At 49.9% G+C, this 119,721-nt stretch overlaps 4 protein-coding genes across 11 annotated transcripts; 2 read left to right on the top strand and 2 right to left on the bottom strand.

Moving 5' to 3' along the window:
• Nucleotides 1-344: 344 nt before the first annotated feature.
• On the top strand, nucleotides 345-31,906 carry Prpsap2 (phosphoribosyl pyrophosphate synthetase associated protein 2). Of its 4 annotated transcripts, XM_013111728.3 has the most exons (13): nucleotides 345-492; nucleotides 4,248-4,346; nucleotides 4,932-5,027; nucleotides 5,247-5,396; nucleotides 6,289-6,341; nucleotides 8,803-8,869; nucleotides 11,991-12,163; nucleotides 15,532-15,647; nucleotides 19,147-19,202; nucleotides 24,935-25,083; nucleotides 29,018-29,088; nucleotides 29,947-30,093; nucleotides 31,268-31,906. In XM_013111728.3, the coding sequence occupies exons 4-13, from the start codon at nucleotides 5,278-5,280 to the stop codon at nucleotides 31,424-31,426; spliced, it is 1,110 nt and encodes a 369-aa protein (XP_012967182.1). In that variant the 5' UTR covers nucleotides 345-492; nucleotides 4,248-4,346; nucleotides 4,932-5,027; nucleotides 5,247-5,277; the 3' UTR covers nucleotides 31,427-31,906. The 4 variants fall into 4 exon arrangements, with proteins under 4 accessions (XP_012967182.1, XP_005067696.1, XP_005067697.1 ...); XM_005067639.4 differs by lacking the exon at nucleotides 4,248-4,346 and having other exon boundaries at nucleotides 354-492; XM_005067640.4 differs by lacking the exons at nucleotides 4,248-4,346; nucleotides 4,932-5,027 and having other exon boundaries at nucleotides 354-492.
• A 15,407-nt stretch (nucleotides 31,907-47,313) lies between these two features.
• Slc5a10 (solute carrier family 5 member 10) lies at nucleotides 47,314-94,167 on the top strand. Of its 3 annotated transcripts, XM_021225805.2 has the most exons (15): nucleotides 47,314-47,427; nucleotides 51,122-51,193; nucleotides 51,562-51,666; nucleotides 52,010-52,069; nucleotides 52,488-52,592; nucleotides 58,160-58,265; nucleotides 58,526-58,606; nucleotides 59,889-60,094; nucleotides 63,912-64,047; nucleotides 88,548-88,655; nucleotides 90,670-90,820; nucleotides 92,921-93,089; nucleotides 93,180-93,395; nucleotides 93,626-93,683; nucleotides 93,796-94,167. In XM_021225805.2, exons 1-15 carry the CDS (start codon nucleotides 47,314-47,316, stop codon nucleotides 93,900-93,902), a joined length of 1,794 nt encoding a protein of 597 aa, XP_021081464.2. In that variant the 3' UTR covers nucleotides 93,903-94,167. The 3 variants fall into 3 exon arrangements, with proteins under 3 accessions (XP_021081464.2, XP_040604751.1, XP_040604752.1); XM_040748817.1 differs by lacking the exon at nucleotides 58,526-58,606; XM_040748818.1 differs by lacking the exon at nucleotides 88,548-88,655.
• Nucleotides 57,889-83,652, bottom strand: Fam83g (family with sequence similarity 83 member G). Of its 2 annotated transcripts, XM_013111743.3 has the most exons (6): nucleotides 83,546-83,652; nucleotides 82,631-83,236; nucleotides 72,660-72,827; nucleotides 66,540-66,664; nucleotides 64,589-65,858; nucleotides 57,889-60,523 (listed from the first exon to the last, which is right to left on the bottom strand). In XM_013111743.3, exons 2-6 carry the CDS (start codon nucleotides 83,153-83,155, stop codon nucleotides 60,161-60,163), a joined length of 2,451 nt encoding a protein of 816 aa, XP_012967197.2. In that variant the 5' UTR covers nucleotides 83,156-83,236; nucleotides 83,546-83,652; the 3' UTR covers nucleotides 57,889-60,160. The 2 variants fall into 2 exon arrangements, with proteins under 2 accessions (XP_012967197.2, XP_005067700.2); XM_005067643.4 differs by lacking the exon at nucleotides 83,546-83,652 and having other exon boundaries at nucleotides 82,631-83,259.
• A 68-nt stretch (nucleotides 94,168-94,235) lies between the features above and the next one.
• On the bottom strand, nucleotides 94,236-113,172 carry LOC101835140 (GRB2-related adapter protein). 2 transcript variants are annotated; one of them, XM_005067647.4, is made up of 5 exons: nucleotides 113,016-113,172; nucleotides 106,950-107,047; nucleotides 102,564-102,686; nucleotides 96,743-96,911; nucleotides 94,236-95,272 (listed from the first exon to the last, which is right to left on the bottom strand). In XM_005067647.4, exons 1-5 carry the CDS (start codon nucleotides 113,091-113,093, stop codon nucleotides 95,087-95,089), a joined length of 654 nt encoding a protein of 217 aa, XP_005067704.1. In that variant the 5' UTR covers nucleotides 113,094-113,172; the 3' UTR covers nucleotides 94,236-95,086. The 2 variants fall into 2 exon arrangements, with proteins under 2 accessions (XP_005067704.1, XP_012966875.1); XM_013111421.3 differs by lacking the exon at nucleotides 102,564-102,686.
• Nucleotides 113,173-119,721: the final 6,549 nt, after the last annotated feature.

Here is a 119,721-nt window from a genome sequence, read left to right as displayed (position 1 = left end):
TCACACCACATTTCTCTGCTCAGTCACGTCGCCATACTTCTGACCACGCCCACTTTCATTCTCTCCCCACCCACCTTACCCCCCTGGGTGGGCCACTCCCACAGTCCCAAACGAACTCTAGGTCGGAGCGTCTTACTCTTGGCTCCGCCTCCTCCCCGCCCCGAGTCTGGTCATGCCCAATCACATTCCCTCCCACTCCGACGGGTCACGCCCACGCCACATTTCCCCTCCCACTCCTGCTGGCCAGGCGCACAGCAACAATTGCTTTGCCTTCTACCCAAGCCTCCTGCCCCCTCCCTCTCCCTCCTCACCACGCCCCCGTGACCACGCCCACCCCAGCAAGCTGCCCTCAGGCCCCGCCCCTGGCCTCGCAGTCTCGGACGCCGTTCTCGCGCTTGAGTCGCCATTTTGCTGTAAGACGCCGTGCGGACCGCTGTGATTTCTTCCTTCGGCAGCCGAGGCTGCGGCGGGCCGGGCTGGGGTCGGGACCAGGTAGGCGGGCGGGAGCCGCGGAGGGCGGACTGCGGCCCGGCGAGCCTGTGCGGTGCCGGGCGGGAGCCGTGGCCCTCGTTGCTGCTGGGCGAACCCGGAGCCCCGTGTTCGGCTCGACCGACCCTAGGGGCCGGGTGAAGAATGATTGTATTCCACTCAGCTGCGAGGAGCGGTTTACGATACTCTACCCAAAAATGCCTTTTCATTGTTGATAAGGACTTGTTTTTTTATTTTGATAGTGGCACAATTTGGGTGTTGAGCTTTTATGAGGGATATGAAAATACTTAACCGGGCCTGAGGAAGTGTGAGTTCTAGCGTCTTAGACAGTTTCCTTCCTTTTTTTTCCCCTCCATGCGGTGCTGGGATCGAACGCGAAGTGCTGCAGGCTATGCGAGTGGTCTGCCTTTGAGCCAGCCCTGTCCTAGTACTTCATTTAAGTGCACAAATAAAAATAGTTAATTCATGCTATCGAGCTATAGGACATCTTTCTTGTCCTTATCCTTTAACTGCTCTGGTTTATACCATTATCACCCAATATTTGCATAGATAAGGCCATTATGTTCGTTAGCTGCCTTGAGGTTTAACATAGAGCCAGTGTTTCAGCTCTTAGGTAATCTTGAGGTTTGTGGGGCCTCGTGATTGGCCCACCATTTAATCCCAAAGGCAAGTGGAGGTTCTCAAGTTCGAGGCTAGTCTACATAGGGAGTTCCAGGCCAGATAGGGCAACAAAGTCTTTAAGAAAAATATCTTGTAGTTCCCATCATTGATCATATATAGGTGTTTACTTGGGATAAATTCCAAAAATCGACAACACCAAAACATAATTTTGTGTTCGTTCTTTGGCACTTAAAATGTATCTTTCTGAGTAGGATATGTTAGTAATAGACATTTCTAAATCTGTGTATTTGTCTGATTTTATTGATTGTGGAGTTCATCAGGTTGCCAACTCTTGTTTTGTATGGCCGAGAGTACAACGTATTATTTTATGCAAGGAATTGTACTACAGACTGCTACTGAGCTGGGTCCTTTAGGGGTCACTGTCCTGAGTAATCGGAAGCATTTACCTAGTGTGATTTTGTTTAAAAGTCTGGAAAGTAATGACAAACATGTTTTCTTCCTAAGTTACCAGTTGTTCGGGACTGAGGTTTGAGTCCCAGCACTCACCGACATGGCAGCCCACAACTACCTCTAGTGCTACCCCCACAGAATCTGATATCTTCTGGCCTCCAAGGGTAACAGGCTCACAAGTGTGCAGACAAAACACCCATACACATTACATAAGATTAAAATAGTTACTTCCCCAATTGTCACAAAGAATGAAACTCTCAGAAGAATGCAGGATTAGCCACATGAAAACATTCTGGTGATAGGTGCACAAAATGCTAGGCAGCACAGAAGGCGGAAGAGTAGTGCAGTTTTAGCTCTGCCTTACTTACCACTGTGTCTGGTGTTGGCAGAACCCAGACCTGCAGCACCAAGCACCCACTTTGCCCTAAGGTTTGCCACCACCAAGCCATCTCCGTGCCAGCTTTTTCTCATGCTGGAGTTGGAACCTAGGCCCTGTGCATGATAGGCAAGTGTTCTGCCACTGAAGCAGATTTTCGTGGAGTGAAGTATATCACTAATAAGAGTAACTACTTTTTGTGAACACATGACTTTCAGTTCTGTTTGCTAATTACTGTACCTGAAGTGAGGCTTTGTTCAGCATACATTGGTTCAGCCTCTGCCATCTGAGCCTTCAGTTTTGATGGAGAGGCTGTTACCAGTTTCTGTCCTTGTTGTCTGGGAGGTGTACAGGTCCAGTGAGCTTCTTGTATTACAAGCCCGCTTTAGAGGCCTCACACTGAACACACTGTGAAATCATACGGTGGGTTTGAAGTAGTAAATCCATCTAAAACAAGTGATCTCCTTAAGTGTGGAGAAGTCTCTCCTTCAGGAGACCTGACAAATTATCTCATTCAGAGAGTTGAATGTGATTTGCTCTGGAAAAGATATGTTTTCACCCATGCATAAATAATTTCCACCGAAAGTCGTAGTTACAGCACACTGGGGCGGGGGGTGTTCTCTGTACTGTTTCACACTGAAACGTTGTGCTAGTGAGCATCTGTCAGCCCCTGCTAATGACCCTGGGCCTGCTGAAAAGTGTATCACGGTTGGTGCATGCACACCTTTAATCCCAGCATTTGGGGGCCACAGCAGGTGGGTATGAGTCTGAGGCGAGCCTTCATAGTGAGGTCCAGGCCAACCAGGGCTATGTAGAGACCCTGTCTCAGAAACAAAACAGAATTTTTAACACGGTGGGGGAGAATGGAACCTGTGGCTGCCCTTAGAGGTGAAACTTGTGAGTTGGGCAGTTCCTCTGATTCCCTTTCCACGTGTGTACCCTGCCCGCCCCTGCTTTTCAATGATGGACATTCATTAGGATTGGACATGGAACCCAAGGCCTGCCTCATGGAGGGCAAGCCTGCCATTGAGCTTATACTGTTACGCTATACCCTTTAAGTTTGACTTTAGAAGCTGTTGCTCTGGAGTCAGCTTTGGAGACCAGACAGGCTGCTGTGTGCAGTTGAACTACAACAGAAAAAGGTTTCAGGAGATGTCCTGGAGGGACACATAGCCAAGGGAGGCTGGGCTGTGAAGGAAGAGGAGGATGTTTGCTTTAAATCTTCTAGGAAAGAACTGCAAGGAGAGGAAGACCAGTTCTAAGGCAGAATTTGGGGTGATAGACCTCAGAGATGTGGGCTCCAGGGACTGGACTGTATACCTAGCAGAGAGAGGCTAAAGTACCTCTAAGAACTCTTCCAGGTCCTCTCAGGATCTCGTGTTATTTAGGAGCCTCTTATTTGAAGTTGGGGGGTGTAGAAAGATGATTATCTGGTGCATATTACTGGATTTAGTACGTAACCAAGACAGTTGTGAGCTGCCGTGTCCCTGCTGGGAGCCCGATAACCCTCAGCCCTGCCAGTTGTTAGTCTCTCTTTTCCAACACCCTATTTTTTGGTGCTCAGCTGCATTCTTTGACAGCCGGGATTGAAATACTTTTTACAGAAGGGACAAGATAATCCAGGCTTTATGGATGTGCTCAGCATATCTCAGAACAGTTGGTAAGCAAATGAATTGGATGTCTTTTATGAAAGCAGGCTTTGGGAGGACTGGACTTGGCTGAATAGTATTAGGGGAGCCCTGGTCCAAGCCACTTTCCACATTAGTTAGTTGGCTGTGCAGGCATTTCTGTTTGTGACTTGTAAGTTTAAGGGAAATTGCCTTGTAACCTGTGTTGGAACCTTAGGCCTTTCCCATTTGGAATGTCTCTTTTTTTGTTTGTTTTTTTGTTTTTTGAGACAGGGTTTCTCTGTGGCTTTGGAGGCTGTCCTGGAACTCGCTTGGTAGTCCAGCCTGGTCTTGAACTCACAGAGATCCGTCTGTCTCTGCCTCCCGAGTGCTGGGATTAAAGGCGTGCGCCACCAACGCCCGGCTGGAATGTCTCTTAAAGGGTGCTCTGCTACAAATGCACTCTCTAGCCTGCTGGTGGAACTGCACTGGACTACCTAGGACCAGGTGGTTCCACAAGTGTATGAAGCCTGTCCCAAATGATGGCATACTGGCAACAGCAGAGCCGCACTGGAAATCCAGGCAGCAGTTAAGAACAGAATAGGTTGTCCTGTGACTCAAGTTGTTTGGTGAACAAGCAAGTCAGGTACAATGGTACTCTTTTGAGCTAGAAACATTGAATGCGTTTGTCCATGTTTTTATAGAGTTCTTGTGTCTGAATGTGTGGAAATGCCTGAGGCAGTATGTTCGTTATGCTGAAAACCCCAACTGCCAGGAGTCCTGGGAGAGCCAGGGTGAGGCTGGTGAGTTCAGCTTTAGTGGTGATCAGGTTTTTACTTGGGGCCACTAGTCAGCCTTGTTGCAGTTGAGAAGGAACATGACAAGATGAATTTTTTATTTATTTTTGAAACTCTGTAGTCCCTGCTGTTCTAGAACTCTCACTGTAAACCAGACTGGTCTAGAACTCACAGAGATCCTCCTGCCAATGCCTCCCAAGTGCTAAGATTAAAGGTAGGCCCTGCCATGCCCAATGGATCTTAAATTATTATTGTTATTAAATTTTTATTTATGCTGCACAATATGCTTGCCTGGTGCCCAGAGGCCAGATGAGCATGTTGGATCCCTAGAACTGGAGTTGCAGACAATTGTGAGCCATTGTGTGGGTGCTAGGAATGAAACCCAGGTCCTCTGGAAGAGCAGCCAGTGTTCTTAAGCACAGAGACACCTCCAGTGCCAACAAGATGAATTTTAGATGTGACAGAACAGCTGCAGGGTGGGGGTGTGGGGAGCAGATGTCATAGAAGGATCTGGGCCATGTATTCTTTGTTTAAAGATCAGCTAGTCCATGTCCTTGCTAATGGCTCTGACATTTTTCTGTGTTAATCCAGGAGGAATTTTGTTGTCAGAGAATAACAGGAGGTTGTCCATAATTGACTTTAAGCAGCAAACAGTAAAACACTGAGCTCTTCAGCTCCGCCTTTCTTGTAAGTTTATCCTTTATTCCCAGTGGGTATAAAAAAGAATGAAGTTGTATGGTGCCATTTGCAACCTTAAACTCCAAGGGTTGTTCTCCCTTTAGATAAGAAAGCCACCGTTATGGTGGCAACTACTTCCTTCTGCTGAAGTCATTCTTTGTTTAAAAACAGTCCGCTCAGGTGTGTTTTATATATGATGATGCTTTTGTCTGTACTGTTTTCTTCTAGGCTCTGAGAAGTGGAAAACCAAGAAGGTTTGATGTTTTGTGTGGCGCCTCCTGAATTAGAAACCAAGATGAACATAACCAAAGGAGGTCTGGTGTTGTTTTCAGCAAATTCCAATTCATCATGTATGGAGCTTTCAAAGAAAATTGCTGAGTGAGTTCCAGTTTCACTGGTCAAATTCGTATGCACTGTATTTTATTTTAAATTTGATAATCAGACTACCTCTGATTATTAAGCTCAAAAGCAGGTATAGCCAACCTGCATATCATCTGAATATACTCAGGGCTACTGTATGTGAGTGACCATAACTCCTGGGAGTGTGGTCGGCACCACTGTAGATAAATTATTAGAGTCTAGCAAACAGAATGTGTGTAATATATGAAAATAGTTTACAGCTTATAGTTTAGTGTAATTTTTAGAAACTGATTAAACATATTCCAAATCCCTGCTGTACATAAAACCTTGATCTCTGTTGTGAGTTAACAGTGAGCAGGCCAATCAAAAGCTTTCTTTTCATGTAATTTACATTTTTTTTATGGGATTCAGACAAGCAGGCTAAGACAACCAACTAGGTAATTCCAGGTGGTTAACAAGTGCCAGGAAGAAGGCAGTGAGGGCATAAGGATGGGGTAGAATAGTTTACCTCAGCTTAAGTACTCAGGTACCTTTTAAACCAAGTGATGTCTAGGATTTGAGAGACCCAAATAACCCGTCAGATGAAGGTTGGGGCAGAGCCACCCCTCTATGCAGAGGGAGCAACAGGTTCCAAGGCCTGTGGCACGTAGGAGGTGGTGGCACCTGTGGGGAAAATGGGCTATGGGGCATGGAGCGCTAGGAAGATGGCCTGTGAAGCAGGAGAGCCAGATTGCATAGGCCACAGGTGGTCATGGGGTGAGGTTAGGGGTAGGCAACAAGTAGAATATAATATTTAGTTTATTTCATAATTAGAATAACTTACTTTAGTCAACTTATAAGTCATCTTTAATAGTAAAGATGTTGGGTCTATTCTGTTGCCTTCTCAGCTTTTCCCCTTTCTCTTCTCTAGGCGGCTGGGGGTGGAGATGGGCAAAGTGCAGGTTTACCAGGAACCTAACAGAGGTGAGCTTCCTTGGACACATGTATTGTGGATCTTCTTGCAGAATGTGGTGTAATGGGTCATCAAGTTATCCTTGACTGTCAGACAATTAGATTCAGTCATCCAGTCAGTTCTGATAGCAGAAAGTCAGACAGGCACATGAGGAATGTGGTTTTTATTCCCTTCTAATACCAGACAGAAAGATCCCTGGTGCAAGTCACATGTAGGACTTGAATGCTGGTTCTTAGGTCTCATTCAATAAATACTGCATAAGTGGGTAACTAGCTAACTGGTCAGCTGGATGGAAATGTTAACTGTTGTTTGAGGCTATTTTGCTGTAGGTAATGTGAATAAGTACTATGTACCTATGCTTTTAGTTTGTAGGTATGTGGATATGTGCAGAATTACATGCACATCCGTGCTCATATGTGCTGCGTTATTGAACCTAGGACCTCATGCATGCCTACCTACTGAGTTGTACCTCTGACGCCAACTGGTCTTTAAGGCCAGGAGCTAATGCCTTAAAGTGTTGCTAGGAAATAGCTGTAAGAAATGTTATTTAATCTTTGGCATTCTTTAGAATGATGGGTATTCTTAGTGAAACTATTCTAACAGGGTAGTGGTCACTTATATGGACATGAGAATCTTACTCCTTATCCTTGGCCAGTCATAAATGGGATAATCTCTGTGTGTGACATAATCTTTGGACACGTAGTAGGTACTCAGTAAGCACTCACTCTCTCTTTCTTTCATTCAGGATTTTGTCCAGTATTTACATCTTTAAAATCTTTCACCAGTACTGCTGCTGTTCCTCTAGTTTTCCTAGAGGTGGCTCCAGGGCAGAGCATAACTGAAATGGGGAGGCTCTCTTTAGGGAGACAGGATGAGGGAGATCTGTGGGAGGGAGGACGGGGCTGTGGGACAAGGCGGGTTGGTTCACTCCCCAGGTTTAGGAGTAAGGAGATGGAAAATCCTTGGTTTATGCAGCCAAACTAACTTCTGTATTCCTTACTGTTTGTAGACACTGAAAACCTGGGTCAGGGATAAATTCAAGGTCCCGTGAGTAGCAGCACCAGGATTTAGATACAGATTTTGACTCTAAAGCTCATCTGTAGCATTACACCACACTCTTTTGTAAGCACACACACATTTTTTTTTCTGGTGATTTTGTTAGTTTTGAATCAGTGCCTTATTGTATAACCCAAGGGGTAGCCCAAGCTACCCTTGAACTCACCATGTAGCCAGGTTAGCCTCAAACTTGATATTCTCTTGCTTTAGCCACATTACAAGTGGCCATCACCACACCCAGTTCACTCTCTCTCTTTTTTCTGTTACTGAGATTGAGCACAGAGCCTTGAGCAAAGCATTCTACCACTAAGCGACATCTCCAGCTTGCCAACATTTTTAATGAAAACTTTCAAACATGAGATAATTGGACAGTATCGTGACTAGCCATATTGATGTCTACCATGTAGGTTTGGTGTTTTGCTATCTGAATACATTACATAATCCCTAGATACCTGGTCACATCTCCTACATAAAAGTTTTTGTACATAAATAGAATACTTTTGTCACATTTGAATACATTAGTTATAATTAGTATTTTTATTGCTAGTTTTATATGATTCTTTCCTTCAAGTGATTGGATTTTTTCCATATTTAAAAATATTTTTTTGAAGCTGGGCGTTGGTGGTGTACGCCTTTGATCCCAGCACTTGGGAGGCAGAGGCAGGCAGAGCTCTGTGAGTTTGAGGCCAGCCTGGTCTACAGAGCGAGTTCCAGGACAGCCTCCAAAGCCACAGAGAAACCCTGTCTCAGGAAACAAACAAACAACATTGCTGTTGTTTTATGAATCAGGGTCATCTTTGTGGCCTAGGCTAGTTTCCAACTCTTGTATCCTCCTGTCTCAGCTTCTTGAGTGTTGGAATTTTAGGCAAACACCACCATGCCCAGAAGGTGACATGGTTTCTCTTTTTGATGCAGAGCCAGACCAACCTTGCCTTTTTCCTCTATGTTCCAGACCTACTCCTATAGAGTTTTCTCTTGGTGCTAATAACAGGTGTTTAACAGGAATAGCTGGGTGGTGGAATAGCACTTGGGAGGCAGAGGCAGGCACAGGCAAATCTCTGTGAATTTGAGGCCAGCCTGGTCTCAAAGCTACACAGAGAAACCCTGTCTTAGAAGAAGAAGAAAAAAAAAAAAGAACAGGGCTACTCCCTGGTGGTCTTTTACCCCATGATATACTACATTTATGCCTCAGTTCTCAGTTGATGCTGGCTGGATGGCCACGTGTGAGATTGCTTACATATGAGGAGAGCCTAGATTTTATTAAAAAGTATGACTATGGTGATACATTTAATATCAGTGAGTTTTGTTGTTTGGTAGTAGTCCCAGTTTCTGGATTTTATAAGGTTGGAAATTAATACAGTGGTTGGTGTATGTTTTAAAAATTTGAACTATATCTTTCCCTCCTTTTCTCTTTAGAAACAAGAGTCCAAATTCAAGAATCTGTGAGAGGAAAAGATGTATTTATCATCCAGACCATCTCAAAGTAAGTGGTTTCTTACTGCCTCCTGCATGCTCCTGTTAGAGTCTGAAGACCTGGCCACACAGGTGAAGATAATTTCAGAACTGATGTGTTTTGCTAGTCTTTTTAGTTTTATTGTATATGAGTGTCATATCTGTGTACTGTATGTGTGTCAAGTACCTGCAGAGGTCAGAAGAGGGCATCAGATCCCCCTGGGACTGGAGTTAAAGATGGTTGTGAACTTTGATGTGGCATCCAAATCCAGTGAAACCAGAGAGCAGAACCACACACTCATGGACACTAGGAGAGCCTGTGCTCCTCACCACTGATCCATCTCTGCAGCCCCCTTTTGCTAATTTGTTTTATTTTAAAATCTTGGTATGTTTCTGGGCCAGCCCCAGATTCTTGATCTCAAGAAATCTCTGTGCCTCAGCCTTACCAGGCAAATATCACCATGACTGCCCTTTCATTTGTTTGGGTGTTTGTTGTTTGTTTTGACGGGGTCTTAAGTATCTCTGGCCTCAAACTTGCTGTCACCAAGCTTGAAATTTTGCTGATACTCCTGCCTCCACTTTGTGAGTTCTGAGACTACAGACACATGCCCCTATGCTTAGTTTTATATACTGCTGAGGATTTAACCCAGGGCTTTGTGCATGCTAGGCAAACAAACACTCTACCAACTAAGCTGTGTCTTCTTTCTGTTTGTTTTGTTTTGTTTTTGTTTTTCGAGGTAGGGTTTCTCTGTATTGTTTTGGAGGCTGTCCTGGAATCCTGAAACTCGCTCTGTAGACTAGGCTGGCCTGGAACTCACAAAGATCCACCTGCCTTTGCCTCCCAAGTGCTGGGACTAAAGGCGTGTGCCACCAACACCCAGCTATCTTTCTGTATTTTTTGTTATGTTTTCTTAGATGTATTTTTTTATTATATGTATATAAATATTTTATATGCTTGTGCGTATGTACTGCGTGTAGTCCTGATATGTAGGGAAACTGAAAGAGGGTATTGAATCCCCTGGAACTGTAGTCAGGGACAGTTCTTAGCCATCTCTTTTGTATTTTTTGTTTTTTAAGGATTTATTTAATTTTACTTGTGTGGATATTTTGCCTGCATGTATGTACATTTACGTATTCTGTGCGTGTGCATGGTGCTTACAGAAGCCAGAAGAGAATGTTAGATCCCCCCTAGAACTAGAGTTGCAGATTATTGTATGCTATCACATGGGTGCTGGGAGCTGAACCCAGATCTTTCACAAGAGTAGCGAATGATCTTAAGGTCTGAGCCAACTTTGCAGTCCCCTCTTCTATATTTGTGATGGGGGAGAAATAGCCAAGGCTCTTAATGATAGAGTCTATTAAGTCTTTCTAGCAGTCAAGAATCAAGTTGACGCTTAGTGTCTGTGCAGGACCGTTATCAGCTGTCTTTGTCTTTGTCAAGTCCTTACTGTAATCAAGTCTTTCCCTCTGCACATGGTACATTGAATTCTTGGTCTTGACTTGGCTGCAGAAAGCCTGCACATCAGGATTGTCTTTCTGAGATGCCAAGAAATAGACTGAGAATTTGTCACATTCAGCTGCTCCTGCATGGTATTGGTTGATTAGCTTGCTGATGAATTAATAGCAGTAGTAGGGATCAGACTAAACGCCTCCTATTGTTGGGCTAGCATTGTACCACTGAATTGTACTGCACCACTTCATTTTAGTACAGACAGTAGCTACTAAGAACCTAAGACAGATTTTAAATGAAGGAAATTGAGCTCCTTAACTGTCATTTTCCTGTCATCCATTTGCTTGTCTGAGTTAGTGGTGGTAAGCTTGTGTGGCACTCCTGAGTGTTGGCCTCAGGATGACTACTTGTTGTAGTCCCCTTCTTACTTAGATAAGCAGATGGTTTTGATAATGGTGATGATGTGGCAGCAAGCATTTGCAGGGAAGAGCAGTCCTTTTAATGTGGGTTAGGTTTTTCACATCCAGATGGAAGCGCCTAGCACCAGCTAGTTCGATTGCTCCCGAAGGGGATCTTGGGCAGGAGATCAGACTGTGAGAGTGGCCAGCATTTACAAAGCTGAGAGATGAAGGGTGACAGGAAGAGGAGACAAATGAGTGTGGGAACCAAAGATAGAATCACAGAAAGAAGTAGTATCTTAGTTTATGACCACAGCAACTCTTTTTTTATTATTATTTTTTACATATACAGTGTTCTGTCTACATGCTAGAAGAGGGCCCCAGATTGATGATTGTGAGCAACCATGTGGTTGCTGGGAATTGAACTCAGGACCTCTTAACCTCTGAGCCATCCCTCCAGCCCCACAGCAACTCTTATAAAGGAAAACATTGAATTGGGGATGACTTACAGTTTAGAGGGGTAGTCTGTTATCATCATGGTGCAGGAAGCATAGTGACATGCAGTCCGACTTGGTGCTGGAGAAGCAGCTGGGAGTTCTACATCTGGATCTGCAGGCTGGAGGAAGAGACTGACTTCAAAGCCCGCCCCCAGTGACACACTTCCTCCAACTAGGCCACACCTCCCAATAGTGCCAGTCCCTATGTGCTTATGTGGCCATTTTCATTCAAACACCACAAGGAGGCAGAGGGACATTGTGCATCTACTGTAGGCAGGAGCAGCTGCCTTAGAGGCAGCAGAAAGGCTAAGAAAGAGAAAGACTAATTAGCCAATGGATTTAGCCACATGTTAGGGGCTTTTGATGAAAGTCGTGGGAGCTGTTTTGCAACTAAAGAAACTTCTTTGGCGTATGTGTGGGAGAGGAGAGTGGGTCTGTAGACTTCTGTCTTGAGATGTCCTACAAAGAGGGCAAGGAGTTGGGATGATGAGGAAGAAGTTCACAAGGATGAGGGGCAGGAGGAGGGAGGAATAATGGTGGCACTGGTTCTCCACAGAGCATGTTGAGGGGGCATGGCCGCTAGAGTGTAACTTAAGAGTGTGATGTGGAAAGTTCCCCTCTGCTGCCTGGTGGCTGAGTGCATGAGGCATGGAGAGTTATCTTCTGATAGTCTCTTTCAGTGAGAAAGCAGAGTCATCTGGTCAGGAGTGGGTGGGACTTTGAGAGAAAAGGAATTTGTTCTTTTTGTGTCTAATGTAGTCTTAGTGTAGTCATAAGTAACATGCTAAGTGTCTGACACTGTTTCAGGGATGTGAACACCACCATCATGGAGCTCCTGATCATGGTATATGCATGTAAGACCTCATGTGCCAAGAGCATCATCGGAGTAATCCCCTACTTTCCTTACAGCAAGCAGTGCAAGATGAGAAAAAGGGGCTCCATTGTCTCAAAATTGCTAGCTTCCATGATGTGCAAAGCTGGTAAGAATGACAGGTTGATATTTGTTTCGTTTGTTTGTTTGAAACAGTTTCTCTGTAGCCCTGACTGTCCTGGAACTCACTATTAGACCAGATTGGTCTTGAACTCAGAGATTTGCCTGTCTCTATCTCCAGAGGAGGTTGATTTAATTTTTTACCTTAGAAATTTCAAAGCATCATTTTGATTAGTGTTCTGAACATAGTACAAACAGTGAAACAGCATTTAAAGACAGGTAGTTTAGGGGCTGGAGAGATGGCTCAGAGGTTAAGAGCACTGGCTGCTCCCCCAGAAGTCCTGAGTTCAATTCCCAGCAACCACATGGTGGCTCACAACCATCTACAATTCAATCTGGTGTGTTGACAGAACACTGTATATGTAATAAATAAATCTTTAAAAAAAAAAAAGGCAGGTAGTTTATACAGTGGACCCCTTTTCCCCAGGAGAGGTGTGCTAGCTAGCCCTGCATCACTGCAATGGTACATTCCACATCCCAGCTGAGTGGCATATACAGCAGCAGTACCTTGTCCTGGCGGAAGAGAAGGACATCACATTATTCCTGGTGACATGAAGGTTAAACTTGTCATGGATATCTGAAATCATGAAAAGCACAGGTAAACTGGGGGGGCCGGTTTAACTAGAAAACTGCAGAGAATTTTGCTTCCAACTCCCTAGACACAGGAGCAATGAGAGCAACTTCAGTTTCTTTTTTTTTTTTTTCCCTGAATTACTTGGTTTAACATTCGTGTTGAATGTTAAACAATTTTGAAAGGGGAAAAGTCACCTCTGGTAGCTCTTGTAGTTTTGTGTGACACTTCCACATTTGAACCTTACTGCTAGACTAGTACAGGAGTCACTTCATTTTACTAATAGTTGTATTTTGTAAGCCACATATGTTGCTTTCTGTTAGGCATTCTCAAATAGCACCCTAAGTACTTTATTTATTATGTATACAGTGTTCTGCCTGCATGTATGCCTGCCTGCCAGGAGAGGGCACCAGATGTCATTACAGATGGTTGTGAGCCATCATGTGTTTGCCGGGAATTGCTCTGGAAGAGCAGTCAGTGTTCTCAGCCTCTGAGCCATCTTTCCAGCCACAGCCTAAGTATTTAAAAAGAAAAACAAAACTTCATATCTTTTAAATTAGTGTACAGGTTATTAGGTTTCATCATGTGTTTTAAATATGTGTGCGTGCATTCTTCCTCAGGTGACATTTACCTTTTTTTCTGAGACAGGATTTCTCATTGTCTCCAAGTAGGTTATGCTATTTTATTACCCCTTCCTCTTTCTCAGTACCTCTTTCCTGATGCCCTTTCTAGTTTCATAACGTGTGTGTGTGTGTGTGTGTGTAAAAGCATGTTTGTATACATACAAACATTAAAGGGTAGGATTCTCATATGAGAGGACATGCTTATTTGTCTTTCTGAACCTGGATTACTTTGTTCAGTATAATTTCAGATCCCTTTTTGTGCAGATTTAATTTTCCTTTACAGGTGAATAAAATCCCATTGTGTATATGTACCACAATTTCATTATCTATTCATCTTTTGAACTTTTAGGCTGATTCTGTTTCCTTATGATTGTGAATAGAGCAGCATTATATATGGATGCAAAAATATTTGTGGGGTAGAACCTAGCTGCTGAGGAGTGGCTCAGCTGGGATTATATGGTAGTTTTGTTGTGTTGTTTTGTTTTTATATTTATCTGTGTTCTGACTGCATGTTATGTCTGTGTACCACACACCCTTGGAGGCCAGGAGATCGCGTTAGATCCTCTGGAACTGGAGTTGCACACTGCTATATGGGTGCTAGAACCGAAACAAGTCCTTTGGAAGAGCAGCCAGCCCCCTAAACACCTAAGTAATTGCTGTAGGCCCTGATAGTTGTTTTTAATTTTGTGAGAAAGCTCCACATTGTTTTTTTCGTGGTGGTTGCATCAGTTTTTACTCCCGCTAGCAGTGAATAGTTCCTGGGTCTTTGGCAGCAATTGTTAACTCGTTTTCTGGGTGATTGCTTTCACACTAAGGAGAGATGGAATCTCAAAGTAGTTTTTTGGGGGTATCTTTTATTTGGTTTTTTTTTTTTTTTTTTGAGACTGAATTTCACTAAATAGATCAGGCAGGCCTTAAACAACAGTCCAGGGGATTAAAGGTATGCCTCATCATACACCAAAGTAGTTTTAAGTTACGTTTCCCTGATGGCTCAAGGTATTCAACACTAAAATATTTGTTGTCCATCCGTAAGACCGCTTTTGAAAACTGTCTGTTTGGTTCATAGCCTATTATTTGATTTGGGGGTTTGGCTTTTGGGGGGTTTAGTCATTTTTTTGTTTTTTGGGAGGCTTTTGGTGTTTAATTTGTGCATTTCTTTATATTCTAGATAACACAAAGGAATGAAACTTCCCCATGTCACTGCTTCTTACATTATTATATAATAAATTTTCCAGTGTAGCATTGCAAAGAAGGCAAAACCAAAACACTTTTAAAAAAAATGTAAACTCCCGCAACCTCAGCCATGTGGAAACCTGTATTACATACTTACATCACTGTGTGACAAAACCCCTGACTAAAGCAAAGGGAGAAAAGGTTACTCTGCTCATTGGTGGAGCTACAGCCCATCATAGCATAGAGGTAAATAGTTGGGCCTTGAAGCAACACATCATACTGCATTTGCAGTCACAAAGGAAAGTGATGAATGCTGGACTCTGCTACATTCCTCCTTATATAGCTCCAGACACCAGCCCAGGGACATTTAGTGAATCAGTTCTTGCCTCAGTGGTGTAATCAAAACCCTGACAGGCATGCCAAAGGCTAATCTCTCACATTGTGACTTTACGGCTTATCTATCTCCTATCAAATTGATAGTATTAACCACTGAACCCCTACAAAACAGACACTGAGGATGAAGGCACCTGGTCTTGGTATCTCATATTGGGTTGTCCCCACTAAGGAAGTTTCCAGGAGATGCCGTCTGCTGTGATAGCACTTCCAGAAATACTGCTTTGTTCTGATTCCAATTTTAGGATGTGTGCTACTAAAGCAAGCACTGCTGCTTTGTTGTTTTAATTTATGTGTAGGTGTGTGAGTATGTGCACATATGTGTAGGCTTCTAGAGGCCAAAAGAGGGTCTCAAGTCTCTGGAACTATAGTTATGGGTGGTTGAGTCTCCTGACAAGGGAGAACCAAACTCACATCTGCAAGAGTTATTGCTGAGTCATCTCTTCAGCCTCCTCTGTACTTGAAATGGAAGTGAAAATCATGCATCTTATATTACTAAAATTAGCAGTAGAGGGTTTTCATGATAGCAGGGTGTTTGCTCAGCCATTGTTGTAGTATTAGGTACTGTTGACATGTTTAACCTGCTTCTATTTGAAGGTCTAACTCATCTCATCACTATGGATTTACACCAAAAGGAAATCCAGGGCTTCTTTAATATTCCAGTGGATAATTTAAGAGCCTCCCCCTTCCTGTTACAGTATATTCAAGAAGAGGTAAGTTAGATGTAATATTTATGTTAATATTCTGGGATGATAAAGTTCTGTTTATTTGATGTTTTTCCCCAAAGGACCAAAACTTTTATGTATTCTGCTTAGAGAAATACTATACTTCATAAGTACAAGTCTCTAAGATTTCATATCTATTTTTTTCCCACTCAGCTCTTTTTTCTTTCCCCCAAATTTTTGTGTGTATGGCTGTTTTGCTTGCATGCATGTATTGCACCATATATAGGCCTGGTGCCCATTGAGGCCAGCAGAGGGCATCAGATCCCTAGGAATGGAGTTACAGACGATTACCAGCCATAATGTGGGTGCTGAGAATTGAAACCACAGTCCTGGAAGAACAGCCAGTGCTCGTCACTGCTGAACCATCTCCTTTTCACCCCACCCTCCTTATATTTATTGGCTTATAAGTTCCCCATTTTACTGGCCTTTCCCCCTGTCCTGGCATCTCATTTCATTAGCCCCCTTTTCCTAGAGGAAACTCTGTCTCTTTAAAGTATCCGTTTTTTCTTGACTTGACCCTTTGTTGGACCACACAGCAGATTCTATTCCATAATCTTACCCAAATGCTTCCAAAATTTGTTTAATCTTACAAATATGTGTGATCTGCTAATTCAGAAGTCTTTTATTTACATTTTGGTTCATGTTGCGCTTTGATGTTTTGCTTTTAGGAGCTGTTGTTTGCACATGCAGTGTTTCTCTGTAGCAACTTTACCAGGGAGCTTCATTTCTTGGTGTTGCATTTGAAGGCAGCACTTTGGATATTTCTGAAGCATGTTTTCTGGTTGACAATCCAGGCCTTCTTCATGGGCCTGGTTTTTGGTTTGTTTGTTTGTTTTGTTTTTAGATTCCTTTTGTTTTGCCAGTGGTTTTGTTTGGTTGGCTGTTATGTCTCTGTCAGGGTCTGATGTTGTCTGATGATAAATAAGGCATAGTATCAGTTCCTTTCCTTGTTTGCTTTGACAAGTTCTGACAAAAGCAGCTGAAGAGGGAGAGGTTTGTGTTGACTCACAGTGTTAGAGTACTGTCCTGTAGTGGGAGTCAAACACTCTTGTAGACACACTCAAAGGTTTACAGTGAACACTAACCTTCAGAGCCATTCATAGTGAAATGAATTAGAACAAACTAAAAGTAGACTATTCACTCATTCATTGTGTTTTATTTACTGATTTATTTTGAGATGTGCTTTTGTTCTATTACCCAGGCTGAACTTGAAATCTGGGAATCAGATAATCCTCCTGTCTCAACCTCCTTGAGTGTTCACATTGTACCTGGCCATAACTTCTTCTGGTAGGCATTCGCGGTGTAGGCCAGATGGAGTTACTGCATTTGTCCGTCTAACATACACCATTCTGGGGAAATGAGCTCTCCTCCAGATTTGCTCATTAGCTTATTTCCAACATTTAGCCAGCTACTGAATTGCTTATTTGGACTAATAGCTTCTCCTCCTAGGTTTCTTTTTGGTTCTTTCTCATCAAACCTTGATCTTTATAAGATTTCCTGTTTTACCTTCTGAAGAGACAGTGAGCCTGTTTTTATTAGAGTCCTTTGGTTTCATTAATAACTTTGTTGACTGTCTCTTGGCAGGGTGTGATGTTATTTAATGAGGTAAGGAAGTACTTGTGACTGTTCAGAAAGACTTCTAGCTAAAACACAGTACCTAAATGAATATGTTTTTCTGCTTTCTTGCCTGGGTGTGTCTTTGCTCTAATGCAAGCTCAGTCAGCATTTTAGTTCATTTACCTGAACTATCTAACAGGGCTTTGGATGCTACAACCTCCTGTGCTAAGAATCAGAGTTGGGGTTAGATAGATGGTTTAGCAATTAATAGCACTGGATGCTGTTCCAGAGAACCAATTCGTAGCATCCAACAAGGTGGCTCATAACAGTCTGTACCTCCAGTTCCAAGGCATCTGATGTTTTCTTCTGGCCTCTGCAGTACCAGGCATAAACTTGGTACATAGACAAACATACAGGAATAACAAACTTTACACATAAAATGAAAATTAAAAAAAAAAAAAGAAAAACTGCCATGTTATTGTGAGGAAGCAGCAATGGGAATGTTCTTCAGTGGAGCAATGGCACTTAATGAGTTGGTTATATTACAAGAATATAGTTTGAAAATACTGTCAAGATGAAGTCAGAAAGAGCAAACTGCAGCTCAGCTTAAAAATAGTTCCATTGTGTGTATCTGGACACAATAATGACATCTTCCCTAATCATCATTAGCACTAAGTACTTAATTTTTCAACAGTGAAAAGGTTTCCAAAGTGACTGTTTAGTTTTTTTTTTCTTGTTTTTATTTTATTTTATTTTTGCAACAGTGTCATGTAACCTAGACTGGCCTTAAACTACATAGCCAAGGATGGATGGCCTTGAACTCCTGATGCTCCTGCCTCTACCACCTGAGAGCTTGGATTATGGACATGTACCACCTCACCTTGCCCTAGCTAACTTGGTTTGTTTGTAGACCAGGATGTTCTCAGTTCACAAGTCTGCCTGCCTCTACCCACTGAACACTGGAATTAAAGGTGCTACCATGCCTGTCTGTTACTTTGTTTGTTTAAAAGGACTCCTATATTCCTTTAACGTAGCACTAGGCTGACTGTCCTTTCACAAATGGCTTTCCTCACATGGAGTGAGTACAGTGTATTTGTCACCTGTTTAAACCACAGTATTTTGGAATATGACATGAACTTGGAATCAGGCTCAATAAATATTATCCTTGTATTGTGAAATTGCATTCAATGTGGGATTCGTGAAAAGATTTTTGTTTATTTATTGAGACAGGTTCACACCATGCAGCTCTTAAAACCCAGTCTCCTGGGTAATTGGGATTACAGGCAGGAACCACCACACCTGGTTAATTGTTTTGTTTTAGGGTGTGTGTGTGTGTGTGTGTGTGTGTGTGTGTGTGTGTGTGTGTGTGTGTGTGTGTGTGTGTGTGTTATGCATCTGTATATGTACACATGTATATGTGAATGCATATGTATGTGGAGGTCCTTGTTCAGTGTCTTCCTCAATTCACCTTGCTTTTTGAGGGCCTCACACTGAGCATGGAGTTCATTGATTAGCTAGACTGGCTGGCTGGTATGCTTTAGAGATCTGCCTGACTCTACTGTTTACTCCCCTACTCCCAGAGCTGGGGTTACAAACACAGGCTGCCATGCTCAGCTTTTATGTGGGTGCTGGGGAGCCAAGCTCGGTTCTTCATGCTTGTACAGCAGTTTACTGATTGGACCACCTCTCCGTTCTCTCTGCTAACTTTGTAAGAGCACATTTGTATTATATATATTACTGGATTTTTATATATAAGTTAATTCGTGTTGAGAACATTTGCATCTTTGTTTCCCAAAGGGCGATTTTACTTTTTCTTTTGGTGAAACTTCTAAGAGATCAGATATATTTTCAAATCTGTTGGAATGTTCATGTTTGTTGGAATAACCTCTTTGAGACAAGGTAGTAATCCCTAGCCTCTTGTCTGCCACAGATCCCAGATTATAGGAACGCAGTCATCGTGGCCAAGTCTCCAGCCTCAGCCAAGAGGTAGGTGGGACTACGTAGCCTCTCTTCCATGTCTTTAGGGTGTAACCATCGAATCCCACTGTCTGGATCAGGCTTCAGTGGTTCCCCTGCTCCCCCTTAGTGCTCCTCCATGGGTTGGTTTAGTGTTACCCTGCCAGCTCTCCCTGTTACACAGATGCTTTAGTGTCTGCCAATCATATTTCTTAACCATAGTCATCCCATCTGAGGAATACTAACCTAGTGCCTCTACTGTGTTAATCGCCAGAAGGAAAAGGCATTTGCTGCCAAGCCTGATGCTTAATCTGAGTTCCGTCCCTGAGACCGATATGGTACAAAGAGAGACCCAGCTCCATTACACGCCCAACCCATTTTAAATAAATGTTTTTGGGAGTTTTTTGTTTGTTTTGTTTTTATGAGAGAGGCTTTCTCTGTGTAACCGCCCTAGCTGTCCTAGAACTCAGAGAGATCCACCTGTCTCTACCTCTCAAGTGCTGATATTAAAAGCATGCACCCCCGTGCCAGGCAATAAATGTATTTTTTTTTTAATTCTATTTAACCTACTTTGTTTACTGCCTCATCTTCAAAGAACTTGCTGACTTATTAACAGACTTATGTCTGACAGGCCACATGTTTGTGTGTTAGAAAAAGTGACATTTACAAAATGGAAGCACCCTGAGGCAGCTTACCGTATATAGCACAAGCCAGGTTTTGCCAAGGGTAACTGGTTAGCCTGGTGATAAACTGCTGCAAACTGGATTTTGACTGAAAGGTTTTTCATGTACTAATTGCTGGTACTTTTTAGAAAAACCAGTGTACCAGAGAGAGAAAGCATAGAAGTCACACAGGATTCAAACTCTTCAAAAATTATTTTCCAAGAAGAAAAGGAAGCTATAATCATTTTCCAAATTCCTAATGCAATGTAGTAAATAATGTAGTTCTACTTAAGGAAAAAAAAAAGACAAGAAACAAGGTAGTGTGGCGGGACCAGGGACTGTCATCAGCGTGGAAGGATGGCATATTTTTTCCGTATAACTTAGGCACATCCACCTCTCTTTTTTTGAGACAGGATCTCACTATGTAGACCAGGCTGGCCTCAAATTCAGAGATCCTTCTGCCTCTGCCTCCAAGTGCTAGGACTAAAGTACACCCAGCTCTCCACCTCTGATTTTTTTAAAGATTTATTTTATGTATATGAGTGTTTTGTCTGCATGTGTCTGTTTCCACCACCACATGCGTATCTGTTGCCCATGAAAGCCAGAAGAGGCTATGAGCTCCCCTGGAACTGGAGTTGTAGCTGGTTGTAAACCTCCCTCCATGTGTGCTAGCAACTGAAGCTGGATCATCTGCAAGGGCAGCAAGTGCTCTTCATTGCTGAGCCATCTCTCCCGCCCTGCTCCTGTCATCTTTAAATTATCTCTAGATTATGTAATTCCTAATACAATGTAATAAATACGTCCTTTTGCTGAAACTAGGCAAGAAACAAAGTGTATCCACATCCAGTACAGAGGCAAGCCAATTTCTTTATGCTTTCAATTTCTGGTAAAAGTTCAATCCACAATGCAAACTCTTGGTAATCTAGAAGACACTGGAGTTTTTTCCACAGTTCATAACTTTTATAGTGCATTTACAATTATGCACAACTGCCACCTGTCACTGCTTGTAAGACTATCACCAAAGAAAATCACCCTGTGGCCATTAAGAAATCACTCCATTCTTCTCATCTTGCCCCTGGGCAGACAGTCATGTTTGTCTGCTTTTGTGGATTTGCTGTCACAAGGAAGTGACCTGTGGCATGCTTTCTTCACCCAGCACCATATCCTGGAGGTTCATGCATGTGTGTTGTGTGGTGCTTAAGACAGCCTGAACTCTTGTTCAGGTGGGTCTGCCTGGCCTCCCCAGTGACTGCTGGGGACAGTTGCTACCAGCTGAAGTGATGTCAAACAGCTTTTTAACTTATTATTGCTGCTGTTATTTTGGTGTTGGGAATGGAACTCAGCATCAAACATGTAAGAAAATGCTCTGCTGCTGAGCCACACCCTAGCCCCCAATACCAAATCATAAATATTGTGGTATTTGGTAATTCTTAATAGAATATTCTCCCTGTGTGGCTCATCCTGTTTTCTCTGCTCTCAGACAGACACACACATACAAATAACCTCTTATGTTCAACTGTGTGGCACACTGCTCCTGTGAAGGTTCCTCATATTCCTTAGAAGTTCCTCATTTCTCCGGGTGTTGGTGACGCACGCCTTTAATCCCAGCAGAGGCAGAGGCAGGCGGATCTCTGTGAGTTCGAGGCCAGCCTGGTCTACAGAGGCGATTCCAGGACAGCCTCCAAAACAATACAGAGAAACCCTCTCGAAAAAACCAAAAGAAAAAAAAAAAAAAGAAGTTCCTCGTTTCTTGGTAGGATCAAGCCATTAGATGGCTTACTTAGGTGTGTTTGAGAAGTTTTAGTTTAACAGGACAGCTAAGGTGCATGTAATGTCACACTTTCTACTGAAAGAGGCATTATTCTTCTTTATAACAGTGCACCTGGGCAGTGACTGGGTGTGAGTATGGATTTCCCAGGGTGATTACTATCATTGTAGCTAGTAACTGAGGAGCAGGTGGGAATGCTGCACCAGTGAGGTTTCTGCCTACCCCGCCCCACCCCACTCACCCCCCAGGAAACTGTTTCCTAGCCTTGTTTGTCATATGCCATTTAAGTGCTGTCCCTGTATCTGAGATAGTATTGATTTCTCTTTAGCTATTGTGAGCTTGTAGATAAAGCCTGTTTTAAATTGTTATTGGTGTTGGAAAAGCTAGGCTAGAATTGTTGGGTCCTATGCTCTTGATGAGATGGAAGGCATGATGTGTGGCCAGGGACCTACTGAGGCAAGGTACACAGCAGTGAGTGGCAGTGTTTGAAGTTAAAAGATAACATGACTATGCTAGGTAATTTTTGTTAATTTGACATCAACTATAGGCACTTGAAAAGAAGGAATCTCAATTGAGGAGTTGCCCCCATTAAATTGACCTGTGGGATTCAGTCTGTTGTAGGTGGTGCTACTCTAGATAGTCCAAAGTTGTATAAGAAAGTAGGCTGAGCAAGCTGTGAGGAGCAGGCTAGTAAACAGTGTTCCTCTGAGGTCTCTGCTTGAGTCCTTGTCTTAGTCTCCCTCAGTGGTAGGCTGTGACAGGAAGTGTAAGCCAAATAAATCTTTCCTCCCCAAGTTGGTTTAGGTCATGGTCTTTATCACTGAAGCCGAAAGCAAACCAGGACAGAACAGTGACTTACCATGGGAGACTGAAGATTTAAAAGAAAGCTGAAGGGGCTGTGTTAGTACCTGACAGACCAGAGTGGTGAACACTCCCAGCAATAAAGGTCTTTTCATAATAAGAAAAGTTCACTCCTCTCCCCCCCCCAAAAAAAATATTTTGTGGGATAGTCCCCACTCATCTTGAATCACATGCTTTCAGTGCTGCTTCCTCCTAGAGGAGCATCCTTTAGTCAGCCATGTTTTTCTGCCTGTGGGCTAACAGGACAATGGAACAGCCAACACACGAGACTACCCTTCGTGCATGGCTAAATGCCATGGTGATTTTATAGCATCCTGCGCATTTCCAATCCATAAAGTAGGAATTGGGGCTCTGCACCAGGCGCTTTTTCTTGTTTCCTCTTCTGGAGAGGGCTGAAGGAAATCCATTGCAAGAGGATGTTCTCGTAGGGAGGCCTCACCACAGGAAAGGAAAAGGGATCACTTCTTCGGGAGGGTGTAGCATTTGCAATCATTATGAATTTAGTAGCAGGGTTTCTTTTTTTTTTTTTTTTTTTTTTTTTTTTTTGGTTTTTCGAGACAGGGTTTCTCTGTGGCTTTGGAGGCTGTCCTGGAACTAGCTCTTGTAGACCAGGCTGGTCTTGAACTCACAGAGATCCGCCTGCCTCTGCCTCCCGAGTGCTGGGATTAAAGGCGTGCGCCACCAATGCCCGGCAATAGCAGGGTTTCTTTCAAAACCTAGTAACTATAAGGAGAAATGGATATGTCCTCGGGGACAGTCAGCAATCTCACCCTCCTCTGTCAGTACACAGAATAGACAGAGCATCAGGAAGGCTGCTGAGCGCCAAACCAGCCAGGGACTCCACCTGAAGGCAGCAGAATGGACATTCTGTGCTGTAAGGCAGGTCTGAGTTTAAATTAATTGAATTTGGAGCTGGAGCAATGGCTCAGCAGTTAAGAGCACTGGCTGTTCTTTTAGAGGACCTGGTTTTAGTCACAGTACCCACATGGTAGAAGTCATGTATACTGTATCTCTTCTTTTTTTTGTACTGGGTCTTTCTCTGTAGCCCATACTGGATTTGCATATCCAGCATTCCTCTTGCTTTAGCCTCCCGTAGCTGGGATTATGCCCATGAGCCACTACACCCAGTAAGGCCCAGGGTTTTGTTGTTTTTTTGTTTTATTTTTCACAGGGTTTTTCTGTAATAGTCCTGGCTGTCCTGAAACTTGCTCTATAGACCATACTAGCCTGGAACTCACTGAGATCCACTTGCCTCTGCCTCCCAAGTGCTGGGATTAAAAGTGAGCACCACCTTCGAGATCCAGATTTTGATGATGAATTCTGTCACACATTGGAGAGCAGATGCTAACTTTATAAATATTTCCAGAAAAGTGATCGATGATCATCACCTCATTCTGAGGCTTTATTACTGGTAGCTGATCCCAGTGAACCAAGAGGGAAAGTTCTAAAACACCATGTTAGCAAACTGAATTAACAATGTACAAAAGATGAACACATCATGCCTTTGATCTTGTCCCAGGAGCCTGAAATCAGTGTGGCAACTCTTTCTCTCCCTCCCTCCCTCCCTCCCTCCCTCCCTCCCTCCCTCCCTCCCTCCCTCCCTCCCTCCCTCTTTCTTTCTTCCTTCCTTCCTTCCTTCCTTCCTTCCTTCCTTCCTTCCTTTCTTTCTTTCTTTCTTTCTTTCTTTCTTTCTTTCTTTCTTTCTTTCTTTCTTTCTTTCGAGACAGGGTTTCTCTGTGTGGCATTGGCTGTCCTGGAATGCTTTGTAGACCAGGCTACCCTTGAATTCACAGATCTGCCTTCCTCTGCCTCCCAACTGCAGGGAATAAAGGTGTGTGCCACCATTGCCCAACCTGGTGTGGCAGCTTTTAAAGGTCTGTGAATGTCAGTCACCACGTTAAAAGAACAAAAAAAGAGAAGCCACATAATTATCCAGACTCAAAGAGTTGACAGTGTAGCTTAGGCAAGCTAAGAAGAGAAAGGAGCTTCTCCATCAGCTAAAGATGTGTAAAAACCACAGGGCAGACATCTCTGGTGGAAACTGATGCTGCCCACAGTTCTAGAACAAGACAGCAGTGTCTGTTCTTTCACTTGTATTTAGATGGCACTGAGGTTCTGGATTGTGAAGAAATACACTCAGTCTTTCTGAGTCTTAAGTCATCATTCTCTTTTGTTTTTTGTTTGTTATGTTTGTTTGTTTTGTTTGGGTTTTATTGTTTTTCACGGCAGGGTTTCTCTGTGTAGCCCTGGCTGCCCTTGAATTTATTCTGTAGACCAAGCTAGCTTTAAACTCGTGGATCCATCTGCCTTTGCAGGGATCAAAGATGTGCGCTACCACCACCTGGCAGTCGTTTTCTTTTGTAATTACTCCTTTGGGAGAGGCATTCGCTTATGTCCTTTAGTGTCTTGCCCAGACATTAGCAAGCCGAGGTTCAATGTGGTTTTGGATATGTGTCTACTGTTCTTTGTAGGGCACAGTCTTTTGCAGAGCGTCTGCGACTGGGAATTGCAGTGATCCATGGAGAAGCACAGGACGCCGAGTCTGACTTGGTGGATGGCCGGCACTCCCCACCCATGGTCAGGAGTGTAGCTGCCATCCACCCCAGCCTGGAGATCCCAAGTAAGTGTTCACAGGTACCTCTTTGCCACTTTTATCTGAGCTGATTGAATTTGAGGGATGGTTTAATATAAATTCTTTTTTTAATTATTATTATTTTTTTAAGATTTATTTTTGGTTTTATATGCATGTCATGTGTGTGCAGGTACTCACAGGGGGCAGAAAATTACATCAGATCCCCTAGAGGTGGAATTGTAGGGTATTGTGGGCACCTGGGTGCTGAGAGCCAAACTGAGGTCCTTTGGAAGAGTAGCCAGTGCTCTGCAGCCCATGGATTCTCTTTGGTGTGTATGTTCACATGCACACTCATGTTTATTTGCAGATACACATGCACATGGAGGCCGTAGGTCCATGTTAGGTATTTTTCTCATTGCTATCCATCTTTTTGTTGGTTGGTTGGTGGTTTGTTTTTGAGACAAAAGACTTTCACTGGTCTGGAGTTATCCTATTGTCTAGACTGGCTAGGCAGCAAGCCCCAAGGACCTGCTTGTCTTATCCTCTCCAGCCTGGGGGTTACAATTACACCCAGAATTGTTTTGTTTAGTTTTTTTAAGGTTTATTTATTTATTGTGTATACGGTGTTCTACCTGCACATCTCTCGGCCACCCAGATTTTTTTTTAGCACAGGTACTGGGAACCCAAATTCAATCCTCATGCGAGTACTTCACTCACTGAACCATCTTCCTAGCCTCCATCTTGACTTTTTGAGTTGGCAAAAACTGATAATACCTTTCCTGGTTGAATTATGTAACTGTTAGCCTTTGAGAAAGCTTTAAGGAAGGCTAAGAAAGGGTTCATCTATTTAGACTCTGGGGCTGTACCTCAGGGACCTGCATACATCTCTTCAATGCCGACATAGGCAGGAGGCTTCTTTATGCACATAAATGTTCGGCATTATGTTATATTGAATGCAAAGTGCCGGCCAGATTTTATGGTTAATTTATTTCTGAATATCATATTTTTTTGGATGTATGTCTGCATAGCTTACTGTAGCCCTCTAACTACTTAGAACTGTCTAGAGCAAAAGAAAACCTGGATTGTCAAATAAAGTCACAACACAAGACCTGCCTGTCTTGCTAAGTAGTCTGCTATAATAAGATGCATTCATTGCTCAAGGCTCAGGAGGCTGGGACATCTGTGATGGTGCCATCAGCTCTTCACAGATCCAGCCTTCCACAGTGGAAGAGGTTGCAAGGCTCTCTCAGACTTTTACCAGGTCACTAAACCTATCACTATGACAGAACCTTGTGATTTTCCTCCTAACAGCCTTAAGTCTTATTATCACGGTGGCTTGCAGCATTCGTAGCACAGCATTTCACTTTAGCCTCTAAACCCATGTCCAACTCACATGCAAAATATGTCATTCCACCCAACAACCCTAAAAGCTAACTCAGAGTAAGTCTTAACTTGGTTCTTGTGTCAACTCAAAAGTCCCAAGTCTTACATAAATACCATCACATACAGAGGTGGGTGAAACTTAACTGACTTTCTGAGGCAGTTTTTCCTCTGTCTTTAATATGCCCTCCTTGGCCTGTTGATTAAGTATATACTTCCAGAATACAAAGTAGAATAGTCTCAGGCTAGACACTACTCTTACAGAGGGACAGACAGAAAGCAGTGACAAGTCTTGGGCTGATCCAAAGCCCAACAGCCGTACAAGTCTGTGGTCTTGGATAGGCATTGTCATAGAGGGGACTGTGTTAAAGCCCTACTTGTAGCCCAAGGCCCTTGAGACTGTCCTTTAGATCTAAGAGGAGAGTGGGGCTGCCCAGAGATGCTACTGTGACTTAACCATCTGTGTCTTCTCAAGAACTGGGGCAGTGAGGGAGCCCTGACCAGAATGGAGGAGCAAAACCAGGAAGCCCACAGTCCTGGTGTGTCACAGAGTAGATGTCTGCCATTTGGTAGGAATTTAAGCTGTGCCTGTCATTTTTGTGTCTGCTGCTGTTGTATATACATTCATGGCTGAATTTCTCTATGGACAGCAGGTTTCCTTTCTTTGGCTATATACCTAGGAACTGCTTGCCCAACGAGATGATTATATTTAACCTTTTGAAAAACTATTTTGCACAGCATATGTACCGTTGCATCACTACACAGGTAGTGTTTGTGTGGTTGTAGGCTGTTTGTATCTCCTGCTTTAGAGAAATTGTTTTGTCTTTTGTAGAGTGCAGCCTTCCCGCCAGCCTGGTTCCAGAGCTGCATCAGTCCCAAATAAAAACACAGGAGGCAGCCAGGCGTTAGTGGTGCACGCCTTTAATCCCAGCACTCGGGAGGCAGAGGCAGGTGGATCTCTGTAAGTTCGAGACCAGCCTGGACTACCAGGGGAGTTCCAGGACCGCCTCCAAAGCCACAGAGAAACCCTATCTCGAAAAAACCAAAAAAAAAAAAAAAAAAAAAAACCACAGGAGGCTATATTAATTATGAAGCTGTTGGCCGTTTGCTTGTTTCTTACTGGCTTTAGTATTTAAGTATATAATTGCTAATCTAAGTATTTCTCTTACCGGAGAAAAGAGTCTGAACCTCTTATTTCTATGGCGGTTACATCATGACTCCTCTCTTTCCCAGTCCCACCTATCTTGCTTCCCTGTTGGCCAACAGTGCTTTATTGACATATACACAGGACTTCCCCATTAGTCTTTTGTTATCAAGTTGAATGATACTAGACTGTCACCAGAGAGGAAGCGTTTACATACTGTCTCATCCTGGGAGTTCTCTTTTGTTTCTTGGTTAAGTTTACCCCCAGATATTTTATTGCTTGGATACTTGTACAAGCAAGATTTTTTAACCCCCTTATTTTGTAGATATATGCAATATGTGTATTTTAAGTGTAGAGGCCAAAGGTTAACATTGAGAGTCTCTCTCACATTTTCTTTCCACATTGTTTATTAAGTTAAGGTGTCTCTCACTTGAACCAGAGCTTATCCGTTCAGATAGGCTAACCAGCTAGCTTGCTCAGGAATCCCTGTCTCTACCTTCCAATTGCTGGAATTACAGATGGGCTGCCACATCCACCCAACATCTGTGTGAGTTCTAGGGACCTGAATTCCAATCCTCATGTTTGCAGCTTACACAGCCAGTGTGTAGTTAGCCTGGGGTAGCTTTTGTAATTTACTTTTGGAATATATATTCACTGCTCACCATCAGAAAAATAAACACCAGCCTTCCTGGATAGGTTTATCACTTTTATTGTCACATGACAGAGGCAACTTAGAGTGGGAAGGTTTGTTTTTGTTTACAGTGTCAGAGATTTCATTGTGTCGGTTTAGGGAATGCATGATGGTATGAGTCTAAATCAGTGTCATAAGGCAGTGACAGTTGACATCGCTGCAGACTGGGAAGCAGAAAGTACTAGACCAAAATCAGGACTGGATATAGCCCCTCTGTCAGCCAGGCCTCACCTTCCAAATGTTCCAACAGTTTCAAAATAGTGCCACAGTTAGAGACCAGTCATTCAAACCACAAGCCTGTGCGGGAAAATTGAGATTTGAACTGGAGCACTGCAGGTATGCAGCTTTATCTGCTAGCTTGAGTTGTGCGTCAGGATTTCTTGTGGTAGTCTGGGTGTAGAGGCATGTCATCTATGTCATCTGCAAGCAGTGCTTCATTCTTGACTCATCCTCTTTTTAGGCAACATTATTGGGGATCGTGTTACCTGGGAATTTTATAGTTCATCATCAATTGAGGGAGTTCCTTTCCCATCTAAGTATTGGGAATATTTCATAAAACATTAATTTTCTTTTTGTTTTTTGAGACAAGGTTTCTCTGTGTATCACTGGCTGTCCTGGAACTCTCTGTAGACCAGGCTGGCCTCAAACTCAGAGATCTACCTGTCTCCTGAGTGCTGGCATTAAAGGTACACGCCACCATGACCAGTGACAAGTCTTTGTTCTACCTTTGAGCATAAGCACTGAGGTGTGTGTTTCATTCTGACCAGTGCTGATTCCTAAAGAAAAGCCCCCAATCACGGTTGTTGGTGATGTCGGAGGAAGGATCGCCATCATTGTGGTACGTAGTTCTCCTTTATTGTTCCATGAAGACCATGGCGGGTGGTGTGGCCAGGTAAGTATCATGTTGGTTGGTGCTTTGTGCTATGTTAATTTTGTACCCAAACAGAAAAAATGGTAACCTTTTTAAAGATTTATTTATTATGTATACAGCTTTCTCTCTGCATGTATTTCTGCACACCAGAAGAGGGCACCAGATCTCCTCTCTAGATCTCATTATAGATGATTGTGAGCCACCATGTGGTTGCGGGGAATTGAACTCAGGACCTTTGGAAGAGCAGGCAGTTCTCTTAACCTTGGAGCTATCTCTCCAGCACAAAAAAAGTGGTAATATTTTAAGGGGAAAAAATGAGGAGCCTGGCAGTGGTGGTCCACATATAATCCCAGCACTTGGCAGGCAGAAGCAGGAGGATCTCTGTGAGTTCAAGGTCAGCCTGGTCAACAGAGCAGGTTCCAGGACAGGTAGAGCTACACAGAAATACAATGTCTTGATAGTTTTTTTCTAATTCCCAATAATATTGCTTTGAATATCCTTGCACCTGTTTTCTGGAGCATCATACAGGAGTTTCTAGGGGGGTGAACTCTCCAGACACACCCACCGCGCCATGTTTTCCCATACAGGAAGTGAGAAAGTATAAGCACACACTTAGGAAGCCTTAGTTCCGTTACTCAAGACTTGAAAGCATCCAGACAAGCTTTCCTGTGTATTTCAGTGGTGTGCAAAGCCTGGGAAGGCTGGGAGGGGAGGGACAGGAACAGGGCCACCATGCTGTCGAGGATGAACCACTTTCCTCTTCCTGGCTGTCCAGCCTGTCTTCGCAAGTGTTGATATGCCTCTTGCCTGTCTTTGATTTCACAGGATGACATCATTGATGACGTGGACAGTTTTCTTGCTGCAGCAGAGACCCTGAAGGAAAGAGGCGCATATAAGATCTTTGTGATGGCAACTCACGGCTTGTTATCCTCTGATGCTCCCCGGCTGATTGAAGAGTCTGCCATTGATGAGGTAGAGGGGCTCTCAGTCAGAGTGGCTGCCTGGGTACTGACTGCCTGAGTCTTTCACAACAGAGCAGAACAAATAGACACTCATTTTAGTTACAGATAGAAGACACAGGCCAATAGGATAGCCCATGACTTTAAGTTCAGCATCAGTCTGGGCTACAAAATAGAACCATGTCTCAAAAAAATTTAAAAGGGGGTGAACTGAAAAATTGGTTGATTTGCATTTCATTGACTTTCAAATGTTTTCCCATTTGAAAGAGGTATGACCTGATTCAGTTATGACTTGCATATTGTATCATTCACCCATGTCAGGTATGTGGTACAGTGATGTTTAGAATGCTCCGGGTGTGTACTGGGCACCCTGCTGATTTGAGAAGAAACATCCCTATGAGCCGTTATACACAAGCCCTTAGTCCCCGTTGCTTTATTTCTCTGGATTTGCCCATGTGCCCCTTTCACACTGGTTCTAGTATTTTCAATGTCTAGTAGTCTGCATGCCTGAAGAATACTCTGTAATGGGATGTGTTACATGTCTTTTGCTAAGTTGTTGGAAATTTGAGTTGTTTACATATTTTTTAAAGATTTATCATGTATACAATTTTCTGTCTGCATGTATGCCTGCATGCCAGAAGAGGGCACCAGATCTCATTATACATGGTTGTGAGCCACCATACTGTTGCTGGGAATTAAACTCAGGACCTTTGGAAGAGCAGCCAGTGCTCTTAACCGCTGAGTCATTTCTCTAGCCCATTTACATATTTTTAAGTTAATTTTTACCTAGTATTGTGTGTGTCTGTTGTATGTATATGAATGTAGGTTCTCATGTAGAGGTCAGGTGACAACTCACAGGAGTCGGGTTTCTCCATGTTTTCCCCAACATATGTCAGTGTCTTTTGGGCTGCAACGGCTCTGATGGGAAAGAGGTCATCAGATCTTAAAACTTGAGCAGCTTTGCCCTGGTGGGAGCAGGAGCTGTGGAGAGGACAGGTCCCCCAGGGTAAACCTCAGATGAAGCTATGACACTGGCTGGGTTTGCCTTTGTTCTCTTGTATTTGTTTTATTTGCAGCACTGAGCCTGAACCCAGGCCTTTCCACACTAAGCATACACTCTGCTATGAGTCACACCCCAGCCCTGAAGCTGCTTGGCGTCTGATGCTCTTGTTTCTTGTGACTCACAGGTGGTGGTCACTAACACCATCCCACATGAAATCCAGAAGCTCCAGTGCCCCAAGATCAAAACCGTGGACATCAGCATGATCCTCTCAGAAGCTATCCGCCGCATTCACAATGGAGAGTCCATGTCCTACCTTTTCAGAAACATAGGCTTAGATGACTGAATTGTTCTCCTGTGGCAGAACTCCCACAGGTCTAGTGGGAAGCCCAGCATTCATGCTGGGAGGGCCCATGCCTGGCAGGTACTCCTTCCCTCTCCCCACAACTTACTGAGTGATTTCTGTGAAGGTATAAGGACCAACTTTTTAATGTCGGTTTAGGTTTTTGTGAGTTTGGGGGGTAATTTTTATAGTAGAAAGACCTCTTAAATAAAGTAAGTTAAAACCTGGTCATTCTTAGTATAACCATTTTAAGGAATACACTTGAATGAGGTTTTCAAGCTCAGCCTTTTTTTAAAGTTGCTTGATCTAAGTATTCAAAACAGTTAAATAAAATGACCTGCTGTCTACTGTCTACAGTCAAAAGCTGCTGTTGGATCTAGTACGTGACATTTCTAGAAATGGTTTTATAAATGGGCTTATAGAGTATGTGGCTATTTATTCTCTGCAACAAAGAAAAAATAAAACCTCATGTTTGTTTTTTAAGCCTCTGTACGTGGACAGTTTTCTGTATCTGGACTAGACAGTCACTGAAGACCCCAGGCACTCGCTGCTCGTGTCTCCGGCTTCCGAGCTATGCACAGTGCTGTGTCTAGTGCCGCAGCCCTCACTCTCAGCCGTCCTCAGGAGCCTGCAAGGGCTCACAGCTTCATCAGTGTGGCTCTGCTCTCTTCTTCAGAGTCCCGCCAGTCCTCAGACCAGAGTGCAGTAACACATGCTGAGTGAGTGAGAGGCTCTGTGGGAGGGCTTATCACTGTCAAGAACAGGATCGTCTGGCTGTCTTAAGAGTGTCAAGTTGAGATTTTTTTTTAAGATTTATTTTTATTTTTTGTGTGCGAGTGGTTTGCTGCATGTATGTCTGCACCACATATATGCCTGAAGAGAGATCTGAAGAGAGCATTGGATCTCCTGAAATTGGAATTAACAGGTGTTTGTGAGCCGCCCCATGTGAGTGCTGGAAACTGAATCCAGGTCCTCTGCAAGAGCAATGGGCATTCTTAATCACTGAGCCGTCTCTCCAGCCCCTGAAGTTTACAGTTCTGTCTATCTTTATTATAGCTTGGAGCAAGCCTAAGCCCAGAGTGTTAATGCCCACACATGGCCTGCACTCTTAGGTGCAGTTATATGTAAGGAAAAAACAGGTGTCCAACCCTGAGTTTTCAAACCCAGTTTGAAAACGCCTTTGCCTTTGTGATCCTGGAAGGAAGGAGTCCCAGTCTTCACAAATAGGTAGGCTTGGGGCATTTTCCCTAACAGCTACTGAAAGAGCCTTGAGAACACTGTGTCACTATATGAGGGAACTGGTGTGTGGTCGGGAAATCAGTTCTGACCTGTACTAAAGAAGCTTCAACTGTGAATGTCCCTGTTCTGTGACTTTTCATTCTGGATAAGGACAGCACTTTCTAGTGGTCTGGGGCGTGTGGGTCCATGCTGGCACTTTGGCCTGTGGATTCAGTTTGAGGGGAGAGCGCTTCCCAGCACATCGGATAGGAAGCTCTCTGGGTTGCTGAGGCCAAGGTGGCACCAGGCCTATGCTCCTACGTGGCGTCAACAAGGCAGTCATATTTACAGAAGAGAAGTGAATAAAGGAAGATGAGGAATCGAAGCAGTTGCCTCTGGGTAGAAAACCTAAGACCTCACATGTGCTGCGGGGCAGCATGGGGCTGAAGTCCTGCTAGGACGACCCCAGAGCTTGGCATGAGGAGGCCCTGGCTCCATCAACCATAGGGCTTATCAGAGAGCCAGGAGCATGGAGAAGCTTGCCCAGAGGGCCAGAATAGGAAGGGTTTGCAGGTGCCTACTGCTTGCTAGAGCAGACAGGTCCTGGAGGGACCTGTATTCATGGTTAGAAAGGGCAATGGTGCTGAGGACCAGGCTGTGCTCAAGTCCAAACCCACTCACTTCCCCTGTCAGGGTAAACTTCTGCAGCCAGTTTGAAATTTGAGAGTTCCTCAGGCTTTTGCTCAGCCGGAGGCACCCTAGCAGACTGCCTTCTCCAGTTGGCATCAGAGACGACACGTACTTCAATCCTAAATCCATAACAGAGAAAGACTAGGCTGAGCATGGTGGTGCGTGCTAGTAATCAGTTTGAGGTTGGTGTTTTAAAGGCCAACCTGGTTTACATAGTGGGATCCAGACCTGCCTAGGATAGACTGGGGGTGGGGTAGTGTATGGGTAGGAGAAATGGGTTATTAGTTTCTAATTTATGCTGACTAATGCCATCTTTTGACAAATGTGTTAAAAATACTGTATTTGTAGCATCAAGAACATGGGGTATTACTGAGCACCATGCGTAGTTATAGATATAAAACATTGGGGGCTGGAGAGATGGCTCAGCTGCTAAAGGCTAGGCTCACAACCAAAAAATATAAGAGATAAAACATTGGTTCAGCCATCACTGTGCAGGAGTGGTCACCATTTAGCTGTCAGGTTTTTTTGTGGGGTGTGTCAAGACAGGTTTTCTCCATGGCTTTGGAGGCTGTCCTGGAGCTAGCTCTTTTTTTTTTTTTTTTTTTTTTTTTTTTTTTTGGTTTTTCGAGACAGGGTTTCCCTGTGGCTTTTGGAGGCTGTCCTGGAACTCGCTCTGTAGACCAGGCTGGTCTCGAACTCACAGAGATCCGCCTGCCTCTGCCTCCCGAGTGCTGGGATTAAAGCGTGCGCCACCAATGCCCGGCTTGGAACTAGCTCTTGTAGACCAGGCTTCACCTGCCTCTGCCTCCCGAGTGCTGGGATTAAAGGCATGTGCCACCATCGCCCAGCTTTAGCTGTCTGTTTTTTCTTTGCTCCAAGTCCCCACCTCCATGCCCAGTCAAGCTAGTAAGAATTCATCCACGGATGGACAAGTAACTCCAGTTGGCTGCTTAGGCCAGGAAACGGCATTAAGGTGTGTTGACTAACTCAGTAGCTTGGCCTTCCCTTTGCTCAAAGTGACCAATCTCAATGAAGATTTCCATGTTCATCCAGGTCCCATCCCTGTAAGATCCAGATAGACATCTGGGCTCCGACCCTTGGAGCTTCTCCCATGCTCGGGAGTTCTTTCTTACAGTCACTCTGCTTACACATCTGAATTCCCTTATTCTTGGGTGTGAAGCAATGAACTCAACCCACTGACTCAGGTGGCTTTGGTGACCATTGGTCTTCAACATCTTAGCTCTCCAGTTCATCGCTCTTAAAGAGCCCCACTGAGGCTGCTCTGGGCGTGTTCCGTGTCTGTTCTAAACTATATTTTCTGTCTTCCCAAAATCTCTTCCAAGCACCCACCATCTCAGCCCATGGCCAGACCCACTTGGCCAGTGACCTCAGTGGAGGCTACAGCCTCATTCCAGGGCACATATTTGGCAGTGGTGTCTGTCAGTCTGTCCAGGCCCAGATTGTGATGCCCTGTTCTTCCCCTCTGCCTTGACTGTGTCCTGTAGAACCCTCAGAGCTGTATAGCTGTCAGGGTAAATGAAGATGTGGCTTGTGAGTAGGGCATGCTGTTGTGACTTTCCCACTGAGCATCTCTCCTTCTCTTAACCCTGCTCTTTTGCTCACCTGCTCCATCTCAAATCTGTTACCTCTTCAGCCTGGGAATTTTGTCTTGTGATTTTTATTTTTAGCCTGTGGGTTTTCTAGTTAATTGGCTCTGTCTTCTCTGACCGTCTAACTCCTTCGAGTGCTGGGATTTCTCTCTTCATAAAAATAGGACAATGGCTTCCTAGTTGACTCCTCACATCACAGCTCCAGGCCCAGGTTTGACCAGGAAGAAGCCTCTGGCCAGATTTCTCACAGCTCTTCCCTTTCCTGGGCCCTGGCAGGCAACTTATTACCCATTTCATACTGTGAGCAACCTGACAATTTGAACAAAGTAAACCCCACCTGGTTTATAAATAGAACCCACTTTGGAAATACCTCCTAATGTCTATGTGGGCCCCTAGTTCAATCCCCTAGACTCTATGGCCTAGAGGGTCTTCCCTAACTGCTAGCCCTTTCTGTCACCCCCAGCCACTCCTTTCCCTAGTGGCAATTAAGGCTTCCTCTCTGGAGGAAGAATGAGGTGGTGATTAAGCTCCCCGTAGGCACTAAGGGTGGGGCTCATGGTGGATTGGAAACTAAGTCAGTGACAAATGGAACACTCCCTTTAAATGGGCAAGCAACTCTCCAGCTGGATTAAAGGAGCGTAAGGCAAGCGATTTCTTTAGTGGGTTGGTCCACTGTGTGTTTAAAAATGACCAGTCCTGGGCCAGCAGGATGGCTCAGTGGGTATAGGTACTTGTTGCCAAAGCTGAGTTTGATCCCTGGCCCCCACATGATAAAAAGAAGTAACTTCCACAAATTGTCCTCTAACCTCTGCATGCCTGCCATGGCATACTCACACATACACACAAAATAGATAATTGCATAAGTCAAAGTAACTTTAATGACCTCAATTTCCATCCAGTCCCCACCATGAGATCTGTAAAACGCCAGTGGCTCTGAATGGTAAGTATCCAACACTCAAACTACAGATCTGCCTACGTTGACCCCACGTGTGGCAGAGCTGGAGGGTACCCACGGACCTTCCTGGCCTCACTTCGCCTGTCTGCCTTGATCTGAGTCTGAACTTTGTTGAGCAGCTGACTGCCTACCTAGCCTTTAGGTGGTAATTGATATTTATACTTAAATGTCAAAAAAGAAAAACCTTGCTAACTTCTGTGATTACTGTAATGGAAATCACCACCCTCATTGACCGCCACCTTATGCCGTTCGTTGCCCCAACCCATTAGCCTTATCACCACTCCCTGTCTGAGGTACAGGGAAGGCAGCTCAGAGGGGAAGGGCTTTGACACCAAGCATTAACCACTGTGCCTGCTTGTGCATGGAAGGGGTACTGAAGCTGTTAGGTCAGAGCAGGCTGCTGGCAGCCCCAACAACTTAGGCTGTGCACCCCACCAGCAGTAGGACAATTAGCAAAACAGGCAGGACATATATTCAACATGGCCATTTTGGGAGGAGGAGCCAAAAGATCCAGTGAGACCTCCTCCACCCCAGTCCATCTTCAGACACGCCAGCTCAGCAGTCCTGGTCAAGGTGTCTCACTTTGTCTCCGCTCTAGTCTTCCCTCCAAGGTGGCCTTGGAGGAAATCTTTCAGGACAACTTTGCCAGCCCAGGCTTCTGCCTTTTCCTTCTCTCAGCAGGAGATTCCTGAGGAAACTGCAGTCTCTAGGGGCCTATTGTCTCAATAGTCTAATAGTTTGGGGGGACCTTTTGGGTCAGGCAAACCTCAGAGGCTCCCAAACAACATGAGGTCTTGGTTGCCCACCTGAGTCAATAGTAAGATACTGTTGTGAAGTCACCAGTCATGTGGTTACAGAGCAGGAATCAAGCTGGAGCTGAGCTGGAAGCTTCCTGCCTGCCGGCTAACTTTGTAGTACCACTGAGCAAGAAGAGGCAGTGGTTCTGGGGGAAGTGTGTCCAGTGCAGTTCCCAACTGAGCTGAGTGGAACACATGAGAAAGACATGGGCCTTGGAGGGACGTTTCTTGGGAAGAAAAGGACCTTCAAGGAAGAAGAGGCAGTGAGAGGGGGCAATTGAGGTGGTGGTGACTAAGGGTGCACGTGTGAATGAGAGAGCCCTCGTAGCCACATGTGTCTAAACCCTTAGTCCCTAGCTGGTGGAACTGTTGAGGAATGATTAGGACTATGGCCCTGCTGGAGGAAGTGTGTCATTGGGGGAGGGCTTGGAGTTTCTAAAGCCCATGCCAGGTCTCATTTGTCATCCCATCCCATGCACACACCCTCCTCGGCCTGTGCCTATAGATAACATGCAAGCTCTCTGCTACTAATTCAGTGTCATACCTGGCAGCTGACACATTGTCTACCATGATGGTCATTGACTCTTAACATCTGGAACTGAATCCCACAGTAAATGCGCTCTTTTATAAGTTGCCTTGGTCATGGTATTTTCATGACAATAGGAACCCAAGGCAACATGTATGAAACCATCAAAAATAAATACATAATCACTAGTAGTTTAATATCCTAAAAGAAAGTATTAATTAACAGAAATAGTGGGGGCTGCTGGTAAGATGGCATGGTGGGTAAAAGCAATTGCCAGGTATCTTAGGACAGTTCCTATTGTGAAGAAACACCATGACCACAGCAACTCTTAAAAAGGAAAAACATCTGGGCGTTGGTAGTGCACACCTTTAATCCCAGCACTCGGGAGGCAGAGGCAGGCAGATCTTTGTGAGATCAAGGCCAGCCTGGTCTACAGAGCAAGTTCCAGGACAGCCTCCAAAACCTGTCTCAAAAAACCAAAAAAAAAAAAAAAAAAAAAAGGAAAAACATTTAATTGGAGTGGTTCAGAGGTTTAGTCCATTATCAACATGGTGGCATGCAGGCAGGCATGGTGCTGGAGGAGTTGAGAGTCCTACATCTTTGATCCACAGGCAACAGGAAGTGGTCTGTCACACTGGGAGTAGCTTGAGCATATGTAAGACCTCAGAGTCGGCCTCCACAATGACACACTTCCTTCTGCAAGGTCACACCTACTCCAACAAGGCCACGCCTCCTGATAGTGCCATCCCCTTTAGGAGCCTTTTTCTTTCAAACCACCAAACCAGCCAAGCCTGATGACCTGAATTTGATCCCTAGAACTCAGGTAAAGGTGGAAGGAAAGAATTACCTCCACAAAGTTGTCCTCTGACCTCCACATGTATGCTGTAACATGCCCACATGCCCTATCATACATGCACATGTAATATTTTTTTAACAACCCAGCAAGAGTAGCCTGTCTTCTTAGATATGGATACAAATGGTCTGTGTGGTGACTAAGTAACAGCCCCTCAGCTGCTATAGATGACTTACTTCTGGCCCCTCTCTGCCACACAGTTTCTCCAACCTCAGTTGAACTGATGTAGTTAATAAACACATTCCTGCCTTTCCTGTCATCCTGGTAAATTCACTTAGAGCATGTATGTCATCACCAATCTGTCCTGTAGTCCACACAGCACTTAACTGAGATTGTGACATTATTATTTGAAACATCTCCATGGAAAAAGAGAATGCTGTCTCCAGGCAATCTTCATGGTCTTTCTATTTGGCTCTTGATGGCCTGGAGCTCACTTTGTAGACCAAGCAAGCCTCAAATTCACACAGATCCTCCTGCCTCTGCCTTCCAGCTCACAAAGATTAAAGGTGTGTGCTACCATGCATAAATTTGAAAGTTGTGTTGACATTCTTGATTCTGGGCAGACCTAACAAGCTAGGCTTGGCCACTCATCTTCAGTGTGCCAATTAAACATAAACAAAGAATGTAGAGAAAGTGCATTTAATGTGTCCACACTGGGAGAAAGAACAAAAGGACCAGTGACACTTCCTGGCCCAAGTCCATTTCCCAGAGGGCCTGGCAAGTTTAGGTTTAAAGAGAGATCGAGAGATATGCATAGCTAAATAATCCTGGTCAAGGTGTGGTCATGTCCATCACTGACCCATTGTCTGGCTGTGATGAGTTGTCAGAATGGCGTGGTGTCTCTCTCCTCTTCTGTTTGGCACCAGGCCTCAACCTTTTCCATTACTCAGCATGAGACTCCTTGGAAAATTCCAGAATGTAGCATTACAACAGGATCCTTTGTTCACGCTTACACTGAAAGCCTGTGGTGGTCCATAGCAGGCCGTGGAGGAAACCCGGGTGGGTAGGCAGCTGAGTCTTTCCCTTTTAGTTACTGTGCGGCCCTCGGTGGGCTCCTTAATGTCTCTGCTTTGGCTAATTGATGCTGCGCTTTGATTGTGAAATGCCCCCATGCCACATGCTAGCTGATGGTGCCATCGTGGAAAGTTGTAGAACCATAAAGGGGTGAGGTCTGGCTGCTGGACAAAGGGATAGGCTTAGAGGGCACTCTGCTTGTCATCTGCCACTACAGTGAGACCAGCCTTGAACTGCCATGCCAAAGCTAGAGGCACCATGCCTCCCCTACCATGAGCCTAAGCTGAAATAAGTCCTTCTTGTCAGGTGTCTTAGTTACGGTTCTATTGTGCTGAAGAGACACAGCAACTCACAAAGAAAAACATTTAATTGGGGCTGGCTTACGGTTTCAGAGGTTCAGCCCATTATCATCACGATGGGACATGATGGCGTGCAGGCAGGTGTGGTGCCAGAGAAGGAGTTGAGAGCCCTAGTCTTGCAGGCAACAGGAAGTGGTCTTCGACATTGAGTTAAGCTTAAGCAAAAGAGACCTCAAAGCCAGCACCCACAGTGACACACTTCATCCAACAAGGCCACACCTCCTAATAGTGCCACTCCCTATGAACTTATGGGGGCATTACATTCAAGCTACCACATCAGGTATTTGGTTACAGTGACTTCTTCAGAGAGTTGGGAGCACTGAGGGAGACAGTGCCTGGGTGCACAGTGAGCACTTAGTATTAGTGATGGTGATGAGGACGGCAGGAATCTGAGCTAGCCCCTGGGGTTCCTACTGAGCCCTTGAAGCTCTGGAGAAGAAGCCAGGATGATGACTGGCTCGTTCAGTGGAGTGCTTGAGAGGAGCTAACCCTGGACATAAGCACCCAAAAACTCAGCTGTGGAATCAGCAAACAGAAGGAAAGGGAAGCCAGGCAGAAGGGCCACCAAGAGGTTACACGGCCCAGCAGATGCAGGTGCACGCATGTGGGCAGTGGCATCCAGGAAGTGTCACCTCGCTGGGCCTGATGAGTAAATGAAAGGGGTGGATTTATCACCACTCCTTTCTTCAAGCCCTCACAAGACTCTGTTTGGGCTTTTAAGAACTTAGAACCAGCCCGAGCCGGCTCCAGCATGATCGAGGGGTTCCCAGCTGTAAGGCAAAGCTGCAGTCTTAATGCTCAAGCGGAGCTCTGTGACGACGGGTTCAGCATCGCACGCGCCTCCCACGATGCCCAAGAGGAAGGTTAGCGCGGGTGGAGCGGCGAAGGCGGAGCCAGGCTGTCGGCCAAGACCGCCCCTGCTAAGCCAGAAAAGGCCGCGGGAAAGGATAAACCATCAGACAAAAAGGTGCAAACAAAAGGGAAGAGGAGAGCAAAGGGCAAACGGGCTGAAGTGGCTGACCAGCAAACTGCACATCTGCCCGCGGAAAATGGAGGGACGGGAAACCAGAGTCCAGCCTCGGAAGTAGAAGACAAACCAAGTCCGACTAACCATCCATCGTGTCTGTCAGTGCTCCCTGCCTCCCTTCTTGAACAATCAGGGCAATACTTTCAACAACTATTTTGTAAATGTGAATTTTTTAGTAGCTCTAGAAACATTTTTAAAAGGTGGGAGGAAATCTCGCCTCATCCCATTTTTTAAGTGTAAATGATTTTTTTAAGAGGTTAAATCTTTTGCTGGTTTATTTTCTGGTACAACCAGAAAACAGAATGCTGTATCAGGAGAGGCTGTGACTGTCTCGGGGGCACCATAACATTCCGTAGAGGGGGCTAGTTTTATATCCTACAGCATAAAGCATGCTAAGTGGTAATTTGGAGTCTGCATATGTGTCTGCAATATTGTCAGTTATATGTGGTTTCGTGTTTCTAGTAGAACTGTTTCCTAAAAAAACCACTCCTCGGTCCTTGCCCTGTCAGAACTGTGTCTGGTGGTCATGGCCATTCGTTTTCCTAACAATTGTGATAATATGCTGTGAAAGATGGCATTTTGAATATGTACTGTGTGCGGCATAAGATTGGGAGTCAGTGGGTGGGCATTTGAGTGTTCTGTGAGGTCTTAGGGAAAATTTGACATGTGTGAGGCTGGGACATCACGGAAATAGTTCAAAGAGAAGCAGCACGCGGCTCTCTGGGGTACACAGTGATTGACTTCAGAGACTGAGTGCGTGTATCGAGAATTCAAATGTCTGTGTACTCTGCTCCTCACTCAACCAATAAATGCAGGTGTGAAAATTGAAAGAAAGAAAGAAAGAAAGAAAGAAAGAAAGAAAGAAAGAAAGAAAGAAAGAAAGGAAGGAAGGAAAGAAAGGAAGAAAGAAATGCTCGAGCAAATCCGGTGGTGGTGGCGCACGCCTTTAATCCCAGCACTCAGGCAGGCGGATCTCTGTGAGTTCAAGGCCAGCCTGGTCTACAGAGTGAGTTCCAGGACAGCCAAGGCTACACAGAGAATCCCTGTCTCAACCAAAACAAACAAACAAAAAACAAAAAACACTCAAGCCATGTTGGAGCATGGAACGTGACGATTCTCTTTTACCTTTTGTCTTCCCCTTCTCTTACAAGGTCGCTTTGAGTCCTAAACACTTCAGCAGTTCAGATATGTAACTTCGGTGTCCAGTGAGAGAATGTCTCTACCATCTGTGTGTTGTCTTCTATCACCTATCATCTGCCTGTCTATTAATTATTAATCTATCCATCTTCCATCATTATCATCTGTCTGTCTATCCATTATCAGTCATCTGTCTGTCTGTCTGCCTGTCTATGGATGTAGCCGCCTAACATCCATTTGTTGGTCAGAATCCAAGCTCAGCTGCTGCAGCAGCCTCTTTGTTCTGGAAATGTCAGCCCTCTCCAGAGCCTGTTTGTGACTCCCTAACAGACACCTCAGGTGCTCTGATTTCAGAAGCATACAGGGCCATCTCACATCACCAGGGAAGTTTAGGGTTGCCAGGCTCGAGGACACTGGAAGGCTACCGTGGCAGCCCATCCCCCACACGAGTGTCAGGGCACGCCTCACCTAGATGTGGCCCCTCTTCCTCATTTTCCACATACAGAGTTACACCTTCCTTCTTGACAATCCAATACCTCTCCCTCTCTCTCCTCTGTCACCCACACGGGGATCAAAAACAGCCTGACGACATGAAACCTCCCCCTTCCTGAGACCTGAGCCTTGTGAGAAGGGACCAGCCTCTGCCTTGGGAAGTCTGAACTCTCCTCAGAGTGCCTGCCATGCCGCTGCCTATTGGCCCGTGTTAATGTGATGTTAACACTCATAAATCTCTTACCCAAGAAGACAGTCCACCTCAGTGTCCCCCTTGATTCCAAGCCTCTATTGCTGTCTGTCTTCTGTCATCTAGCTCTGCCGTTTACTTTTTGGCATTCAGAGCCACTATCTCCAGCCCACTGCATGAAGCCGGCTGCCTGGGCCTTTCCCTGGATGTAGCACCCCCAGCCTGGAGGCCCCAATATTCCCGAATCTCCTTGTCTGGGAGGCTGTGGAGGGCATTTCCACAGTTGTGCTTGGTCTTGCACTGGAAACTCTGTGTGGCTGTCCCCTGTAGCTACTGAGGGCAGTTGATAGCAGGGTAGCAGGGACAAACAATACGCCCACAGATGAAGCATGCCTAGGCCTTCTGCTCAGCTTACCAGCTGTTCAGACCAGATGGGACTCAGTAGTGCACAGTTTCCAGTTCTTTCCTGATCATCCATCCACACAGTCCCAGGCACAGGGAAAACCCTTCAGATGTCTCCCCACAAACGCTGTAGCTCCTGAGAAAGCCTGGTTACAGTGGCCAGAGCCACCCAACCGCTCTCCGAGAACCAGAAGGAACTGCTCACTCTGATCTCAGTTCTCTAACAAGGGGCTCCTCCTTATCACCCCGAAAGTGACCTGTGCTGCTTGGCCTTCAGCTGATCGGGCACCCTCCCTCCCACATGAATAAGCTTCTGCAGTGAGTTATAGAAGTCGCTCCTGGTCTGACCTGGCTATGCTTGTCAGCTTCGGGCTTGCTAGGTGTCAGTGTTACACATTTGTCTTGCTCTGGTCCCAACCTCCACACTGATGACCGACTTATTCAGAAAGTGGGTCTCATGAGTCCAGGGACTTTCTCTTTGGATGGATGCTCTATGATTTGGATGTGTCCCCAAATATCCCTGGAAATGGAAACTACAGTCACGTGGAGACTGGGAGGTGACTGGGTTGTAAGTACCTGATCAATGGGTTATAGCTCCAGTGGGTCTGTTTTCAAGGCTGTCTGTCATCTCTTGCACACATGCTTCTCTGCCCTGCTTCTGGACTTTTAGGATCCCCACCAGAAAGAAGAGCAGTTTCCAGAACAATGGGCTGCATGAATCTTTATTCTTTGTAAACTACCCAGACTGTGGTATTTGGCTATAGTAACAGAAAATGGACTGAGACACAGACAGCTTCTTCTTTCTTTTTTTTTTTCTTTTCTTCCTTTTTCCTTTCTTTCTTTCTTTTTTTGTTTGTTTTTTGTTTTTGGAGACAAGACAGGGTTTCTCTGTGTAGCCTTGGCTGTCCTGAAACTCACTCGAACTCAGAGATACACCTGCCTCTGCTTCTGGAGTGCTGGGATTAAGGGTGTGCACCACCACCACCACCAGGCTGTAAGAGCGAGGTAACCTGGAGAGGATGGAGTTAACTCCATTCTCAGAAAAAGCCACCTTGAGAAATTCCCTGCATGGCACATGACTGATTCAGATCCAGCCAAGGAACCATGAACAGTTCCAAGGAGCACCCAAACTGTGCCCACCACGGACAAAGTGACCCCATCCGGGTGGTCAGGCAATGACTAATTTTGGTAAACAACATCTTCTCACCACAACTATCCTTGTGGGCAACTGTTAGTAGCAATTTTGAAATTCCCCTAGCCCCCAGTCAGTGGTTCTAAAGGTCACCACTCTTATCGAATCCTGAACAGCCAAGGCACGTACCACCCTACTTGTGGGTTTTTTTCCTTTGTAAACCCTTGCAAATGAGGCCAGGCACCCTTTTCTGCAGCTGCTGTGCCAGTTTACAGGACAGGGTTCCTCCTGAGGCTTGAAACTTAACATTAAACCTTCTGTGTTTGAATCAGTGAGTTGGCTCCTTGGTGATTTTTGGGGGGTCTCAAGAACTTGGCAAAACATATGGGGGCTCGTCCAAGACCCCCAGGGACTTCCCCCGAAGGTTTAATTTCTGACCGGTCGTATATATGTTTGTAATATTTCTGTGGTTTCCTTCTTTTCTGTTTTTGATTTGCTAGCAGACAATTTGAAACTGTAAAAAAACAGATCAGGAAGACGTTGACAGACATGCCTAGGTCAGATCTGGAGGAAAACTGAGAAGACTTTTCCCTTCCTCGTGTGGACAGGACCCTGCAAGGATCTGCCCTGTCAAGATTGGAGGGAGGGGCTGTCCCTTCAGGATTTTTAATCCAATTTGTACTTTTGTAATTTGTAGAATAGCTGCTGGGGAGTTTGCCTCCCGTTTGTGAATCTGAAACTTGCAAGTTTTTGTCTAAATGCTGTTTGTTTGTCTTGTCTTGATTGTACTGACAGTATGGACATTGATTGGACTCAACCTAAACATGGGACAGATACCTTCTTCCCTCTAGATCTCTGTATGATAGAGAATCTGGGATTGTGGCTGGAAATGTTGGAAAAAACAATTTTTCTTTCAGAAACACTAGCAGCCAAGGACACTCAAGCCCACCTTCCCTCCTAAGCCAAATTCTTCTTCCCTGTGATAACAGTCAAGGTCTCTTCTGCTGGCTAACAGCTTCCCACCTGAACTCTTCTGTCTGGATACTGCTTGGAAAAATTGTTAAATTATGCCAGTCTGTATATACTTTGGGAAGCTTTGACTTTAGAATAAAAGTCAATGATTCATTATGTTTGGGGAAAAATTATGCTTTTGTTTCCACAGGAAAAGAAAAAATATATATGGAGTTTAGTCATTTAAATCTAATAGGTTACACTTGTCATCATTTAAGATGCTTCACACAGGTACAGGATTTAATGTGTTGATACAAGTTTAAAATTATTGAAACCACAAGAAGGACTTTGGTAAAAGTTTTTATGTTGACTAAGAAATGAGAGAAAAGGTAGAAGGCTAAAGTAATAAAAAGAGGGAAAGGGAAAGAGAAATTTTTCTAAAGTAAAAATGTCTAAGGGAATCAGAAAAAAGACTGAAAGTAATATAGAAATTATAGAGGGTCAAAGAAAGTCATAGATAGAGGAAAATTGTAGATGGTCAGAGGGAAATGTGAACTATGTTTGCTGTGATTTCTCATATCTGAAAATACTAAATTTCAAAAAATGGTATATAAGGTTAATTCTGGTTAAAATTTTTGTTTATTTTTCAAAAACTGTGTATGCTTATTAGAAAGTTTTCTCTGTTTTCTGGTGTACACCTCTATACACAAGAATGCTAAACTTTGTAATTTACCAGCCACCCAGGTGATAATGGTTTTAAAGATATAAATCTGTCAGTACATTACTTCTTGATGTGGAGAGGCATCAATGGCTTTTGGTTCAGGCACTCAACTTGATAAAACAGGCTCAATGTCTCAGTCACTGTTCTATTGCTGTAAAGAGACACCATGGCCAAGGCAACTCTTCTACAAGAAAGCATTTAATTGGGGGCGTGCACACAGTTTCAGAGGGTCAGTCCATTATCATCATGGCAGGGAGCATGGTGGCAGGCACTGGAGCAGTAGCTGAGAGCTACAGCCTGATCCACAAACAGAGGGAGAGAGACTGGGCCTGGCATGGACTTTTGAGACCTCAAAGCCCACCCCCAGCGACACACTTCCTCCAACAAGGCCACACCTCCTAACCCTTCTAATCCTTTCAAATAGTGCCACCCCCTAGTGACTAACCATTCAGATATATGAGCTTATGGGGGCAATTCTTTTTTGTTTGTCTTTTGAGACAGACAGGGTTTCTTTGTGTAGCCCTGGCTGTCCTGGAACTTACTCTGTAGATCAGGCTGGCCTTGAGCTCACAAAGATCTGCCTGATTGCTGGGATTAAAGGCATGTGCCAACACCACCCAACATAGGGACCACTCTTACTGAAACCACCACACCCAGTGGGTCTTTCATATGAGTGAGTATTAGCTCACAGACATTGCAGACAATCGTGTGCACTGAGACCAGCTTGCAGGCAAGTGTAGCAGGGATAGAGCCGTGTAAGCCTGCTGAAGCCTGTGCTCAGTAGAGATTCACTTTCCTGTCTTGTTCTTGCCCCACACAGAAGAGTTAACCTTTAGTCTCTGCTCAGTGTTGCCAAGACTGGGTGGAATTGTAGTGTGTTCCGGTGGCAGCCACCTACTCATTAACACTTCTGGAAGGGTACAGTTAAACTCCAAACACTTCACAGAGCACAGAGCCTGAGCCAAGCTTTTGAGCACAGCATGGGGAGACTGTGACCTGCTGAGCATCAATGTCCCTGATGCATGGGTGGCAGGTCTTGGAGTCACAGTGAAACTAGGGTCTCCACTGCCACCATACTGAGGCCCAGGTCTAAGTTTGCCCCTTGAATGATGGGGACAGACGACTTAGCCTTCAGCTCTGTGGCTAGACTGAGATATCACCTACACTGCATGGTGGCCTTGATGATGACGTCGGAGCAACCACAGAATGGGAAGGGGTCCTTGGTATTTGACAGGTATTGGCCCAGCCCAGGGTGGTGGGTAAATGGATGGCCACGTGGAAGGGTCAGGTCTGTCTTGCTTGCTAGAAAAACAGGAGAAATAATGGCCACAGGGCTTGGGGCCTGCCATAGGGCAGTCCCAGCATTGTCAGGAGCCACCATCTTGAGTTCAGCTCAGCCTACTGACTCCAGGGACATACCTGTCCCACAGGGAGATGTCCCTAGGGGCAAGGCAGCCATCCTACTGCTCCATACTTTTTACATAAATTAAATCTGCTGAAGCCAAACTGGGGCATTGGCATTCCTTCTGAGCCGTTCCATCCCCTCTCTCCCCAATGCACTCAGAGTTGAAGAAGTTCCTTTCCCCCTGCCCTCACTTCTCCAGAACACCGAGGTGTCTGCCCTCTGGGATTCTGCCTCTGGGGCACCACGGGGGATGCATCTGCACTCTGAGGCAGTCTCTCTGCACGCAGCCACATCATGGGCTGGAGATGCCACTTTCTCGCTTGGTTTAATGATCAATTAACTCTGCTCAGAAAGGCCTTCGTGACCTCGCTTGTCCTCAGTCCCTGGACTCAGAGTGGTGTTTGCTGCAGGATGGCAGCTGACAACTCTACCGGAGACCTCCATGCTCCAGGAACCCAGCTGAGCGTCACTGACATCATTGTCATTGCGGTATATTTTGCCTTGAATGTGGCCGTGGGCATATGGGTAAGCCTGCAGTGGCCCGCTAGGCCCTGCACATCCCTGGGGGTCTGCAAATGTCTTATTTGGTGACCTGCTGCCTCAGCGCTGGAATTGTGGTGATTGCCTAGCTGTGTCCAAAGTCTTGGTGCAGAATCTGGAGGTGGGAGGGTGTTCGGGGCCTGGAAGTTCCTGATAGTCCTGCCCTGCTCAGTAACTTCTGAGCTCGGTTTCCCTCCCTTGATATGACAGGCAGATGATTCCACCCAGCAGCAGGGCCACTGGCTTTGCTGTGTAGTTGTCAGGCTCTTTCCTGCGTCCCAGTCTCCGAGAGAGTCAGGCTTGTGTGTGGATAAGAGGCCAAAGCAGTGGGCTTTACACTTCCCGGGGGTCCACAGGGTGGAAGCAGGCCCTCCTCGGTGTCATCTCAATGCAGTCTTCAGAGCACCGCTAAATGGGAGGGAGCGCAGCAGGCCAGCTATGCCCGACCTGCAGCAGGCCAGCTATGCCCCACCTGCAGCAGGCCAGCTATGCCCCACCTCACAGCACACGTTTACGTCAACTCTTTGCCTCAGCCTTGGAGCCCTGAGATTCTCCATAGAAGTCATTATCCTTGCTTTCCCTCTATAACGCCTGGCCCAAGACAACAGCCTGGGAACGGGGCACTGGTCGTGTTCACTCAGTATTATGGGGTGGTGACTGCGCCTACTTCTCAGGGTGAGAACTACCAGTGAGGCCTGGGAAAGACACAACCCCACTGCCACCATCGGGTCTATAGTATCGGCAGTGCCAGAAAGACTGTCTGGTTAGCGATAAGGGACATGATGTTGATGGTAGTGATAGCAATGGTGAGGTCTTAAAGGTGATGGTGATGGTGGTAATGGCAGTGGTGGTGATGATGGTGGTAATGGTGATGATGGCTGTCTTAACCGGAGTTTCTATTGCTCTGGTAGAAGACCATGACCAAAAGCAACTGGGGAGGAAAGGGTTTATTTCATTGTATAGCCCTCAGGTCATATAGGTGCCGAGGGAAGTCAGGGCAGGGGCTCAAGCAGGACAGGGGCCTGGAAGCAGGAGCTGATGCAGAGGTCATGGAAGATGCTGCTTACTGACTTGCTTGCCCCATGGTTGGCTCGGCCTCCTTTCTTATAAACCCGGGGCCACCAGCCCAGTAATGGCTCCGCTCACAATGGGCTGCCCTCCCATATCAGCCACTAATTAAGAAAATACTCCACAGGCTTGCCTATAGGCCAGTCTTATGGAGACATTTTCTCAATTAAAATTCCCCCTTCCCAGATATGTCTAGTTGCCAAAAACCAACCAGTGCAGTAATGGTGATGGTGGTGGTGGCGATGGTGGTGGCCGCAGTGGCAGCTCTAACACAATTGATTATGTCAAATACTAAATGACAAATGGCCATCAGCAGAGCTGGGCTCTCCTCTTACCCAGCTCTCTCATTTTGTACTTCTCGGATCCCGCTTTGGTTTAGTTTTAATTTTTATTTTATTTTATGTGTATGGGTGTTTTACCTGCATGTATGTCTGTGCACTATGTGCATGCTTGCTTGGAGCTCATGGAGGCCAGAAGATGGTGTTAGATCCTTAGGAACTGAAGTTACAGATACTTGTGACCAACCATGTGGGTACTGCTCTTCTGGGAAAACAGTCAATGCTTTTAACCACTGAAGCATCTCTCCAGCCCCGAGGGGTGTGTGTGTGTGTGTGTGTGTGTGTGTGTGTGTGTGCGTGTGTGTGTGTGTGTGTGTGCGTGCGCGCGCGCGTTCGAGCACATGTGTGCATGCTTGCACACGTGTGTGTTTTACAAGGTGATATTTTCGCAACTCTGCCCTGAGCATATCGTTGGTACCAGTTCTCCAACTGCATGCTCTAACTCTCTCTGTCACATTTTGCTAACTGGCACAATATCTCAAACTTTCTTATCAGTATTATACCTTCTGAGGAGATTGTAACCTTTGATATTACCAAGGTAACCATTTGGGCGAGCCAAGTCCATTTATGACAGGGAGCTTATACTCCGACTGCTCCACGGCCTGGATGTTCCTGGTGTCTCTCCTCCCCTCAGGCCTCCCTATTTCCTGAGACAAGGTGCTGAAATGAGGCTAATTAGTAACCTGCCATGGCCTGTAAGTGTTCAAGTGAACAGACGAGTTGCCAGTCTCCACCTCCGAATCAAAAGCTAGGAATGATTAAGCTGTACCTGGAAGACTGTGGATCCTAGGAAAGGCTGCTGGAGGAGGGAGCTGGTGTGGCTCCAGTGAGCTGAGGAACAGCAAGGAAAACAGCCTCTCTGGCTAGATCAAGTCGTCTAGCACAGCCTTCAACCCACCCCGTGCAAACGGACTTAGCACCTTCAGCCCCAGCGACTACCCTGAGCAGCTCTCTAGCAACGGTGCACAGGACTCTGTGAAGTCAGCCCTTCCTTCCAGCTCCCCAGGTCCTGGCACTGCAATGTGCTCTCTGCCTGCCACCAAAGCAGAGGGGAACCCACAACTGGTACCCACAGTTTCTGTGCTTAGGTTCCCGTGCCAGGGATTGTAGAGGCTCAGAGGCCCAGGTTAAAGGACCGACCAGTGGTTTCAATGAACAGACTCCCTACCAGCCTCTTCGATTTGGTACATGAAACCCAGGCTTTGGCTAAAGTGCACACGTCTTGGTGCTGTTCTCCTGAGAGTCTCACTGAGAGTCTCTATCCTTTCTAAATGTTCCAAGCATTTGCATGTAGCCGTGCACTAAGCATCACTTGGAATGAGTAAAAATGACAGGCTGCGGAGATAGCTTGACAGGTAAAGCATGTGCTGTGTAAGCATGAGGGCCTGGGTTCAAAACCCCAGAGCCCATTTAAGCACACGCCTGGAAGACAATGCTTCTGTGGCAAGGGGATGGGAGGCAAGAAGGAGAATCCCAGAAGTTCATGGACCAGCTGGCTGGTGTGTGTGATGCCAGCCAGCACGAGACCCTGTCTTAAACAGTGGGAGATGAGGTCTAACACCAGAGGTTATCCCCTGACCTTCACACATGCCCTGTGGCACATGGAACACAGACATACACACAGGCACCATGCACACAAAAATAGAAATCCTAAAAAATGGAATCAGTCACACTACAGTTTCGCTTCCCCTGTGTGAAAGTAGCTGCTCCCTGACCCTCGAAGACAGCAGGATGGATGAGGCATGCTGTGTGCCCAGATAGGCACGTTTCAATCGGAATAATATAGTTCCCCTGCAGCAGAAACCTAAAGTAGCCCGAGGTCCCCGCTCCATTGTGTGCCTGCCCTGTCTCCATTATCCGCCTTAGGAGAGCAGTCACTTTGGAGCTGACAGCTTGCTTAGAGAGTTTGTTGTCTTTTTAGCCTGTTTGCAAAACCAATTCTGCTTGCTTGACCAATAGTCATTCTGCCTTAGGAAAGGAATACAGCCCAAATCTGACAAAGAAAATAAACCGGTAATTGCGTCTCTTTTGCTGGCTGAATAATATTCCATTGCATGGACACACCTCACTTTGTTTATTCATCAGTTGGTGGACTTTGCCTTGTTTCCATTTGGGACTATTTGGATAATGCCACTGAGAACATTCTGCATGCCTATGTGTGGCTATGCTCTCACTTCTTTGCGGGTCTCATGGCATCACTATGCTCAGAGTCTGGAGGAGCTGCAAGGCGTTTGTCTGGAGGCTGCAGTGTCTTCCCTTTGTTGCTCTTGCAGACGGCCTGCAGAGCCAGCAGGAACACAGTGAGTGGCTACTTCCTGGCAGGCCGGGACATGGCTTGGTGGCCGGTGAGTTCACCTATCCTTTGTCCACAGGGCTGGTTTCAATCAGCATCTGCATTCCTGAGGTCACTTCCTATGCCACATTCAAGGTCCCTGTTTGAGACCAGCTCAATGGGACAGGCCTGGGCTGGAGGAGACTCCAGCTGGCTGTGTAGGGACAAACTGCTCAAAGTTCTGTAAAGGGCTTTGGAGTCAGAAAACTCTGTTTCTTAGCCTACGGATACCCCAACTTGCACCCCTAAGCTTGGGCTTTTTGTATGTGAAGAGGGTGTGTCCTCCCCTCCCCCTTAGGCCTGCCAGGTTGGAGGAGGTATTTCGGGTCAGGTGGGGCTGATGTCATGAGCTCACAACGATCGATTTTCTTCCCTCTGCAGATTGGAGCCTCACTCTTCGCAAGCAGTGAGGGCTCTGGCCTCTTCGTAGGACTGGCAGGCTCAGGTGCTGCTGGAGGCCTGGCTGTGGCAGGTTTCGAGTGGAATGTGAGCCTCAGAGGAGGGGCACAGCCTGTGGGAGGGCCAGGGCAGAGGGCACAGTCACACCAACTAGCCCCTAGATATGGTGGTGCCCAGCAATGTGGATTAGCCAGGGTCTGCCAGGCTGGGGCACAGCATTCCAAGGCAAGCTGGTCTGTAGGCACAGACATGCTGGGCGGTCCCACGGTTCAGAAGGACCCATAGGAGGGAGAAGTGCCAGCTTCTTGCAGCAAAGCAGGAGGGGCTGGGGTGGCCCCTCTACCCCTAGCCTCTGTCACGTATGACTGCGTGCCAGGACAGGACTTTTGGAAGCTGTGCCCACAGCCCTCTCCTATCTCTGTCCCCACAGGCCACATATGTGCTTTTGGCACTGGCATGGGTGTTTGTACCCATCTACATATCTTCAGAGGTGAGTCTTTTCCTGGGGCCATGGCAAAAGCTGGACCCTCACCAAGCTAGCAGGGGCAGGCAGGACTTCTGGGACCTCATGTCACAGGGCTGGGTTTGGCTAACATTTCTGTCAAATCATTAAGGCTGGTCCCTTTGGCCCTTACTGTTACATGCAACTGGTCCACCATGGTCAGCACACTGCCTCTTGGGGCTGTTGCTCCAGGCATCCCCTTGGTAGTACACCTATCTGCATTCTGAGGCTCTCCTGCCCCCAGCCTCAGCCCTGCATTGGCCGAGTCTTGGCAATTCCCTTTCCTGATGCTTCTGGGCCTGTAGGTGCAGGGCTTGGCCTTGTGCCGGAGAGCCTCGGGATGGCCCTCCCGATGTCACCTCATCCCCTTTGAGAACACTTAGCCCTCATCCCTCTGCCTCTCCAGATTGTTACCTTGCCTGAATACATCCAGAAGCGCTTTGGTGGCCAGCGCATACGCATGTACCTATCTGTCCTGTCCCTGCTGCTGTCCGTCTTCACCAAGATATCGGTGAGCTGCCCCGAACTTGCTTCTGCATGGGAACTTCTGGGATCTAGGGAAGCAGCGTGCATGGGAGGGGCCTTAGAGACTAGCTCATCCGGCAACTGGTAGGCTCACCAGCTAGGGAAACTGAGGGCCAGGGGGAGACAGTGACTTGGGCAGAATTTCACAAGTCTGGGACAGCGGCTCCTGATGCCCAGCTAGGAGAGTGTGGGGATGAGATTTAGGCTATTCAAAGTGAGCCAGGAGCCGGTGGTGGTGGCGCACACCTTTAATCTCAGCATTTGGGAGGCAGAGGCAGACAGATCTCTGAGTTCAAGACAGACTGTTGTACAGAGTGAGTTCCAGGACAGCCAGAGCTGTTATACAGAGAAACCCTGTCTCTGGGAGGGCAGGGAAGGCAGGATTTACCACTAGAGGGAGCCAAAGGCCTCATGGTGTTTGCCAGTTCCATGCTCTGAGTCTTACTGGATCTCCTTTCTCTTAGATCTGGTGCTGGGAGCCCACTTTCAGAGCCAGAATAAGAGGAACTCAGGGCCTACCTGGTGCAAGCTCCTGGTTTCACAGATAGGGAACCTGAGGTTTGGGGGAAGTCAGTGGCTTTGTGGTAGCCCCATTACTGTTCCTCAGGATTGCCTTGCTTCCGTCAGCGGCAGGCTCCTGAGAGGAGCTTGGACATGAGTCAGTGACTTGAGGGAGCTTGCCCAGCCCAGGCTTCTGCCTCCTATGAAGGCAGCACAGCCAGTTCTCAGGACCCGGAGAGGTGGATGTTATTTCCCATGGCACCACTAACTTCATACCACAGTCTCGTCTAAATTCCCAGAGAATCACAATGAATTTTCTCCCTCTGGGAATTCCAATCTGGAGGGACCTGGCCTTGAGATTCACTATCCCTCTCCTACTCTTCCTCTGATCCCCACTCCTTTCTCCCAAAACCCGCTTGCTAGAAGGCCTGATCCTGGCCTGCCCAGGGCTGTGCGTGCGTGCGTGCGTGCGTGCGTGCGTGTGTGTGTGTGTGTGTGTGTGTGTGTGTGTGTGTGTGTGTGTACAGGACAGGCAACCCTGGGGCTCCAGTGATAAAGAGACCGGATTGGACCTCAGTGGGAAAAGGGGTGTGATAGTCAGGGGGGTCCCAAGGGAGAGCTGGGGGCCATCACTATGGAAGCCAGTGAAGAGAAGCGCAAGGCCGTGGGAAGCCGTGGGACCGGGCAGCCATATTCTAGCATTCACAACATCAGTCAAGTGGTCAAGTGCCACATCTGGCTCTGGGACAGGAGGCTGCAGCCTTAGGCTGGGAGAGGTCAATGAGCCCCATTAGCAGTGGGTTATGTGCAGGGGTGCCAGGCTGAGCTGGGGGAGAAGGAAGAAGGAAATGGGCCAAATCAGGGTGCTTCCTCCCCACCTAAGGCCTCAAGTGGGGACTCCAAGTGGGTCACTGGACAGGACTTCAGAGGGCAGAGGGAAGCACTGTACACAGGAGGGGGCCTTAGAGACAAGCTCATCTAGCACTGGTGAGTCCTTCATCAAGGTGACAGTGACTAGGCCAAGGCCAGCTAAGATCCAGGTCTGTCAGAACCACAACAGCCAGGATATAGCTTCAGACTCTGCCTTGTGGGTGACTGAGTTACCAGCTGTAAAGGGGAACAGTCATGCCAAGGCCTTGCCTCAGCACCAGGACGGCTGCCTGCTGAGGCCGAGGGGAAGCGGGAGGAGGCACTAATTGCTGCGCTTGGTTTGGGAGAGGCTAGGCCCGCCCTGGGTCTTGGCTTCAGAGTGGAGCTATTTGAAGTGCGTGGGCCACAGTAGGCCGAGACACAGAGCCCAGGAACGCCCTGCCTGTCTGTACAGCTTGTCCAGGCAGAGGTCACAGGGCCCTCCTGCTGCTATTGTTCAGAGAGGAGCATCAGCATGCAGAAGATCTACCATGGCAGGTGTGGAAAATCACAGCCAGTGCTCAGAGCCAAGAGCCCGAGTGCAGTTCCATCACTGTGGGGCTCCGGAAGACAGGACAGTGAACACGACACCACATGCCCCTCAATAAAGGCTAAGCATGGCCCACAGGGTGATCCATCATACCGCTCGCTCGCGCTCTCACGGACCTTACCTCTCCCCTCCAGCTGCACACTGCACACCGGCCATACTGGCCTCCATGCACTTCCACAAACACCAGGACCTCAGGGTCTCGGCACTTGCTACCGTCCTCCACATACGCCCTTCCCTGGGGATGCATGCTACATCTTTACCTCTCTGGACTCTCAGATCTCTCCTCTTTTACCCCGTCCCTGCAGGTCTAACCCCCTTATTTTCTCTCCCTCTTTCTTCATACCCTTTTCTGGGATGATGAATAATTGATTTGGAAAGTTATAACTGAGTGCAACGACTAATCCCTCGAATCCTAGCATCTGAGAGGCTGAGGCAGGAGGATTGCTATGAATTCAAGACCAGCCTGGGTTACAGAGTGAGACTCTGTCTCAATAAATCAAACAGAGAGAGTGTATTCTCCTCAGGTGGTGGTGACACATGCATTTAATCCCAGCACTCCACAGGTAGAGGCAGGCAGATCTCTGAGTTCGAGGCCAGCCTGGTCTACAGAGGGAGTTCCAGGATATCCAGGGATACACCGAGAAACCCTGTCTCAAGCAAACCAAAATAAAAAAGGAAAGGATGTGTTCTCCATCCCATTTTCTCTCTTCAATAATATGCTTTTGTGCTATTGTGTGCCCACACTGCCCTTAGGATGAAATGAGACATCAGCCAGGAATTGGCTCATTTAAAAAAATCCTATGGGGTCTAGAGAGTAAATTACTTCAGCCTTGGACATTCCAGTCTCTGTCCTAACCCAGCTCTGCCAACCATGGACAACAGTGCCATGGGATGGGATAGGTTTGGCCTGCAGCTTGCAATGCCATTTGCTGATCTAGGGAAACATGGCATTTACCATGTGCCCACCATGTGCTTGGGTGTGGATGAGCAGGCCAGCTCCAAATGCACTTTCCAGACAGCCCCAGTACAGAGACAGAGCACCAAAATCCTAGTGAGGAAACAATCATAAAAGTGGCAATAGAAACAGGAGAGCCAGCGGCAGCAGGGGTGGCGCATGCTGTCAATCCCAGTACTTGGGGGGCAGAGGCAGGCAGATCTCTGTGAGTTCGAGGCCAGCCTGGTCTACAGAGTGAGTTCTAGGACCCTGTCTCAAAAATAAAATAAAAGAGAAAGAAAAAGAATCGGGGAGCCAGTCAGCCAGGGCCTGGAAACCTAGCCCCTGCCCAGCAGTTACGGGCACCCTCTTATTCTCCTTGCACAGGTAGGGCTGACAAGGGGCAGGAGGGGGGAGGGCATCTAGAGAGTCATCAGTGGCAGGGGTAGTGAGAGTCAGAGTGTGGCAAAGACAGGCAGGCCCACTTCTGAGCCACCTTATGAGCCAGCCCCACACAATGGGCAAGGCCCTGTAGGGAGCATAGACAACCACGGGAGGGGTCACAGAAATTCTGTGCTGTTCCAAGAGAGAAAGGGGGAAGGATGGCAAGGAGAGGGCATGGACCCTAGCCTCCTTTAGCTCCTATGGCACAGCATGAAGGGCCCATTTCCATCAGGCGGAGATGGAGTGAGAATCCTTTGGAGGCACTGGTGCTTCAGCTCAGAGCTGTGAGCCCAGTGGCACGGCCCCTTGCGGGCGTCTCCCTCCTCCTTTCTCACCCTCCTATCCACTGACTTCAAGGTGAGCTGTGAGGCAGCCTGGGACGGAGCTCAACACTGAGCTCAATGCAGAAGCTTGAAGGCCCAGGGTCCCACAGCAGGAAAAGATGGCTTCATTTGCTTCCTGGGACCACGGGACACTAAGCACGGCAACTGCTGTCCTGTTAACAATCTCTGTTAGGGGCTGTGAGCGGCACAGGAGCTGAGGAATATGTGACACTCAGGATGGTGCCTGGCATACCAACATGTGTCCACTACCAAGGCAGGCAAGATGGTAAGGGCCTTCTGGGACCACAGGGCCCAGGGAGCCAGCTGGCTATAGGAGTGGGCAAGGAGCTCTTGTAGAGAGCTTGGCAGGGTGTGGCAGTGTTGCTGGGGAAGGGGGAGGAGGGGAGGCCTGTGATCAGGTAAGCATGGGTCAGTCAGACCCCACTGCAGCAGCAGCAGCAGCCTGGCTTGCCTCAGGCCTGGGACTGGTCCTTCCTTTAGGATGAGGATGCCCAGTGCTGTCCTTTTGGCGGTGTCTCTGGGTTTTGCCATGATAAGCAATTTACACCAATCTCCTGGCCTCTATCTCCTGACCTGTGTCTTTGGTAAATTAGGTTAGACTCTTCAGCTTCCAGCAGATCACTAACAAAAGGCAACACAAAGACAAGAAGTCCCAGGGAAAGTCCCCACCTTCTGGACCTCTAATGCTAAGCTAGTGGGTGTCTTTACCTAGACCACTCTGCTCCCCCACACACACACCCAGAGCCAGGGGCCCCAGTGAAAGCAGGCGTGGTCACCTGAAAGCACCAGGTAGATTAGAGCTTCCAGACAGGTGGATCTCCCAAATGCGGAAGGAGCCAGCAGGGACGGGGGATGGGTATAAGAAAAAGAAGCTGTGCTGGTGGTGCTGTGTGCTTAGAGGTGTTACATGGCAGGGGAGAGACAGCGATGAGAGGCATGGATGGGGAGAGCGCATGGGAAAAGGCTTCGGGAGAGACAAGGGGGGGAGCTGTAAGGAACTGGATTCACCTCCCACACCCTGCACCGCCCTGGGGCCTAGATCCTGAAGCCTAGGGCCAGGCCGGCTGCTCTAACAGCCAGATCCTGAGGGATCTCAAAGGCTCTGGGACCCACATCTCCTGGGCCTCAGGAAGGCTGGGCTTTGTGCCAACTTGATGCATACGACCTGGGCTAGGGTGACCCATGGCCTGCATCTTCTCAGGGACCTAAAGGCTGTACGTGAGCTGTCCTCCCATGGCTCACTCAACAGAGTGACAGGTTTGGAAACAGTGGGTAGAGTAGAGGCCATTCTCCCAGGCTGGTCCTAAGGCCTGGACTCTATTTGCTTAGGCCCCACCATTGGTGGAAGGACCACCTGCTGGTTCAGCCAGGCTCGGGGAGCAGTGTTTGGCATGCCTATCACCAGGCGAAGCCCACCAAAAGGCAACGGAACTGCCTGTCTTCTGCACCGTTTCCAGCTGTTTCTGAGGCCCGTTAGTTTCTTTGCGTCTCTGGAGGCGTTCCTCTTGGATGCCTCCTTGTCACGGTCCCTTACGGAACCGAGGGGACAAGGCTTTCACATCCCTGGGTAGGGGCCAAATTCAATGACAACACTACTATCTGGTGGGCTACGGCCACTTTGAATTTTATTGTGACATTGACATCCGCCATACATCTGAACAGGACACACAGCTGTCCACAGCCAGGTCTCTCTCCCACCCTCAACCTGATGATGAACAGCTTGTGTGGGGGTGTCTCTTTCCTCTTCCCTGGGACACCCACACTCAAAGATGGTGAGGCTGGGTCACAGAGCCAGTGAGTACAGCACCGGGACTCTTGAGCCCTGTATCTCACTATAATGTCTGACCTCTTCCCGACTCTGCTTTCCCCAGATTGACCTGTACGCAGGAGCCCTGTTTGTTCACATCTGCCTGGGCTGGAACTTCTACCTGTCCACCATCCTCACACTTGCCATCACGGCCGTGTACACCATCGCCGGTACGGTTCCTGGGTGCCCACCAGAAACAAGGAGCCAGGGATACATACAGGGGAACCTTCCCACAGCATGGGGAGCCCCTGGGAGTGGCCAGTTCACAGGTGGTCAATGGGGATGTGGGGCCTGGCTAACCGCTTAGGTGCTTCAGTGCACAACCCGCCTGTCTCCAAGGACAGCAGGCCACCAGCAGCTCTGGTGACGATGATCAGATTCTCCTGGCTCAGGGATGGGACACTTACTCCAGCAACCTTGTTCCCGGCAGGGGGTCTGGCCACTGTCATATACACTGATGCCCTGCAGACGGTCATCATGGTGGTGGGCGCTGTCATTCTGGCAATCAAAGGTGAGGTCTGGGGGCTGGGCAAGGGTGGGCTGTCCCAGCACCCTGAAGAGTTCTTTAGTTACACCTCAGTGGACCTGCCCTGCTGCTGGCTTCCTAGGCTGATGGGCTCTGCTTCCTCCTGCCTATAAGGGCAAGTGGTGAGGTGCTGACTAGGCTCCCTCAGGGCTAGGCAGGCCCCATGGCAGGCAACTGTGCAGGCACACAATTAGCAGACCACAAAAGTGCTGAGGTGTTTCATCCAGTGCTTAGAGTCATGTACAGAGTCCTAGGAAGTGATACTGTCTCCTGCCAGACAAAAGCCTGCAGGGAGGGAGGGGTGCTGGACAGGTAACACTAGTCTAGAAACAGACAAGGAAGTTTTACTGGTGTTCTGGGAGGGAAAGGGAGCTAGGGGAGGCAGGGAGGGAAGATAGGTCTTAAGGTGGACATCTTGCAAGGTGAAGTCCCAGCTAAAGGTCTGAGACTCCGTGGCAGAGGCCACCCTTGGGTCTCCTTACAGAGATTTCTGATGAAACAGACCCTGGCCTACCTAGGCTCCTAGCTCCACACCCTGCTGGGAAAGAGGGTCTGGGGTGATGCCAGAAGCTGTCCTACATCCAGATGTGCTCCTCCCAGGGTAGCAGCCCCTGTCTCCAGAACCTACTGCAGGCGAGGGACCTAATGGCCAGGCACAGGCTGGACAAGAGGGCAGAGACTACAGACACAGCCAGGCCAGGGCTTGGCCTTGCCCCACTCAACCCTGAGGTAGACAGGTCATGCTCTGGACTCTGAGGAAAGGTGCTGGCCTGAGCCCTACCTGCTAGGCTGACCAAGAGCCCAGAGGAGCCTCTGCCTCCCTTCCCTGAGTCCTGCAAGGAAGGGCACAGTGCCAGCAGTGTTTCAGTTCTTGTGAAGTCGCAGCCTTCAGAAGCCCAGGTCACAGCTTCAATACCAGATGACTCAAATACCGAGACAACCACTTCCACCTCCATGAAGGGCCAGTCCAAAGACTGGCAGAGAACCCCAGCCTGAGGCCAGCAAGCTCCAGAGACTAGCCATGACTCCTGCTGGCCAACAGAACACTGTGGGCCCATGTGCAAAATGCTCATTTAATAGTTAGCTTAAATACAAATAAAATACTCTATTTCACCTTTTTTCTTTTTTTAAACCTCAGCCCCTCCTAGAGCAGGCAAGGTGAGGTAGGGACTCCAGTGTGACGCATGAAGTTATCTGTGAGATGAGGGCAGTAGGAGCCAGGGAGTCAGGGCCACCCAACACCAACCCATTCTGTCCAACTCTCCAGCTTTCAACCAGATCGGTGGTTATGAGCAGCTGGAGGCGGCGTATGCCCAGGCCATCCCCTCCAGGACCATCCCCAATACCACCTGCCACCTGCCGAGAGCAGACGCCATGCACATGTTCCGGGATGCTTCCACAGGAGACCTCCCATGGACTGGGATGACCCTGGGCCTGACCATCATGGCCACCTGGTACTGGTGCACTGACCAGGTGAGCGCCAACATCGCCCACCCCCACGTGCTGGCCTCTGGAATGGGTTGGGGTCCAGCTCGTCTGCTAGGGTTCCTTGTGGTCTCGGGCCCTGCGCTTAGAGTCAGATGGGGCCCACTGGCTGCCACCTGCCCTGGCCTTTAGATGCTTCGACTGGGACAATTTTGAGAATGGGATTCCAAAGGGACTTGGATGCTCCTCGGTGGCCCTAAGCTCTGCTCGGAGGCGAGTGTTTCGGGTTGGCCTTGGACTGCCAGGACCTGGTAACATTCGGGGTGCTGGGCCACCCTTGGGCTGCCAGTGGTGGGGGCCTGTTGTGGCTGGGCTTGCTTTCTTGGGAGAGCTCTGGGTGCCATCAGCAGCAGGCTGGTAACGGGGAGGCACTGGGGTTCTTGACGTAGTGCCTCCATGTCGGTGGAACTGCTGGCCCTGGAAAGACAAAGGAGAGTGAGGTCTGGGTGACATGTGGGAGGACAAAAGGACTCCTGCTGCACAGACCGGGCTCTGCCTAGTCTGCCTCTGCCACTCACCAGAGGGTTAACTACTTGTACCTCAGTTTTCTCATCTGTACTATGGGATGATTCTTCCCTTTGTGGTTTGTGCCCTGGCCCATCCATCTGCAAATAGGGTTAGGTATGGATGGAGGGACCACAGGGGATTGTTGGTGGCAGTGCCTCCATCTAAGCCTGGATGTTTGACTAAGGAGGACTGAGGTAATTCTGATCTCCCTTGATCATGAACCCTGAAGATGACTTCAGACAAGGTACTTCCCTTCTCTGACATAAGGGATCAATGCCTGCCCAGCCTATTCTGAAGGCTGCAGGCAGCCCTAGAGAAGAGGGGCATGGGAGGGTCTTGTCATGGGCATAGGTCCACTGATCACTGGTACCTAGAGCCCCACTCACATGAAGCCCACCATAGGATAAATCAACCAGGCCATGGCCAGCAGCTACTGAGGGCTGTGACAGTTTGGAGAGTGTCTTAGGCACACACACCTGATTCCTTGTGAGTCCACAGGGCCAGCTCTATTCACATCAAGGTCTAGAGACAGACCTGATGTGCACCAACTGGAGAAGTATTTCACATAGATTCCCAGTAGTGGAAATCCATATGGGCTGGGAGGTGACAGGCACTGGGAGGCTAGGTCTTCATTTTCCCTTGGTAACCTGTTGCTCTCAAGCAGGGCTGCTCTCCTCTGGGACCCCAGATGCCTGAGGTTCCCATCTGGCCTTCACCTCCTGCCCAGGCCTTTCAGGTGACTGGAAGCAGGCTCTACACTTTCCCTTGGAGGACTGAGGGCCAACCCCAGAAGGTGAAGGCCGCCTGGAGGGCTGCCAGGGGAGTAGATGGGCTCCTAATCCCTACCACTCTTGTTTCCTCCCACAAGGCATGCCTGGCCCAACCCCACATCTCTGGGTAGAATGTCATTTGGAAGCATTTCCCATGAAGGCCAATGAGTCAGCATCCATCCTGCCCTCATGGCTGGATGAGGCCAGATAAGGAGCCCAAGAGGCCTAGAGAGGGTCACCAGGGATGCAGAGGATGGTTTCTGCAGACCCCAGTGGTCACAGTACCAGCCTTGCCTCCCTAACCTCATCTTTGGCTGGGTCTGCTACAGGATGCCAGGCCAGGCTTTGGTATCCCAGATCCTGGGCTCCAGACAGCCCTCACTGGCACCTGAGGGTCTCTACTGCATGCTGATCTACATGCTTTTCCCTAGCTACAGGTCTACCCACAGCAACTGACCATTTTGTCACCAGAAAACCAATAGGCTGGGCATGGTAGCACATGCCTTTAGGCAGGCAGATCTCTGTGAGTTCAAGGCCAGCCTGTTCTTTCTAGGGGATTCCAGGTCAACCAGGATAACATAGTGAGACCCTGTCTTAAAAAACAAACAAAACAAGCTGGGAAGTGGTGGCACAGGCCTTTAATCCCAGCACTTGGGAGGCAGAGACAGGTAGATCTCTGTGAGTTCGAGGCCAGCCTGCTCTACAGAGTGAGTTTCAGGACAGGCTCCAAAGCTACACAGAGAAACCCAGTCTTGAAGAAACAAAAACAAACACAACAAAACAATAACAGAAAACAGGGCAATAGCAAATGAAGCGTCCGTTCTGCTATGCCACCGCCCCTCCCAGGCCTTAGTGTCCCTGGCCATAAAGCAGAAGGGTGTGCACAGAAGGGAATACCTCCTGGAATCCAGGAGGCTCCTGCATTTTACCAAGGTGAAAATGTGTGGCAAGAGGTGGGCTGTCTTCCTGCTGGTCAGCAACATCCTCCACCACAGTCATGACTATGAAAGCAGCTAAGAACTTTAGCCAGTGCATAGCAACCCCGGGTCCTGGAGAGCCAGGCCCAGACTGCTCCTACACAAAGCAATCAGCTTTCATCCTTGAAGCCATACTTGGCTGGGTGGCAGTGACCCATGTTCAGATGAGGAGACACAGCCCTGGAAGGTGAGGTGGCCAAGCCAGGGTGGGAGTGCAGGCCTCCCCAGAAGGAAGCTGGGTAGTGGGGGGCACCCCTGTACCGTTCCCATTTCATACATACTCTGAGTCACCTGTGGGGCACCTGTCACAGGGACAGCTGCTTAGGTTGAAATAATGGAGCCAAATGTGCCCTATCAACGAGAGAAGAGCACAGATTACAGATTCGGGAAAATGGGGCTTCTCCCTCTCGACAGCTGGAGTTGGGGCTGTGATACTTTCAGGTCAGTAGAGGGCAAGGCAACGTTAGGGCCTCCCCACAACACCCTCCTGCACAGATGGGAAACAGGCCTGCAGGGGTGCAGTAGGGAGAAGGAGGACGGGGTCTGCTGCCCTGCACTGAAGGGTCAGTGTTAGCAGTCACATGTGGAGGAAGTGAATATTACAGCTACTTCCTAATTGTGAGTCACAGATGGTGACAATCAACAGAATAACACAGGAAAAACACACATCAGAGTCATACTTATAGAACCCTATGAACAAAACACACATCAGAGTCACACTTATAGAACCCTATGAACAAGTTGTGGCATCAGAACATCTGTTCTAGTCAGTGACCCACACACATTACAAGTGCTGGCCCCACAAGGCTGCCAGGAGTCTCTGTGAAGCAAAGCACTCTCACAGGGATACACTCCCAGTCTCCCACTTTTTCCAGAATAAAATCCAGGTGTGGTCACTTATGCTTTAAATCCCATTTGCGAGACTGAGTCGGGGGTGGGGGAGTTGTTGTGAGTTCAAGGGACACACAGGTACAGTTAAGTTCCAAGCCATCCTGAGTTACAGAGTAAGACCCTGTCTCAAAAACAGAAGAAAAAAAAGGGGGGGGGGAGCTCTAGCTAGCAGTAGAATCAAATAGCAGATCTCAAATGCCACCTGTTCATGTGCACACCCTCACTCTGCAGACCCGGAAACTGGGGCCATCAGGATTTACCTAGCAACCATCACTACTAAGGTGCAAGCTTCCCTCTGCCCTGTCAGGTAGTCAGTATCAACTTCTGCTGCCAGGATTTACGTGAATGTCTGTGTTTATGAGGGTCCAGGGGTGGAGGGTCAGGGAGTCCAACACACCTGGGCCTCCTTTGGCTCTGACAAACACCAGGAACCCATGCTTCCCTGTTGGATGGGCAGGGAGATTGGCTCCCTGGGATAAGTACAGCTGAATAGGTGAATACTCCTGTGGTGTCCGCTGTGCTGACACTGGTTGCTCACCTTAGGTGAGTCTAGAGATAGTTACATTGTGTCTACCTGTGTTACCTCAAAGGCCCACTAAGGAGATGCTGATACAGGTATCCCCGAGGCTGAGCCTCATTTCTTCACCCCCTGTGCCCCAGGTCATCGTGCAGCGGTCCCTGTCTGCCCGGAACCTGAACCATGCCAAGGCAGGCTCCATCCTAGCCAGCTACCTGAAGATGCTGCCCATGGGCCTGATGATCATGCCAGGCATGATCAGCCGAGCACTGTTCCCAGGTAGGATGGGCGCTGGCGTCAGTGACAGGGCACCCACAGCTCTAAGGATTTAGTCTATAAAAGCCACTCACTAGGTGACAAAGGAGGGATCTCCTGTTGCCCAACATGAAGAGGGAGGGACTGTCCTTAGGAACACAAAGGAATCTACAAAAGAGCTGGCTTAGATGAAGACCAGACAAGGAGTATTTACAGCTGTGTGACCTTGTGCATGTAAAGGAACATCTCTGTGACCACTCACTTGAGTCTTGTCTGCAAACTAGCAACTGTACCTTCTGCCTGGTAGGATGCATCCAACCCTGTGACTCTGGGTATGTGGCAATGTGTGCTTTTTAAGGTTGTTTTGGAGAAGACTCTAGGACTGGGAGTCCCCAGGATAGTAATGGCCAGTCACATGGCCCTGTGTAGTTCCACTTCCCCCGTTCATCATCTCTCTGTGTAACAAGGGGCGCCATTGGCACCAAGGACGCAATGGTCCAGGCCATGGGCATTTTGGACTCTTGGGGTGACTGCAGAAGACCTGGGGATGAGGGACCAGACCCACCTGAGCCTGCCTGTCCACAGGGTGTTGTGCTTGCATCCTTGATGGGGCTACATCTTCTCTGCCCCGGCCCTGGGCCCACAGGGGGCCATTCAGGGGACCACCAAAGGTTCCTCGGGTTACATGAGGGGCACTCAGCTGTCGTTGGGGTGGGCGGCCTGGCCCATTGGCCACCTGCTCTGAGTGTCGCCTTTGGAGAGGTACTGACCTCTCCCTTACTTCAAAGTACTCGTCTGACATGGATGAGGCCACTGAGGGTCGCCGGTGGCTGAGGCCAGGGCCAGAGCTGCCTGAGAGGCTGTCCTGGTCACTGAGGGTCACATAGTCATCATCGTCTTCTTCTTCCTCCTCCTCCTCCTCCAGCCCATTGGGGAGTCCTGTCTCCAGACCATCAGGGTCATCCTGGGTAACAGATAACTGCCGCTGTCGGGGTACCTGGCTTTGGCTGGCTGTCCTGGGTAGCCTGGGGTCTATCCCATTTGTGGGCGTCTCCTTTTCTGGGGTCTCCAGGGCCCAGACAATATCGTTACCATCTTGAGCAAGTACATTTGCCACAGGGACTGTCCGGGGCTTAGGTATAGGGGCCTGTGGCTCAGGGCTCCCTTGGGGGAAGCCATTTTCAGCTGGGACCACATCCTGGGAGTCCTTGGGTGCTGAGGGAGGGCAGGGTTCTGGAGAGGGACGGGTCTCTTGGCTCTGCTTCCACAGCTGGTGCTGGGTGCTGGCATGGGCTGTGTCACGAATCTTGATGCGGTTCATTTGGTTGGGCTGAGGGTTCCAGATGTTGGGATCAATGATGTTGATGTAGCCCAGGATGTCACTGCCAGGCTCTGGGTCTGGCTCCACCCATGTGGGCAAGTACTCAAACATGTTGGCCCTCTCCAGGTTGAGCAGTCCAGGGTGGATAGGTGGCAGCAGTTCAGAGAGGTCCCCTGGGCGTTCAGGCACTGCAGGGCCCTTCAGCCCTTGGGGCCTTGTGACCTCCTGTTTCTCAGAGGAAGTCTTAGCAATCTCATCCACACTCTTGGCCTTGACCAGGGCATACTTGGGATTGACAAGCTTCTTGGCCATGGTGCCCGTGGGTACCAGGGGCACCACAGATGGTAGCACAATGGGCTCTGGCTCTGGCTCCTTCTCCATGGGGATGTCCTTGAGGCTGACGCCCTGAGACATGAGGTACAGCTCCTGGAACTGCCGATCAAACATCTCTACCACCTGACCAGACAGCACAGAGATCACATTCCGGTCCGTCCTTGCAGCTGACCATGTGAAGCTACAACACAAAGGCAGGGTAGCAAGTCAGACACAGAGTCTGTGTGCCTCCCTGAAGCCCTAGTACCCTGATTTAGCAAGAGTGTCTGGCCCCTGAGGCAATGAGCATCTACAGTGTATACTCCAGCTGGGGATTGACAGACTGGCTACTGGCCCTAGGATAAAAACCTAAGTGGCACCGGGGGTGGGGCACAGCTGTGGGGGAGGGGGTTTCAAACCTGAACCTGGAGCCTCTGTCTAGTTTTTCCCCAGCAAACTCCTGGGGCTCCACTGGACTCGTGAAGACAGCATGGGGATAGCCACTGCCGGGGCCGTCACTGGTGTCTTTGCTGTCATCAATCCCAGAGTGACTGTGGCAAATCTGCCCTGCCTCATGATGATGCAGAATTGGCTCTGTCCCTGAAGATGTCTCTCAGAGTGACTTTCCAGAGGGCTTGGGCAAATTCACCATGACCAAGCCCACCCTACCCCTGGGCCAGTGACTGTGTGGGATGGAACAACAGCCTGCTTGGACAAAAGTCTTCCCTGCCTATAGAGACAGTGGGTGGACCCAGGCCTGCACATAGCTCAGCAGTTTGGGGAGTAATGAACTGGAATAACCAGCGTGTCACATGCAGGGATTAAGGGCAGAAACCAACTAGGAACCAGAGGGACTCCTCCCCAAGTCCCAGAGGAGAATCACCTGTAGGAGCCACACACAGCCCGATCTCCATCCACAAACATGAACTTCTGGGCCAGGGCACCCTTGAACTTGGTGGCTGACCGTGTGAAGAACTCTGTTCCCCCGCTGCTGCGTACCCTGAGATTCTGTGTTGGGAGACAGGGAGGCAGAATTAGACAACCATAGGCGCCGCTTTCACAGGCAGAGGCAGAGTGCCCAGAGCCCGTAGGCAGTTTGTGGGGAGTGAAGATCGGGAGTGAGGCACAAGGTGTGGGGAAGGGCCGTGTATCTGGACCGTTGGGCCCGGCAAGCGGGATGGTGGAGCTGCTGCAGGGCCAGGATGGTCCCGGCTGGTCCCTAAGAGCATCCACAGAGTAACATGGACAAGACGAGACCTCAGTGGCAAGGCCAGTTTGGGAAGTGCTGCTGTCCAGGGTGTTGTAGGGTCTTGAGTGGGAGGGTTAACTTTTAGGAAGGTCCTATGGGAGGCAGGAGTGGGAGCAGGAAAAGGCCACCCTAAGGAACCTGGGTCTTATACTCTGACACATCCAGGGTCTTCCAGGGTGACTGGCCACAGGCCTTTCCTCACTCTGAATACAGAAAGGGCCTTTCTCTCTAGTGCAGCACCTCCTGATGGAAATCTAAGCATAAAGGGACTGCTAGGGCTCACAAAGGAGAACACGTATGGGACCTAGGGTCCTCCCTGACCTGAGTCTCACCAGAGCCTTCTGACTGGGCTACTTACACACCTCCCTCCTATGATGGAAGTCTCACTCCTGTCAGCCCTGGATCCAGACACTGGTTGGTGACAAAGTCTTTGTCAGACTGAGCTGTGATGTGCTGTCTGCTCCCTCACCCACTCAGCGGTTCCAGGTTATTAACTGCCCACATGCTCATTTGTTCACTGACCCCCGCTGAGGCCCCTAGTGGCAGACAAAGATGACAGTGACAAGGAGTCTACTGTGGAGGTGGCGGAGAGGCAGCTGAGTCAAACGACAATCCGGAATGCCCAGAAGCACATGAGTGCATGGAGGCAGAGGCTGGGAGGCTCCCGGGAGAGGATGGCGTGGGGCAAGGTAGGAGGGCAGACGCCCCAAGGAAGGATGTAGAGGCTGGCAGCGGAAGAGCAGGCTGTCTGCACAGCTGGGGTTCACTCCGGGGAAAGAGGCCTCACCTGCTTCTGCTGTGGGCAGCAGGAGCCATGGAGAGTTAGGGTGCAAGCTAGACCTGGATGTCAAAAGCAGCGCTAGCACGTGGGGAGGGTGCATGAATGAATGGGCATGCAGGAGGCAGAGAACGCGGAGGCTGGTGCGCACAAGGGAGGTGGCCCGAGTGAAGGTGTCACCCATGGCAGTCTCCTATTCCCAGACTCCCCTGATGGCCCAGAGTACTATCCACAGAAGTTGACAGGGGTGGCCTCTGGGTGGGTCCCTACATGATGTCCACCCAGCTGTGGGGTGAACAATTGTCTTGTTGTTGGGCCCGGCCCAGAAGGTAGATAAGCTGTTTCCAGGGCCAAGCTCACTCTGGCCCCGCCTGCCCACAGGCCTGCCCAAAGCCAGCTCAGCAGGAAGCTGGCCAGCGCCCAGGACAATTAGCACTCGTGACTTTGTACCTAACAAACACACTGCATACTCAGGGACCAGAGGTTAGAACAAAGATCTTAGAGGCCTTCCCTGTCACCTGTGCCAACCACAGCCCTGCTCTGTGGCATCCTGTGGTCTCACTGTGCAACACTCTGTATTCTGGAGCCATGTGCCCCACCTAGGCAACCAGCCTACACACTTCTCTCACTGGTGTCTGTCTCTATTCATCTCAAAGGGCTCAGAAAGTATTACATCTTGTAGTAACTCAGCCATGTGAGAGGCAGGCCTATGTTATGACACTGACTTGCTGTGTGATTCTAAGCAAGCCTCTGGCCCTTTCTGGGCTATAGTTTTCCAATTTGCATAGAGGGGATTGGCACTGAACCCATCAGCTCATCCACCACTGGTGCTGAGCAGCAGGCAGGGGCTTGCATCAGGCCCCCCACCCTCTGCCTCCTGTTCCTGGTAGCCTCGCCCCATGGGCCTGGCCCAGATGAGGTAATGTCTCAGGTGTCTGGGCTCGCGTGAGCAGAGGTGGAGGATCCCACAAAGCTGCATTGTCTCAGGTCCTGGGGTGTCCCTGGTTCGGGATGGGCAGGCGGGTGGAGGGTCCTTAGACTCTTTCAGACCTCCATAAGGTTCAGTGGAGTTGGGTGGGGGCAGGACAGGAAGTGGAGGTGAGTCAGGTTACTCTGACCCAAGACACAGGGCTGGAGTAGACTATGCTGATCTCCACCAGGCTGGCCTGGGCATTCTAGAACTCTGGTCTATGTGACTCCACACATGGTGCCACACACTGACTAGGCCTTTCCATGGCTCGCTCCCTCACCTGCAACGTGTACCTGTCTACCTGGGCCACCTGCAACTTAAGGGCTTAGTGACCTGCAGGGATTGCTTGTGTCACTGGGGACACATTGGAGTACAAACTTTGTAGCACGTCTTTGATAGCCTGGACTGTTCAGAGAAACAAGAACTGTCAAACCCTCTTGGTGGCCAGCCTAAGGACTTAGCAAAGGAGGTCATGAATCTTTGTCTCTTGATAGAATGTAGCAGGTCACACTCCTGACCTGAGCAGGGTGAAGGCATCAGTCAGCCGTGCCTGAACCAGAGGAAGAAGATGAGGAGATGAGCTGGGGGGTTGGCAGAGCTGTAGCTTACCCTGCACCTCTTACCCTGACTCATGGACAGACATGGTATTCAATGGGAAGTCCCTTGTGAGCTGGGACTTAGACACATGTGAGCCTACCCAGCTCCAAGCCCTGCTGTTAGTGCTCCTGGCCCTTCCCCTAGAATGACTGGCATGGCGGGGTAGGCCACTGTTAGGCTGTGCTAGCACTGTGATGCTTAAAAACAGCCTTGACTCTCTACCTGATTCATGACTGCCCAGTGAGGTGAGCCCCTTTGCCCCAAGATACAAGCCCCTGGCATACATTATCCTTATCTACCAGTGGTCCAGACCCAACCATAGGAGGTAGGACATGAAGTTACTCAGGAAGGGACAGGGGCTGGGGTCCAGCCTACTTCATCCTCTTCTCTCCCCAATAATCCCCGCTGGAGCCTGGCAGGATACAGCTGGAGCCTCTCCTTCCTTCATGACCCAGTCATGTATCCTTGCCATGAGCCTTCCCACGGCTGTCAGATAGCTGGTGTTTCCTTGCTTGTGGGCTACTCAGTCAGCTCAGGTGGCTGCTCGTTTTTCCAGTTTGCTTGCGCAGGCCAAGGAGCTTTTCACACTGCTAGGTCTTTCATAGTTCTGGCCTAGCTCCCACTGGCTCATGGGTACCTCTCAGCACTAGGGTCACCCCCATATGTGATCTAGTCACTGTGACCCTGGGAAAGGATAAGGTCAAAAGGCTGGGTACTCTTTTCAAGGCCTATTTCCCGCTTGTAATCTAAGGGTTCATTTCCTTACTACCTACAGGGCCAGTAGACTGTGGTGCCAGGAGCAGCAGGGACCCACACTTTGGAACAGGCTATGTATGCCATTCCCCTTCATGTGGGACTGGGGACAGGGTCCACCCTGGCACTAAAATAAGTGCTGGCAAGAGAGGATGGCTCCTACCAGAACACTATTTTGAGAAAACTGGAAGTCTGTGTCACTCAGAACAGAGCTAGGGATGTTAGGAGCTTTGTCCCTAACCACACAGGGCAAAGGAACCCCCATCTCATTCTGTGCCCACCACAGTCTCCTGTGCTCTGCCTAACAGTCCTGGCAGAGGGAAGGCATGAAGATGGGCCCATTTTCCACATGAGCAACGGACGCCAGAGCCAGTAAGTCTGCCTATGGTGTGATGGCATGGCAACTGGTGGCTTCCCAGTCTAGTATCTGGTACCCCATTGTTACAAATGTTACAGACTCGGGGGCAGGTTGGAGCAGGGTTGGACAGGGCAGTGGGTGGCTGAAAGCAGCCCATGGTTTACCAGCACCGGAAGTGCTCCTAAAACAGGCCCAAACCTAGCCAGCCCACGGCAGGAAAGTTGGCCAGGAAGGCAGGCTCTCACACGGTGACATCTGGCAGGGCTGTGTCCACAGGGACCTCTGACCAGGGCTGTGGCGAGACTGCTACAGATGGGAACTAAGAAGCTGGGTCACTTCTTGCCCATGATGACGTCTGAGTCCTGGGACCATGCCCTTTAGACCTTGTCACCTTCCCAAAGAGAAAACCAAGAGGGATGGGACAGGACAGGCTACTGAACCCAGCAAGCTGCCCTGATGGTCCCGGGACAGGTAAAAGCTAATAGTGGGATGGGGCAAACCTCCCATGCCGCTCTCCTAACCCCAGGCTGGCAGCGGCACACCTGCTCAGCCTGAGTGTCTGCACAACTACTATCCCTTAGTTTCACTCACAAGCAACTCTGGGAGCCAAGTCCAGCAGTGGTCAGTGGACAGAGAGTCCATGTGGGTAGCACCAAGAATTCTGAGAGACAGGTCTGCACTCTCCTTGTCAAGCCAAGTTCATACTGGCTTTTAGGTCTTAATGTCCCTATCATTCTTGTGAACCTAGTCTGGACAGTCTGGATTCAGACACCCCCATAAAGCCACAGGCAGAGCTTTATAACTTCAGGGCCAAGTCCCACTGCTTCCCATGTCCTCAAGTTCAGAAAACCCCAGGATGAGGAGCCTAAGAAGGGCCCTCAGGCACTGTGGGGCCAGGGCCTCCAAGCAGCCAGCCTGGGTAAGGATATCCCTCGGCAACTTTAGGTCCCAGCCTTCGCCTGCCCCTACTATCAGCGTGATGGGTGGAGTGGCACACATGTTAAGCACAAGCAAGCAGCATGTGGCAAATGCATGGAGGAGGGACCTTCCTGGAGCTCCTGCAGCTGCCACCCGCCCACAGAGCCAAGCCACCTCTTCTGAACTTCCACACAATGGCTCTTTCTGGCTGGCATGAGCTGTCTGCTACCCCAGAGCTATTTCCAGGTGCTAATTACGAGCCAGGCAGGTGTAAGGCTTGGGGTCAGCCTACCTGGAGACCACATGAAGAAGTCCCTGAAATTAGAGGCTGGTGGCACAGTAGAGAACTCACACCCACTTGAAAGGCTCCGCAGGGGGCCTTGACAAATGCTAACAAATTACAGGTTCCAAGCCCTGCCTCTGTCACCAGCCCGGTATGACGGCCATCTGTGTTCCATCACAGGCCTCCAGCCTGGGGCACTTGGCCCTCATCTCTAGTTTATTGACAGTGACACCAGGTAGCTGCTTTTACTGCTTCATCTGCAAAATGGGAATGACAGATGAATGCCACTTGGGTTGTCACCAGACTAAAGTAAGTTAAACTATGGAAAGTGCCTTGGACAATCGCATGCTATGTGAGTAACAGCTTCTTCTGCAGACTTCTCTATACCCATGGGCATGTGCTGTACATAGGTGCTAAACAATGGCTGAGCAAGCCACCAAATGCTAGGGGTTCTTAGTGGAGGAGCCTGCCAACATCGATTTATCTACCCATCAGACCAATGAAATCCTACAGCCTAGAGCAGTAGGCAACAAGATCTCAAACAGAGCAATGTGAAGCTGGGAATCCAGGCTTTCTCTTCTCCAGCTCCATTCCACTATGCCTCTTTGCCCCAAAGATCTATCCTACTCTGTTTAGGCATCTCACGCCCATTTCAACCCTGACTAGCATAAGGGTGTTTCCTGTGTCTGAGCCAGATCCTAATGCCAGTCAGTAGAACTAATGAGACAGATTTAGGCTTAGCACAGTAAAGGACTTCTTGGGGGTCAGAGCTCTTCAGGTGAGGTGTGAGCTGCCTGCGGAAGCTGTGAGCTCACACCTGTCACCAGAGGTATGCAGGCAGACAGGAAACCTATGTGGAGTGGGAAACACAGGACCTGGCAGGCACTCTGGCAGCTGGTTGCAGGCATTAGATTTGTGTTTATCTTATCTGCCTTTGGAGGTAGTAAGTATCTTATCCCTCAGAGCATTCCAGTTGTGTGACCACCTGGCAGAAAGCTTCAGGATGACTGAACTCTGTTTGGTATAAGGCAATATGTTTGCTGACTGAATGAATGACTTCTGCCCTCCAGTTGCCCAAGCAAGGGAAGACAGCTCACCTTGAGGTGTCCCAGGTGCATGCGGGCCCGCTCACACATGTGCAAGAAGTACTTGACATTACTCTCATCCACAATGATGTACACAGCCACCTTCCTCTTGAAGCCAGCATCCAGCAGGTCCTTGAAGATATCCACGTCAGTGAACATGTCCATGACCACAGCTATCACCTGGGGACAGGGAAAGACAGGGTAGTTTATCAGCACACCAATGGGAACAGGATCCCTGCTGCACACAAGACACAAACCTGTGAAAAACCTCGCTCCAGTACTCCTCAAGGCTGATGTAGGGAGGGGTGCAGACATGTCAGGAGGGTAGGAAGGCTGGTGACCTAAGAGTAGGGCAAGGTCTATGTCACAGTTCCACGTGTTCAGATGGGTTCCCAGGGACTCCTTCCACAGCCAGGTTGCGAATTCACCGACTGATGCTGACACTAGGAATGTCCAGGGAGGCCCTGAGCGCAGCCAGGGGCTCAGCCTAAGAACCTGTATTGGTGCCCTCCTGGGTCAGATTCAAAATCAGCTGAGACAAACCAGACGTAGCCACAATGGGGAAGAGGCCAGTAGGTGGCATGGCCACCAACTTGGGACCTTTCTTGAATCCTGGGCAGTGGTAAACTTGAACAGTTTGCCTATCTGGACCAGCCAGTACCCACATCAGCATGTGCTTTCTTGAATCCTGGGCAGTGGTAAACTTGAACAGTTTGCCTATCTGGACCAGCCAGTACCCACATCAGCATGTGCTCTTCTTGTCACTTGCCAGCACCTCTGCCCACCACAAGTGATTTCCACTCCCCTGAAGCTGACTAAGGGTGGAGTTCCAGAGGTCAAAGTGTATCCACACCTGTCCCAGCCCCTGCAACCACCTACCTTAGCTCCCTGCCAACCACAGTGTTGGAGCAGGACTTACAGTGTGGACCTGACCCCCAGAAGAGCATGGTAATAATTAGACCAGGGATGTTCCCAGCTCAGCTGCTGGCTCCCTACCCTGCCCCTTCTCTACTGCCTAACATTGCCTGAAGAGCTGGGACAGTGGGGTTGGAACCTCCACAGAACTACCTGGGGGCTGAGCTTATGAGTGAAGCTCAGTATCTTCCTTCAGTGAGATCTGTATACACAGGGTGGCAAGAGGCCTGCTGGGGACACGTCTGCACGCCCACAGTGAGCTCACTAGGCTAGCCCCTGCAGGCCCATCTGGGCTCCTCCCGAACCTCTGGCCCTTGCTGATGACTGTGGCTCATCTGGCACAAAAGTCCAAACTCCTCAGCAGGAGGAAGCTCTAGGCTGCCCGAGTGACCCTAAGTTAAACCCTTGAACAACTCTGGGCTCTTGTTTTATCATCAGCAAAATGGGCTCCATTCATGAAAAGCAAGCACATTCAGGGCAATGCATGTCCAAGACCCAGGCAGCCCTGCCTGTGACAGCCCCACTCAACCTCTCATGAACAGCCGAGTGAGATAGCAGCTCACAGCTGGGCGAACTGAGGCTGGTGAAGCCATGAGACAAGGTGAAGCAGAGTAAACACTGCCCACTCCCAGATGTGCAGGCCAGATGTGCAGGGCTGCTGTCTGGCCCGCCTTTGGCCCTGTGGTCTGCAGGGCCTGTGAGTGCCAATCTGCTCAGAATGAAGGGGAAAAGAAGGCTGAGCCCAGGAATCCCGCAGTCTTCAGAGAAGAGCTTCTCACATCTATCAGGGCTATCTGGGGGTGGAGGCAGGCAGGGGTAAACTAGAGGACAGTGTCAACACTAGCCGAGGAAGCACTTTCCGGTGCAGAGTGGGAGAGAGAGACAGAGGACCCGAGAGCTTCCCATTGGCAAGAGCCAGCGGCTGCTGGGGAAGCCTGCCAGCAGGTGGGCTCCCAAAGGCCTTGGCAGACTGGCCGACTCTGGATGACGGTGTATGTATATGAGATCCTATAGGCTGTAAGTCACTCCACCCATGATGGTCTTGGTTAGACTACTCCTGAGCAGGCTTCATGTGCTGCCCTGAAAGAGGCCTGACCTGGCTGGCACATTGCTCCCTGGAGGTTCTCCAGCACACTGTACCCCAGAGCGGTCACGGCTGGTTCCAAGCTGTGGGCACCACAGCAGATTGAGATGTGCCCCAGCAGGACAAGGGACCTGATCCAGGAATCACAGGCTGCCAATATGGACTTGTTGGGACCTACGCCCCAAGGTGGATCCCTGACAGGGTCCCATGGCTGGCTGGCTCTCTTTAGATGCTGGATTATATCCCTAGGATGGTGAAAGAAAGACTATAAAGCTATCAGCTAATATTGGGAGGGGAGGACTGCCTGGTGCTCCTGGGATCTGAGGTGATGCTGGAGGGGAGGACTGTCAGGTGCTCCTGGGATCTGAGGTGATGCTGGAGGGGGGAGCTGCCTGGTGCTTCCAGAGCCTGAGGTAATGTTGGAAATGGAGGTGCTCACAGTGCTCTGCTATGTGAGGTAATGCTAGGAGAAGGATTCTTGATACTGCCCAGCAACCTCACATCTTGGTCTGCTCATGGTCAGGCCACAAAGGTTCCCTGAGAGCTCTTGGACACATTAGGATGTATTGACTTTGTAGATGGGAATGTGGAGGCAGTCAGTGACAAGCCTGCCCCTGCTTGCTCCCCTCCTCTCAGCCCAGGATATCTAGGGTTCACAGCTCCTGACACCAACACCATTACCTCTAGGATCATCACAAATGCTGCAACCAGCCGCTTTCCCTGCCATTCACAGGAGGACGCTGAAGTCCTGTGCCTCAAGACCACCTAATTACCTGTTTGGATAGCCTAGCTCATCTGTGACACTGTGAGCCTATCAAGGAGTGTCCTGACTATGCAGTTCTTGGGGCGTTTTCATCTATCAGTGTGACAGGCAGTGTGACCACAGAGTTCCTGCAGCACCCAAGGCCCGGTACTAGCCATCGCCTGCCTTAGGTCCCTCAGTTTCCACATCTGTGAAATGGGGTGGTGGACAAGCTATCGAAACCTGTCCTTTCTTTGCTGAAGCACCTGCCTTTATGCACCCAAGAGCCCTGCTCACAGCCCAGTGGGCTGGCTGGAGTATCCTGCCATGCCAACAGGGTTTGTGAAAAGGACATGTTAGTAGCTGCTCCTCAAAAAATCTCATATCCTTGCCAGGTGCTGACACTAGCCCAGAGCTCCCAACACCCACAGCAGCTTCTTCTAGGTCCCTAGAGCTTCTAAATCTCACCCAGTAGAGCAAAGTGTCCTCATGGGATAGTGGATGGACAGGCTTCCCCACAAGTGCCAGAGAGGAGGGGAAGGAGAGGCAGTCGGTTGGTCTAACATAATTGAAAACCACTGGGGTACAGGCCCAGCTTCTGACACACCTCTCCTGACCCCACTGATACCTCTTCCCCAAAACATCCTGCCTTGAGCGTTCGATACAGGCCGTCTCCAAAGCCATTAGTCGATTTTGCCCATCTCTGGAAAGCTGTTCAGGGCCCTCCAGCAGGGCAGCTCTCTCATGGAAGGAAAAGCCCAAAAGGGGCAGCTAAAAGCAATAGATGGTCCTCATACAGGCCCACAGGAGGCTCATGTCTCCCTAGCTAGGGCAGAAGCCACCCAGACACGTGGGGCCTGTGGACAGTCCACAAAAGGATACTGCCTAGGCAGTGAGCAAGGAAGTCTTGAACCAGGCACAGGCAAACCTGCAAACAGCTCGGTTTCCTATTCCAAATGCTTGGATCTGTCAGTGTGGCAGGCGAGCGGCATGGATGTCAGGGAATGCATCTGTATCCCAGAAGTGATGAAACTGCCAGGGGACTCGGTGTGACCAGTGGGCCAGTGCACCTGCTTCTATCCTAAAGTCTTCTGCACCTTCCTAAAAAGGGTTAGGAGCAAGACTTGTCAGCATTCAGCTGGGGCCTGGTACAGCAGTGACAGAGGCTTGTCTGACATGCTGAGTACCATCCACAGCCTATACCCCACCCCCAAAAAGTGTTTACTTCTAAGAAACTTCACTGTATTCTATAACAAAACTCTAAGGCATTTAAAGGAACACAGACTATCAGGCTACAACATAAAATCCCCTGTTTTTGATGGGCAATGAGACTCACTGAAGGGGCAGGACAGCCAGAACTATATAGAGAGATCCTGCCAAAATAAATAAACAATAAATAAATAAAGGTATGGAAGAATAAAAAAGTCTGACACGAAATGAAAATGTATACTGGGTGTTATTAATAGAGGTCAGATATCACGGAAGAATAGTGAAGTCGAAGACCTAGGAGCACCAAGTATCTGAATGTCACACAGAGAGCAAGAGGCTGGAGAACAGCATGCCATCAGCATGGTGCTAAGCTGCAAGAAGCCTAATAGAGGGAGCTGGAGCCTCAGCTCACCGCAGGGGGTGGAGTGAGAGAGAGATTAGAAACACACGTGACTAAATAACCACTAAACATCTTCACGTGATAAGAATGGAAGTCCACAGGCTCAGTGACACACACAGAAGAGACAGGAGGAACACTATTAAAGCACATCTCAAAATCAGCAAAAGGGAATCTGAAGAAAAGCCAGAAGGAAAACAGATCATTGCATATGGAGGAACTGAGCCAAGCCAACATCCCACCAGAGTCAGCGAGAGAAGAGGCAGTGAGCTTTCAAGCACTGCATGAAGAAACAGGCTGTCTCCCTAGAAGTAGATGGCGAGGGAAAATAACATTCAAAACCAAAGACAGCATAAAAACTGGTGCACAAAACTTGCAGAATTCATTCCTGACAGGCTGTGCGCTGCAGCCATCAGCCCTGGTACAGATGAGAGAACTGGGGGACTACAGCCGACTCGAGTTCATGGTGGGGGCCCAGATGTTTCCCTCTCAGTCAGCGTATAGAATGGAGATAGAAGAGTGACTCTCCTGCCCTATCTTGTGTTCTAGTAGTGGGCGGGACACTTACTTCTTGGAGTGAAGAGGTCTGACCCAAGCCACAGGAAGAGTGGCAGGACACCAACATTCACATGCAGGGAACCAGAGTGTTGCGCTTCCCAGAGACACAGTCACAGCCCAGGGTTGCACACTTCCTCCCATGGCCAGGGTCATGTATTGTCCCTAGCTCTGATTCCACACCACCATCTCCCAGAGCCCACCTTATCCTGAAACTAACCTGACTCAGCCTGCCCAGCCCTGCTCTGCCTTCCTGGGTCTCCTTCCCACTCCAAGACTCAGTTTCTCTACTCGCTATAGTGATATGAAGAAAAGATGGACCTCCACGTACTTCAGCCTGCAGTCTGAAGCCCAGCTGCTGCTTGGGAACATGCTGCCTACTAGAAGGAAGCCTCATTAAAGCCAATTAGAGGAGGGCTGCCACCAGCAAGTTACAGACAAGAAGCCATGCTGGCTACTCCACAGGCTCTGTTCAGGGGTGTGGGTGTTGCTCTGAGAATCCCTGCACCCCAGGAAGACCAGCCTTCTCTCCCTCCCTGAGGCTCAGTGAAGCTAAAAACTGGGCTGTAGAGCCAAGAAGGTGACATTGATAGGACTGCCCTGTGTGACTCTTGGGTATGAATATGAAGATAGAGGGGAGTGAAAAAGAGACCTGGCATTCACTGGACACAGCTTGGCACCACATATCCTGGGACCACATAACACACTGGGAGACAACTCATGCTCTCTTATGGTCATTTAAATCTCACCTGGACTTTGACAAGCAGGTGTCAGTCTTACTGAGATCAGCCCAATACAGAAGTGAGTTCCAGAGACAAGACAGAACTGGGCTTCGACCTTAGCCTGCCTGACACTGAAGCCAGTCCTCCCTACATTCCACATGGAGTGTGCCCTGGACGGTACCAGCTTGTCTGGGAGCATGTCCATTGGGGGTCAGTTGTGAACCTTAGTAGTTGCCAAGTGGGAGGCAATCTAGAGCCTCCCTCGGCCCACAGGGTGACCGAACTTCAGTTTCAGGGTGACCTTTCAAACTACCATGACCTAGAACTTCATGGAATCAAATCCAGGCCCAGCCATCCCAAAGACCCAAAGCTCCACCCCATCCTATGTTTTGGTCCCATCTGCAATATGAGCAGGTGCAGGGTCCCGTCCTGGAAGAGCAGAAGGACTCCTTCCACAGGGCACATCTCAACTCTCCATTAAGATGCAGGTGCTTGCCACGGGGTGGGGAGCCTTGGAGAAATCTAGAGCCAACACCTGGGATTACGCTATTTGATGGCTCCCTCCCCAACAGGTGCGGCCTGGCCCAAGGCGGGAGCTGCCACAGCAGGCAGAAGGCAGCTCCTCTGTGTTGGGGGCTATTTTGGTGCAGTCATGTGCCACGGAATAAATAGGACACATCCTGAGGCATACGCTGTTAGATGTTGTCTGCAGATATCAGTATGCTCCCCAGCTTGGACAGCAATGACAGCACTAGATGGCATACATGCACTTACGAAACTGTGGAAGGCATGCAAGCCAGCGTTGACTGAACCTTCACGATGATGTGGTGTGTAGCTAGCCTGCAGTGCCGAGGGATATGGCTCCCCAGGGGGACATGGCTCCCCAGGGGGACTGGGCATAGCTGTCGCTCCCCACTTCCGGTTCAACACGGTCAGCTTTCCTCTACCCCTGGCAGCCCAGTGTCTAGGGGCCCAGGAATCTGTGAACACGATTTCACTGCCCTGAGCCAAGCAGGCAAGGAACAAGGCCTAATGGGCCCATTATGGGATGTAGTTGCACAGAGCCTGCAGCACAGATCCTCCTGTTCTCAGTTCTGAGGCTTTGGGCAAATTGCTTGTCCTCTCTGAGCCCCACCAAACCTTGGGTTCCTTCTGTGGACAATGGAGGCAACACCCACTTTATGGAGCTGTAGCAAGGATTGCACAGAGCAGGTAAAGTGCCTGTTCAGCACTTGGCATATAGTTGGTATTTAATAAATGCCTCATTAAGCTGCCTTTGTTCTCCTGAAGCCAAGTGGCAGGCCAGGACTCCAGACTGTGAAGGCAGGGATCTGACAGGAGAGATGTGGGGTCAGGCGTGCATCATGAAACTTGGCTCCACTTTCTTCCTGCTGTGTGGCTCTGGACACAAAACACAACTTCTCTGGATCTCCTTTCCTAAACCCTGCCTAGAAGACATAACTCTGGGCCTAGTTGAGGGACAGCTCCTGACACAGCTCCTCAGCTTCCTTCTGTGTCTTCCATGGTAACTTGGGGAAGATATGACAATGGCCATGAGGCTAGTTGGGGGAATCTAGAGGTTAGTCCTGGAGGTGGGCACTGGGATCTGCTGGAAGAACCTCTGACTGAGGCCCAACCCCACCCAGCCTCGCCCTCTGGAGGCTATACTTGCTCTCATCCCTCCTAAGCGTGATGCTACAGGCCTCTGGTATGCAGCTGGAGCCCAGGGGAGGTTCCTCCCAGCCTAGGGCTGGAAGAGGGGTGGGGAAGGGCAGGCAGGGGCTACCTCGGAGGGGAGCTCACTGCAACTGGACAGCAGCGCAGAGCATAAACAACCAAAGAGTATGATGTGGGACCCCACTGCTCCTGATGAGTCTAGGATCCTGGGCAGCAGGTGGCAGGACCAAGCAGACCCTCCACAGTCTTCAATGACTGACCCACCTCACAGACAGAATGACTAGAGCCTGGGGAGGAGCCAGGGCTGCTCCAGTCTCACAGAGAGGCAGTACTAGGGCCTGCTCCCACACTCTAGTGCCTTCCTGGTCAGACCATTTCAGTCTTCAGGGAAGGGAGGATGCAGCAGAGTAATCCTGACAGGGACACGGGCCACTAGGGGTGGCTGAGGTGGCTTGAGCTGAGTGTGTGCTGTGTCATTTCCTTGCCCCAGGGTCTGTCAGTTGTGCTGACTACTGGCAGGGTGACTCAGTGCCAGCAGCCATGCTGCAGAAGCCCCTGTGGAAAAGGGCTAATCAGCAAAACCCCCACCCCAACCCTAGGAAGCTGGGGTTCCCCTAGCACTGGCATGGGATGAAAAGGGGAGGTGGGCGACAGGAGCCAGGGGTGACTCACGGTGAGAGATAAGACAGGGAGGAGCAAGGAGAGGGCGGGCGGGCAAAGCGCTCTGTCAGCATCCGCGGGCGTCTGGGCCTGCCCCAGGAGGCTGGGAAGCAGCAATAAGGAGGTAAAGACTCAGGCCACCTAGGTCAGCTGCCTCTCCCAGGTCCCGCTTGTCACTGCTCTACTACCAGGTACAACACAGGGTAGCTCCTGGAGAACAACAGGCCTGAGTGATCTTGGACAGGGAGGACTAATCAGTCTGGCCTCAGTTTCTACATGTGAAAAAAGAGGCAGATAACACTACCTGAGATTATAAAGTGCTCGCACTCCACTGAAGCTATTATTACAGCCTTCCCACGTATTGTGTGGGCCACAGGACAGAGATGGGGGAACGAGGACTGCACAGGCCCACAGGGGAGTGGCCTAGCTCAAGACAGCACAGCAGGGCCATGAACACATCTTTGATCTCTGTAAGATGGGCATAGCCTCTGTCGACTCTGAGGAACCCTGGGGACTCCCTGTTGTGGGGAACAGGCTCTAAGTGTAAGAAACAGGAGGCAAAGCCTCCCCACGACAGGCAGTCGGAAGTCACCCACTACAGTGCCACACAGATGGGGCTCACATCAAGATCGTTGTCTCTGCGACTGTCACCCTTGACAGGTGTCACCAATAACCTTGGAGAAGTGGGAATGGATGAATATGAAGCCATAGCTCTGCGGGGAGTGTATACATCTCAGTTGTGGCCACAAGGATGTGGACAGGAAGCCCTAAGGGTACAGTGTGGCCCCAGGCACCCCTATCTGTCCCTATCACTGGCTGGCCCTGTGTCCTGTTCTGTCTGCAGAAGATTAGAGCCTGTGGCTGTTCCCAGGCCCAACTGGAAAGTGGCAGCTGCCTCCTACCTGCTGTGAGAGCTCAGGCACAACAGGTCAGGCCCCATTCAGAGTCTTTATTCCTCCTCCCAAGAGACTGGGCTCTGCCACAAGTGGAAGTCACCTCAGGCCCTTTCAGGGGCAACAGATTCTCAGCTATTGTCTAATGTCCAGAGGATTATTCAGTCCTTCCTCATTCCTGTTACCCGGTACTCCATCATCACAATGGCCAGAGATGCAGTTTGTATCTACAGACTTGAAACCCTCAGCTGGTGGCCCAGTGGACAGAGCCTCCACCCTGCTGGAAGCCAGCCAGGCCACCCTCTCAGCTGCTGACCTACTTCTGGTCTCTCTGCCCAAGAGCTCCTGGACCTGTCAGCCAGGACACCCCTGGGGTGAACATCTGGCAAGTACACTGCTCCACTCTGGGCCTGAACGGTGAAGAGGGTCAGACCCAGCTAGGAACGCTCTCACTACCACCAGAGCTACCCCAGATAGAACAGTTATGGTTTGGCTGTGTGTACAAGCAATACACACTGCTTTTCAGGATGTGTGTCAGTGTGGTACAGTCGCCCATACCCAGGGCACTGTGTAGCCCAGTGGATGTCAGGTAAGGGCATCCAGACAAGGCCTCAGAAGCCTCCTAATGACTACCCAAGCAGACACTGTCACTTCTTCCACTGGGGAGCCTTCAACAGGTGGCATCCCGTTCATTCAGACACCCTGGCCAGTCACTGAGCACAGCTAGGAAGCAGGCAGATTTTCTCAGGGCCCCAGACCAGCCTCCACGCCTCTCCTCCAGACCCCTTCCAGCAAGCTCACGTGTGTGTGTGTGTGTGTGTGCACGCGCAAACACACACACACACGCTTCTATCTTCTGGCGGATCTGAGGCAAGGCAAGGAAGAGTGGGCGAGAGAAAAAGCCCAGATTCCTCCCACCCAACTTAAGCATTGCGATCTGAGAAGCTCAGAAACACTCCAGTCGGGCACAGAGCCCTTTGAGTCTGGAAGCTTAGTGCCACCTGCTAGAGGAGGCGGGCATTGGGCTGCTGCCCTCGGAAGGAGGCAGCCAGGAGGCCAGTCAGTGGTCCCAGAGCCATCTGGGTCCCCATGTGTGCCGGGTGAACGGGGTCCCGCCTCGGCGCCTCACCTTCTGCGCCTGGCTGATCATCTTGCGCACCACTTCCTTGATATGCGGCTGCCCGTCTATGGGTGGCTGCATGTAGACACTGGCCCGGGTCACACCTCTGTAGGCGATGGTGTCAGGCCAGCCCAGGTCCAGCTGCGGGATGGAGCGGTCCGACTTCTGGGGCCAGTACTCCAGCGAGGGCAACGGCTCGGCCGTGGCTGGGGGTCCTCCCGCCGCGCTGGCATCCTCGCTGGCATCCACGCCTCCGTTGTCCTGGAGCTCGGGCCGGCGGCCTGAGCCCCGCGGGTCCTCGGAGCCCGGGTCGTACACCTCGATGGTCTCCACGATGCGCGCGAGCTCCAGCTCCGACAGAAAGTCGCGGATGTTCTCGCGCTTCAGCACCTCATAGAAGGCGTCGCGACCGCGGGCCACCAGGGCCTCCAGGGCCAGCCGCTGCTCCTCGCTGTAGAAGAACTCGGGCTTCGACTCGCTAGAACGCCAGTTCACGTGGTTGTCGTCCAGACACTGCACCTGGGAGAAGGCCATGGCGGCCCTCGCTGTGGGAACGCGGCCCGACGGGCACCGCGCTCTCGGGCTTCACCGGCTCAGCGCCTCTGGGAACCCCACCTGAAGGAACCAGCAGAAGAGCGCGGAGCGGGTCAGAGGGCGGGAGTGGGCGGGGCGGGCGGGCGGGAGTGGGCGGGGCGGGCGGGCGGGAGTGGGCGGGGCGGGCGAAGGGAGCCGGACTGTCCAGGGCGGCGGTGCGCCTCTGAGTCTTGGGATCCGCCTGAGGTTCGCGGAGCCCCGGCAATAAGATGGGGCTGCCAGGGAACCCCGCCCCAGTTTGGAGAAGGAGCAGGGGCCCAAGCCCGAGTCGGGTTTCTGGAAGGACGGCTCACAAACCCGGAGGCCTGCCCGGAGGAGGGAGTCCCTTACCGGACAGGTGGCGCCGTGCAGAGCGGGCGCCGCGAGGAACGACCGGCAGGCAGTGGTGGTGGCAGCGGGCTGGACGGCCGGTGACTAAGGGCGGTCCCGCCCATCCCCTCCGCTCTCACCTGGGGTCACGTGCGGCCCGGGGGCGGGGCCGGAAGCTGATTCATCTCCCTCAGACGGAGCAAGGCCGGACAGTTTGCTGCCCTCAGGCCGCACAGAAGAAGCCTTCCTCCGCCCCTGGTTTTGCTGGCGATCCTGATCCAGTCCTAGCCCAGTTCTGTCTTCTCGCAGGTGGGATGCTCGGCTGTCCAGTTGTTGAGCGAGGGCTGGGTCATGGTGTGAGGTCCCTCTCCACCTTCCACCGCTTCCACACACTCTCTCTTGATGTGTGCGGAGCAGGTGCAGATCAATCAGTCCGGAGCCCGGCGGCCTGCTGAGTCCCACCTGTCATGTCCCGGTGCACACCACTTGCCTAAGCCCTGTGGCAGGGAAGGGTGGAAAGGACCAGGCTGTTCTCAGACCCAGCTCTTGGCTAGGTGTTCCCCAGCAATGGAGAACATTGGGTCCACGTCAGGGGCAAGTTGGCAAAAACCATCAAGCCCTGCAGACAGAGGGCTTCTTCCCCGAAGCTTTTAACTCCAGGACTCCGAGCCAACCTACCCACCAGTCCTGGACCAAGACGGAGCTGGCTTGAGTCCCAATGGGCCCTGGCCTTGTGCAACTGAGGACGGTCTCATGGCATCCTTGTACCCCTCCAGACACATTGCCACTGTCCATTATCCTGTGAGGCCTCCCAAGTCTCATCATTGACCCCCAGGCCCAAGCCCTGCACCCCTAGCCTTTGGGCCCTCATGAGCAGGCCTTACACCATGTGAACACTGTTTCCACACCTGCTTGCACCCTCCCCCTCCCCCCGGGGGTGCCTGAGCCACCCCTCACCTCCCATCCCCAAGGAGCAGAGAGAGGCAGTGCCGAGAGTCTTGGACTTTGCAAAGCTGTGCTGGCCTTCAGTTTGTCCTCTCGTTCTGACCAGCGCAGAGTTCCCGGTTTCATTAAGGAACTTGGTCCTCGGGTTGGAAGGCTCTTTATCTGTCCCACTCTTGGTCAAGTCACAAGTTGTAAAAAGTGAACAGGGGGGCTCTTGGTACCTTTGGCCATTTCCCCCATCTCCCACAGCGGTATATCATCTGACATAACTGTGTCGGCCAGAGAAGACTATGGTATCATACACACTCACATCAGATCTCACTAGTACCTGAGTGTGCGTGTGTGCTGGCGGGGGTGGGGTGGTATACAGCCTTGTCATATGTATAGGTGCACACTTGTAATCCCAGGACTTGGGATGCTGGGGCAGGGGGATCGCGGCCAGCATGGACTGGCAGAACCACACCATGGTAGAGGTCTTACTCATTAGAACTAGGCATCCAGGTTCCCACCCTAACCCTGGCTGCCATTTTCTATCTCCTGGTCCTGTGAAAATGGCAGTGTCATTAGCGAACTTCCAGAGTGCAGCCTAGAGCTCTGGGCCACCTAGCCCCACCAACAATGTGAATGTTTCTCATCTGGCCAACACATGCTCGTCCTTTGCATAACTGTATAGTATTTTATTGTGGTTATTTATTTTGTACTGCCAGGGATGGAACCTAGCTTTTCATGCAAACACCTTACACCTTAGTAGTCTTTTTTTCCCTGGGACAGGGTTTCTTTGTGTAGGCTTGGTTGTCCTGAAACTAGTTCTGTAGACCAGGCTGGCCTCAAACTTAGAGAGATCCACCTGCCTCTGCCTTCCAAGTGCTGGGATTAAAGACGTGTGCCACCACTGCTCCACCTCAGGAGTCCTAGTATGCTATAAACTGTACTCTCTATGGCTTTTGTGAATGTCTTGGAGTTCCTACTGCTCTGGTGAAACACCGTGACCAATAACATCTTGGGAAGGAAAGGGTTTATTTTCCTTATACTTTCAGGTAATAGTCCATCCTCCAGGACAGTCAGGACAGGAACTCAAGGCAAGAACTGGGAAGCAGGAACTGAAGCAGAGGTGATGGGAAAGTGTTGTGTACTGTCTTGCTCTCCATGGCTTTGTCAGTCTGCTTACCTATAGAACCCAAGACCACTAGCCCAAGAGTGGCCCCACTCACATAGGCTGGGCCCTCCCCCATCAATCGCTGTTTAAGAAAATGCCCTGCAGGCTTGCCTACAGCCTCATCTATGGAGGCATTTTCTCAATTGATGTTCCCTTTTCTCACAGGACCCTAGCTTATGTCAGGTTGACATAAAAGTAGCAGGACAGTCACTGAACACCTCAGGTGTTTGTTTGCCATGAGTTATGTCCTTGGTGGGGTTCTTTTTGTAGCTCTCCCCATTTCTGGATGGATTCCTTTCTTTTGCTGAGTTTCTAGCACTCTTTTTTTTTTATAAAGATTTATTTATTATATATACACTGTTCTGCCTGCATGCCAGAAGAGGGCACCAGGTCTCATTATAGATGGTTGTGAGCCATCATGTGGTTGCTGGAATTGAACTCAGGACCTCTGGAAGAGCAGCCAGTGCTCTTAACCGCTGAGCCATCTCTCCAGCCCCTCTAGCACTCTTTTTTATACGCTGTAGATGCAGAGTCTCTGTTCGGCACGTGGAGGTGTGCAGTCTTTCCCAGCCTGCAGCGTGTCTCTTCATCCTCTTTACAGGCATCATACTGAGCAGAAGTTGTGCATTTTGATGATGTCACTTCATCCGTTTTACTCATCACAGATCATGCTTTTGGTGCAGCATCACTTTTGACCTAGTCCCAAACATCCGATCACTTGTTAATATTGCACATTAAAAATCTGTGATCAGCCGGATGGTGGTGGCACACGCCTTTAATCCCAGCACTTGGGAAGCAGAGGCAGGCTGATCTTTGTGAGTTTGAGGCCAGCCTGGACTACAAAGCCAGTACCCGGACAGCTAGGACTGTTACACAGAGAAACCCTGCCTTGAAAAAAAATATGTGAGCTAAGTTTACATAAAGTTTGATGGTTGAGTTGAGGTTAAGTTTTTGTCCTATGTGGGAGAAAACAGCTTTGGAGACATTAAAGGAACACTCTGCATCACACAGCAAGGGTCTGGGGAAACCGGTTTCCTACTGGGGCTGACGTGCCTGTTTCCAGCAACTACTAGCCAAACAGCATTTGAGCTGGCTCCCAGAGGTGGGTTCGCATGTGCTGGATGGAATGTAGTGAGGACCTTAGCTGCCTTGTAAGGCAGTGCACCCTTTAGGAGAGGCCAGGTGGTTGGTCAACAAACTTGGGCAGTATTTGCCATATGCTGGCTGTGCAAAGCATGACTGAAACCAGGGTTCTCCCAGGGACCTCACACAGCCTTAGTGTGATGGGGAGCAGGTCTGACAGAAGCCGTAAGGTTTTGGTGCTGAGGAGGCTATTGCTGCCAGACCTGGGGAAGCCAAACATCTGTGAGATCAGAGGACTGAGTTTAAATTCCTGGGGTTTATGAGGAGGGAGGGGCTCCCTTTCCAAGGAAAGGGTACAGCAGATGCAGAGGCTCGAAGATGCCTGTGAAAGCCTGGGCACTGCCTGTGGGGGAAGGGGAATGAAGGTGGTCAGAGGGTCAAGTTTGGCATAGTCTGAGCCTTGTGATCCTCTGTGGCGTATGGGGCATCGCCCAGGATGGTGAGCAGGACAGACCACAGACGGACTGGTAGACAGACGGGGCAGCGAGGAAGTGACATCCCGAACCAGGCAGTACTTGGCACTGACCATGGATGGGGACGGAGGATGTGAGGTTAGAGAGAGGTGGGCCCAGGCTCGGGTATGACACCTGGCAGGTGCTCTGGGAAAGCCAGAGCCCGGCAGGAGCCCCCTGGCCTCTGCTGCTGTCCAGCCTCAGGTGTCCAGAGCAGGACTCACGTGAGGAGTGTGGGTCAGGCACAGTGACTTTAAGAGTCATTATGCTGGAATCTGTCCCCCATCCCAGGAGGACTGGGCCCTGGATGCAAATCGGTCACTAAGATTCTGGCCCCTGAGGTCTCAGGAGCCCGCCACAGAGACCCAGGCTCAGTTCTGGGTCTGTCTGTATGTCTCAGCAATTATGTCTTCCTCAGGACTGTAAACCCCCCTGGGTTAGGAGGTTGGAGAAAGTACCTGAACTGCGTGGGGCTCTTCCTGGGGACCTTTCTCCCTTCTCTTCCTCAATCCTCCCTCCCTCCCTCCTCCTTCCTCCTCTCACTTACTCATCCCTCTTCATTCAGCAAAAGTTTAGACTGTCTCCTTTGGGCCCAGCCCTGGGCTGGGCCATGCCTGGAACTTGGGATGATTCAAACTGGTGTCTGCCCCTGGGGTGCTCCAGGGCTGGTGAGGAAGGTGGCATAGTAAACAAACAACAGGAACCGATCATGGGCCTCCGGAGCTCTAGGCAGGTGGACAGGTAGGGGCAGTTGGGAGCCTCAGAGGAGGAGCAAGAGATAAGCAAAGGTAGCCATGGGTGTCAGTAGGACAGTAGCACACAAGGGCGGAGGGCCTGTGTCTTCAGAGACATGGAAGCATCCAAGTGCTGGGTGTGTACAGACAAGCACGAGCAAGTACGATGGTCCCGGATGCTGGGGTGCTAGACAGAGGTTGTGGACCAGCCACCCAATGGGCTATGCCCTATGTGACGTGCTGCTGAGTGCGCAGGAAGGCCGGGCACAGGCCTCCCCTCTCCTGCTTCTGCTTCCCACATTAAGGAGGATGGTCGAGACTGGCGATGGCTGGGTGGGTGTAGAGGCTACAAGCACCTGTACAGGGTCACAGGTAGGGCACACCACCAGTAACCTGTGGCTTGGAGTTGGGAGTAGGAAACGACCAGATGAGAGCCAGTGATGGAGGTAGGAGTAGGGAGGAGAAACAGGGGCCAGAGCCCCAAGGACTAACTCTGGGAAACAGGTAAGGAATCAGAGGGGCCACCAAGCAAACAGCTCAGGCTAGTCTGGTGTATGTGTGTGTGTGTGATGCGCCAGTATTATTTCTCACAGATGAGGTGGGCTGTGTGGTGCCATCCGAGTGTCTGCGGGCCTGTGGGGCTGAGATTGGCTGTTCCAACATTGCCTACCCAAAGCTGGTCATGGAGCTGATGCCCATAGGTGAGTCCCTACGTCATATACAGGTGGAAGGTCCTAGTGAATGGAATTTTGAGGACTGCTCTGGCTCCTGTATGAGTCCCTGTACCATCATTTGGCTGGCCAGACGGAAATGACTGTAAGTAAAAACTGAGGCTTCCCCCATGTCAGTTCTCGCTTCTTCCCGACTGCTCAGCTGGGCTCATCTGTATTTAGAGATGGGGAGCTTGGGGCTGGAGAGGTGACTTACTGGCTAACCGCACTTGCTCTTGCAGAGGACCTGGGTTTGGTTTCCAGTGCCCATGTGGCTGCTCACTTGTAACTACAATCCCAGTTGGATCTGAACCCCTGAACTGGCCTCTGAGGGTTCCTGCACACACATGTGATACACATAAACTAACGCAAGCAAATACACATAATACACATACATATAACACACATACATATAAAATCAATAACTCAATCTAAAGAAAAAGAAAGCCCTAGACAGATGAAGTGGCCTTGCTTTGGTCACAGGTTTACCAGCTACTACAGACCTGATCACGCAGATCATCTCTGAAGAAAGGCTACCTACTGCCTTGCCTTGACCTTTGCATCAATAACTTCTCATATGGGGAAACTGAGGCCCAGGATGACATGCAAACTGAAGTCTACTGTTTATTCCTTTGAGATCAGAGGTCCAGGACCCTCAGTACCCATATTTGTAAGAGGGAGCTCCAGAAAGATACTGTTGCCAGTAAGAAGAGCCATGGTGCAGGTTTTGGCTTTCCCCATGGTGCTTGTGGTAGCCCTGCTATTCTAGTATTGGGTGGTTGAGTTCTCCAGCCAAGAAGGTGTGCAATCAGAAGCAGTGGTCTAGGGCTAGGGGAAGTCCCACCCTAAGCAAAAAGAAAAGCCAGTTCTTTGAGCCCTGCAGTCTTGACTCATCTGGAAGCCAAGGCTCTTCCCTGCTTCCCTCCTTCCTTCCCATGGGGCCAAGCCCAGATGTACACATACCTGGGAATAGACATTGGCTCTGCTGTGTGCCAGTGGAGTTATTTGGAGCACATCACTTCTCTGCTTGAAGCCTAGTGTCCTCGTGTGTAAATGGGAGATAATGAGTCTACCCAACCTGAGGGTTGTTACCAATATTAAACACAGGGACACTGCCTTGCACAGGGCCTGACCACACTGTGGACTCCCACCTCAGGCTGTGGCTCCCCTTCCATACTGAGCTAAGGACTCAGCCTAGCACTAACATACACTTGTTGGGCCTCCAGCCCTTTCTAGGCCTTGAGCAGCCTGTCTGAGAAATGGGTACAATAAGCACCAAGTCAACCACTTTCCAAGCACCAAGGAGGGTAAATAAATGTTTGGGGGGAACCATGACTTAACTCGCTCTCCTTGGGCCCCACTCTAGTCAGCTTGAGGAGTAAACAGAGCAGGTCATGGGATGCCTAGAAGTCACACTACAGAACTGAGTGACCTGTATCAACACCCCTTTCTAGGAGTGGAAGGCAGAGGCAAGCTGTCTGTCTGCTAAAGAGGGGGGAACACATAGGAGGTGACCAGACTGAAGCACCACAGCACTGAGTCATTTGGGCCCTCTGGAACCCCTAACTCCCCAAATGCTGCCTTGCCTAGCTAGGGACCTTTCACTCGCGGAAATGAGGCGGATCTCTCATACCTTCACCTCCACCAAGGCTCTTTCCCAGAGCCAAGAAGTGATCCACCATGCCTGCTGGGACTTGCTGTGTACAGGAAGTGGCGTGGCAGGGAGTTCCAGATAATAGAGCACTGTCTGCCCCGGTGGGACCTCCCTGCAGAGGGTCCATGCTTGCCTCCACCCCCAACCACCGTTCTGCCTCTGCCCCTGAAGCTGTCCTGGGCTTCTCACTCTGAGGCAGGTTGGATCAGGGCAGGGAAAGTGCTTTGTCAGCGCGGGCTCTGCAGAAGGTAGACACCAGGGCTGAAAACAGCCCTGACATGTGGGTGATTACTCCATAGCCTCCCTCCCAGCAGAGCAGGATCACAGCGCAGGGTCCTGTTCTGCCCTCAGGTCTTCGAGGGCTGATGATAGCCGTGATGATGGCTGCGCTCATGTCGTCACTGACCTCCATCTTTAACAGCAGCAGCACACTCTTCACCATGGACATCTGGAGGCGGCTGAGGCCCTGCGCAGGAGAGCGGGAGCTGCTGCTGGTGGGACGGTATGGGGGGCGGGGAGGGGCCCTGCAGCACCATCTGCCTGTGAAGTCCTCACCAGATTTGGGTTTTGAAGGATGCATAGGAATTTGCTAAGCAGAGAAAGAGTATCTGGGGGTACACTTGTCATTCCTGAGCAGATTCCTTCAACTGGAGTCAGTTCTGCTTCCCCAGCTGCCCCTAAGATCTTTCTGAGCCTTGTGGTTTGCTCCAGCTACCCTGGGATCCCAGAGCTGCTCCTCAAACTGGCCACACCCAGACCATAATGATGCCCCTAGTCTTAGGTCTACAACACCCTGGGCCATCTGAGGACCTGCTGTTTCCTGTGGCTGGTTTATGCTTTCCTTACTCAGCCCAGCACTCAGCCTCGTTTCTGTCATCTGTACTGCCCTCCAGATACTCCCCCCCCAGGAGTGAGCACTCCCCACTGTGCCCCAGATCACTACCAGATCCCTCCCTCGAGTACGCAGCAAAAATATGTGAAAATGAGCCTCCCTGCAGGACACTTCCACCCTACCCGTGTGCTTGACTGTGAGCCTGGCAGGGACTGGCCAGGGCAATTGAGAGTGGTCTCTTGGTGTGCCTGCTCACTTTACAAGGGCTGACTGCAGCCTTCCTCCTAGAGCCTGGGGCAGGGGCTCTCCCCTCATTTGTCCCCGGTGATGCAAAGCATCCAGCTTCTGTGAGAGGAGCCCTGCTGGAACATGCCTAGGAGCCTGGGTGTCATGAGCTCATCTGCAGGAAGGGAACCTCTGGCCTCTGTAGCAGTTCACGTTCTTATCTATCAGACCTGGTCACATGACACCTGACCACCTGTGTGCTCTCTGCAGCTGCCGTGTGACCAGAGGCCAGACAATCCCTCTGAGATACCTTTTTCCTTGTAAGAAATCCTTCAGACTATCACCTCCTAGGCCCTGGGTCTGGACATCTCCGTGCCTCGCAGTGGGTGCCCGCTCTCTGTTCTGGACTCTAGCAACCTGGCCTCGCAGCTGCCCCATTCAGTCTCTTCCCTTGGGGTTCTATGCCCAGCTGAGCAATTCGGAGGACTCAACCCCCGCCCCCCCCACACACACACACAAAATACAACACAACGCAGTGTCAGCCACTCAGGAGATTGGGTGTGTGCGCGCCCCCTGGAGGCTGCTTTAGGAAGAGGCAGCCGCCTCCTCATCCAGGGGCCCGGCTTGAACCGAAGACCAGGAGTGCGAAGATGAGGCCCAGGATCTGCTGGGCCCTCCGGCTGGAGGGTGGAGGGCGTGTCGGTGGAGACCGCCTGGCTTTGAAGAGGCCGCGCCCGGCTGTGCTCCAGTCTAAGGGTTAATTAGCCTCAATCAAAGCGGCACCTCCTCCTTCTGCCTTCCTCTGCCCCGGGTCTGGCCGGAAGCAAAGTGGGACGGTGGGGGAAGGACCTATCCACCTGCACACAGCCGGTTGGCCACGCCTACCATACCCCTGAGTGAGAGTGGGGAGAGGACTCAGCCAGGTGGGATTCCAGCCCTAGCAAGGTTGTTCAGTCTCTGAGTTTCCAGGGTTCCCCGTGAAGCCCCCAGACCCACACTACCCTTGGGTTCCCTTGGGCATAAGACAAGTGGATCTGTTTGTAAGGCCAGCCCCAAAGCAGGCGAACTTTCAGCAAGGCCTCAGGAGGATCAAAGCGCCTGTGGGCAGCGGGTAGGTGTGTGTATGTGTGTGGGGGTCACCCACCAAGTGCTGAGGGCTAAGGGCTAAGGATATACTGGTTGTGATGGTGCAACCTCCATCAGTCCGCCAAGGAGTCAGAAGATCCGCGGGTATGATAAGTCCCACTAGGCTGGCTCATGTGCGAGGGTTACTGTGTCATTTACCAACCCCAAATGCCTAGTGAACTCAGAAAAACGCTGGCACCCAAGCACATGCTTGCCAGCAGAAGAGGCACACGGAGCGGAGAAGGCACGACGAGGTTGAGCGACTGGCCCCAAGGGCCACAGGGAGCCATGGCAGGAAATGGATCAGGAGCGCCTGGTTCCTGCTAGCCTGCGCTGAGATGGGCAGAGGGAACCAGAGGCAGGTCTTGGGGAACAGGGGAAGTACAGAGCTGAGGCAGGGCTGGTCGCTGCCGCCCACAGGCTGGTCATCGTGGTGCTCATAGGCGTGAGCGTGGCCTGGATCCCAGTCCTGCAGGGTTCCAACAGTGGACAGCTCTTCATCTATATGCAGTCGGTGACCAGCTCGTTGGCGCCCCCTGTCACCGCCGTCTTTGTCCTGGGCATCTTCTGGAGGAGGGCCAATGAGCAGGTGGGTGGCACGCACAGGTCGAGCTGGGTTCCCCTTAAGGGTGCCCCCACGAGTCCTCTGAGGCCTTCCTCTGTCTCTCTTTTCCTCCAGGGAGCTTTTTGGGGCTTGATGGCCGGGCTTCTGGTGGGTGCCCTGAGGCTGGTCCTGGAATTCCTGTACCCGGAGCCCCCATGTGGTCAGGCAGATGAGCGGCCAGCCCTCCTCCGCAGTGTACACTACTTGCATTTTGCCATTGCCCTCTTCCTCCTCACTTGTGCTGTGGTGGCCGCTGGGAGCCTACTGAGTCCACCCCCTCAGCAAAGACAGGTGAGACAGGCCTGTCCCCTGACCCCAGTTACCACAGGCCCCATTCCTGACCTGATTCCTGTCTCTGCTAACATGCAGATCTCTGCCGGTCTCTGCCTCCAGACAGTCCCACTGTTGACTCCTAACCCTTCCTGGCCCAGGCCTCTCTGTCTTTGAACTAAGCTCCTTCTGTAGCTGACCCGCATACTCTCAGGGGCCACTCTGTCCTGCCACACCTCTCTTCCCTGCAGGTAGAAAACCTCACCTGGTGGACTCTGGCTCTGGACCAGTCCTTAGGAACCAAAGCAGGTAAGTGGGTGCCCCTGGGACTGCACTCCAGGCCTCCCCCATGCTGGGGCTAGGGATATGGACACCCGAGTATAGCCTGCATCCCTCACTGCCCTGCTTCAACCTACTGTAGGTGATGGCCAGACACCCCAGAAACATGCTTTCTGGACCCGTGTGTGCAATTTCAACGCCATCTTCCTCATGTGTGTCAACATCTTCTTCTATGCCTACTTTGCCTGATGCTGCCACCCCAGGGGAAATATGGGAGCTTCAAGTCCTTGGGGCCACCCTCCTTCCTAGGTTGGACATGGATGCCCGAGGGAACAGAGTGTGTCAACATCTGTACAGTGGGTCAGTACCAAGTGTCTGGCTGAGCCAGCAGAACTGGAGCTCTGAAAATATAGTGGAGAATCATTTCAAAAACAACACTAAACAAGTCAGATATGAGGGGTTGCTGGGAGGAGAGGAGGGAGGGGAAACTTTGGTTGGGATGTAAAAACAAAAATAAATAAAAAATAATTTAAATGTAAATAAATACAAAAAAAGAGAAGTCAGAAATGGGGAAGAAGACTGTTGGATGTCTACTGGTTAATGTTTTATTTTGAATATGCAGGTATAGGTTCAGAGTATAGGGTATGCTAGGCTCAGAGCTTGAAGGGTCTTGGGCCGGCCTGACTTAGACAACTACAGAGGCACATGTTCGCCCTCTTTCCTTTCTCTCTCTCTCTCTCTCTCTCTCTCTCTCTCTCTCTCTCTCTCTCTCTCTCTCTCTCTGTCCCCAAAGTCTACCACCCTGCCAGGCCTTGTCAAGTCTGACTCAGTTTTTTCCCAACCTGAAGGTGCTTTCACTCTGGGCAGAGACAGCTCAGGTTCCCTTCCATGGCCAGGCATCACCCCCTTGGATGGTCAGGCATCACTCTCTTGGACTTCATATTCACTCAGTGCTGGTCATAGATGTCTGTTCCTCTAGGACCAGCATAGCCCAGGCCTCCAGGATGGGCTCTCTCTACATCCAACAGGAGGAGACCTATTGTGTGGCTTCTGTCCCTAATGGGCCTCTTCCAATGGGACTCACCTCTATAAAGCCTCATCCACTGCTGGTGGGGTAAGGCCAAGTTGTTGGATTAAGAGAAACTACCCTGCGCCTTCATGGAAGTTCAGGTCACTCAGGGCTAAGCCCACATTCCCAGTAACTAGCACAACCTGAAGGGTGCTTCTGGAAGATGGCAGCAGGTGGCTGCTCAAGGGAATACTCTCTGAGCTGGGCCCTAGCCATTAGCAATTGGTCCTCAAGCCTGGAAAGGCTGGGTCTTGTAGCAGGTGATGTCAAGAACCCAGCAATCAGCCTGGGGGCCACCAACTTCGGTCCTGGTTAGTTGTGAAGAGGCTGAGCCTGGAGCATCCACTCCTCTGGTCTTGTAGGGTCACAGGTGTACTGGCTGCACATAGCTCCGTGGGAAAAAACCCAGGCGCCCTCTAGCCCGGCCCCGCCACCAGTGCAGGTCCCCACACTCCACGACTTCCACAATGTCACCTCGGCGGAGGCTGAGCTGAGACGGGTCCTGTGCCGAGAAGTCAAACTGGGCCTGGACAAAGCAGGCCCGGGTCGGCTGTGGAGGAGTAGGGGCAGAATAGTCAGTGGTCTTTGGAGGCAGTGAGCTGCCTTTCCCCGGGAACCCCATGGAAGAAGTGAGGGCCTGTTGGGAGACATGGGCCAGGCAGCCCTGCTGCACAGCCACAGCCCTGTGCCTCAAGTGGGACATGGTTAGGCCCAACTCTCTCTGGGTCCTATTCCCTATCTCTGGGCCCACACAAACATGGTAACTGATAGCAGGCATGGAAACCGATAAGGAGCAGTTTCTGCCACAGTCCCCTCAGACTTGGGGGAGTGGAACCCCTGCTTCTGCAATCTGCCCTCAGATTTGGGTTCCAGGTGTGGCTTCAGTTCCTCTCTGCCTCCTGGGCCCTAGTGTCTTCCCTACTGCTCTTGCTGAGCACAGGCCTTCCCCTGTGCCTCTGCTGAGCCTGCAGAACTTCAAAACATGATAGGATCAGTGGGCTCTGCCCAGGAAGGAAGAGACTCACCCTGCTCCCTGACAGTGGTGACCCCAGGGCTCTGGCAGAGCCAGTACAGGGGAACACAGGCCAGGTCAGCCTCCCTCTTCTACCAGGCATGGCTGGCCTAGATGGTGAGCAGGGGGCTGAGTCTGGAACACTGGACCCCAGAAGGTAGGGGCTTCCAGCCGCCTTAGCTCACCAGGCCAGGCAGTGGAGCCACGTGGGCACCGTTGGCTTCTCTGAAGTCATGCGTGTCTCTTCTGGTATAGCAAACCCCTAGCTCATCCTATCAAATAGAGGGGAAGCCAAGGCCCAACTAAGGATGGAAATGGTCCCCATGCATCAGAGAAGAGGAGAAAACACAAGGTCAGACTGTGCAAAGTTGGACAGCCCTCCCCAAGCTTTGGCTGGAGTCACACTCTCCCTCTGTAGTGCTCAAGTTCAAATACGCCCAGGTCTAAGCAAAGCCATGCCGCACTAATAACCCGGTCGGCTGGTGTCGTCATCCTAATGAGAGTGAGAGCTGTTCCTGGCTCCTTGATGAAAGGACTGGCTGGGGGCAAATTGCTGTTATTGGGAGGCCAGGTGGTCATAATGCAGAGTACCAGGCTCATCCCAGTGCTTGCAAGGCTGAGGTAGGAGGACCACTGAGACTTCAAGGTCAGTCTGTTCTACATAGCGCATCTCAGGCCAGCCAGAGCTACACAGAAAGATCCTGCCTCAAAACAAACAAAAATCCTGCCGAAACCCAAATCAGAGTGCACAGTGCAGCTCAGTGTATGGGACCCAGCAGGTGTCCCTGCGTTCATTCATCATAAATCATTTATTTTCACCTATGGCACACTCCAGACGATCTCAGTCTGTGTTATCAAGGTGGAGTTCCTGCACTGTTCCTACCCTCTCCCCTGCCCCATCCTTGCTTAACTCCTGTAGGGACCACACTTGTGCCACGTGGGGCCCTGGGCTTCTGGGGAGGGCAAGGAGGTGCCCCCGAGACTCAGGGCTCCTCGTCCCATCTTTACCTGGAGCAGCGGCTGCTCATCACACAGGAAGATCTGCCGCCTCTTGGCGATGGTGGTGGTTCGGTAGAAGTCGACCAGCTCGTTGAGGGAGTTGAACTTCTCTTCCCACAGGAAGTACTTCCCTGAGGCCTCTCGAAGCACTTTGAAGTGCTGCACCTGGTCACCATAACTGAAGGGAAGACCCAGTGCCTCAGACCTGCCCCCACCTCTGGAGCCAAGCCCTGCTCTGGGTGTATCTGGAGTCCAAGGAGGCAAAGATACTGGGAGTCATTTTGGCAGTAGAATATTGGATTCAGGGTATGGGCTATAGGCAAGGCCACTTCCTTGCTGGGTGACTTCAGGAAAGTGTTTTAACTTCTCTGAACCTCAGTTTTCTTATAGGGAAAACACTTCATTAGGATAAGGAAGCTGAAAAACAACATTGACTGGCTCACCGGCATCATCACGGGCACCTGTGGGTGCATCTCTTTCATGCCTCTTGTGCGTCCCCTCCACTAGGACATTCTCCTGCTTCCCCTGCCCTGCCCAGTCCTCACAGTCCTCTGGGGAGTGAGTCCCAAGATCATCCAGACTCCAACCAAACCCTGTGCCTGTGAGAGACATTCAGGTGTTTGGAACACTCCGTGTCCTTTCTTTCCCTTCAAGAGCCTTCCATGGCTGCCAGTGCCCTCATGATAAACCCAACTCTTCAGATTCAAGAATCTTGTCTTTGCTGGCTTCTCTGACACCAATGTTCCCTTTCTTTCTAATTCTTTGTTCATCCTTTCAGACCAATGCCACCAAACTGTACCAAGTCCATGACCGTCCTGTTAGGAATTGTGCCCAGGGACCAGCCTGGGTCTAGCCTGCCATCTGTCACACGCCAGAACAGCCAGGCAGCTTCAGAGGTGCTGTTGTGAGTGGGCACAGTGGCAGCTGTTGATCCTGGGACCCCTTTCCTGTCACAGGGTGGCTAGTCCTACCTCCTGACCCTATGCACAGTAGGGAAACTGAGACCTGAGTGCAGCTACAGCCTATCTGGAAATCCACAGGAGAAAGGCTGGGTGCGGCTGCCTCTCATCACAAATGCTCAGAGGAGCTCTCTGATTGATTACTGGTGGTGACAATGGCAGTTGTCACTCCCACTGCGACATTATGTCCCAGATATTATTCCAAATACGACCTACTCCCTGGGCTGCGCCCTCCAGAGAGACCGTTCTCCTCCCAAGTTCTGTAGCTCCACCTTGCCCTCCTCTGGTCTTCCTCTCACCAGCCCCGGGGATGGGCTGGAAGTTTAGGATGAAGACAGCACTAGGAATCCGAGGACGCTCCCTGCCCAGCCCTGACTAAAGTCTGGAGAGGGCGTCGGCCCACACCTGTAACTCCAGAGTCCAGTTTGAAACCAACCTGAACTACATAAACAAATCTCTCTTTAGGCCTTGGCCTCCCAGTAAAAAAGAGTATTTCTGCATTCCCACTCATGTTCAAGTCCCTGATAAACTGCCCACCTCTGGAGAGCTGACCTCACTCGCCTTATCAGGGTCGGGGTTCAACTTGGGTCCCTATGTCCTCATGCAGCCATGTTGCTCACAAAACCCGCAAAGCCTTGCACACAGGCAGCAGAAGCGGGATAGAGCCGCCCTGAGAGTCCCCACAGCCCACTCTGCCTTCAGCCTTCACCACAGAGACACCCTTGAGGGCCTCCCTCTCGATAGAGCCGCGGGCCCTCCCCACAGGCTTTGCTGAGGGCTTTTCCAGCCCCACCAGCAGTTACAGCACTACCATGCACCTTTGGAAGGGACAGGTTCCCCTCAGTCAAAACTGACAGCGTAGTGTTCGCAGAGACTAAGCTGTGGGTGCTGAGGGTGAGCAAGGGACGGTGGGCCCCTCTCTCTGGCCTCAGGTGTAGCTGCATGGGGAGGAGTCACTGTGAGCAGCAGAGTGACTTGGTGTGGCCAGGAGTACAGGGACCCAGTAAGGCAAGACGGGGTGGGGCGGGGCAGGCTCCAGACTCCTAAACCCTTGCTCCTCGGAAAGCAGCTCAGAGCCCGAGGCTTGGAGAATTTTGCAGAGGACTGCTCTTAGATCCCATGGGAGAGCTAGGGGACAGGGCATGGGGCCAGGAGTTCTAGAACTTTCCCACCTAACAGCTGGGAAATTCTTAGGGCTGGGAAAATGTGACAGTCCAGACTGTATGTGACATGTCTTGTCCTTTCTGCTACCTGACCTACAGCTTTCCCTGTTTCCCAGCTGAGGAGTGCTAGGCTGTCTGGAAAGGGGTCAGTCTCTCTATGTCACCATCCCACACTGCTTATCAGGACCCCACCCTGTAGCCCCCCTCCCAGCCCCCGAACTGGGTTCCGGAGAAGAGGTGGCATGGTCTGGACTCTGGGGTTTGCAGTGTTCCCTGGCAACTGTCTTCACCCATCTCTACCTTGCTGGGCATCACTTTGTGAGCCTGACCCCAAGCCCCACAGGGACTGTGCTTTCAGAAAGCTCACGGTCCTAGTCTAGACAGTCTTGTTCATCAAGTCTTTCCTGCCTAGTTGCAGCAGCAGCCGCTGAGAGGGGAACCGAGATTGGGTGGGCAGGAGCCCATGTTCCCCTGTTCCCAGCTGGGACTCACCTAGGTCAGGTCTGGGCACTCACCGCTCTGTCAACTGGGGACCAGGGAGAGGAGTAGAACACCTTCACTGGAGCACACAGGGAGAAGGCAGCTGACCTTGAGAGGGCCTGCCGAGTCTTTGTGTTTCAGAAATGGTCTGTCAGGACACTCCAGGTCAGCAGCAAGTTTCTCACCCTCCCAACACTGGTTTCTTTACCTCCACGCTGAGATCTACAGCCCTGCCCCATTTTCTCCAGGCGCCATGATTTGCTGATCATGTGTTTTCATCATTTTAGGAGGACACAGGTATGTGGGAGACAAGGGGCTTTGCCCTGTTTTGTGGCGGTCCCAGGGACAGGGCTTCGTTCACAGTAGGTGTTCAGTGTGGTACCAATCTGGTGGTATACACAAGTGTACACTAACCCCAAGGCATGGTCGGAAGGGAAGCAAGACTCCTTAACTGGGGACTAGACCCCATCAGCTGTGACAAAAGAGTCTCCAGTGGCCTGGATAGAAGTACGTGGGGGTAGTTAGGCAGACAAGTGCCAGCCAGTGGGTTCAAGGGGGTCAGCTCTCTGAAACCTCCCCAGTGAACTAGCTGTGGCTATGGTACCCAAGGCCCATAAAGCAGAAAGCCCCTGTGACAGCTTTACGTGTCTTGGCATGAACTTGTGGGACACCCATGCCAGGGAGGGTGGACTGTCAGGTTGACCTCAGAGGATGTGACCACTAAGAGAGGACCAGAGTTTACCTGAAGTCATACACGAGTCCCAGGCAAAGCCAACCAACTAGTTTGTCTTCCGGGAAGGCCTGGGCAAGGGCAATGGAGCCAGAAGTGGTCTCTGAGCAGGTACTCCCCTCCAGGTCCACCTCTGGACGTTGTTATGTAGTGTGCATCCAGAACACAGTTCTGTTTATGCCAATGCCTACTTTACAGACGGGGAGGCTGAGGCTCCCGGGGCAACTTGCCTGGATTTCAGGGCTAGAAGGTGTCAGAGCGGGGACTCGCTCCCATTCTGGGATCCTTAACTACACATTAGTCTCAAATCCCTAACCCAGTCTGGGAGGAATCAAGGGTGGAGACGGCCACCTGGTGGTCCAAGCTGGGGAAGCACTGGCAGGGCCTACCATGGCACTTGTCCAGGAGTTCTTGGGAAGGGGGTGTGGTGTGTGCCAGGGTTTCTTTCAGCACTGAGCACTGGCCCAGCTCCCCTACTGGAAAACTGCCCCAGAGCATTGCCATCTCCCCTTCCAGTCAGGCATGTTACCACCCAAGCAGCCCTCGTTGTACAACCTCTGGATCGTCACATGCTGTTTCTTCTGCCTGACTCCCCCAGCCCCTAGCAGAGCTCGCACACATGCTTTAGGCCTGACTCTACTGCCCCTTCTCCTCTTGGAGTGTGCCCCTGTAGAAGTTCTGGGTCTGTGTGTATCCCATCATACTCCCTGGCTTCTGCCTTTCTGCCCCTGTCCCAGGCTGACTAGTCAGGGCCACTCTCCAAGATCTGCCAAGGCAGCCTGGGTCTCTGGGGAGCTCAAGATGGGTGTGGCGGGACAGTTTTCTCTTTGCTCCTGCTCTAGGCTTGATCTGTGTCTGGGCTCCCCTGCTTGGCTAGATGACCTTGGGACTTGGGGAAGCTTCCAGGGGCTATCTTCCTGGTGGGTGTTATGCCTAGGAGCCACTTCCTGCTGTGGCTTACAGGAGCCAAGGGGCAGGGATATACAGAACGGCCTCAGGACCCTCGTGCACAAAGAGTGTCAGATGGGCAAGAAGGCTGGAGAAGGTGTGGGGGACCCTCCGGGAGTAGCCAATGGCTACTGCACAGCTGGGGTGGCTGCTAAGCAGCTGCAGTAGACAGAACATGTGACACAGCCAGGCTGTGCCCCCAGGGCAGTAGTGCCCCCCCACCCCAGGTGGGTTTTCTGCTCAGAGCAGAAGGGAGGGGCCACTGCCCACAGGGTCTTCACATATTGCTATGATCCTCAGTATGTCTATTGTGGAAAGCCACTGGCCTGGGAGCTAGCATCCTTGAAGAGCACACACAGGCCACACCTTCCTCTGTCCCTTTAGCACCGTAGCATGCCTCATTTCAGTACTCTAGGAGCAGGCAGGCAACAGAGCAGATCCTGTTGGTAGGTCTGCTGTCCTAAGCCATGCCACCTCTCAGGCCTTGACACCCCTGCCTCCCCTATCACACTATCTGCTGCTTGCTTCCTGCTGCCTCACCCCAAAAGTCCTTCCCTCTCACAGCCACCAGGGGGACCTGCTATGGATGGAACCTTTCCCACTCAGAACCCCTCAAGGCTCCTCTGCTCCGAGAGAAAACCCAGGCTGTGTACCAGGCCCTCTGACATGCTGTCCCTCCCTCTTTGAGTGTGAGCCAGCCCGTGCCCCTTGCTTCCTCTCCTCCCACCACCTGGCTTCAGGGTTCTAGCACTTCCGGGGTGGGGGGCTTTGCTCTGCAACTCTCTCTGCCCGAAAGCCCGCCCTGGGAGCCAGGCAGAAGAGCTCCTCCCACCTCAGAGACCCCAGCAGTCTTCCCTGATTAGCCTCCTGACGCGTGTCCTTCCTTGTTTCTGTCTCCCAGTGCTGCCACCTTTGTCCCCTATGCTGTCCTTTCCCAGTTTCCAGCCAACCCGGCCCAACTTAGCAGTCAATAACCTGCCAGAGCTGGCAGCCGAGGCTGCCCCTGCTGCCCTCAACCCTACTCTGTTATACCAGACTGACGAGCTACTGTGCTCATCCTAATAAGCCACATGGTCCCCAGTTCAGCAGCCTCGCTTTAGCTTCTGCTGCCAGGCCCTGTCCTAAAAGATGTGAGGTCCTCACTATGGAGTAAACAACAGTCTGCTTTAAAATACTGACTCACTCATTCTTGCAATGACGTATTTTACCTATGAGGAAACAGACCCAGAGAGGTTAAATAACTGGTCCTATGCCACACAGTCACGCACAAGTGTCTGACCTCAAGGTCTGTCCTCCCAACAACATTGCCTGTCAGGAACACTCTCTGAGCACCAGTCTGGGCACCACTGGGCATCATTCTTCCTCTAACCAAGAAGCTGATCAGGCAAGAAGGTCCGGCCTTCTCAGACTGCCACCTGAGGGTGCACCCCGTCTGCTCTCAGCACTTCCTGGTGCTTTTCAGGACGCAGACCAAGGCTTGCCTCTAAGCCCTTTACCCAGCCAGTGGCTCTGCCAGGCCTGCCCTTGTACCCACCCACCCGGGAGCTCACTTCACAGAGACGGAGAACTCGCCAGGGGAGCTCTCACTCTCCCTGATGAGGAAGGCTCCTAAGTGGTTCCGTTTCATCAGAGTCTCTTCAGCCAGCTGCCGAGAAATCCTGCCCGAGTACCACCTGTGCAGAGAGGGGACAGTGTCAGCAGGTATCTGTTAGCGCTGGGCAGGGCTGGCCCTCTGTCCCTGGTCTCATTGTCTCATTATACACATGGGGAAATTGAAAAATGGGGAAGAAAATCAAGGCCACACAGCAGAGGCAAAAAAGAACTGAGACGACCTGTCCCTGCTGCTTCCTACCAGGCCAGACAAACCCACACCCAAGACAAACAAAAACCAGGCTCCACTGCTTTGCCAGTCTGCACACTCCGGTCTGACTTGTAGATGGAGAATTCCCTTTCCTTTTTAAGATTTATTATTATTATTTAAAAATTATATGTAAAACATGTACGTGTGTGTGGACACACACACAGATATATATGGGTGGTGTGTGTGCACATGAGTCCAGAAGAGGGTGTCAGATCTCCTGGAGCTGGAGTTACAGGTGGTTGTGAACTGCCTAATGTAGGTGTTAGAACCAAACATGGGTTTCTTGCAAGAACAGTATGTACTCTTTTTTGCTATTTTGTTCTGTTTTGTTTTTGTTTTTTAAGACAGGCTTTCTCTGCATTGCTCTGGCTGTCTGGAACTAACTCTGTAGACCAGGTTAGCTTCAGACTCACAGAGACCCACCTGCCTCTGCCTCCCAATTGCTGGGATTAAAGGCATGTACCACCACTGCCAGCCAGTATGTTCTCCTAACCACTGAGCTAGCCTTGACTTTTTTAAAGATTTATTTATTTATTATGTATACAGTGTCCTGCCTACAGCATATATTCCTGTAGGTCATAAGAGGGCACCAGATCTCATTACAGATGGTTGTGAGCCACCATGTGATTGCTAGGAATTGAACTCAGGACCTCCGGAAGAGCAGCCAGTGCTCTTAACCTCAGAGCCATCTCTCCAGCCCAATTTTTTTTTACATTAAGATTTATTTATTTATTGCTGGGTGGTGGTGGCACATGCCTTTAATCCCAGCACTCAGGGGACAGAGACAGGCTGATCTCTGCGAGTTTGAGACCAGCCTGGTCTACAAGAGCTAGTTTCAGGACAGGCTCCAAAGCCACAGAGAAACCCTGTCTCAAAACCCCCACTCCAAAAAAAAAAAAAGATTTATTTATTTCTGCGTGGGCACACATATGCAGGAATATATATACCAGGCACACATATGCAGGAATATATATACCAGGCACACATATGCAGGAATATATATACCAGGCACACATATGCAGGAATATATATATACCACACACACATATATGTAGGCCAGAGACAACCAGTTCTCTCCTTCCAGCATTTGAGTCCTAGAGACTGAGCTCAAGTTATTAGGCTTAGCAGTTAGCGCATTTAACTACTGAGGCATTTCACTGGCCAAGAACAGATATTAAAATGTTAAAAAGTGTAAAACTGTACTATGGTGTGGGTCAGTGTTGGAGTGCTGGCCTAGTGTGTGCTAGGCTCCATGTCTGTCCTCACACCACAAATAAATATGGACGACATCAATAAGAGTGGCCTTCTTTCCCTGTGCCCCTCCCATGTAGGAGCAGACTCTGTACAAGACTGCACCTGCTAAGTCTTGACTCTTGCGAGGCGGAGCAGGTTCTCCTGGGGTCCTTCCTTCCTGTCTGATGTGCTGGCCAGCTCCTTCGACAGCCTGTCCAGCCAGCTGCTACCAGTTTACTGACCCTAGGACATTGTATCAAGTCCTAGGCTAGTGTGTTGAGATCCAGTGAGGATTCCCTGCAAGGTGAGGAGTCCTCAGGATTGGGAGACTGCCTACCGTCCCTGACTGTGACTCCAAACCCCACCCATTGGAACTGGGCTTCTATGATGACAATTCTTGGTTGTCAACTTGACTACATCTGGAATTAACTAGACTCCCAAATAGAGGGAACACCTGTGTGGTGTTTTTGCTTAATTTGAGGTAGGACGATCTACTCTGATCCATATGCTGAGGTGGGAGGACACACCTGTAATCCATATCTTTCTAGCTGGGAAAACCCACCCCGAATCTGGGCCACGCCTTCTGCTGGAAGCCAATATAAGGACATGGAAGAAGGAAGCTGTTGCTCTTTGCCTGCTTGCCCTCATCTTGCTAGCAAGTTCTTTCCTTCACTGGTATTAGAGCCTACTTTGGGAAGACAAACTGAGACATCCAGCCTGGCAGACTGAACAACTATTGGATTCTTGGACTTTCAATTCATAGCCAGCCACTATTGGGCTAACTGGACCACAGCCTACAGCCTGTTCTAATAAATCAGAGATAAGTGTGCACGCACATGCGCACACATGTACACACACACACCGAGGAAGGGAGAGAGAGATTTATAAGTTCTGTTACTCTAGAGAACCCTGACAAATACAGTCTCCAAGCAGCAGAGCTGAGAGGTGGGACCACTAGGGTGACAGGGTCATAGGAGACGGGTCCAGGGGGTGTGAGTTATGGAGGAATGGATTCGCTTGCTTGAAGGACAGAGTATACTCCCCAGAGTTCTAACACTCAGTTCTCATCGCTCCATTTTTTTACTACATCATGTTGCTTCCTGCACTGACATGGAAACTGAAACTCAGGGAGGGCTGGGGGTCTCCTGAGAGGCTGCATAGCAAGTCTGAGGTTCACACACACACACATACACACACACACACAAACACACACACACACACACAGGCTTTCTGTCCCTCTCTGCAGGCTCATGAAAAGCCCCTACCATCTAGCTGCCATCCCAGCCTGCCTCTGGACAAGGCACCCAGTCTCTATGTGCCTTTGCTGGTCTGTAAGACGATGTCCCTGGGCCTGTCTCTGTCTTCCTTGCAAACTTCTATTCTAACCTGAAGGCCCAGGGCCTATGCTTTTCCTGAGAGCCGCTCCACTGCCCCCTCCACAACCACGCCACTACCTTCCAACTCCACTGAGAGCACAGGATCTATGCCCCTGTGTCTAGAGGCAGAGGGCACCCTGGGGCTCAGGGAAAGAGAGGGCCTGCCATAGGATTAAACTTCTCTCCACCCACCCTCACATTCAGGGTCTTCACACCCAAGAAGGGATGTCCCCCACAGCTGTTTCTGGCTAGGGCAGGGCCTAAGATTACCAGACTGGGCCAGCTACTCAGCAGGACCCTTAGAATCTGGCTAGCACCTGATCATGACCCTGCTTGGCGTAAACACAGGTGGCCACAACTCCCTCCAGACTACAGAGGCTTGGGTTCCTTGACTCCGAGTACCCACTGGACCCTGCTTCTTCCTGACCTCCATGACAGCCTGATCCAGGACTTCAGCCCTTGCAACTCCTCTCCTGGCCCTGCATCAGGGCTGCTCAGCGGTTCAGACTCTGCATACAGCCTTTCAACCTTTGCCTTAAGCTCTTCCTGAGGCCACCCAGATGACCATGGCCTTATCTCGCTCATGCCCTCGACCTCTCCTGGCTAGCACCTGAGCTACATGTTATACTTTTCTCTCTCCCTCTGTATCCTCCTTCCCCTGGGGAGGGGTGCACCTGGCATGAGAGCCTATGACCCAGCAGAGCGGTTGGGGATGGGGACCCCAAACAGGGCCATGTTCGGCACAGGAAGCCGGAGGTGGTAAAGAGGGGGCAGCAGTTTTGGAAACAAGCAGAAAAAAGACAAAGAGGAAATACCCTTTGGGCCCCACCCTGCACCTCCTTCCCCTCCACCCACACACACAGCACAGCTCCCACCTGCTAACTGAGCCCCCATCCCAGCACCCCCATGGCTCCCTGCTCCCTTGGCTCAGCCCTGGAGCTCTTCTGCCAGTCCCTGTACTAAAGGTTCTGCTCATTGCTCTCCTTGGCTCATTCTGGCTTCCTCCCACTTTCCATCTTCCCCTGAAAATGCTGTAAGACATTGCCTTTGTCTATACAGCCAACTCCCATACTTCCCTTGGCATCTCACTCATTGCTAACCCTCCTGAGAGGTACCCCGATGCTGCCTGCCTATGCACATATGCTTTCTGTGCCTTGTGTCTCCCGACTCCCTGGAACCAAACCAATAATTCAGATGCCACTTAAGGTATATCCAGTTGGTGATCATGAACTTTTAGCCACTCAGACATTCTGAGAGCAACACTCAATGCCACCTCCTAAGAACCTGAACTAGGTCCCAGGCCCAAGACATCTGGGCCAGGCTGTACTGTACCCTAGCCTCCCAGAGTCCTAGCTGGTCAGCCAGTGTCCATCTCCTTGGGCTGTGCAGTACCCAGCTTAGCTCTGGCAGGGCAAGGTGGGGTTGCATAGCTTTCAGGTAGATTGGTGGCAGTGGTGACTACTCACGGGTGTGGCTTTACACGGATGTAGTTCTTGGGAACAAAACCTTCAGCTCCTCGGAGCTCCGCCTTGTACCAGTTCTGGTCATCTTCCATGTTCAGGATCTGTAGGCAGAAGCAACACGGCCACTTAGCCACCTACCAAGGTCTTGCTGTCTGCAGCAGTTCCCAGGCCTTTCACAGAGGGCAGAGGCCTGGATGAGGACCTGTTGCATCCCAGGGGCCAAGGCAGCCTGCAGGCAGATGGTCATCCACGGGGGCCTGTGCCTCCTGGTGAGGCAGCTGAACCATGCAGGCTTGTGGTTGTGGCATGGGGCATTGCAGCTTCTGTGCTCTTCCATCCTGACCCACCAGAGGCCTCGGGGAAAGGGAATAGACTTGTGATCCTCAGCTCTTATGATTGCAGGAGCCCAGAGCAGCCAATCAATAACCACTGAGATGGGACATGAAGTTGGAGGCCCCCAAATGAGTTGGTGAGCCCCAACAGATGGCTATGTTGGATAACATGCATTTAGGGTTTGGGGTGATAGTGAGAGTCAGAAATAGGGGAAAAGACAAAAGAGCCTGTGTTCTGATGAAGACCTGTCACCCCAGGTGGACTAACCAGAACTGGATAGAGAGTCACTAGGTAAACCACTGAAGGGTGGAAAGTGGGCCTAGGGAGGGGACAGCACACTTCATCCCGTGGGTACATTTGCCCTGTGTCACCCCGATTCTCAAGCAACCTGAAGAAGTTGACATCACCAAGTGCTGTTTCACAGGTAGGCTCAGAAGAGTGAACTTGACCAATGCAGCACAGCGTACAGTTGGCCTGGGGCTTTGGAAACGCTGGTCTTGGGGGCCTTGGACCACCACTGGCTTTCACCCCACTCTACTCCTGCTTTGTACTTGGAGCCAAGACTGAGGCCCCTCTCTGGTTAGAAACCACTGCAGAGCTGGCTCCCCCATACCAGAATGATAGAAGCAGGGACACAGACATGTTTAAGTATGATCCACAGGTGAGAAGCACCTGAGAGGCTGGGCTTGTGCTCAGACCTAAGTGTCTCCCTCCCGCCCCCCAGAGGCCTTGGAGCCAGGCTAAGCTCTTCCTTCCTTCCTTCCTGGCCTGAACAAGATCAGCAGCAGTGGGCAGACAGAAGCTGGCTCAGAACCACTTTCATTCAAAATGAAACAAAATTTCCCGGATGTGGTCACGGCTTGAGATAGAAGTCCTAGCCAATGTTCTTGAGCTCTGGTCACTTCTGCTGTCTCTAGGGTTTTGACTTCAGCGTCCTTATCTGTTAAATGGATGCAGATGTGGCCAACACCATACAACATCTTAGGCTGTAGTACCTATGAGGCCACTGTGTCCGTAACCCCTGCCATGTGCTGTCCTGCTTCTATCCATCTCTGGGTCTCTGGGGCAAACTAATTATGGAGAGGTGTGTGTGTATGTGTGTGTGTGTGTGTGTGTGTGTGTGTGTGTGTGTGAGAGAGAGAGAGAGACAGACAGACAGACAGACAGACAGACAGACAGACAGACAGACAAATACACAGACCCAGACAGACTGAGACAGACAGACATGAGACAGAGACAGACAGAGAGAGAGAGAGAGAGAGAGAGAGAGAGAGGTGTCATGCTCTTCCTCCAGTGAACAGTGGCATGGTGCTGTCTACCTAGAAGCATTGCCAGAGAGGATCTTCATCCCTGGTAAGAGTCACTCAAGTGCCAGATGGTGGTGGCGCACACCTTTAATCCCAGCACTCAGGAAGTAGAGGCAGGCAGATCTCTGTGAGTTTGAGGTCAGCCTGGTCTACAAAGCTACACAAAGAAACCCTGTCTCAAGACACCCCCAAAAGAAAGAAAAGAAAAGAAGAGTCACTCAGGGCCACATGTCCTGAGCTAGACTACCGGCCATGGGGTTTCCACCTAGATTTTCTGAGCAGCACCTAGAGAGGAAGCTGTGTTCCACCTGCAAGCTGGCACCACTTGGTATGACATGGTGACACCCACAAGAGCCCAACAGGGCTGAGGCTGGACACCAGCACACAATGTAGCCCTAGCCAGACAGGAAACACAGCTGCTGCACACATGACTGTAATGTTTTTAAGTTACAGACAGCAGGAGAAAGCACTCTGGGGTCAAATTCAAAGAGATGCCAAAAAAATCTGAGAATGAAGATACTGAGTAATGCGTAATGCAATATGCTAACAAACTGAAACGGATAGGAAGTCTAGATGTGTGGTGGTCAGTACTAACACCGCGACCCAGTTCATCATAACCACAGCTGGTGGCTGGTCGCACCAGTGAGGATGCAATGTACCCTTTTGCCCGTTCGGTTTTCCCACCAGTCTAAGGCAGGTCTAAAGCACAGCCAGTGAAAAATCAATGCAAAAAAGATTTCAGAAACAGCCCGTGCAAGGACTCTGAAGCGGGACCTAGAGGTAGCGTGTTTGCCTAGTAGGCACAAATCCTGAGTGTATCCCTAGCTCTGCAAGAGAAAAGGGGAGGGTGGCTGTGGTGCACGAGTCTCTATTCTAGCACTGAGGAGGTGGGGCAAGAGACTCAATGAAGGTCTGAGGCTAGCCTGAGCTACATAGTGAATTCAGGGCTGCCTGGGCTTCACAGGGAGACCTTGTCTCAAAAACAAGAAAGAAAGTCAGGGAGAGGGCTCAGCAGATAAAAGCACTTGTTACAAGTTTGATGACCCAGGTTCAGTCCCCGGGATCCACACAGTGGCAGGATAGAACTGACTTCCAGTTGTTCTCTGACCTCTACAAGTGTACGGTGGCACCTGCACTCCCCCCCACACACACAATAAATAAGTGCAGTTTTACAAAAAGGAAGAAAACAAGCAAACAAAAAGAGTATAACTTTGTGCTGGAACAGTCCTGACAACTCTGCAGCCTCAGTGATTTCCTGTGCTCTGGGCAGGGGAGGATAGGTTTCCGCCTAATCCTAATCCTCACCCCGATGGCGGCTGGCTCTGAGTTCTTACACGAGTGCTAGAGCTACACCCTCAGCCTCCTGAGTGCTGGGATCACTGACTGTGCCATCACGCCCACTCAGGTTTACTTCTGTATCTGCTTTGTGCTATGCCCATCAACAGAGCACCAGTTGCCTAGACGCAGCAACCTGGCCTGCCTGGCTGCTTGCTTTCTGAAAATTAGCTGAACTCTAAGCCAGGACCTAGGACCCACAGATGTCCCAGAGTCCTGACTGACAGAAGAAAGGTCTCTGTCTGGTTATAAGGGGCATTTCTGGGCCCTGCAACAGATTATTTTATTTTTCATTTATTCATTTTGAAACAGGACTCTCAATGCTATCCAGGCAAACTCCTAACTAAGTTCAAGCAAAATCCTCCTGCTTTAACACCACTTTTGAGTGCTGGGGATGCAGGGACATGCCACCAAGCCAAGGGTAAAAATTTAAGGCTTTTTATATGTTTCCCAGATGTCCATCTGTCACTTCACCTGTCTGTCACTCCACAAGGAAGTACACAACTCTCCACACTTTCAGCAACTTAGGAGATTTGGTTTGTTTGATTGGTTTTTGTTCAAAAGGAAGTTTTTATTTTACTATTATTATTATTATTATTATGGTTTTTCGAGACAGGGTTTCTCTGAATAGCTTTGGAGCCTGTCCTAGAACTCATTCTATAGACCAGGCTGGCCTCGAACTCACAGAGGTCCTCCCTGCCTCTGCCTCCTGAGTTATGGGATTAAATGTGTCATCACTGCCTGGCAAAAGTAAGTTTTTAAAGTAAAGTCCTGGGCATGGTGGCAGGTTACAGCACTCTGGAGGGAGAGGCAAAGGAGGGCATATCTCTGTGTGTTTCAGGCCAGCCAGGGTGACATAGTCAGATTCTGTCTCAAAGCAATGAATCGATTAAAATACACTGAAGTCATGCAGAGTGGGCAGAGGCACCAGTCATACAGCGTCTGTCATTCGTGCATCTGGGTAGCCGCCTGCTCACATCGTTTCTCTGGCAAGTTTCTGTTTGTGTCCCGTGTCTCCTTCCCCACTTGTGGTGTGGTGTCAAATGCCTTCAAGTCCAGCCATGGAGAGACAGAGGCAGGCTGATCCCTGAGTTCAAGGCCCACCTGCTCTACATAGTGAGTTCCAGAACAGCCAGAGCTACATAGTGAGACCCTGTCTCAAAACAAGACAAAAGAGCTCTTTACATATTACTGTCATTTTGGCCACGAAGTTTTTTTTTCTTACTCAGAGCTACCTTTGTGTCTCTGGCTCACCCAACAGGCCAGGACTCCTCCCCTCCCTCACGCACTTTTGTCGAAGTCTGCAAACAGGTCAAGGTCCTGCCTCCTCAGGGATTTTGTGTCTGGGCTGGGTGCTCTCTCTTCCCCAGGCTCTTTGCATAGCCAGTTCTTTCAGTGCCCAGGTTCCCACACCTCTTTTGAGAAGTTTCTCTGCCTTCCCTACCTGTGACAACCCTTCCAACCCCCAGCCCCCTGCCTTCCTGCCTGTGTCCTTGCACGAAGCTTGGCTAAGTAGCCCAGTGCTTGTCAAATGAATAAAGGGGGAAGCAGCTCCCCAGGTCTGCTGACTGCCCATGGCCCCCTGAGCTTGATATGAGCCTCTGTTGCTTCCACCCCCTCACTGAAAGCCAGCTGTGCAAGCTGCTCCTGCCTTATGTTCCCAGGTTCCCATTCTCATGGGCTTCTGCTGGGTAGACAGACTCCCCATCCCCCCCCCATCCCCATGTCTCAGTAGACTCTTAGCAAAAGTGATTCCTGCTCATCTTGGGAGTCTGTGAAGGAGAAGGCTGTCAGTCTTCATAGAGTTACCCCAGGGACCTCACTGGGCCCTCTGAGCCTGGACTAGAATCTTCTACACAACATTCCTACTTCCTGTGGGCCAGCTTCCCTTCAGCCTCAAGTGTGTGTAAGGATATACCCTGGGCTGGTCTCCAGAGTAGCCAAGGCCTCTGAAGTAAACTTAGATCTGCAGAGTAACCCCATACTCCTGACCCCACACCCCAGGCACTGCCCAGGTCAAAGTGATCGAGTGTGCTCAGGACCCAGGGCCAATGGCTTAGGCAGATACAGATGACAGCACCTTGCCTTGAAGAAGGGGATGCCACAAATATGTGTGGCTTCTTTAGACCCATACCAATCTTAGAACTTCAGCTTAGAGTTTCAGACACCCAAGGGACTGAACTAAGGCCCAAGAGTTAAAGCAATGGAGGTTGAGACTCCAGTTTACACTAAGCACATTCAGATACCTCCCCACGCCTTGCTTCACTGCACCCAGGAATGGTTTCCACACCCAGGAACTCTGCACCGAGCCTGGGTCCCATGCACAAGATGGCTTCTAAGAGGCTGTCCCCATGCTTGAATCTTGGGACCAGACTCAGGGTGCATGTTGCTCCGGTGGTCCCTGGAAGGCCAGTGGAGGCATAGGATGAGCTACTAGCTTTCCAGTGCCCCTGTTCTAGCATGACCACTCCTCACATCTTGACTCTGGCCCCTGGGCTCTCCCGTCTAAGTAAGGGCATTCCCGCTAGAGGTTTCACATATTCATCTGTCTAATGACTTGGAAGGGCACCATTTTGATCCAGAGGCGCCCAGGTGAGAGCAAATGAAGTTTATTATTCTGTTTTCCCTCTCCCCACAGTACTGCTGGATATTTAAATCCCAGCTCTCTTAGCCCCATTAGGTTAGGAGGTCTGCTTATTCTAGACCACCTTTCACATGCACACGGTCTCTGTCTGTCTCTGTCTCTGTCTGTCTGTCTGTCTGTCTGTCTGTCTCTCTCTCTGTCTCTCTCTCTCTCTCATACACACACACACACACACACACACACACACACACACACACACACACTAGAAAACAGGGGAATTGAACAAAGTCCTGCCAGGCACTGTGGTAGCAGCTGCCTCAAACTCTCACATGATCCCAAAGGAAGGATCACTAATACTACTCCCGTTTCCTAGATGGGGAAACTGAGGGGAGGCAGAGGTGGCTAAACCGAGTCTGTCTCTCACAGCCCAGACTACCAGGGTTCTCCTGGGCCCTGATTCCAACCCCACCATCCCTGTTAGCCCACTCAGCCCGCTCCAGCCCTCTGTACCTTGAGGGTATCCCCCTTGTTGAAGGCCAGTTCATCACTCTCTGTGGCCTGGAAGCTGTATAGGGCCACGGACTCCATCCCAATGTCCCTGGGCTTCAGCTGAGGACCTAGCCGACACTTCCTGCTTCCTGTGGTTGAGGACCACTTCCTTTGTTTTGAGTATTTGTTCTTTTGAAGCTGGAGCCGGAAACTACCCTTGATGGGGGAGAAACAGGAAGCAGAGACTGTCACCCATGTCACAGCTCAGGGAGGGTGTGCTCACGTACCTACTTAGGCTGTGGGGGAGTCCCAGTGTCCCCACTATGGGTGGTGCAGAGCCACCTCGTGCCTGGTCTCTGTCACCCAGTCTCCACATTTCTTGCTTGTCTTATATAGGGTTTCTTTTTTTATTTTTTTATTATATAGGGTTTCTATTGCTGTGATAAACACCATGACCAAGAGCAACTTGGGAGGAAAGGGTTTGTTTGGCTCACAGGTCCCCTAGTCCGTCGTGGAAGCCAAGGCTGGAGTCTGGAGGCAGGAACTGAAGTGGAGGCCACCGAGGGACACTGCTTACTGCTTGCCTCCCATGGCCTGCTCAGCCTGCTCTCTTACACAATGGGCACCCAGAACCACCTGCCCAGGGGTGACACTACTCACAGTGAACTAGACTCTCCCACACCAATCATTATTCAAGAAAACGCTCCACAGACTTGTCTACAGGCCAGTTTCTCAACTTAACTTGCCTCTTCCCAGATGACCTTGTCTTGTGACAAGCTGACCAAAAAAAAATCTAACCAGGACACGACTGATACTTCTAGAGATTCCTAAGCACCTGCCACATCAACCCCAAGTTCCAGCCCCTGTTCAAGACCCGCCCAACCATCTCCTCTCACCCACTCTACACAGCTCCCACATGTGCCCTCTGGTTTTGTTTTATTATTGTTTGTTTGTTTGTTTGGTTGGTTGGTTGGTTTTTTGAGACAGGGTTTCTCTGTGTAGCTTTGGAGCCTGTCCTGGCACTCACTCTGTAGACCAGGCTGGCTGGCCTCTGCCTCCCGAGTGCTGGGATTAAAGGTGTGACCACCACTGCCTGGCCACAGGTGCCCTCTTATTCCCTCCACTGTGAACCAACAACAGGCTCAAGTCACTGTGGAGGGCGCACCACCCTTTCCTTCTCACCACCCTTGTCTTCCTTCTGCTCCAGGAAACTCCTATTCACCTATCAAAACCTCACTTAAAAAGCCCCTAGTCTGCTTTATACATTGGGTACCACCTGAGCTACATGAAGATTATGGTTTGCAAGAATACAACCAAACCTCTTTGATGAGACTGTTAAGGGCTATGACATTGGTGCAGACAGCAGTTTTGTGAGTATTGGAGGATAGGTCTAACATGGAGAAACACAGCTATGTGTTGGGAACCAGAGTTCTCTATGGGAACCACAGTGAACCAGTATTCTCCAAACACACAAGGACAGCAACAGAGAACCCAGGCTATGGGATGGGAACTGGCTGGGTCTAGGTGAAGCCAGATTTTGTTGTTGTTGTTGCTTTGGTATGATGTTTTTCTAAAAGACAGAGAGATGGCTCCGTGGGCAAGAGCACTGGCTATTCTTCCAGAGGACCAGGGTTTGAATCCCAGTTCTACATAGTGGTTCATGGGCATCTGTGATTCCAGTTCCAGAGGGTCTGTGAGCATCAAGAACAGATACCCATGCAATCAAAAGCACTCATAAACACAAAACAATAAATCTTGAGAGAGAAAGGTAGACCTTTTTTTTTTTTAATTTAGGGTCTCACTTTTAGCATTGGCTGTCTTGGAACTCTGTGTAGACCAGGATGACCTACAACTCAGAGATCCCAGCACTGGGATTACAAGGTTTGCACCAATCATGCCAGGTGAGAAAGGTATTTTCCTAGCCTGGCACAGTAGCACTCAGGAGGCAGAGGCAAGAGGCCCTTGAGACATGGGCTAGCCTGAGCTACACAGAAAGAGTCTGTCTAAAAAGAAGTTCTTGTCAGTGGTTATAATCATTACTGTCATTATCTATGTGGTGCTCAATTTGGCCCTCATGTGGACCACAGTGGGATCCCATTCACCCTGTCTCCTCAGCCCCATGTCCTCGTAGTTCTGTGAACATGTCCTGATCAATCAGCAGTGTTTTAGCATTTTAGCAGACACAGAGGGCGCGCGCGCGTGCGCGCGCGTGTGTGTGTGTGTGTGTGTGTGTGTGTGTGTGTGTGTGTGTGTGTGTGTGTGTGTGTAATTTTTAAAGGCAAGGCTCTCTATGTGTCCCTGACTGTCCTAGACTCACTGTGTAGACCCAAATGGCCTTGAATCCACAGAGCTTCCCCTGCCTCTTTCTCTAACGTGCTGGGTTAAAGCTGTGCTCCATTGTGCCCAACCATGATTTGATATTTTTAAAGAACACTTCTAAAATTTAGTTTTTTTAAAATTCAGAATGCAAACAACTATGTATCATGATGGCATTGTTGAATAAAGCACATTGTAGATAATTCTCCCCCCTCCTTCGTCTCCCCCTCCCCCCTCCTCCAGTCCTCCCCCACCCCCCGCTTTCTGCTTTTGGGTCCCATGTGTTCTGTGTACTCATCTGCCCCTTTCCTCAGAACCTCGTTTTACTCTCTCTTAATCTTTCTAGTGTTTCACCCACATTTCCCCTTCTCTCCGCACACGTGTACATTATAAACCAGGATCCACATATGAAAAACCATTAATGAGTCCTTTTCTTTCCTGAAGTTTTCACTTTTCTTTGCAGCTGAACAGGTTTCCACTGTGCATGCACCACCTTGTCCCAACCCAGGCATCAGTTGACAGGCTCCTGGGCTGAAAGCGTTTCCTAGCTACTGTGTTAGAGCAGCAATGATCATGGATGTGCAAGTGTCTCTGTGGTAGGCTACAGTCCTTTGGGTACATGGCCTGGAATGTTATAGCTAGGTCAGATGGTAGTTCTAATCTTAGCTATGAAACCTCCATACTGGTTTCCTTAGTGGCCATACCGGTTCATATTCCCACGAGCAGTAAATAGGGATTCTCCTTTCCCCATGTCTATGCCAACATTTGTTGTCAGGTTCCTTGATGGTGACCATTAGGATGATGTAAGTTAGCAAAGAAGTTTCAGTATTTATTTCTCTGATGGCTAGAAGTGTTGAACAACTTTTGTTGTTGTTATTATTTGTTTGTTTTTTCAAGACAGAGTCTTACTGTGTAGCTCTGGTTGTCCTGGAACTCACTATGTAGACCAGGTCTTGAACTCACAGAGATCCACCTGCCTCTTCCTCCCAAGTCCTGGTATTAAAGTTGTGTACCTGGGCATTGGTGGTGCATGCCTTTAATCCCAGCACTCAGGAGGCAGAGGCCGGCGGGTCTCTGTGAATTCGAAGCCAGCCTGGTCTACAGAGCGAGTTCCAGGACAGCCTCCAAAACATTACAGAGAAACCCTGTCTTGAAAAAAAAAATTGTTTACCACTATGCCCTGATAAAATATTTTATTTAATGATTTTTTTCTTTTAGCTTTTTCAAGATAGGATTTCTCTGTGTAGCCCTGACTGTCCTGGAACTCACTCTGCAGACCAAGCTGATTTCAAACTCAGAAATCTCCTTGCCTCTAGTTTTTTAAAAAAATGTTTATTGCCATTTGTGTATCTTCTTTGTATGATTGGCTAATAATAAATATCCTTATGGCAAGGGATGGGAAGTACCTCCCTCCAACCAGCAACCAGAAGCCAGCAGAACACAACCCCTTGCAGAGGAAGGCAGTTAGCCCACCATGGAGCACTGCACCCTGGCAGCAGGAGTCACCCTGCTCAGCACTCATTAGATCTTTGTTTCTTTCATTCCTTCTTTTTTGTTTGCTTGCTTTCGGGTTTTTGTTTGTTTGTTTTGTTTTTCTAGACAGAGTTTCTCTAGTAGCCCTGGCTGTCCTGGTACTCACTCTGTAGACCAGGCTGACCTCGGACTCCAAGACCTCCTGCCTCTGCCTCCCGAGTGCTGGGTTACAGGTGTGCACCACCACTGTCTGGTCACTTACGGGTTCTTACTTACAGCTAGACTTTGAAGCTTTCCTCTAGAGGTTTCGGTGTTTCAGGTTTTAAATCAAGGTCTTTGATCCAGTTTAAATTGATCTTGTGTGGGATGAAATATAATAGATCTGATTTTGCTCTGAAATGGATATCTAGTTTTGCCAGCACCATTTGTTGAGCAGAACTATTTTTCATGTGGCTTCTGTATTTATTTCTCTGTCTGACAACATAGCTGCAGGTGACATTCGGAGGGCCACAAATGCAGCCAGTGTGCTCTGGTGAACAGGTGGGAGAAGTTTGAGTAGCCCAGCTCTCTCTTATAGCTTATATTCTGAAGGCTCATGACAATGTGAGATGTGTGCCAGTTTACACACACACACACACACACACACACACACACACACACACAGGACATATTAAAAAACAAAAACAGTTGAGGGGAGAGCAAAGAAGGAGAACAGCACGGAGTGATGGTGGCCTGCTCTTGAGGACCACGTGACCCCATACAGGCCTCCGCAGGGCCTCTGCCTCTGCTCTCTGCCCTTGCCCACCCTGTCACAGACTCAAGGTGGCAGGAAGTTAAGCTGCCTCTTTCTTCTTCAGTCTCAGGATGGTGTAGCTAGGGGTTGGCACACACCCACTCCAATCTGATATGGGAAACGCTTGCCCCTCAGAACCCTAGTGTTGAAGGCTGTAGGCTCAGGCTGCTGACTGCCCCTGGCCAGGACAGTGTGTGAGCTCAGCATCTGCTCTTCACAGCAGGGTGAGCACATCTGGGCTCTTGAGATATTATAAAATCCTTTGATTGGCGTGACCTAGAATGGGGGTGCAGGTCAGGATCTGGTGAGAGAGGTGGCAGCCACAGGCACAGACTCATTCATCAGCCCTCAGCTCTGTTTCCTACTGTCTGTCTTTCCTTGCAAGTCACTCGCTCATAAAGTCATCTTGGATTCCTCAAACAACAGAACTGGTTAATGAACATCATTATGGCAACGGACTGAAACAACCCCAGTAACCAGGAACCCTCACGACAACCCCCTCCCCAACACACACAGCAGAGGAGGTCAGTTACACCATGGATGAGCAAAAAGGACTTCCCAGACTACTTTGCAGAACCAGACCTGAGCTGATGATCAGACACGGCACACCTTGACCAGGACTGCATAGTTAAGCGTGGGTCTCGTTTCCTGTTTCCTTGCTTCCTGTTTAGACCCCAATCTCATGTCTCGGGGCCACTGGGCTCTTTATTCCTCTTTCAAACGTGGCCACAGGGAATAAGTCTCTGCTTTTCACTGTTGTCGCCTGTTGTATCAGGACCAGGTGGTCAAGCCTGACTTGTTGAGGCTGCCTGGAGTTCAGATTTTTGCCCTGAAAATTCTAGTTACACCTACCTTCCCATGGTATGTGGGTTTAAGTTTGCCTCCCACGGATTTGATAACCAGGGTTTGAGCATCAATTCTTTAAAGGCAAAATATTTAACCTATCCTTCAGGAAATGCCCCAGAATCTACTCCAGGATGGTTTGGCACCACCTTATTAAGAATGGATGTGTGGCCGGGCGGTGGTGACGCACGCCTTTAATCCCAGCACTCAGGAGGCAGAGGCAGGCGGATCTCTGTGAGTTCAAGGCCAGGCTGGACCGACAGCCTCCAAAACAATACAGAGAAACCCTGTCTTGTAAAAACCAAAAAAAAAAAAAAAAAAAAAAAAAGAATGGATGTGTGAGTTTGGCAGTGGTGGTGCATGCCTTTAATGTCAGCAGAGACAGGCAGATATCTGTGAGTTCGAGACCAGTCTCCAAACCTGCAGAGAAACCCTGTCTGGAAAAAACAAACAAACAAAAAACCAGAATGGATGTGTGCAAAAACCAACTAGTCCAGTGGCCCTGTGATGTCACAACTCAAACCCGCTTCTTCCCAGAAGATAACAAAAGAACACATGACCATGAGGAGGCCCCCAAATACCTGCACAAGAGAGCCCTAAGACTGCCTGCTGCTCCACAGGCAACAAGCAAGTACTTCCTCCCCTCTTGTAGCTCCTCCCCTGCCCCGCCCCATTCTCTGCGACCACCACTGATGGCGGAAAAATGGAGTCAAAACTGCCAGCTTCCTTACTGGAACCAGGAAATAAAGCTCCTGTTACAACGAGGTTGGCTAGACGGGCAGCTGGAAGGTGATGTAACCACAGAGCTGGCTTAGGCCCACATGGCCTCTGGCTGCTGTCTGTCCTTTGCCTCGTTTTAATACCATCCCAGTGTCTTTAGTGTTGCAAAATCGCCTGCCCATCCCCACCACGCCGTGTGGTAAGCTCTCAGGAGGCTGAAGCAAGAGGATCATCATAGTTAGGTCAAGAGCTCTCTGGAGTAGAGAGTGTCTCGACAAGAACTAACCAGGCCTCAAGGTACATGCTCGTAATTCTAACAGTAGGAGGTAGCAGCTGCAGGAGGACCAGGAGTTCAAGATCAGCCTAGGCTATTTGAAACCCTTTCTCCAAAAGAACACAGAGTAAAACAACAAAAAACTCCCAACACACATCTTACCCATGAAGCATCTGAAAAACCCCACCTACGAATATAAACGGGGAGCAAACCCCACTGGGGAAAGCCCAACCGATTCTTGGAGTTCCCCCTCTTAAATCATGCATAATCCCCTTCCACTTAAGCTTATCTATATATAATATGAGCTG

The sequence above is a fragment of the Mesocricetus auratus genome, unplaced genomic scaffold (assembly GCF_017639785.1).
Source record: "Mesocricetus auratus isolate SY011 unplaced genomic scaffold, BCM_Maur_2.0 Super-Scaffold_100007, whole genome shotgun sequence".
NCBI lineage: Eukaryota > Metazoa > Chordata > Mammalia > Rodentia > Cricetidae > Mesocricetus > Mesocricetus auratus.
This window is presented reverse-complemented; position numbering and strand designations above follow the sequence as displayed.

What these genes read in the sequence shown, in the direction of transcription:
- Prpsap2 (XM_013111728.3), top strand. Translation starts at nt 5,278, where the DNA reads ATGTTTTGTGTGGCGCCTCCTGAATTAGAAACCAAGATGAACATAACC. An exon ending in TTCCATGATGTGCAAAGCTG is followed by an intron (nt 12,164 to 15,531) that starts GTAAGAATGACA and finishes TTCTATTTGAAG; the next exon opens with GTCTAACTCATCTCATCACT. An exon ending in TACAGTATATTCAAGAAGAG is followed by an intron (nt 15,648 to 19,146) that starts GTAAGTTAGATG and finishes TGTCTGCCACAG; the next exon opens with ATCCCAGATTATAGGAACGC.
- Slc5a10 (XM_021225805.2), top strand. Translation starts at nt 47,314, where the DNA reads ATGGCAGCTGACAACTCTACCGGAGACCTCCATGCTCCAGGAACCCAG. An exon ending in GGGACATGGCTTGGTGGCCG is followed by an intron (nt 51,194 to 51,561) that starts GTGAGTTCACCT and finishes TTCCCTCTGCAG; the next exon opens with ATTGGAGCCTCACTCTTCGC. An exon ending in GGTACTGGTGCACTGACCAG is followed by an intron (nt 60,095 to 63,911) that starts GTGAGCGCCAAC and finishes CCTGTGCCCCAG; the next exon opens with GTCATCGTGCAGCGGTCCCT.
- Fam83g (XM_013111743.3), bottom strand. Translation starts at nt 83,155, where the DNA reads ATGGCCTTCTCCCAGGTGCAGTGTCTGGACGACAACCACGTGAACTGG. An exon ending in TGATCAGCCAGGCGCAGAAG is followed by an intron (nt 72,828 to 82,630) that starts GTGAGGCGCCGA and finishes CCCTGTCCCCAG; the next exon opens with GTGATAGCTGTGGTCATGGA. An exon ending in GCTGTGTGTGGCTCCTACAG is followed by an intron (nt 65,859 to 66,539) that starts GTGATTCTCCTC and finishes TTTGTGTTGTAG; the next exon opens with CTTCACATGGTCAGCTGCAA.
- LOC101835140 (XM_005067647.4), bottom strand. Translation starts at nt 113,093, where the DNA reads ATGGAGTCCGTGGCCCTATACAGCTTCCAGGCCACAGAGAGTGATGAA. An exon ending in ATCCGTGTAAAGCCACACCC is followed by an intron (nt 102,687 to 106,949) that starts GTGAGTAGTCAC and finishes CTCTCTGCACAG; the next exon opens with GTGGTACTCGGGCAGGATTT. An exon ending in ATGAGCAGCCGCTGCTCCAG is followed by an intron (nt 95,273 to 96,742) that starts GTAAAGATGGGA and finishes ACTCCTCCACAG; the next exon opens with CCGACCCGGGCCTGCTTTGT.